The sequence below is a fragment of the Leuciscus leuciscus genome (genome assembly GCF_965113295.1).
Source record: "Leuciscus leuciscus genome assembly, chromosome: 18".
Lineage (NCBI taxonomy): Eukaryota > Metazoa > Chordata > Actinopteri > Cypriniformes > Leuciscidae > Leuciscus > Leuciscus leuciscus.
Window position 1 is genome coordinate 23,284,844 of NC_138742.1, and position 144,179 is coordinate 23,429,022.

The 144,179-nt window shown below is 39.3% G+C and overlaps 1 protein-coding gene, 2 long non-coding RNA genes and 1 pseudogene across 9 annotated transcripts; all 4 read left to right on the top strand.

Annotated features, from left to right (window-relative positions):
* The first annotated feature begins 20,527 nt into the window (after positions 1-20,527).
* Positions 20,528-85,780, top strand: chl1a (cell adhesion molecule L1-like a). Of its 6 annotated transcripts, XM_082145000.1 has the most exons (30): positions 20,530-20,629; positions 45,838-45,878; positions 54,137-54,321; positions 54,511-54,619; positions 55,440-55,630; positions 55,916-56,038; positions 57,133-57,303; positions 58,852-58,887; positions 59,266-59,365; positions 59,473-59,648; positions 60,545-60,679; positions 61,632-61,772; positions 62,226-62,337; positions 63,936-64,102; positions 64,187-64,346; positions 66,146-66,270; positions 66,608-66,709; positions 66,997-67,194; positions 67,505-67,575; positions 67,961-68,183; positions 69,606-69,721; positions 69,893-70,097; positions 70,359-70,481; positions 72,425-72,598; positions 76,943-77,011; positions 77,735-77,842; positions 78,760-78,918; positions 80,826-80,951; positions 81,698-81,770; positions 85,496-85,780. In XM_082145000.1, the coding sequence occupies exons 3-30, from the start codon at positions 54,240-54,242 to the stop codon at positions 85,695-85,697; spliced, it is 3,777 nt and encodes a 1,258-aa protein (XP_082001126.1). In that variant the 5' UTR covers positions 20,530-20,629; positions 45,838-45,878; positions 54,137-54,239; the 3' UTR covers positions 85,698-85,780. The 6 variants fall into 6 exon arrangements, with proteins under 6 accessions (XP_082001127.1, XP_082001126.1, XP_082001125.1 ...); XM_082145001.1 differs by lacking the exon at positions 45,838-45,878 and having other exon boundaries at positions 20,528-20,629; XM_082144999.1 differs by lacking the exon at positions 20,530-20,629 and having other exon boundaries at positions 45,744-45,878.
* On the top strand, positions 33,053-36,270 carry LOC309481065. Its single transcript, XR_014199891.1, has 2 exons — positions 33,053-33,653; positions 34,432-36,270. It is a non-coding gene; the product is annotated as an uncharacterized lncRNA (long non-coding RNA).
* Positions 73,133-76,925, top strand: LOC309480713. The gene is made up of 2 exons (XR_014199747.1): positions 73,133-73,191; positions 76,233-76,925. It is a non-coding gene; the product is annotated as an uncharacterized lncRNA (long non-coding RNA).
* Positions 85,781-120,048: 34,268 nt separating the features above from the next.
* LOC309480273 (elongation factor 2b-like) lies at positions 120,049-121,565 on the top strand (annotated as a pseudogene). Its single transcript has one exon. The product of its transcript is annotated as an elongation factor 2b-like (transcript).
* The last annotated feature ends 22,614 nt before the right edge of the window (positions 121,566-144,179 follow it).

The following is a 144,179-nucleotide window of genomic DNA, read 5'->3' on the forward strand; positions in this document are numbered from 1 at the left end:
AATCCCATCAAATCCAGTACGCAATGGGTGCCAAGTGCCATAATCACTGGAATGGAGCTCAGCTTAGTCTATGTGTAATTACCCTCTCTTGCCTTTAGCTTAAGTTTACTTACGTGCTGTCAAGAGAAGCATATCTATGAAGGCAATAACAGCTCCTGGCAAGACTGTCAAACCATCTGGCGTTGAGAACAGGGTGACAAAAACAAACGCAGACAGGGACTTGGTCTTCATCCAGTTTGGAAGGGAATGGAGAGAAACCTCCGCGCTCCAGGCAACGCTTAGTCAGCATCCTAAAGGAAATGCACGTAAGGTCATCACTGCGCAATCCTGTCCATACATCTCATTTTTGTTCTTTGCCTCACAGGTTATGACCACAGGAGGACCATTTCTCATGGAACCCACAAAGCACTGCAGCAACTATCTATTTGTACTTGCCGAAGGCAGATATGTATTCTGAAAATGGTTTTAGATGGTAATTTCCGTTTTGAATGGCTGTTTGACTGTAGTCGTATTCCTTCCACAGACGGGTTTGCCTAATGGAAAACATCATGCATCATATTTAGTACAGTGCGAATATATTCCTAAATACCAGTCTCTTGCTTTATCACCATTCTTTATTTTCACAGTAAAAGATATAGCTCATTTTCTCGGAGGGCGTAATACGCATTCAATCTGAAGAATCCGGATGAGCGCCCCCCATACCACTTCCTACCCTATTAAAAATGACAGCAATTTAATAACGTTCCCAAAATGCGAAGTTATAGGTATAACTTTCGGCTTTAAGTGCCGATATAATACACATTCATAAACAAACCGAGCAAGACACTTTACACACTGTAGACGTGTTGCAATTTAAACCTCCCGTCACAGCACTTTGCCTTTGCCTTGCCTTGAGGCTATCTGCTCTTAAATGAAAATACGCTCTCAAGACGACGCTTTTTTCCCTGGTAAAACATCTGAAATCCCTCTAAAAGAAGGAATAAACAAACAAATGAATAAGTATGTGAAAATATATTCCCACTCAATAAGCACTGAGAAACTTTTTTTATGTCTCTCCTTGTCAGTTCGAGGCCCATGCTTCTCACAGTATTTGTCTCTTATGGAGAATTTACCTCTGCAGTGCGAGCCTTATTTCCTCTGGGTGCCCTAACCCTCTCCTTAGTTCATTATCCTGCCTGCTGCTAGTCGAGCCGCATAAGACTAATGGCCCTCTCTGCCTCTCATTGCGCAGTGCTGTGCAATGGTGGAGGGGTCTATTACGCCTGAGCAGGTTGAATTTACCTTCTCCAAGAGAGTCCATCGTGGACTTTAATGAGAGGACAACATCCTAGACATAAATCCTTATTCAGTTTGGTCCGTGGAGTTGGTGGGATGCTGGATGACAGTCGGACCACGTGGCCCGCGGAGGCACATGACGACGATAACTTATCCCAGACAGACCGCGGCTCCGTCTGTGCTTGCGTTTCCCGTTACGGGGAGGGAAATGAGAAGGGAGCAGGTGGCGGGTCTAAACACTTCCAAATGTCAATCTGGCCTTGAGATTCACGGCACAACATGATTGGAAGTCAGGAAAAGCTTCGTTGACTCCAGTAAATTGAGATTTAATCAAACCGCTCTTAATTGAAATATTTTCTCCAAACACTGTTTAAGTCAGACCTGGTTAGAAACATGCCTGGTTAGAAAGTAGAAATGCACATCATTGTAAATTTAAGTTGTCGGTCATGCCTCAATTGTCAATATAATATAATATAATATAATATAATATAATATAATATAATATAATATAATATAATATAATATAATTAATTTTTTTGGAAAGAAATAGAATTTTTTTTTTTTATTTAGCATTAAATTAAGCAAAAGTGACAGTAATAACTTTTATTATGTTGAAAAAGCTTTTTATTTTAAATAAATGCTGTTCTTCTAAACTTTCTACTCATCATTTCAACATTATTTTCCAAATCACCAAATCAGCATATTAGAATGATTTCTTAAGAATCAGGTGACACTGAAGACTAAAATTGTAATAATATTGAACAAAATGACTATTATAATGACTGTTTTACTATAATTTTGATCAAAACATGCAGTCATTGTGAGCATAAGAGACTTTTGCTAAGCACAATAAAAACTCTTACTATCCCCAACTATTTAGAATGGTAGACTTTTATATATAAAACCAGCTTTTTCATTAAAACCAGTATATTCAGCCTTAACTGCAACAATAAGCTTCTCATTTGAGTGTTAATGACTGGGGGAATTGCATTAAGTCAACATGGGCGATTAAACCAACAGAAAATCTGCAATTGGGACGCTTCTACATGTGTTCTAAAAAACACATTTAGTTGGTATAAATGCTGGTTCGGTTTGGATGCAACCAATTTTGGCAGTTATATTGCTCCTCGTGTTTTGAAATCCGCTCTTCTCTTTCTCTTTTCTCGTCTGCACCTCATCCTCGATAATATCTTCCCTTGTTCACGTGGCCATCTCATTTGTCAGTTATTTAACTAGGGCTCAATTATTAATCCACCTGCTCATGGAGATGGATCACAGTCAAATTGTGGTCAAAAAAGCTGAATATGCATCGTGGATAAATATTTCAGCACTTATTTTCAACAGACTGCTCTTTTCCCCGCTTCACTGCTGAGGCAGGATGTTTGTGGATGCATTTCTAAACAGCGAAACAATGAGGCTGTAGAGCACAAAGTGTTGGTACCGTAGGATCAATATGCTAATGTGTTACAACAATAACAGGCCTCACAGACTGCATTCACTGGAGCTAAATCTAGCTTTGGAGTTTTTGTTTCATAAAAGCATTCACAGCTGGAAATTGTATATTGTCTGGTGCAAAAGTCTATCGCCCGCAATTTGAGTGTGATGCAACTTTGAGTAACCTGATACACACAAAATTAAATTCTAGTCGAGATGAATTACGTGAATAATCTCCATATTAAATGACCCAAGGGCTCAGTGAGAGGTGCAAGGTTGGGATACTGGTGCAAGCATTGAGCTGCTTGAGGCTTGGATGAGGAAAGACTGTATTGCATCTATTTCTCTAAAATAGTTTTATTATTTTCTTGTGTATGGTGAGCTGTTCTGGAAAGCTCTCTAAAAATAATATCTCTGCTGTCACAATGCAAGGTCCTCCTGTTATATTTTATAATTGTGTGAAACATCCTGGAAATACATTTGATATAAATAGTAAGAATATATATATATTTTTTGTTATTGTGGTTTTTATTTTTAATCTAAGAGACTTTTGACTTGGGCTAGTAAGAATCCACCCAGAGCACCCTAGCAACTATAGCAACATGATAAAAAACACTTGGTCACATTTCCCATTGTTCAGCGAATTTTTTAGGACTAAAGGAACGTTCACACCAAGAATGATAACTATAAAGATAACCATAACGATAACTATATTTGCGTCCACACCAGCGAACAATAACGGTTTATTTATTCTAAGCTCGCGAGCTGCGGTTTCAAAGTGTGTACAACGTCATTGAACATGTTTTTGCTGTTCTCCTGTAGCAGCAGATGTCCTCAGCATGCTATGTTTTGAGTGAAGCAAGTGTAATTGATCTAATAATCTAACAGTGAATTTAGCTGTCGTAGTCAATATAGTGGAATAAAAACAACACCTAGTCTTTTTCACTGCAGCTTTTAAGGAAGCAAGACAATGTTGTTGAAATGAGTGCTGGATACCTGAGGTAATACTTCTCACCATATATTCAGAGGATATGAACTAGGGCTGCACGATTAATTGCAATGAAACCGCACACGATTTGGCAAAGGCTGCGATTATTTAATGCGCAGCTTGTCAGTGAAGCACGGCTCTGTGACCAGTAGTAAATGCTGCTCCATCTGAAAGCTAGAGGGCGCTCTCACGCAGACACTCCAAATATGCCCCGCAGAAGTAGACAACGCACATCATTCCAGGAAAACCCTATCGGGAATCATTCTATCGCTGTAGTTGAATAAAAAGAAGATTGAACCGTTTTGATAGTTTTTTTGCGATTAAATTGCGTGCATCCCTGGTATGAACGATTGTTTTACATTTTCTTGAAAAGGGGCTTGACTTGTCAAACAGTGGTGGATTTTTCTGGACCTCTGCGATTAACTTCTCTGCAATGTCGTCTATCATTATAAATGTTCAAGCCCTTAAATTAGAATGGATTTTGATTGGCTGTCAGTGTTTTATCGTCCAACAGCTGGGGAAAAAAATAGTTCCGAAAGTGATCCCAACGATATCGTTTCTCTATCGTTATCGTTATAGGTGTGGTATGAACTCCGCATTCTTTAATATTGAGAAATATTTTTAGAACTATATCTTTATCGTTATTGTCCTTGGTGTAAACGGGCCTTAAGTCATTTCAATTGGAATCCATGTGATCTGGAAATTGCACATGTGGGTAAAAGATTTCTACATACAGAATTTAGCATAGAGCGAATTTGCCACATTGACCAACAGAAAGCTGCTTGGTTTGAAAGTGACTTCTGTGTGAGCTTTGCTTCAAACACACCGCTAAACTATTGTCAATAGATAATGCCATCGAATGCCCTGTTTTGTCCTCAAAATTGTGTTAATGCAACCACACTTTTAGAACACTCATACAACCACCATGTAATGTCCTAGAACTACCCAGAACACCCTATACTGTAGCATCACTAGGGCAACTTTTGTACTCGCTAACAGCACTCACATTTTCTTCTAAGGATGTAAAAATATATTTGATTTGGTTGTTGGTTTGATATCTCTTTAAAGTTCTGTATGCTCCAATGAATTTCTCTGGTCCACTTCACTTTTGAGCATATGAGTCAAATGAAATGTTTACTCATATAAGCAGAAGATGATATGGTCTTTAGGCTTGTTTGTTTTCAGTTTGAATGTGATGAAATGAAGGAAAAGAACAAACACAAGATTTAATTAGTTAAAGTCACACTCCCACAAAATTCCACTGTTTTTGGGTGAATCCAGGGGATCTCAACTCTGGCCCTCGAGGTCCACTTTCATGCAGAGTTTTGCTCCATCCCTAATCAAGCACACCTGAACAATCTAATAAAGGGCTGCATCTGAAATCGCATACAGTACTTCCCTACTATATAGTAGACGAAAAGCGAGATTATGATACGGTGGACACCTTGCCATCCCATGAGGCCACAGGAGAGGATTTATGAATGGCAGTGAAGCTACGTAACTGATGCTGGTAGGTCACATGATAATGACAACATGGTGAATGTAGTACGTCCAAATTACATTCATACTACACACACTCATACTATATAGAACATACTTTTTTAGTGGTCGTGAAGCAATTACTTATTCAAAATAACTACCTCAAGAGAGTAGTACCAAAGTCCCTTTAAGACAAGTCATTTCACTCGGCGGCCATCTTTCCTGTTCGCCAAGCTTATGATTAAATTTCATATTTGATATCACCAATGAAATCTGCAACTGTGTCATAAATGTTGTATTTAAACACACGAATCATGACAGAAAACATTTTTTTTCAGGCTGGATCAAGCTAATCTAACGGCAGCTGCAGTGACGCGATGACTTCACCAATCAGCGATTGGCTCTTATTTAGAAGGCGGGACTTATTCCGCCATATTGAGCATATTTCCCCATTCAAAACGATACGAGTGAAGCGTCTTGTGTAATTCTATAGTCTTTGATAGTACGGTCTTCGGCATTCCTAGCGTTCGAAAGTTTAGGCAGCTGACTGAGGCAGTGTAATGGTATAATGATCTAACAAAATAGCACAAGCTGTATTTAATGCATTTTTAATGACTAGAATATAGTAATTTCCCGCTTGAAATGATATCAAAAGTGGAAAATGTTGGTCAAAAACACATTAACACACAAACTGATCACCAACCATCTTTATTTTTTCAGCTCAACTGTCACAGAATGGAAAGCACATGATTGTGGGATATCAAAGGCAGTGAAGGATACATCTATGCTGTCTTCAAAAAATCGATCAGATGAGGGTATCTCAAGAGAAAGGAAGTAAAGCTAACATAGGATTCGGACGTTGATGCCTTCCTTGCAATGCATCCTTCAAAGGCAGCATTTTTAAGCTTTTGGACACAGCCCTAGAAAGGTAGTTGAGTTTAATCAATGTCGGAGCAAAACTGTGGATCTCAAAGGCCAGAGTCGAGATGCCTCGGCTTATTCAAACCAAGGAATATTCTATACTTAAAGTTATTCTTTATGTAACAAATCTTTTGTTCAAGCTAGTACATTTTTTAAAGTCTCGCCCAACCCACTTGACATGAAAGCAGTTTTCTTCTGAAAAGACTCCAATATCAAAAAGGCTAAACATGATCTATTTCCTACATGCTGGAGCCACCGATCATCAAATTGAGGTTACAAGGCAGCCGAAGAGCTGTCAATCATCCTGCCACACATTTAGCCTACACATGTTCAGAGCAGCTTCATTCACCATATTTACCAAAGGGTTGACACTAAAAGCTTTTTGACAGCAGCAATGAACGGTCACATAAGATCATGAATGGCCTCCTCAATGCAGTTGTTTGCTTTATCACGATGATTGTTAAGGCACTGGAACACTGGAGCACCACCAATTCTCAAATCCTCATGTAAATTAGTTTATGAAAGCCATGAACAGAAAATAAAACTATAATTTGCAATGACCGAATGTAAACATGCTTTATCTAGTGTGGGCCGGCTCTAGGTTATTTGGTGCCCAAGGCGAGAGTGCCTCTTTGTTATTAAATATTAAGATCAAAGATACACATTACACATACACAACTTAATATACAAATTAAATAGGCTAAACAGTGCTTTACGTTTTCAGCTACAGTAGGAGTATTTAACAGTAGCATTGAAGAAAGTAATTAAATGAACAAATATGAAAATAAAACAAAACAGACTTCACTGTATAAATTATACATTGATACTTATTAAAGCTACTATTAAAGTTATCAGTCAAGAGCAGTGAGTGATTTTCTCTTTGCATTTTGTTGTTTTATTCAAATTATCATAAATTCAAATGATCATAATTTACTCTCTCAAGTTGTTTTAAACTCGAATAAGTTTCTTTCTTCTGTTGAAAATAAAAGTTATTTGGAAGAATGTGGGTAACCAAAAAGTTGATATACCCCAGTGACTACCATAGTATATTTTTCTCCTATGGAAGTCAATGGGGACCAGCTATACTGTTTTGATAGCCACATTCTTCAAAATATTAATATTAGAAAAATATTAGAAACTATTAGAAGGAAATTAAAACAGGTTTGGAACAACATTAGAGTGCGTAAATGATGAGATAATTTTTATTTTTGGGTGAACTATCCCTTTAAGGACAAGCGGCAGCGTGTTTACTATTGCTACTGTCTCTTTCGTCGCTGCGCGCGACGCGTCTAATATACACGCATTTGACAAGCAGATTTTCTCTCAATTTTCTCAAGTTTGCTTTCACTTTAGACATAACCGACTTTGTTTATGTAAACCTTGTGTGTATTTAACAGTATAAGCACAATAAGACTCGAAAGATAACTTAGTCCAGTATCAAGGCACTGGTAGACAGGCTTTTAGTGCATGTGAGCTTCACATGTACGCGCTGAGAAACGCACACGTTAGAACAGCGCATCAGCACGCGAATTAAATGTTTAACCGACAAGGCATTAAAGCACATGCAAATATGAACTTTTGTGAACTGCAGTCTCGTTCCGCTGCGTTAACATTTTATGTGAATATACGTCGCGTTGTTCAGTATGTTGGGACAGAGGCGCCAGAACAGATATAATGCACGATTCGTTTTTTAGGATTGTAATATAATCTAGTAAAAGAAATGGACAAATACAAGCAGTGTGTGGACAGTGCACAGTAAAAGTGTACAGCGTGTGCGCAGCTTTCATAATACGATACATACATTTAATTAATTTTATTTTATTTTATTTTTTATTTTTTTTGCGCCCCGTCCAGCAGATGACGCCCCAGGCGGCCGCCTGTGTCACCTGTCGGCAAAGCCGGCCCTGAGTGTGACAGACCATTAGTGAGAAGAAATAATTAATATAGGCTATGCTTGCAAGCTCTGAAAACAAGCTTTTTGTCCAGTGAATAGTATATAATGCAGGATTGAAGAGCTAATCATATTTGCCACCTAAACACTTGTTACCAAGGTTTCTTCCCTTAAGTGCTATGAATTAAACAAATACTGAATTGTAAGTCTTTCAAGCAACAGATGGCCTGGATCAAACATTTTATTTGCTGCAAATGAAGGTTACAAGCACTTCATTGCAAATACACAATGATGGAAAGTGCCAGTGAAATTTGTGGCACTAATATAATTCATTTTCACCAGTAAAACAATCATTCTCTTTTCTGTTTCAGAGAAGGTTAAGAATATTTTAGGTGAAGATATGGAGTGTTGCCATTATTACTGATGATTTTCTGGGCCTCTGATTGGTTCAAATTAAAACAATGGAACAAATTAATTAATTAGTTGTTAAAATAATTACGAGCAGCATTGGAGGTCCTGCTCAGCAAAAAACACAATAGCGGGAAGGCAGATCAGAGACCACTCTCCGGGAGTGCTTTTGTTTCATCAGCATGCAGCTAATAAGAATGCTCTGAAGCCAGTCTTAAATGCTTCAGCGCCTTGCAGAAGGAGCGGGTTTAGGTCTGCACAATGGCCGGCTTGAATGTTCATTTGCTGTACTTTAATTGTAGATTAATTATTAACACACAAAATCCTTTATTAAATAACTTGTCGGATCTGTCTGAATATTCTTGAAGACAAAATTGTGCATGTAAAACATTAAGGAACCCTGAAACAAAATGTTGGGACAGTCCAAAAACACTTTAAAATATAATATAAAAAAATTGGTCATTTTGTATTGTTGTACCATTCAAAACTAAATAAATATATTAAATAGACTAAAATGAAATGTCACATCTGTTTTTTGTGTTTTTTTTTTTTACAATCATGTTTTCATGTCTTTTATTTTGAAATAATTCCCTCATGTTATCTTGTCATGTGCTTTCCTTGCTTCATTTGTCTTGTTTTCATTGGTTTTTTATTGGTTCATTGTGTTCATTACTTTCAGGTGTGCCTTGATATGTCATTAGTCCTTGTGTGTATATACGGTATATCCCTTATGTTTCCATTGTGCCTTGTCTAGCTTTGTCTTTGTAACCGGCTGTTCAAGTCAAGTACAAGTCTGCTCTAGTTCATGTCCTAGTTTGGTTTGTTGTGCATCTGGCTCATAGGTCCTCAACTCGCCTTCAGCCTTCAGCCTCAATTAGATTACAAAATAAAAAAAGTTTTACAAAACACAACATCTGGGACCAAAAGAAAATGTTATATTTGTATACTATAACAGGGTTGAGTATATGACCAATCATTTTAAACATTGAGAAAATAGAAAAATATTTACTTTCCACCATGCTGTCATAACAGTAATAAATGAATAACTCCTTGTCAAAATGTTCAGGTTAGATAGAGTCAAGAAGACCACCATTTATAGCTGGACATGTATTGAGTAACATAGTTAACTTAGAAAATAGTATATTTAAAACATCTAATAGACCAAAGTATGCAGTATTCATTCAATAATCCTTCATATCTTGGGTCACTTTTTCCTCTTATATTAGGGTAAGTTCTTGATTTGCTTCAATAATGTATATTTAATCTCCTTTCATCTGAGCATATAGGACTGTCAAAGACCAACTCAAAGCAAGTGAGTGCCCTCTAGTGTGCAATATCTTCGCCTATAGCGCCTGTGCCGAGTTCTGTGTTATTGACAGCTCGGAATTCACAAACACATTGCCTGGAATTAATTTAGCTGAGAACCTTCTGCAGCATGATGTAAGAGTGTGAGAGACTGAGATACATGACAGCTAAAGAGAGCAGACAGCTCTAAGTAAAGCTGTCTTGATTACTTCATTTCGTTTCCGTTCCATTCACCCCTTATCACTTAGTCACTCTTATCACCACTAGAAAACTGGAGGTTTTTTTTTTTTAAAGAGAAAAATGTTGACAGTTAATAAACGAACAAGTCAAAATTGCATCTGTATGTCGGTATACTGTACATGTATATCAAAAATGGTGTAGTATATAGTTGCACTTTATTTTGTGATTTCACTGGGACAGAGAGAAGAGGTGATCACTGCACTCTGTTACTATTGCTGCACTAAACTGGCTATGACTAGAAGAAAGATAAAACCTAAAGTCGCCATGAAATCAAAACTTGTTCACATTTTTTATGGAATATTGCAGTGTTTATTAGATATGATTTATCTGTGCACTTTTTTTATTTTATTCTTGAGCCCTCATTTATCAAAATAACTTCCCCTCACTCTTGCAGCTCATCTCTTCTCTGATAACGTGTTTACTGGCATGAGGAGAGGGACAACCTGTCAATCACATGACATCACAGCAATAGCAAACCACAACCATCCAATTAATTCCCCATGGACAAAATCAAGTCCCGCCCTACATTTTTTTCATGTTTGAAAAGCCATTTCACTCAGATATGTCACAATAGGAAAAAAAAATAAATAGCATAAATAGCCAATCATTATTAGAGGTAACCCATTTAAGCCAATCAGAATTCAGTATCGTATTAGCCAGTGTTGCCAACTTAGCGACTTAGTCGCTAGATTTAATGACTTCAAAAAAGCACCTAGCAACAAATCTCAACAAACAACTTTTTGGACTGCTGGTTAATGTAGTCGCTGTCGGACAGAAAATAGAACAGCTTTATTGGACATTTGTCTATACAGTATGTGAACACAAATAGTCTTCATCTCACGTGAGTGTACTTTTTTATTTTATTTTTTATCAGAAAGGTCTATTATTATTGAGAAAATAACTTGAGTTCACTTTTAATATGACCTTGTTTATACTGTTTTCCAATGCTGTGCCTCCCCTCTCTGCCTCATCACAGTGCTTGAGGTTTCAAAATCTTCAGCAGTTTTGTCTAAACCCACATTCAGCTCTCTGTCCTTCTCTACGTGAGAGAGTGTGACTTGCCAACCGCCATCAGAGACTCTGCAGGCATCACGAGTCTCCTGACGGTGTTATCTCTAACAGCAGCCTGCTCTTACTAAAGCCGCGAGCAGTTCTACTATGTTGGAGGCGTGTGTGATTGTTGGTGTTGAATGGAAGTGCTGTGTCCAGGATGTGCTGTACATGCTCAAGTGCTCCCATGCTGCTCCTGTGGTTTGTCTCTTACACTTACACTAGAGGGCAGTAGGCCTACTGTATTACTGGAGGCAAAGCATGTTATTAAAGGGATAGTTCACCCAAAAATGAAAATGATGTAATAATTTACTCACCCTCAAGTGCTTTTTCTGGGTGAACTGCAGCGCTAATATACGAATGAACACGTTGTGCGGCCATACACAGAAGACCAACGGCCAAGGTCAGGATTTTCGTTAAATTATAAATCAAATTTCATATAGTATACCCCCTGAACACTTGGAATATACGACAGGTGTCCCATGGGATCATTCTGTGATACCTTTGTGTCTTTTAAAAAAAAAGCTTGATGCTGGTCGCTATTCACTGCCATTATATTCGCAAGCGAGACAATGGCTGAATCTGAAATCGCTCCCTATACCCTCAATTAGGGCATTATTTGAGGTGACACCCATTTGTATTGGTGTCCGAAACCATTGGACATTATCGAGTGCACTCATTCAATCCCACATTGCACCGCAACAACGGATGTACAGCCAATGTAAGTTCAACGACTGTCCGAATTCGCTCACTTATTTTCATTCACCCCACACCAAGTAAACTGTACTAGTGGACTAACGTAGGGAATAGTGATTGAGGGTTTAGGGGTCATTTGGGATTCAGTCATTGTTTAAAAGTGTTCCTTTTGTGGTCCATAAAAAAGGGGAGTACGGCACCAGGGTGAGTAATTTATGACTTATTTTCATTTTAGGGTGAACTACCCCTTTAATGGCAGGTTTCATTGTAACAACTTACCCTACTGTATGTAGTGTGACAGCATGTCTATACAAAAATCGGCTTTCAAAAATAAACCTGTCTTGAGAAATATTACATACAGTGGAATATAAAAACCATTTAGGTAGCCTATAAAATCATCTTAAAACGGTTTCTTTTAAATGAACAAAATGTCCCATTCCCTTTACTTTTGAAACTTTACTGCATCTATAGTGTTTTTGCTTCACTAAAAGTAAGTGGCCCACTCAAGGTCAAAGTTCAAAGAAATGCTAAACAGTCCTTGCCAGTCGTAAGGCAACATCTGAGAGATAAAATGCAGAAATATGTAAAGGCAAAAGGTGTTGTTAAATGTAGAATATAAATGTTTTTGAATGCTGTGATTGATGTGTTTTATTTTCTATATCTATATTTGTCTGAGTGCCAGCTTAAAGGAGTGGTTGATTATGATTTCACTTTTTTAACTTTAGTTAGTCTGTAATGTTGCTGTTTGAGCATAAACAACATCTGCAAAGTTACAGTGCTCAAAGTTCAAAGCAAAGGGAGATTTTCCTTTAAAAGAAATAGCTTTTTAAGGACTACATCAAACGGCTGGTGGGACTATACGACATTCCTTCAGGGTTAGTGACATCACCAACCCTAAAATTTACATAAACCCCGCCCCCTGAACACGATTTATAGATTATCAAGACAGAATATACTAATCAATGACTAGAAGATAACTACACTAGAGGATGGATACCCGACCCGAGCCCGACGGGACCCGACGGGCCGGGCCGGGTTCGGACAGATATTTAGAAATTATGTTCGGGTTCGGGTCGTGTTCCGTCACATCAGCGCGATAAGGCATTGAACATTTTAAATTTAAAACAGCTTATTATGTAGGTAGCCAATGTGCCTGATGCTTTCACTTGATGCAAACGTTCATTTTTGTGATTAAAATACATGTAAAATATTACCATAACATCTGTCTTCCTGTGTGCGAAAAATTTGATGTATGTTTATGTTGCCGTGACAACGAAACACGTGCATGCGCGCCTGTGTTAAGTGCGCTTGTTGCTCCGTGCGCGCTGATCCACTCATCCTGTTGACATTTCCGAATGCCTTCCTACAGTTACTTAATAAAAGCGGGCTTTCCACACAAACAAACGTACATGTGTCATTAGTATGAGAAAAAAAAAGGGATTTTAACTGTCGGTCTCGGGTCGGGCTCGGACAGAAAAATTCGGCCCGATCCGCAATCTAAACTACATGTAAGCTACATAAATTCGTCAACTAACCATTCAGAAACGTCCTGTTGCATTCTACATGTTGTCACTTCTTCTTGAGTCTCTCCATCATTGTCTGAATCCGGTTTGAACATAAAAGGCTAAAAGTTTTAGAAATTTTCAGTGCATGTCTGTGTGAGTGTAAGCTGTTGAAGCTCCGCCCTCTGTGCCGGGAGCAGCAGCTCATTTGCATTTAAAGGAACAGACACAAAACGGTGCAGTTTTTCCTCACCCACAAAAATGTTCAATTTTAATATTAAAAATATCTGTGGGGTATTTTGAGCTAAAACTTCACATACACACTCTGGGGACATCAAATACTTATTTTTTTACATCTTTTGAAAAGGGCATTATACCTCCCCTTTAAAATACACACATTAGATGTGATTTACAATGGAATGAGACCAACGGCGCAGCTCATTAAGTGACTTTGAGCATTCCACAGAGTCAACATCACCATGACAACAAAAAAGGCATCTTTTAGGACAATAGCGTCCTGGGCAGTGAATGAGGTTTCTGAACGTCCCTCGTGTGCACTCTGATCCTTCTAATGCAAAACTGTCTTTCCACCGCGTAATCCGCAATGAGGGGGTTTGAACCCCAGCCTGCCGTACAAAACACAAAAGAGAGGAGCACATTTGCATTATCCATAATTACAGAGGTAGAATTTTTTTGTTGGTGGGTGGGATAAGGGGGCATTTTCTTCACTAGCAATGCTTGGAAGAAAGTGCATTGTCCAAGCCAATCATGGATTTTTTTTTCTTTTCATTTATTACTTTTCTCTTCTTATTTCTCTTATTGATTGATTGATTGCAAAATCTATCTATCTATCTATCTATCTATCTATCTATCTATCTATCTATCTATCTATCTATCTATCTATCTATCTATCTATCTATCTATCTATCTATCTATCTATCTATCTATCTATCTATCTATCTATCTATCTATCTATCTATCTATCTATCTATCTATCTATCTATCTACCTATCTATCTTATGCCCCCTTAAGGGCTTCATAAGATCCTGAGGGGTCATGCAAAAAATACATAATATAATAGATTTTTATTTATTTTTGTTTTGGAATTTTAACGATTGCTCATCAAAGGGTCAAACGTGTTAATATAATTACAGTTTTTTTTATTCGCTTTGGTACTATTTTCACAAGTAAGGTGTACATTTCCAAACTGATCACACTTGTAACACAGCTAGTCATTCTTTCAAAACCTGATCTCATGCTTTCATTACAATTATACACATTTCAGTCCACATAATCATTGTTTCAAACACAAGATTATTGTAATATGTAATGAGAACATTTGGTTTAATCACAGAAACACAACAGTATGATCTTCTTTCAATTTAGTATTTTTAACAATCAGTTCATTCAACAGCAAACAATGCAAGATACATGTTTCAAATCACAGTTGTTGCTGAATTAATTACAGTAATACAGGCTATGCCACATTAGAAAATACACGTGCATAACCTAACTTATGTAATTGCATCCATAATGTTTGTAATAGTATCTATCCAGTGTCTTATCAAAAGCTGGGATGAAGCACAGCCATGAGGTTCTGTGCTAGAACAGAGTTTGCTGGCAATGAATACAGTAAATGATTTTGACTATTTGACTGAATATACTGTAGTGGACCTTTACAGATGAAGGGCGAGTTACAGTAATATAACAACCATGTCTCTACCATGTTTACAGTATCACATGGCATACATACTGTAATGTAAAATGTTGTATTTGATGCCATCTGTCTCCCTTCTACTGATGCATCTCTGATCAATCTGATGTTTTACAGTCATTGACTGTTTCCTCTCCCTTATACTCTATTCTGCTTTACTTCACAAATGGCAAATTTCTCTGTATCTTTCTCTCTCTCTCACACACACACACACACACACACACACACACACACACACACACACACACACACACACACACACACACACACACACACACACACACACACACACACACACACACACACACACACACACACACACACACACACACACACACACACACACACACACACACATGCGTGTGCACACACTTTGAACATCATGGTGGTTATTATCTATAAATCACTTATGTAAAAAATAATTCATTACATTTGGTTATCCATATCAGAACTTGCAAACAAGTTCTATAGAAACTGTATATAGAATCAATATCTATAGAAATCTATAGGTGTACCAAATGATTCATTGATTAACCATTACAGTAATCATAGACAAATGTAGTAAACTGAACAAGAAGAGATGCAAATCAAAAGTTTGATAGTAAGAGCTTTATGAAAGGCAGTGACTGTGAATGAAACATTTATGTAGACGAAACACTTATTTTGTGTTGTGAAAAGGATACTTTGTGATTTTGTGTATTGTGCTAACACAATTGAAAACACAATGAAATGTTTGAAAAAAGTGCACTTTTGATGATCTGGTGTAATATTAGCATTAAGAGTTTTGAAAATGTACACCTAACTTGTGAAAATAGTACCAAAGCGAATAAAAAAACCTGTAAATAAATAAGGCTGATTACTAAGTCCCTTAAATAACTGCAGTGCATCATGAAAATAAACCTCACCATTTGATTTGTATTTTTAAAACACAATAAAATGTAAAAATGCACAATTCAATATACCAGCAATATATTCATTCAACAAAACTATAGTCAGCCTGTAGCCAAAATGAGATTTCACAATAACTTTCAGCTTTCAATCCATACTTACCAAATATGAGGAAACATTTTGCATGAATTAATTTAGGGTTATACTGAAGTATTGTATCACCCAGTATTGTAATTGCACTTTATGAATCATGACAACATTTTTTTGTAATAGGATTCAAACAGAGCTGTCCAGCAATTGCATGTAATAACTAAGAGAAAGCAGAAGGACCAATTATGTGCATGGCTGGACATTAACTGCCCTCCTGAACCAAGATTAAAAAGCAATTACAGCATGTTAAGTATAGCAGAGTTCATTTTAACTCTGATTAGTGATTCCTGACACTCTAAGGTCATTCATATTCACTTTTAAAGGTAATTCGGGGAAGATAATACTAAGAAATAGGGCCTACTCGGAAACCCTCTTAGTGTTGACCTCTGCTAGTTTATGTTCAGCTTGGATAAGCAAAGTAAATTACACATCTCGTGAACGGTGAACTGCACCTCCGACCCCTGCCTGCAAAAGCGAGCAGAAAATCCCTAACATAGGTGTACAAACATATTAAGGCCTCTGAATTCTGAGCCAGAAGGATAAGCACTTTGCAGCCTGGCACTCGTTGGTGTCCCACGGACCCTGCGGTGTAAATAGATTTGGTTTAAATGGCTTTAAGTGAGCACTCAGAGGGACCTGACATGGCTGCAGCTACAGTAATAATGAGTTTGAAAAGCTGTGGAAATGAGTGGAACTAACTGAGAGTACCCCAGTTTAAGTGCTGGAGTGGTATCCACTGCTTAGATTGCAAATGTTGGAGGATATCATGTCAAACCAAGCCAAGTTTATTTATAAAGCACATTTAAAACACCAAAAGTTGACCCAAAGTGCTGTAAAATAGGAAACAATATAGAATATATGGAAATGTAAAGACAAAAATTGAATAAAAAACAAACAAATAAATAAATAATGTACTGCCAGTCTGCCACACACTTCACTGTAAACTTTTATTGTAATGTTAAAGGACAATTCCGGTATTTAACACTTTGAGTCTATTTTGTAGTTTGTTTTGGATGAACAAGAGTGGTGGACAAAGAAATTTTGACAATGGTTCCTGTCTCGACTTTTTGACTATTTTAGAATTGCCCATGACCGCTCTATGGCCATGCACAAACATGTCCTTAAAACAACCCTTAACGTTCGTTTTCAAAACTGTTCAACTCACCGAGTGGTTAGTGGTGTTTGTTGATGATTAAAAACAAATATATCGGCGCAATGTATGATTTCAATCCGTTTATTTTTCTATAGTGGAACTATTTTGTCAGATACCTCACAACCGCGTATAAACTTCCGCTCTTCGGCAACTTCCGTTGCTCTGCTCACGCTAGCCTTCTGAGAGTCAGAGAACCGAGCGAAAAGACCTAAAAGACTACAACCAAATGTAAACAGCCCCCTTTCCGTTTCCGGTAGCGCAATAATATCAACGAGCAATGAGTCCTCCAACGGAAATCAATGGGATTTTACAAAATGCCAAATAAAACACGACAGAAACTGTATTTCGCTATGCTACTTGTTTTGGAACATCAACGAACACCTCTAACCACTCGGTGAGTTGAACAGTTTTGAAAACGAACATTAAGGGATGTTTTAAGGACATGTTTGTGCATGGCCATAGACTCCCATTCTAAAGCGGTCATGGGCAATTCTAATATAGTCAAAAAGTCGAGACAGGAACCATTGTCAAAATTTCTTTGTCCACCACTCTTGTTCATCCAAAACAAACTACAAAATAGACTCAAAGTGTTAAATACCGGAATTGTCCTTTAAGGGGCTCAATGTAGAATTCAGAAACCCTTGTTATTAGTGACACTAGTGGTCATTAAGTGAACTGCAGCCAGGAACTTATTGCTCGTGCTGGCACTCGTGCACATCACACATACACGTACAATTCAATGATTAAATGCCCCATGTACTAATGAGTCACAACAAAGTTTTTTTTTCTCTCTTGTTTTTTTTGCTTAAGTAGTAAAAGAAGTTGGAAATACCTTTGCAAGCGATACTGTTAAGAAGCATCCCGACGCCGTCCAGAGCGATACGATGAATGTTAGTAGTCTACTACTCGCTTTCCTCTCAATAATGAAATAAACACACAACAAAAATGACAGCCGTGAGAAAACAGCAGTTAAGAAAGCATCTGATCATAGTGATGTGGATATGTTTACACAAGCTAATTCACCGGCATGACAACGACAGGTGAGGTAGGCTAATTAAAATTACACAGTAGCAAAATATATCATTATCTTGAACCATGTGTTATAAAACGTAAGAGGCTCTCGGAAGCGCGTAAACGTCACATCCTTTTGATTTTCCTGAGAAAAACGCCCCGAGTCGAGAAAGTCAGGGAAGGTCTAGTCTTTTTAATTTTCAGTACAAGCTGTTCGCATTAGCAATTAAAAAGCGAGTAATGCATAATTACAGCTGTAATTACAGCTACCTGTAACTGTATGATATTACCACAGAATAGTATGAACAATAGGCTACATATAATTGCAATTATGGTGTTCCAATTTTCAAATCTTCTCCTTTTCATATCTGGCCACTTCAAGTTACAATCAACGAGCTCCCCCGTAATCTAACTTATCTAAGGGCAAAGCATGTCATTCTTGGTGGTTTGTGGTTTGGGCCAAGAAAGCCAGAAATGAACTCGTTTCTGCAATCATTTGTTAATGAATTGTGAAGTCTTGAAAACCAAGGGTTACCTTGTCAGAGGAAAGGTGAAAAATCAGTAGTCCATGTTTACAGTTTGCTTTGCATTTTAGATTCAGTGGCTCGTTGTGCTGTACAGAATGTCAAGCAATTTAATGGAGAGCATGGCCGTAACTGGTGTTATCAAAAGGGTGAAGTTGTAGAAAAGGGTAATGGGTTTACAAGGGTGTATCCATTGCAGTCAACGGAGCCAGAGCTGAGATCACACAAAAAACACACTAAAGATGCTCAGCAAGCTGTTGATTCTGGAACATGCATAAATGGTGTAAAAGGTCCATCTCCTTTAACATGGTTTCTGGATTTGCATATGATTACATGCATGGCATATTACTTGGTGTTTGTCGCCAGCTGACTGTCCTGTGGTTTGACTCCAAATACCATACAGAGCCTTACATTGGAAGAGAAATCAAACAAATTGAAAGAAGGTTACTTGCCATTCAACCACCTGCAAGTATAACAAGACCACCCCGTTCAATTTCTTTGCGTAAATATTGGAAAGCTTCGGAATAAAGACACTTTCTCTTATTTTACAGCCTTCCTTGTTTGTTTGGCATTTTACCCAGAAAATATCTTGACCATTTACTACTTCTAGTACAGGCCTCATACATTCAATTCTCCTTCAAGATTAATTTACAGATGTAGGTAATTCGCAAGGAGAGGTCATGCTTTCATTGATGTTATGAAAACAACAAGTAATGACATCAGCAAAGACAGAGAATCAGGGATAACAGCAACACGCATTTTAAAAGAAAGAGGGATAGACTCAGTTGAACTTATCAAATACACAGACATACATTCAACCTGTGTCTACCTCAAGGACCTACTGTACCAGGTCTTGCAAATATATTTTTTTGCATCCAACCAAATAGCTGGGAATTGGATTAAAAATAAGATGGATTTGCATCTTAATGTTATAAAATGTAAAAGTGTACAGTATACTGACTCATATCTCTTGAATGTTGAAATGTCTTGGATGTTTGCACAAATGCATAATTTTGAAATGATTTAGAGTAATGGATTTTTTTTTTTTTTTTTAATTGCCTATAATCTATTCTTACTCTTAATTGTATTCATTTATTTGTTAAGACTAATTGTTTCTATTTCTGCCAACAGCCAGAGCATAATATATCAAAAATAGTTCCATGAAATACTTGAATCTAATTAAATAAAAATTGTATGACTAAAACTACAGCAACTATCAGAGGTTTTTATTTATTTATTTTTCATTTTATGTTTATTTATTTTTCATTTAAAAAAAAAAAAAAAAAAAAAAAAACTCCTGCAAGAAAACATTTTGTTTCTGCATGAGGTATACAGCAGTATGTGCAGGACATTCCTGTTTTAGAATGAACCCTTCAGTACAACAGAAACATGCAGGAACATCCAACACAAGTGAAAAATCCTGCAGTATACCTGCAAAAAAAAAAAAAAAAAAAAAAAAAAATCCCTGCAGGATTCCTGTAGGTTATTTTTGTAAGGGGTATGGTAAAGTACTCAAAAAACTGTCACATCAGTCTTAAAAATGTATATTATATATTTAATATAATAATTAAAAAAAAAAATATATATATAAACGATAATATAAGTTAATGAAACACAGTTATGAGCTGTGAAATTCACCTGTGCGAAAATGCCGCCCATAATGCCTGGAATTACAGTAGCCTATAAATACGACCAGCTAAACTCTTACACGTGTGTGATTGCATTTTCATGTAATATGTGTAGCATTGACACTAATTAAAGTTTTAAGTGTTCCCTTTTTAGAATAGAAATACAATCCTCATTCTCATGTTATAGTGGTCGTTCTAGTTTGTGATTTCGCGTTCCTGCCAGTGCACGTAGATGTGGCGCGCGCTCACCGTGATTAGGGAGGAGGGTGACGCGCTCACTCACGGAGTGTGTGGAAAAGTTTGCGTGTTGGTGTCACCCTGTTCATCTCTTGTGACAAGAGCCCGCTGGAGCTTAACATCGACTGAAATCAGGTAAGGCACGTTTATTTAACAGGTGCGAGAATGAATAATGCAAAGGATTGGTCATTTGTTGCACAATTCTTGATTTCAAAGTGTGTCACTCTAACTCTCATCCATCACACATGGGAATGAGTTAACTAATGGCATGTTAAATCATATCTCGAGAAACCACAATTGTTAATCCTAATTAATAACTTTTACAAAAAGAATCATGCCAGTGCTCAAAGTTATTTGAAGTAATTGCAAAACACCTCAGTCTTTTCTTTATTTCTGTACCAGTTAGGCTAGATAAGGCAGAAATAGCTGTACAGAAATAGCAGAATGTTACATTTGGAATAATAATATTGAAATAATACTGCAATATTGAAATATTATTAAATATTATTAAAAAAACACACACAAAAAACATCAGCAAATAATTTATACCAATGGTGGCATGTGTTTGGCCTTTTACTCCTCTGCAATAACTATCTGCAATAATACAGTGAAATAGTGGAATAATTTTATTTAACTTTATTTAGTGTGTTAACCAGGCTGGATGGCGGAGCAAAGCATGTGTATTGTGTACGTTTGGGCTCTTCTCAGGCACACGAGAAAGAAGAGGTCGCTCAGGGCAGGGGCTATAGTTTGTTCTCTGAAGTCTGTCTATTCAGGCTGCTGCAGCTTTTCACAGAGAAATAGGTCGAACCTCTTTCATTGTGACCCAACTTGACTGGGAGCGGGTAATTGGCAAATCCAGAGACACTCAAATACCCTGCTGAGACCCTAATTTCAGACACAAGCTTTACATGAACACCACAAACATGCTGAAGTACAAATATAACAATTCTTCTTTTTATGCATGCAGCACAGCAAACCACTAAATTACATTTGAGAATGAAATGAGATTTGAGATGAGAAAAATGGAATCCCATCTTTATTTCTGAACCTGTCTGACTTTCTTCTTCAGACATTTTGAAGAATGTCTCAACTGTTTTTTTTATCAATGAAAGTCAATGGTGTCCAAAACAACATTGGACCCATTAACTTTCAAGTAATGGCCCAAAAAAACTGATCTATATAAATGACTAGATTGCTCATTGGCTCATTGAAGCCACTGGAAGTGTTCCAGGGGCCATCTTACGATTCTCTACCGACAGAGGGCATCACTGACTTACAAACATTGCCCTAAAATCACCCGATTTGCAGCGTATCAGTCGCACGTGAATCGTTTTTCAGATATATGTATGTACATTAATTGATACTTCGAACATTTTCTGTAATGTTTATGGTCTTTTTGAGCAGAATAATCGATATATAGAAATTGTTATGATGGGTGTGTCTACGGCACACTACCGACACACAGGTAACTGAACTAATGTGAAATAGATTTATTTATGTACGTAATTATGCAGGAAGTATTAAGCATGAACATATGGGATTTTTTATCAGAAATTGATTTGAATATGCATTAACATTACAATACATACAATACCTTATCGAGGGTATGCGCGTGACGTCACCATCGTATAAACTGCGTTTACACCCACTGAGTGGCAAAAAGACTGAGTGGCAGCATTGGTTTTTAGTGTGAATGCCGCGAAAAACACAAAACACATCTAAAATGGGAAAGAGCTTTGAGATCGACTATATAAAGAGATCTGACAAGAAATCGGAGGTATATTTTTACAGACTGCCGAAAGCTACTGAACAGAGAAGCAAATGGATCGCTGCAATTCATAGAAACAACTGGACTCCAGGCAGCGAAATGTGAATTTGCAGTTATCATTTTGTGTCAATATGCTGAATTTTGGGGTAAAATATTGCAATATATGCATAATTGGCACAATTTTTAAATACACTGACATAAAAAACTATACAAGTTTTAGGGCTGGACATATGGTGATATATATAACATTGATATGGATGATCATATGGATTTAGACCTACCTATATTGTATTTATATAAAGCGTTCACAGGCAAATTTGCTCGATGCATATCCCAGGCGTCGAAATCAGGCACATAAATGTCAGGAAACGTGATTCCTGGCTGCATGTCAATATCTATGGATCACTGGATCTTTGGTAAGTTGTAAGGAACTCTATATTGAGTCCAACCTTTAGTTTAAACTGAAAATCATTAGTTTTACTGGCGTTTTCGCCGTTTCCCCTATTAAATCCAGTCATACAGAAGCTCTTTTGCCACTCAGTCCGGCTGAGGAGGGCGTGTTCCGCCGGGAAAGTGACATCAATGCATGCCCTCTATTACTAAACTATACTATATTAAAAAGTTTTACCATGCATCATTGCTTGGAGCGACAGTATAAATGCTTGGAAATAAAGCTTCATGTCTTTAAATCCACATGCAGTCAGCATAATTTCTCTGAGTAAGTTGTGAAGTGGGAATATTATTTCCTGATGTGTTTTTGTTGACTAACATCCACTTCAGACTCTTGGAAATCTTGGAAACCGTTAAAAAGCCACATGTCAGCTCAAATGCCTTACAAAGCCTAAATCATTGTATCATATAAATGCTGATGTATCTCGTCCGTCAGCTGATCTGATTTTTGCTACTATAATGAAGATAAACGTAACTTTTAATAAGCAGGGAAAATTCCTGACTTTAAACCAAGAACCATTTAAATGTTTAGGACGTTTACATTGTAAGAATGTAGGCTACAGGGAGACCGATATAAAAACGCTGACTCGTTAGGTAATGTTTTCTCATAAAAATCTGATGATTTCCTATTAATTGATAGAATGTGAGGGAATACTAGGTAGGGAAAACCAATATGGTGGCGCAGTGGCTTCACTTTTTCTCATGTCATGAGCATCTAGTCATATAGATCAGTGGGCCAAAAAAAAAGATGAGGCATTTTTAAAACAAATTTCCTTTTGTGTTCCACTGTCACCATTATGTTCCGTTTGTTTTCGTTAGTCACATGTGTTCCTTTGTTCTAGTTTCCCGCCACTCATCAGTTACCATGGACACTAACACTAATCATTACAGCTGTTCATTATTTTGTCTCATCATCACAGTGTATTTAAGTTCCTCCTTGTCATTCAGTTGTGGTCTGGTCTTGTTTGTGTTAGCGCGCTGTCTTGCATGTTGGCTGTTTACTCTGAGAATTATATTAAATCTTATGTTATTGAATCACCGTCTTCATCTTCCTTGAACTAAGCGTTACATCCACATAAAAAAATATGATCATTATTTTAACTCAGAATAATTCAACCAATTTCAAATTCAAGTTATAAAAGATTCAACTAGAAAAAAAACAAAAAAACAGCTTGTTTATACTTAAACATTAAAAGGGATAGTTTGTCATCATTTACTCACTCTCATGTTGCAAACCTGTGTTAGTTTCTTTCTTCTGTTGAACACAGAAGATATTTTGAAAAATGTTGGTAACCAGACAGTTGACGGTTGCCATTGACTACCATAGTAGGGAAAAAAATACTATAGAAATCAATGGCCATCTGTCAATTGTCTGGTTACCAACAAATAAACTGGTTTGAAACAACATGAGGGTGAGTAAATGTTGACTGAATTTTCATTTTTGGGTGAACAAATCCCTCAAGACAAGAGAGCAATAAACCCACTTACAGAGCAAAATAATTCTCAAAGAAAATGTGCTTTATCCATCGAAAATGTGAAGAAACTACTCGGATTGTTGTGTTCAGTCATCATTAATCTCTATCATTATGTCCTGAAGCCATTCAACTGCCTCGATGCACATAAAAACCATATAAACCTGTAATCCAATTTATCAACATCTATCTAAACTCCACATATCTCTGTACGTCTGCCGCCACCGGCAGATTTTCTCCTAGGTAATGTCTGTGTTTGGATTCTTGCACCGTCTTAGGGATAAACTCCTTTATGTGATTCCTGCTGTGGTGAGAATGGATTTGGGGTGATTTTGTAAAAGTCAGTGGGCAGTGGAGACTGTTTCTCAGTAAACACAGAGTTAATCCCATGAGGCACCAGGGCTGAGTGCCCACTTAATGTCTATTTAACATTTAGCCAGTCTCCAAGTGCAGGCTGTTCATTATGGACCTAACAGTCTTTGAGAATGTTGATAAATATATATTTTTCTCTCTTTTCTTTAGTTTCAGGGGTTTTTGTTGTTGTTTTTTTCCTGGTCTTAAGCATCTCCAACCTATTTATAGCAACAAAACTGGAAGAGAAAATCTAAAATTGAAAACTCATCGTCCATTGTCCTAATGTGGTGTAGGTTTCTATAGGGCTTTACTTTACTATGCAGTTGCTAAGATGTTGTGCGTGTCTTTAGCACATTATTTTGAAATGGGGAGTTCAGGGTTGTATAAAGGGTGATAGTGGTTGTTAGGTGGTTGCTTATAATGACCCACATCAATTTTAATTGAAGGTAATACTTTTTGTACTATATAGCAGGGCCTGAACAGGCTTACTGGCTCGGTGTGAGATTGTTTTGAACACAATTTTAAATGTTCATGAAGTACACCATCACAACGCAGTAATCGCAATCGCTGGAACAATTGGTTTTCGGCAAAAATCCATACCGATAGTTTTTCTGGCTTGCGACCGTTGCTGGAGCGACTGAGAAGGGTCCGCTGTCATTACACATTACAAGTGCGCTGAGAAGGGAGAAGAGAGCGGCCTCTAGAGGCGAAATAAAAACTATCTCTGAAGCCTCTTGGTGTTTGTCTTGACACCTTTTGTTTTGTGTGTTGCACAGAGCGGGACACTTCAGGTGCGGATTTAGAACAGACAATGAAACGGTATGTTATACAGTACACTACCATACGTGCTTTCATATCATAATAAAGTAATTAATTTGTTGAATAGATGCTGCAGTGGCAGAGATAGAACTGCAGTATGTTTGCCGTCGAGGCTGAGAGGATGCTAATTTTAGTAATACCTCAATCAGTCAAAACAGTGTGACAAAAACACCAACCCAAATATTTAATGTCACGATTGTTACCATCTATTTACATTAGTTTATAACCAACTTGCTTTTATGCCTTTGTTATCCAGCAATTTTTTGCATTAAAGTTCAGCATTATTTTATGTGTTACACTCTAAAAACTTTTACTATGATTTACAAAAAAATTTTGGTGAAACATTTTTACACTTAAAAATATTGATTAAAATTCAAAGCAGTTAAATCAATTACATACACTGTATGAACTGAGTAAATGTAAGTAAAAATGATAAATTTTTGTATCTGAGTAACTGCATTTGGTACATTAACAAATTAAATTGAGTAGAAATAATTGGGGGAAAACATTTAAAAAACAATATTTATGAGTAATATTAACTGTTTTTATTAACTGAATTTGATTATGTAGCCTACTTATCCATTTTCTTGTGAGTGCCGTCAATATCCTCTGGTACTGTGCACTTGCCGCGAGACTCCGCCCACACACTGTTCTGATTGGCTGTGGGTTTTGATTGATTTTGACGCATCTCGCAGTCGCGTCTCATCTAATGTGGACAAACAAATTTGTCGCTGGAATCTTATCGCATCACGTCTGGTTAGGACACGGTGTTAGGTGAGTCCCATTGCGTCTCTGTAGGCCTATGTTCTTTTGCATAAAAAAAAAGATTTAAAGAACAGTAATTATTTCATAGATAAAATTAAACATACACAAACCTGAATTTCACAGCGGAAATGCTGGAGAGTTCAGACAGCCCGCACTCACTCAACTGTCGAGTTGTCGTCACGTCAGAGGGTGGGGGAGGGGTGCATTGTTTTAATTGAGTAAACTTACAAAATTTCTTAAGTGTGTGTTAAACATTTAAAATATTGATTTTAATTAAGTAATATTTGTGGTTCTTGAAACGGATCAGTTTAATTCTCCATTCTCAAATATTCTGATGGAAATTTCACAAATATATTAAGTGTATTTTAAATAAATAATTGGTTAGTCAAATACTAAATTCTTTTAGTGATTTAAAAAAAATATATAACTGTTAATTTCAGACAAAAGTAACTGTTGGATTTTTAGTCAATTATTTTGGTATGTTCAACTCAAACTATCAAGTAAATGATATTCAGAGATTTTATCTCTGGTAAATAAAGTTAATAAAGTTAATTATTACTGTGATATTTACTAAGCCTCTGAATAATTTTTTAGAATGAATATTTGTTTTTATTCAGTATCTATTTAAAAAAATATCGGTTGATTAATCGGTTATCGGCCAGTGTGGTCCATAGTTATCGTTATGAATAAAATCCACTAGCGGTCGACCTCTATGACGCATTAACAAACGAAAATCCTAGCTTGAATTGGATATTCAGACAATGTAAGTATTCCATCTTGTTAGTATTCCAAAGTTAGTAAAAGGATGGAGTCTTTTTAGGATTTTCAGGCAAAATCTTGCTTTTACATACAGCTTTCTCTCAGACAGGTCTGGTGTATAGTGCTGACAGTGTCCTGCTGTGGGCTTCACAGTCAGAGCTCTGTGTCCACTGGGGCCTGTTAGGGAACTCTTCCCTCCAGGACAGTGAGCGTTAACAATAAAGAGGTTCTCTATTTTTCATTCTTCATATGAATATGAATCATCATTGAGCCTCTCTTTCCAGACCGTTTGTGAAAAGTGGTTATTATCTTGAGATCTGGTGTATTTAAACAGTATGGTCTGCATGTTCTGTAGATCTCTGGTTTTGAATGCTGGATGCCAATAATATTTTTAGCTACTGTTGGGCGTTCTGAAGGCTGGTTTTGCAGCATTCTTCCTTCACATCGGAGATATCTAACCTTCTTGTGTAGCTTGATGTAGCCACAAGAAGTATTTGCAAGTATTTGTGTGTAAAGAGTTGTACTTTTCTGACCTATAGTAAACTTGCTCGGTAGTTCACTTGGTACAACAATGCATTTGTAATCTGGAGTCCTGAGATACTTGAGTCACTATAAAGATCAAAGACTTGTAGAAGCAAGCTAAAATAGCATGATTGCATACAGTAAATGTGCTTTTTAATCTCACATTTGCTTTTGTTAACATTGTCGGTTAGATTTAGGGTAGGGTTTAGTGTAGGTGGTATGTTATTTTCAAATGCAATAGAGTTCAAGTTTCAAGTTTATTTATATAGCACATTTAAAAACAACCATAGTTGACCAAAGTGCAAAAGTTCTGATCCAGCCATATTTTTAAATCTGTCGGGCAATTGAGCAATGGCTGAATTGAGACTTTGACATTTATTTTGACAGGCAAACAGCCTGCATGTTCATGCACATCATGAACATAGCAATGGAAGGAAATGTTGTGTTTTTGGAAGAAGGACCCCAAGGGCAACATGTATAGAAAAAACAGCATGAGACCCAATATGGACCCTTGGGGGACATACAGTATTAACCTTTTAGCGCCACTCACTGGGCATTTTATTTCTGTACTTCTGTGATTTGTTTGGACAACAACAATAACAAACATAATAAAATGTAGCCAGATTCACATTTATCTGTTTCAGATCAAACTGGACATGCTTTTAGTGCCACTCACTGTACATTTCACTTTGAATGTGTTACGAATCGTGTAAGAAGCAACATAATATAATTTTGCACAAATGTCAAATTTTTCTAATGAGCGTGCGTGGGTTGTGATACCTAGATAGCAGGGTGTCTGACAGCTGATATAATGCTGATTTATATAATTAAAATGTAATTACAATTTGATTTGCACACAAACCAGATGAAATTAAATGAAAATGACATTACACTTACAAAAAGTTACACATTTGTTTACTATCCATTGTCAGTAGAACTTGGCAGGGAGTTGGGAGATAAAACTCTTCTGTTAATTGGTAATCGACCAATGTTAGTAATTGCAAAAATGGCCAAATATCGGCCCATCACTGGGGCTGACGAATACTGTATATGGGTCTAGCACTAGACTAGTTCAAGACTAGTTTGAACTGTTTTTAATTTGACAGGATGCTCAAAAAACAGTACTCGTTGATCATCATGACCTAATCACAGTTTTCAATGTCTATCCATGTAAACGTTACATACTAACTCCTACGAATACTAATAACATCACCCTGGATTTATCGTACATTTCACTTTCAGTGTACCAACAGTCATTTTTACTATCAAACTCCTTGGAGTAAGTGTTACATTTATGTTCTGTCATCAAAGTGAGTTGATGGAAATGGGGTTGTGACTTCTCCCGCTGACCGCAGCTAATGTAATTACCATCTCGCATGGTTTCCGCGGCTTTCCATGGCACTTCTGAGGAGAGGAAACAATATTCTATAACGATGCCACCCATTGAGCGAGAGGACAAGAACGATCTGGGCTCGAAACATGCACGCAATATACAAATACACACACATACAAAAGACACCCACTCCCAACGTCCTATACACTCTTTGCAACCCACTTGAAAAACGTCCTCCCCATTGACAGGCACAATGGCTCACATTCCTCCAAAGTGCACATACTGTAGACATGGTTTGCTGGCACTTGTAGTGTACTTCAATCCAATTCAGCCCATCTCACGCGGCTCAACAGAGCTCTCACTGTGTGTCCCGATATAGCTTTCTCGCTCACACTTCCCTCTGAGGCCACTCATGACAGTCTCAAAATAATCCCCTTTCCCCAGCCACCCACCTACCCATATTGACAATGTTCCTCTTACACTGGAACATGAAGTAAATACGTTTTCCATTTGTCCCACATACATCCTCCCCCTCCTCTCATCTTTGGCGTGATTCATATGACTCAGTCGAATCCATTGAGGGTACAGAAACAATAATTTGACAGTCACACTCTGGTTCAAATGAAAGACTGTGGATTCAGATGCTATTTCTCACATATTGCCCAGTGGGAGCAACAAAAATGTCAGTCATCACAGAACAGGAAAAGTATGAGGAACATGACTGCTACTGTGAGATGTTTTTACAGGTTAGTGCAGGTTATTTGAGGTGTGACATGGTTTATATTAGATCAAGAAAGCTTAACACCACATTGATGTTAAAGTGTGTGAAAGGAGCCAAATGTTGCTTAGATTTTTTTCTTTTCTTGCATTAATCTTTTTATTATTATTTTGGGTCTGTTCCCCAGATCTGTTTCTTTTCAATCAAGCTGAATAAGATTCACATGCTAATGAGGCCCCTCTCTGGGGTCCCCCTTCTCAATCTAATCTCACTAGCACCTCCTGAAGTGTGTGTCGCTCGCAGCCCCTCAACACCTATATTCCCTTTCCTGTCGGATAACAGGACATGTTCTGGGATAAGCAGAAGCAGTTATTAAACGTTTTTACATGTTATATTGCTTAAAATTCCAAGCAAAATTTGTGCACATCTAAAATTGCGTTTTTACCATGGTTAAGTGTTGTTCTTCGGCACAATGCAAAGTCAAATAAATACATTTTTCAGCCACATTAAAATATAATTCAGCTGATGTTCAAACACAGATATGGTAAAGAATTTTTTAAAGATAAAAATTTGATTTTATTCAGCAAGGACCAAATGCATTCAATTGATCAAATGTAACAGTGAAACATTTATAATGTTGGAAAAGATTTCAATAAAAAAAAAGTAAAAGAAAAAAGCAAATCAACATTAGAATGATTTCTGAAGGATCACGTGACACTGAAGACTGGAGTAATGATGCTGAAAATTCATCAGAGGATTAAATTACATTTTACAATATACTAAAGCAGAAAATAGTTATTTTAAATCTTTCTCTTCTGAATGGTAGTCTATTTGACTTCGAACATGGCTCATCCAGTCAGATTTTAGTCTAAATCGTTTTTTCCCGTTTTTTTTATTAAACCTTTTATTAAACCACAAATACATTTCAATATGCTATGCATGAAATTCATGAATATCACCTGCTCAATGCAGTACTCAGAACAGAAGTTCAACTCATTCGACTTCAAATGATCAATAAATCTTTTCCTATTCATGTACCACAAAATGTTACAAACAACTTCCTGCCTAAAGCTCTTTTCAGTCATTGAATTTTCAGTCATTGAAATAAATATATCCTGAAGGCAGACAAAGACCGGACTTATCAAAACATTGGGCCTTTTCATAGTTCCGCTACTCATTAAAAGAAGATTACGCATCTTAAATACACACCTTTTTATCACCTTCATAAATAAAAACTGAATATAACTAAAAAATCTCTGATTTAATTTTGTAATGTGGAATTTAATGTAGAATGTATTTTGTATTTAAAATTATAATAATAAACTGTGTATATTTGATTTTGAATCATGCCACTGCATTTATTGGAACTATATTACACAATAAGTGTGGATTAATTTCTGCACAGTCCTTGCCTCTCTAAAGATTAAGTGTCCTCTTTAGGTGAAGTGTGGATGTTGTTTGGGAATATGGTTGCTGGGCTGGGTGTTTTCCTCAACAAGCTGTTACATGTGGCAAAAATGATAACACTGCTGTAAAGCCTCAGGGATTTCTGATTACTCACCACTCTCATTCTCTCCCACAGAGCCTGATGCACGCACGTAGACACACACCCTTTGCATATACAATGCGTGCAGATACACGCCGACTCACTTGTGCGTTCAGAGTATATTTTGAGACAAAGGTATAAAATACTTTTTGAGTTAGAGTGTGTAACATATATTCTTCCATTGTCTGAGCAGAATTATCATTGAGCTGTTATTCAAAGGCAAGTTTCTGTGATAAGATGAAAGGAAGATTCCAGGTGTAGTGGTGAGCAAATGTTCAAGCTTCATTCATAAAAGTTTTTTTTTTTTTTTTTTTTATACAATTGCTAGGACCAATTTTCAATACTTTGGTCACTTTTTAAAACTCTTCACACAGTGATCAAAACAGCAGTCTGTGGATTATTTATCATTCAATAACTACATCTTTCACAACCTCCACCAAAACTCTATGTACCTACAGGCCAATTTTCACATTGATCTTTACATGATCTTTTCAAAACTATTAAACCTAATAGAATTTGCTACATTTAGTAATACCATGTTGATACGAGTAATAACATATTGACATATATACCAAAAAAAAAAAAAAAACTATCGGTTACTTACTGTATGTAACCCTCGTTCCCTGAAGATTGTTTGGGAAGTTATTGGGATCACGCTAGGGAGCCTGTCATCTTCGAGTATTGTAAAAACGAGCCAATGGACAATGGACGTCTCCGGTCCCTCCTTCAGGGAACGAGGGTTACATAAGCAACCGAGACGTTCCCTTTCAGTCGGGCATGTTTGATGTAGTCGACGAGTCGACTGATTGGGATCCTACTAAGTTGCCACTAGTGCTGCCACCTTCCAGTGCCTAGACAAAAGCCTCCAGATCTTCCGCACTTGCGAATATGACAGGGCTTAGGCCAGGAAAGTCACTGCTGTTCCACGGCCACTGGGAAAGCGTACCTTTCGTTGGAAAGTCTACGCTGCGGAAGCCACATCCTGCCCGAAGGAGGTAACATGTGGAGAACACATATGGACTGAGCGAACTTAGCGGGCAGTACAACATATGGCATGTCACTGAGGTGGTTCCAGCCAATAACAGGGAGGAACACAACCGGTCAGTGACGGCAGAACAGGCTCTGCCAAGGGAAGACAAGGGCTTTCCGCAGGGAGTCAACCCATGGAAGAATACACATATGGGATCACCGTAGGGATCACAACATATGGATCCCACCTAACACAAGTTAAACAAGCATAAAAGTGATAGTCTAGTATCGGACGCTCTGCCACGTTCAACACCGACAGGGTGAGGAGGAACTCAACAGGGTTTGGAAGAGGGAACTCAACTGGAGCAAAAAGCGCACTTATCCAGTCCATAGAAGGGGAATGGCGCAGCAAGCCGACACTACAAACCGGGCTAAGGTGAATCTGGCTTCATGACAAGGGAGCCCACTAAGCAACCGGCTCGACACATAGGCTAATTTCTTAGCGAATGTGCTGGTGTCGCCCAGCCCACAACTCTTAATCTGTCAGCGAGGCACTCGTGTCAACACCCAGGAAGGAGCTACACTCTTTTTATGGAGGAGCTCACTACCCAGGTGAGCACGGTGCGCCTTGGAATTTCACCAAGATGGTGGCCACACTAATTTTGTTAGTAGGCCAACCTCCGCATGGAAACCGCCTTCCCTTCAGCTGGTTTCCGTAACAGAAGAGCTAGAGAGGTCCTGAGACTTTGCATTCTGTCCTAAAAACCGCACCCAGCGGGAGGAACAGAGAGAAGTTTCAGGGCTGGGTCTGCCTCCTCCAGGGCAGCGCTTGCAGGCTCACCACCTGGTCCTGTTTTAAGGGAGAGGAAGGAACCTTGGGCACAGTCCAGGCCGGGGTCTCAATAATGAGAGTTAGTCAGCCCAAACCAGGCACGATTCGTTGACCGAAAATGTATGCAGGTCCCCTACCTTCTCGATAGAGTAAGCAAGTAGGAGAACTGTATCTTTAAAAACAGATTTAACTCAACGACCTGTAGTACTCAGGGGAGGTCTCAGAGTGCTGTGGCACTGGACACTTCCTATATCTCAACTACATCCTGATGTGCTTTAAGGCAACATCATTTTGAGGGTGGAGTGGAACAGCCACACTCTGAACCATCTTCTGCAGGAAGGAAGCACAGAAGTGATTGAACACTCTCTGGGGTCTTCCCGTGAGAAGAACACCAACAACGAACAGGTTCTACTTCAGATCGTAAGCAAGCCTCTTTTCTTTGGAGGGAGCTCTCGCAGAAGTAAAGCATCTAAGCTCTTTCAGAGGTAGATAGCTGAACCACCACAACAGAACCTGGATTTCTCCGGCCCGGTGTGGGTACCAACGGTGCCGCATCCCTGAGAATCTCAGAGGAAGAGTCAGGAAGGCTGTCTAGGAAACGAGGTCCTAGTTGGGCCATTACGGGACAACTAAGAACCTGCTCCTCTGACCTGACTTAGCACAGTGATGTGCAAGAAGGCTCACTGGGTTTTTTATTAATGCACTTTGCGTAGACCCTGGCGTTAGCTGTGAACCAGTGTTTCCGTGTTTAAGGGAGTAAACAACTAGCAAGGGAACAAATCAGAGCGGCAACAGATGTAACTGTGCGGCCTCGAAGATATCCGGACAGCTGGAACGCCTGGGGATGGAGTCTCCACTCTCTTCGGCAACAAGTTGTTGTGAGGCCACCTGGGCGGCACGATTGAGCAGACCGGAATTTTTAAAGTGGAAGAAGCGACCTCAGAAGCTTCTGACCCCATAGGAGGAGGTGGCGGGCGAGTTGTGATATGCAAGGGAAGCGTATGAGCAATGGTCGCTGAACTAGGCAGTGCATCTTGCTGAGCAGCAGCATCAAGCAAGGAAACTGCTACAACTCTAGGCAACTAAATGCCAATGCAGTGTGAGGTAAGCCCAAGCCCTCCTTACTGCATGCCCATTATACATGGCCCCTAAGCTAGTGTTTAATAGACACTTGTTCTAGGAGCCATTAGTCCGGAGAAACAAAAGGTCTGAACACTGCTAAGGGTTTGGTAGGGTAGGTGTTGTTAACACACAGAGTATGCTGCTCTGCCACGGCCACCTAGGAACTTGGTCATAAAGTCAGTTCTGAAGCGGTCATCATATGGAGGAAACCGCATTTCACATATGCCTCAGGAGCCTCTGAAGGTTATTCAGTGGGACCCTTTCTCACCTCTAAGCACCGACCGGACACATTCCAATTGAGAAATGTATAAACCAAGTTCCCCTCCGTACCGGAAAAAAGCTCCTCAGTCCGTAGACGAGTACTCCTTTCCAGTTGACCTGAAACCCAACTGGCTATGTAGCCCTCGAAGGGAGGGACTTGTTCCGAGACTTCGACCCCTCAACGCAAGACACAGGATTACCTGTGTTTGCTAAGGAGTGGATATCTGAAGTACGCGTCCTTCAGGCCCCACGCTGCAGACCATTCATAGGGATGTGCATTAGTAATGTGTACTGTGTAGTAACTTGAACGGAGGCTTAGAAAAAGGGCACGAATCAAGCACACAGATCCCTAATGGTCTAACTCACTATAGTTTGAGTACAATGAAGAACAGGCCTCACTTAGAAGCCTATTTTCATATCGGCTGGAGGAACGGCTCGATCGCAACCTTTGCCAGTAAGGAAGCGACGACCACACAATTCGGAACACAGATGTGTAACAAACAGCGCTGCACATGGGCGCGTGCCGGACGAACTGAATCGTCTAGCCAAGTCTGATGATACAAGAACCGGCTGAGTCGCTCGGGAGCACCTTTCAGTGCTACAACAGACCAACACAGGGGGCCCAAGGTATCAGAGACGTACTCAGAGTGAGGCAGCGGGTTAGAGACAGGGAACCTCCAATGGAACCTCTGGCACGTCCATTACAGACAGGCCAGCACGCTCAACAAAGGAATCCATTGGTATCGGTGTGATGGAATCGTGAGGAGTCCATGGGGAATGGTTACCGGGCAGAACCTCCATCACTATCCTACAATCACCCAAATCACACAGCACCCGAGGCTGGAGTGTAGAAATGGGGACTCCACCTTCGTGAACAGAGGTGAGTCTAGATCTCAACACCGAGACAGTCATGTTCCCGCAGTGAGAACACAAACTATCCACAAAAGCTGCTTCAGCATGCTGTGAGCCCAAACACGTGATGCAACAATTGTGACTGTCACAGGGGGACAGGGAACGACCGCATCCAGAAACGCACGGGCGGAATGACATCTTGAAAAAGACGCAAACGCACCCGTGTTGCTCTTTCAGGAATTAAACACTCTCACCAGTGCCGGAGCACACAGGGGAATAATCGCGGCAACACTGACAGGGATAGTACAGCCTGTACCAGTGAAGCACTCACTCTCTTTGCCCTCAACTGGCTGTCAGACAAACAAACACAAACAAAGATTTGTTTTGCCGTTAAAACAGCAGTTGAAAGCTTAGAAAGCTCACGATCACCGCTGTCATGCGCTGTAAACACCAGCACCAGGAAAGACTTCCTGAAGAAGCACCGACACACTCGCTCGTTGTGAGACAACACTCTTCAGAGACATCAGAAAATCCGATTGGCTCCGAAGCGAAAGACAACTGGTGCGTACTTCCGTATTTATACCCGTTTTTACAATACTCGAAGATGACAGGCTCCCTAGCGTGATCCAATCAGTCGACACGTCGACTACGTTGAACGTGCCCAACTGAAAGGGAACTACAAAGCATACCTGTCAACACTCCTGTTTTCCCCGGGAGTCTCCCGTATTTCACACCCATCTCCCGCCCCCCTCCCATTTTGTTATTTCCCCCGTGAAACTCCAGTAATTTGTATGGCCCAAACGTCGTTATATGAATAATCACATCAATATATTATTCCAAGGTTGTCCAGTTGCCAGATCTTGTATGAAACCCAGCCTACTCGCGCAATCAACACATCATACAAATTTCAACCCATTTGTGAGCTCAACCTGGCAACCTACAACCCAGTTGTGCCGTCTGCGCAGGTAGTAGACGCGGGAAGTTGAATAAGCGTTACTGGTAGAAATGGGAAAAGACTCAGTGGTAAGTAAATATTTAACGCAATTAACACAGCATCCGTTTTTTTCTGTCATCATTTGGCTGCATGGCGTTACATGATGCGCTTTTATTCTTGCTAATGCTTTTAAACCATTCAAGCCATATCTTACTTATTTTCTAAAACTTTAAAAGCGGAAAGCGCATCACTCATTCCTGGGAATACATTTGACATCGCGATCTGACCTTGACGGAATTACCAGAGAAAAAGTCTCAGCTGTGCTCAGATTTGTAAACCGTACAGTTGCTTTGGTTTTTCAATCCGTACCCGTTTCACCCCGTGGCTCAAAAGGGACACAACAAAAATAGGGACACACGAGAAAGCCAAAATAGAATGCAAAATTTATTAACAAAATAGAACTATACAGAATAAAAATAAAAAACTACGTACAAGGTAACAGTGAACAAATTCATAATCCGTGCACGTTTTCGCAATCGTTGTTTTGTAAATAGTTCTTTCGCAATAGTTGTTTGTAATATTCAGTTCCTGCGAAAATTTTGAAATACTGTTCCAATAAGTGAAGTTACACAACAATATGCTGATTGATTACATAACAATATTTGGATGTAATATTCAGTTCCTGCGAAAATTTTGAAATACTGTTCCAATAAGTGAAGTTACACAACAATATGCTGATTGATTACATACCAATATTTGGATGTAATATTCAGTTCCAGTGAAAATCTGTTCCAGTTAATGGAGTATACACAGGTGATGTGTAATATTCAGTACCAGCAAACTTCACCTGTTCAGTTTTGCAAACTGTACTCACAGATCATCACTCATCACTCATTCCTGGGAATACATTTGACATCGCGATCTGACCTTGACGGAATTACCAGAGAAAAAGTCTCAGCTGTGCTCAGATTTGTAAACCGTACAGTTGCTTTGGTTTTTCAATCCGTACCCGTTTCGCCCCGTGGCTCAAAAGGGACACAACAAAAATAGGGACACACGAGAAAGCCAAAATAGAATGCAAAATTTATTAACAAAATAGAACTATACAGAATAAAAATAAAAAACTACGTACAAGGTAACAGTGAACAAATTCATAATCCGTGCACGTTTTCGCAATCGTTGTTTTGTAAATAGTTCTTTCGCAATAGTTGTTTGTAATATTCAGTTCCTGCGAAAATTTTGAAATACTGTTCCAATAAGTGAAGTTACACAACAATATGCTGATTGATTACATACCAATATTTGGATGTAATATTCAGTTCCAGTGAAAATCTGTTCCAGTTAATGGAGTATACACAGGTGATGTGTAATATTCAGTACCAGCAAACTTCACCTGTTCAGTTTTGCAAACTGTACTCACAGATTTGTGGCCTATACCTTATTTTAGAAATCTGTTTTTCTTCATATTGATTTGTTGTGTATTGTTAAGATGAATACAACTGTCTTAACTGAATTTTTCTATGATTTGGCGATGGGGTGTGTCATGTATAGATGACATGAAACCGCATGTGGTTGAACTGAAAACCCCCCAGGTCTCCCGTATTTTGGTACCCAAATGTTGACAGGTGTGCTTCAAAGGTTTTCGTCTTTCAATTTCATTATACAAAAGTATAAACTTAATTTTGTACTGTATGTAATGTAAACATGGATCAATATAACAAACTGCAGTGAATTCTAAAAAGTAGAGAGTGTCTGTCAAGTTTTGGTTTAGTTTCTGTTTTCATGGACTTTTATTTTGTATTCCCTTGTTTTGCATGTGTTCAGTTCCTGTTTCTCTGATTGTTTCTGGTTACTGATTAGGTTCTTCACTTATGTCTTGTTTGGTTTCTCGTTTGTTCTGGTATTTATTGCCCTATGTTTCTCAAATTGTCCATTATTGTCTTTGTTTACAGTTTATCATTATTATTATTATTATTATTATTATTTACAATCGATAGGACACATTTCTCAATACTTAGGTCACTCTTTCAAAACTCTTCACACAGTTCTTTAGCTGAAGCTTGGGCTTTACTCCTGGCTGTGGAAAATATAGAAAATGGACAAGAACGAAATTTCTTAATCTTCACTGATTCAAAATCCTGCCTTCAGGTACTTGAATCTGTGTAGACTGATCATCCCATAATTATAATTATATTAGCTTAATTAGATCTTTTACGCAAGGAAAATCTTTTTCTGCTGGGTTCCAGGTAATATTGGTTCATCTGGTAATGAGAAAACAGTCATCGCTGCAAAGGAGGTTCTCAACTTATTTCAGTGTCAGATTCCACCCTCTGATCTCAGACCTGCAACAAACTCTTATATTAATAACATGTCGCAGATGGAATGAATGCTACTGAAATAAGTTACATGATATAAATCCTAATATAAGAATTTTTTTTTTTTACTGATTTCAAATCTAGGTATGATCAAGTTGTTGCCCTTTTAGGTCATACAAGACTTACACATGGCTATTTATTAAAAGGCGAAGAACCACCATCATGCTTCTTTTTCAAACTACAATTACTGTTAAAAATATTTTACTGGACTGCACTGTTTTTAATGTACATAGACAATGGTTTTATTCAGAGATGTGTTTATCTGATGTATTTAAAAAGTATCACCTGAATGTATTTTAGAATTTTTCTCGTTAAATGTCTTATATAGCTTTTTGTTAATTGCATGTGTTTTGTTGTTTATTCAGTTTTCACCATGAAGATAGCCTTGGTGGTTCAGATTTGAATTTAGCAGATGCGTTTGATGAACATTTTAATCACATTATCAAATGTAAAATATATATACTGAGTCTTCATCTCATGTGAGTATTATTTTATCACTTTAATAGTTGGGTTAAAGTACACTACTGACTTTTAAGACTATTTTAAGTGATTATCTTAACTTTACACCTTCATTAGCTTCTCCTCTGTTTATCTTGCTTTCTTTTCTTTCTTTTCTTTCTTTTCTCTCTCTCTCTGTTCACTTTCGGTCTGACCTGACACACTGCAGTCCTTCTAGACCTGCTGTTAATGGGGTCTTTCAGCAAACCTCACAGACTAGAACAAACACACTCATTCATGCGTCTCCAAAATGCTAATGCGGCTGGCTCCTGACACATTTTCAAGGAGTTCCCATGTCATGGCATGGTGTAATTCCTCACACAGAGAGCCATTAGTGCAGGCAGCCTACAAGCAAACAGTGGCCAACAAGGCCCTGACATAGACTGGCCCTAGTGGCCCCTGTTAAACAGGTGCCTAAATGCATTTGGCACAGACAAGAAAATGCAGCTCTTTTTTTTATGGTCTTAAAGGTTATATTTTTTAGTTGCTGTGTTATAGTAGAGAAGTCACTACTCTAGTAATTAATCAGCATTTAAAGGGATAGTTCACTTTGAAATAAAATGTTGGTATGTTTTAGCTTACCTCAAGGGCATCCAAGATAGGTGTCTCTGTTTCCGCAGTAGTTTCAATTTTGATATTTTTAGGTCAAACCGTTCTTGTCTGTCAGTCATATAATGCAGGTCTATGGTCACCACCTCAAAGAGCATGCACAGAGTCCAAATTAAACAATTAAACAATTAAACAATTCCCCATCGTAAGTACACATTGATGGCCTAAGACACGAAACGAGCGGTTTGTGTGAGAAAACGAACAGTATTTATATCGTTTTTACCTCTTGTACACAACCACGTTCTGGCTTAGTCTGCGCAAGCGCCGGAAAGCGTCGGAAGTGATCTCTCGCGCGTGTACGTCACTCATTGTTTACACAGAGATTTCGGGAGTGTTACTTTTCACTGTGAAGATCTAAACATATTTAGACGTACAGGAAATACGATTTCGATATATCAACAGACAACGTTGCGCAGACTAAGCCAGAACGCGCGCACACGTCACACACCTGGAAGCGCGCGCGCCCTCAGATCACTTGGACGTGGTTGTGTACAAGAGGTAAAAACGATATAAATACTGTTCGTTTTCTCACACAAACCGCTCGTTTCGTGTCTTAGGCCATCAATGTGTACTTACGATGGGGAATTGTTTAATTTGGACTTCTCTGTGCTTGCTCTTTGAGGTGGTGACCATAGACCTGCATTATATGACTGACAGACAAGAACGGTTTGACCCTTAAAATATCAAAATTGAAACTACTGCGGAAACAAAGACACCTACATCTTGGATGCCCTTGAGGTAAGCTAAAACATACCAAAATTTAATTTCAAAGTGAACTATCCCTTTAACTGCCAAATGGCAACCAATGGCAGCTCGTCAGGGGCAGAGCCATAGAGAGAAAGAGTTGCGACACTCTTTGATGTCGCCGCAATGGCTGTCACGTGGTTCATGTAAGCCCCATAGTTCCAAAACGTACGCTGGCTGTAATGTTCTTCTATGGGACAGACAGCAGCGATTGCATTATTGAACGGTAAATATAAAATAAAACACACACCCAAGTACTTTTTCAGCTGTTATTGCATTTTGTTAATGTCAGTTTTGCATTTGGAGAGGCAACATTTCACTAAAGAAAATGTGAGTGGTGCTTGCAGTGGCAAAACTCGCCACTCGGTTGCTAGAGTGTGGTACATGATTGCATACGAGCCAACAAACATGTCTGTACGATGTTCTGGTACAAATGAAGACCAGTATAAGCATTGCAAAGGGCCTCTGATACAATATAGACGGCTGAGTTTGAGTGGTGAATGCTGCGCGTCGAGTTGTTCCAGAGGTAACGTAAGTTTCTGAAATATCAACCTCTTTTGAATTGTCAACATGTCATTTGTACATGCACAGCGTATTTATTTATATTTTATGTTGGTTTCAACCAATTTTCAAGCACTGCCTGCTAGCTAGTTAGCTAGCGTTAACTCAGCCAACACGTCACATAATGAAAAGTTAGTATATCCCAAAAATTCAATTAAATAAAAATTGCTATAAAGGTGGTAGCGATTCATTACCGAACTAAGATGCTACCTTCACAGCTGGCGAAGTCGCGCTAGCTAACTAGCAAGCAGGCAATGCTAGAAAATTGGTTGAAACAACCAAGATAAAATATAAATATTTACGCTGTGCATATACAAATGAAGACCAGTATAAGCATCGCAAAGGGCCTCTGATACAATATAGACAGTTGACAATTCAAAATAGGTAGATATTTCAGCAACTTACCTCTGGAACAACTCGACGCACAGCAATGGGGTGAATGGGGTCCAACGCCCAAATGAAAGTGTTTGGAACTAATCCGATCTTCAAATCCCGGAAGTAGGCGGTTAAAAGCGCCGCCATTTTTTACAACGGAGGTCTATGGGAGTGTCGCAACTCTTTCTCTCCATGGCTCTGGTCAGGGGAGGCAAGGGAGGGACAGCCGTCCCAAAACTCTAGAAGTTTTAACGATTTAATGTTAATTAAAGTTAATTAAATGAAATAAAATTTCATTTTCATGCCTTGGAATGTGAATTTCTTGTTTGTAATTTCACCATTGTAACACCGCAAAATATTACTGATGTCGGAACCACCGCCGCTCCTCCACCGAACGTACCGAATCGAGTTTGAGGGATAGAGGAAAAATCCATAACTGGAGACTTTTGCCTCTGTCGCTATTTTAACACAGACATTTAAAAGGACAGAAGGATACTGGATAGGCTAGGTGAATTAAATTATAGTTATATTTTCTAGCTGTATGCGTTTTTTTGTATTTTATTTTTTTACATTTTATATCTAAAAGTGACCAAAAAAGCCATTTTAAAGCATTTAATGATAATAATAATAAGTCCTCCTATAGAGAGGATCCCCAGACCGCTACAGTTTGTGTGTCTCCTCTATTTTAAAATCCACAAGCCAACCCTGATGGAAACATAATTTTCCTTCTCTTTCATGTTATTCAGAGAATCTACAAGAAATGATGTTACAAATTAGCCAACAATATGCTATTTTTCAATCATTAGATTTATTTTTCAAGACATGGTCTTTTTTCCGAGGTTTTTCTGGAAGTTACTGTTTATTGAGTCTGTATTATTGGTTATTTGACAATTTTGACAAATTTGACAATTCTGAACCACAATGAAACTGACATTTCCTCTTTGGGACTTTTATAGATAATGCAGCATCAGTTAGCTATATTATTGCAGTTATTTATTCATTTGTAAGTGTTTATAGAATTATTTAGAATTATACTTTTGCATAAAAAAAACAATTATTTTTGGAAAAAAACAAGTTATATTCTAGAGCGAGACCAAGAAAAAGAATGCACAGTATTAATTATTTTAATATTGAATTTTTAATGATTCAGTCAAATCATGTTGGATTCTAAATGTTTAAATATACCAATTCATTAAAGAAGCTTTCCATTAATTAGAGCAGACATTATTATTATTATTATTATTATTATTTAAAATACACTGGGAAAAAATGGTGTAGAATTTACTTTGAAACAATTTTCACTCAGAATTTGCTAGTAAATATACAAATAGTTTCAAAGAAACTTCAAGAAACACATCGAAATAAACGTGAAATTTTCAAGTTAAAAAAACATACTTTTTTTTTTTTTTTTTTTTTTTTTTTTGCTTTTATTGGGGGGTGGGAGAACCATTCCAGAGTTGTATACCATATTCAAATAATTTATGTACTGAATGAATCATTCTCTTCCGTGTTGGAGATGCATCTGGTTTAAACTCTTGAGTCTTGAGTGAATTTGATTGACAGGCTGTGGTTTCCTGTTTATCTGCTGCGGGGTTCTGTCACAACTTGTTGTGAAGATTATAATTGAAAAAACAAAAATGAAAAAAAGTTTGTGGTAAATCAGCATGAAATGCTCAGCAAGTTGGGACAGAACAATCATCCAGATTTTTACAGCTGATGATCTTGGTTCCATCTTAGAACAAGGACATTTGAGTGCAAAATCCTTTGTGCAAAATCCATCTCTAGTTTATCTGAGACACAGATGAAAATTTGACAACATTGGAAAAGCTTCTCTGGAAATGAATGGCACATTCACCTCCCGCACTTCTTTATATGAGAAATGAACCAAGCGTTCATTGAGAGATCTGATTATGGCCTCCTGATCCAGATAAAACATTCATTTCTCAGTCGTATTCTTGTTTTGTGTACAGACAGTACAGACCCACTAAATGAAGAAGGAAAACTAAAGGTTCTTTTAATGAGTCAGGTTTCATAACCTCAAGCCAAATCTGATATTTCTGCTTTTACCGTTCGCATTCTTGTTTCTAATTAACCCATGTGTGCTATTAGTGTGAACCGAACACAAATATGCATTGACAAAAATAACATATCATGCACACAAAGACAAAATACAAGACAATCCATCAAATAGCATGATGAACAAACTGTTATGCTTGAATCAAATTTGATAACTCGTTTGTGAAATGTTTTCTTTACTTGAATTTAATGTTCCTTTTTTTTCCCGGTTTTCTTCATACCACTGGTGGTGGTTGAGGAGAGATCCCCTGATATGATTGTAAAGCGCTTTGGGTGTACAGTAGTACATATGAAAGCGCTATATAAATGCCTCATTCTATTCTATTCATTCTATACTAAATATTTTCACCATTTTCGAAGATACTGGAACTGACTGACTATAGTAGTCTTAACATGTGCAATTAATAATGATATTTATGATGATAAATATACAAAATTCCAAACTGGTGGTGTTGCATGGCCCTATATCTGATGCAATTATATTTGAAAATGGGCCAAATCAGATTGTAAAAGATAAATTATATTTGGATTACTTCCACCTTGCATGTATCCTCAAGGACGTGACCAGTGCTTGTCAACAATATTTTCATATTTATATTATAAATCAGATTTATTGTTGTTTGTTTTTAAACAGTCCTTCCAAATCCCTTCAAGCCAACCTTAGTTTTGCACATTATCTGATTTGGGAAAAGGTCTTAATATCAATAAATGACACATATTTTTGCAGTAAGATTTTTTTTTATTTCTTAAACTAGCTTAATTTAATTTATGTATAAAACAAGACTATCTTTTGCTTTACTTCAGGGTTGTAAAATAGTGTGGCAATTGCAGTGGCAGAAAGTTGCATGAGAGTTTTCTCTTTTCGTGCAGTGTATTATTAAAATGATTAAAGCAGACAAGGTGTTGTGCGAGAGTGCTGATGGTCCAGGATGTTCCTGAATGGTAGCGAGATGAATGGGAGGTTCCGTCACTCTCTTCCTGTCTGTCCCAGATACTTCCAAACTTTTACTGCGTTGCGGTGAGGCACAGATTAAGAGCTTTCTCTCTCTCTCTCTCTCTCACCCCATCATCTCTCTCTCCATCCTGCCATCCTAAATCACTGAATACTGATAGAAACGTTTGATGCATTTTTCCGAATTTTGCACTGAAAAGTGCTGTGTTGACTAAACTGTATGTGAACGGAAAGATGTGCTGCAGCAGGTCTGGCCATATGGAAGAAATAACACTATGAACTAATACAGAGAAATAATACAGACAGGCCGTTTTCATTGTGCTATTGGATCTGTAATGTAGCACAGTGGGATTATGAAGGTTTTGATTCAGTATCCAGAAATACATACATTTTGTGAATGGCTTCTAAATGTCTCAACGTTTTTCGTTCTGTTAACTCTCAGCTGCCAATAATTCAACACACAAAAAACACTGCGTCACAACCTGTGTTTATCATTCAAGTGAACCCGCATTTACTGTAGGATCGTGAATCATGTCTTCTTTTATCTGGTATTGTTTTGTTCATGGTTTAGGATGAAAGCATGTCACTCAACCATGCTGGCATCTGCATTTTGTTTTTCCATGCATATGTTTAAGACACTGTGTTGCTCATGTGAGTGTCACAGGTTCTAGCCTGTGTTTTACCATTCCATCTTTCTTCCAATCAATCTCCTCTCTGCTACAATTTATTATACGTTTTTTTCTTGTTACGAAAGCATGAATTAAATTATTTTTTTGGGGGGGTATTTCCCAGGGGAGTAAAAATAAATAAATGCAATTAAATTATTTTAATATATTAAATATTATTTGCTACTGACAATATATACACTGTTGTGAGCATGTATGCTGCTGCTGCATTAATAGACATAGTACATAAATCCCATTGCAGATCCAGGCAAGTGGAGCTGGGGAGGTGGAGGGTTTCAGGGGGACTCCGATTACAAACACCTACAGAAAACTCTGAACCAGACTGTTGAGCAAGTAATCTCATTGGCTGCAGGATCAGCAGAGGCCAATCAGCTTGTGCCATGTGCTAATGATGTAAATGCTTACAGATTGAATGTACAGGACCGATCAGCCTGAGAGTTTCATGACTGAACTACTAACTAGATATTTTTTGGCTATGTTTTCTGCAGTATTATTATATGTGTGCCTAACATCTGGGAAATATTGATTTTTTTATTTTATTTTGCCAATTGACGGGACACACGTCATGAAACTGGGATGTCTGGTCTCCCATCCCTTTAAACCATTAACTCCATTATAAGCATTATGAGATGGAGAAAGCAATTCATGTCTTTTCATGAAGTAGCATTGGTCATGTCAGACTTAATGAAAATGAATAAAATGTACTTTTGTATTCTAAAAGCTTCTCTATTGTTTAACTCACTATAGAGCTCTGTGATCCAATGGTATTCTTTTGAAATGGGCTTTCTAGAAACAGGATTGGTAGCCACACGCTTCACATTGACTTGCCATGCCTCTGTGTTTGCTTAGCCCTCAAGTCACCTCCCTACTTCTGGTATTACTGGTTCTAGGTTTCCGTGAGTTGTCAGATGTCTGAAATAATGTACATGAGTGTTTGTGTTCCAGTGAGAGGATTTCAAGCTTGTTTGATCTCAATGTATTTGTGCAGGTGAGAGGGACAGTCTCGTGAGAGAAGAAGAGTGTCCGAAGGTAAGTGTGTTTGTCTATTATGCAGTTCATATAATAATTATTTTATTTTATTATTTTATTTTATTTTATTGCTTACTATACAGAAACTATGTATTTTAGTGTTTTTATTTTTATTTTATAGTGAAAGTATGCTAAATATGTCAATGTAACTTTTGGAATTTGGACAGCAAGGACATGCCGATTATACAGAGGCCAAAAGAATGAAAAAATGTTAACCAAAAAATGTTTGGAAGCTAACATATATAAATCATTTGCATGTTTCAACATGCAAATCGCATGCTCATGTACATGCATACATACGTGTGTGCGTGCATTTCAGCACCTCTATGCCTCAGGAGAAATACTGTTAAAGTTTGAAGCTGCATGCAGGATTTGTGACTGATTTGCTTTGTCATTTGATGAGCAATATCTTCAAGGTCTGCTAATTAGTTTTTGATTTGTTTGCATTTGTGTGTATACAGTAGCCACAAAGGTATTTGAATATGTAAGCCACTTAAAAATGTAGTTTACAAAATGTGTGTATCTGCAAACTAATTATGCAAACTAATGATGCTTACTTTCTTTTTCTCTGCTATTTTTATTTATTTTACTGTTAACCATTGGGTCTCAATAGGATGTTTAGTGGATGTATGAAATCAGTTTACACAGGTGTTTAAAATATTAACTATGAAATTGAAAATGATCAATTTGCTTTATTCTATTCTGGTAAGCACTTTGGTCAACGGCAGTTGTTTTAAATGGGCTATAAATACAATTTGTATTGTATGATACAATAATTATTCACATTCAGAAAGTTAAAAAAAATACTTAAACAGGTCTATTTTTTTTCCAGCATTTAAATCCTATAACACATTTTGTGCATTGTTTTTCGATTGAAAAGTGTGCCTATCTTTCTTTAAAATGAAAACCACTTGGTTTGGTATTTTGTTATAATGCAATGACATACACACTACCTTTCAAAAGTTTGGGGTCTATGGTTTTTTACAAAATAAATTAATGCTTTTATTCAGCAAGAATGCATCAAATTGATCAAGAGTGACAGTAAAGACATTTATAATGTTACAAAAGATTTCTATTTAAATGCTGTTCTTTTGAACATTCTATTCATCAAAGATTGTTAAAAGAATTTATCATGGTGTCCACATAAATATTAAGCAGCTCAACTGTTTTCAACATTGATAATAATCAGAAATGTTTCTTGAGCAGCAAATCATCATATTAGAATGATTCTGAAGGATCATGTGACACTGAAGACTGGAGTAATGATGCTGAAAAGTACATTCTAAAATATATTAAAATAATATGTAAAACATTTTTTATTTTTTTTTAGCATCAAATAAATTAAGCCTGGGTGAGAATAAGAACATAACAAAAAAATCATACCGATCCCAAACTTTTGATCAGTTATGTAAATTTTTTACTGTGGCTTACATGTCCATATATATTAGTGAGAGACAGAAAGAAAAAACATGGGAGAGAGAGTGGTAATACTCACATGGGTTTCAACTTGTCCAAAAGCCTCAAACTTTTCACACGCAAAACCAGCCAACATGATGAATCTCGCATAATTTGTTTTATATGCGACAGGTGTACGTCTTGCGTACAGGCCATCAGTGTGTCGACATACCTGCTTCTATAATAACAGGTGCCTTTATGTTGTGGCTTCCACCGTGAATGAGCGTTACTGCGTCTGCTTATTAGTTGTCGTTTCAGGCTGCTTGGAATGTCTTTGCTTCCTCTCTGGCATTTTTAAAGCTTTGTTAGTGTAGTCTAAATATTTAGCCGATGTTGTAAAAGCTCCGGTGCAAAGAAAAAGAGTTCGGTTTGTGAATCATGATGAATTAATGAGCATGTTTGCTGTAGACAAAGGTCAAAAGGCAGCTGTCACAGCAGGATGGGCTTTGTTTGCAGGGACACTATGCTATGAAGATTGGATTCTTTGGAATTCAGAGACAGTGTCCTGGCACAATATTTCTGGCCACTTAATGAGAGACATGTCTTAATTCATGAACTTATATGACCCATCATTTTAAGATCTTGAACATCTGCTCTGTATCTGCCATGTAGGAGACAAAAATGGTTTGAGGTTGGATAAGCGTGGCGTCAGTTCTGGCAGGTCACGTTAGTCATGCTCGCATCAGCTGACTCAGCTGATCCACGTTTACCTATAGGAATACGACGCCTATCACTGTGTGTGTATATAAGCTCCTTCAGTATTATCAACAGCTATCGCGTTTCTCAGGAGCTAATACCCTCCTCCATCCCCAGCTCCTCCTCTCGTCACTCAGGATTTGGCTTTCTGATTCCCCTTGAATCAGAATAAATTCTCGAATTATGTTGTACTATAAAATCTTGAATTAATGATATCTGCAATACATTCATGTTGGTTCTGTTCTGTTACCCTAAGGGGGGTTATTGCTGCTCTCCCTGCTCTTATCCATGCTAGCAGAACAGAACCATAACGCCAATACTAACTGTATGCTAATTGTCAATCGTATTTGACAATAGTGGTCCTGGCATAACTAAGTATCCATCTAATAATATTTAGTTGTAAATAAAGCAAAGATTATTAGAGTACATTTTACAAGAAAATGCCATTTCAGTTTGTCTGTTTTAAGTTTACTTTTAATGTGTTACTTGTCATTTCTTTGTAATTGTGAAATTTACTTGCAATTTCTGAATGAAAAGTTGTTTTTTTACAACAATTTGTCCATCCATCCATCCATCCATCCATCCATGAAACATTTCTTATTATGCTACATTGGGGTTTATTACTGGTGTGATAATTTTTTTCAGTGAATCTGTCTGCATGTCTCTATCACATCTTTTTATGTTTGAGTCATTTGAATAATTTACTCAACCAAATTGTTAAAAAACACAGATTCACTCAGGAACGGAACACTGTGTGTTGCATTGGTTCCGCTGTTGCTTTATTTTGAGCCAAACATACAGTAAATTACTCAATATTAACGTTTTGTTTATTGAACTCGTATAAAAGCAATATCACACAATCGTTTCCTTCTTGATACTACAATAACTTTTGCTGTTATTGCTAGTTGTAAGGTGCAGTTTTCAATGTAATGTTCACATTGTGGTGTACACCTTAAATGCAAAGTGTAGGATTTCATATAAAGTCCACTGTGTACACTTTGCTTGCTTTGTGTGGACAGTTTACAGTCTGGGATCATGTGTTGTTGCATTATATATGTTCAGCTGTACCGAGACATACTGTAAGTGAGTGTGTTCTTCACTTTGTTTGTACTTTCTACATGCATGCCATATGGTGTTAGAAAGCATTAAGCACAACAGGTGGGTCAGACAGACCACAAAATGACACAAAGCACTTAAAAAATCATTATACTGCACTCGTTAGACATCAAATTAAACATAAAACATCAAATAACTGTATATGATTGTGACTTTTCAACACATGCTGTGTTAAACTAACAAACAATAGTTTTGTCTCAGCATGATGCAATCTCCGTGCGCCTGCCGACCCTATAAGACTGCATTAGGAGTTAAGACAATAGGATTGAATCCATTATACAAAGAGGATTTTCACTGTTGACAAACTGGATACTGTCACAAATCAAAGCAGTTTCCTACTTGACTACTCATATAACCACTATTTCCTGTTTACAAATGATTATAGGACAATAAAATGATTCCAAGGTTTGTATTCAGTCAAATATCTCAGTGTCAAAGTCTCCTCAGACTTGTGTTTTCATATCAATGCTGTTCTGATGCGTTGAGTTGTGTAGGCAGGAATTCCAGCACTTCCCGGACCATTCTTTAATGGTTTGTGAATAGCTCGGCGGATCAGGCTTTATTTGAATCTTTGTCAAAGGTTTAGAAAGCCTTGTATCCCGGTGAGAGGCTTTGCCGACATATGTCTCTTCACTGAATCCCCTTTAGTGCTTTACTGGAGTGCTGGGGCATGTTTTTGGACTCTCTCTCTCTCTCTCTCTCTCTCTATCTCTCTCTCTCTCTCTGTGTGTGTGTGTCGGAATTTGAGGAGCATGCTGAGAGTTTGGATGCTCAGTTTAATACTATCACTGCTACCTCTGGGAATTACTGTCTTGACTGCATGTGTGTGAGTGTGACTAAGTAAGTACAGAGTTTCCATGTTCTGTTTAGTTGGCTGTTTGTTTAATGGATTAAAGTGTGCAGTTGTGTGACAGTGAAGCAAATGAGAAAGGTGTAACCGTAAGCCTCAGCAGTTTTCTCTGATGTTAGTCATGGATATCTTTCTCTATATCCAGCCTCCGGGATTAATGGATGAAGTATCCAGTCATGTGCTTCAGCGAGTTTGTCTTACTCAGGCTTGTTGTTTGATTAACTCTCTGCACTTGTTTTTAATTTGTTCATTCGAAATATCTGCAAATAATTACAGTATGATTTGATGTGGATGTATTCGGTTCAGTTAGAGGTGCTGTTGCAGATGAGCTTTCTGAATTAACGCTTGCGGTGGTTTATTGGTGTTATGGGAGTGAATGGGGTCAGAAGTTTACTCCATGTTGTCTTAAGAAGCATCAGGCACTTGTCAGGGTCTGTAGAGGTCACCAGCCTACATATCTTTAAGCTAGAGATTTGCAGGTCAAAAGTTTGCTATTGACAAGCTACAACTTTGGAATACAACAGAGCTAAAAAAAAAAATGCTTTCCCCCTGCTTGTCCTTACTTGAGTATGTTAAAATAGATTTATTTTTATTAAGATTGATATGTTAAAAAAAAAAAAAAAAAAAAAACATAATAAAATAAGAAGAAATGTAAACCTATACTTGCAGATGCAAATACTTTTTAGATACATTTACTACTTGATTTTTGGAACAATCATGTTTTTTGTTTTTTTTTGCTTTGCTTTTAGTGTCATTTTAATAATTTCAGAAATGAGTCACCAGTGTAATTGAAGCAGTCAACAAATTCCCTTCTCGGTACAGGCTTTATGAAAATATATGGGATTTCAGGGTTTATGGCTCATTATAGCAGCCTAAATTTGAAACATTTAAAACATTTTTAAACCAGATCACTAAATTAATATTTTAACATCATAACATAATATTTAACTTTTCTATCTCAGGGCAGGGCATCGCTGTTGTCAGTGCAAATAGTGTACGGATTCCTTGAGTCTGTCTTGGTGTTTTGAGTTGCTCTTCATGTCACAGGGGAAGACCTTCAAATTATGAGCCGGGGGCAAAAGTAAGAGAATCTATCACCTCTGGCCACTACTGGATGAGGAGAGTTAATCTGGGTTGATGCTGGTAATTTGTGGAGGCGGCTTGACTCTGTGCATCTTGTGAGTGTGAATGATTATGTGTGGAATGAGCCTGTGGCGCGAGCGTGCTTACGGTTCATCAGCCTTCACAGAGGCGTGAAGGCAAACAACGAACACGAGTCAGCGAAATCAACAACGTGAAATTCTTTTCTCAGCTGATGTCTTCCATTCGAGCCTTGCAACCTTGTGTTTTGACATTGCACATGCTGAAAAGTTCACATTTTCTGAATATGCTACTGAAGCTAAAACGTTATTTCATTTTAAACCCTTTATACAATTTTCAAGAGAATTTTATATTTAATGACTCTGACAATGTCATAGTGTAAACCAGTAAAAAGTAATAACTTTTTTTTAATACACGTGACCAGGGCCTAAAAGTAACTTTTTGCCACACCTGCCAATGGATTTTGCCAATAATATTTTTTACCAGTCATGAAACATTAATCTTTATTAAAGTTACAAAAATTATTCAGTCAAAAAAAACACAGACAGCAGCAGGAATAATAGCTACTGTCCCTTTAAGACCTATATGGATCCAATATACTGATACACATGTCCCTTTCTCAACTGTTTACGTTCACTTAAGACATAACTGACTATGTTTACGAGGATACTTGCTAAGATGGGCATTGTTACATAATTGTATCTGAATATGTCTGTTCAAGTGCAAAAAGATGTGAAGGAGAGCTCAATTCAGTATTTGCACGCTGTCTGAGAAACACATTGAGTTCCCTTTGGTGTCTTCTTGTGCTTTCGTGACAATGCAGCACTGGCCAGTCATCTGTCCAGAATGTCTTTCATGTTTGGTTTGATCATGTTCTCACATCATTGCATTGTTAGAATTCATAGGAATGTTACCGTGATTGACACTGTTTCATACTCGCATACTTTTACTTGCTTGGTGCTTGGCGAGTGTTAATTTTAGGCCCTGCATGTGAGTGTATTGGGGTTTGCAATATTGACAAAAAAAGATATGTCAATGCTCTGCGAATTTGACAATAACGATAATACGTCACAATTTTGGTGGTTGAATATGATTTCACTTTTCTAGCTTTAGTTAGTGTGTAATGTTGCTGTTTGAGCATAAACAACATCTGCAAAGTTACAACGCTCAAAGTTCAAAGCAAAGGGAGATATTTTCTTTTAAAGAAATTGCTTTTTAAGGACTGCAACAAACGGCTGGTGGGACTATACGACATTCCTTCAGGGTTAGTGACATCACCAACCCTAAAATTTACATAAACCCCGCCCCCGGGAAAGAGATTTATAGATTATCAAGACAGAATATGCTAATCAATGAATAGAAGATAACTACACATAAGCTACATAAATTCACCAATTAACCATTCAGAAATGTTGTCTACATGTTATCACTTCTTCTTGAGTCCCTCCATCTTTCTGACTTCATTTTGAACATAAAAGGCTAAAAGTTTTCAAAATTTTCAAATTTTGCCGGGAGCAGCAGCTCATTTGCATTTAAAGGGACAGACACAAATACGGTGCCGCCTTTTGCTCACCCTCAAGAAGTGACGACTTTAACATGCTATATAAAAATATCTGTGGGGTATTTTGAGCTAAAACTTCACATACACACTTTGGGGACTTATTTTACATCTTGTGAAAAGGGCCTTATACCACCCTTTAATGCAGCTCAGTGGTGTTATGAATGCATTAGCACTACAATAATAATCGCATAAAATGCTATGAGAATAATGTTTAAAAACATTTTTTTGAATATTGAAATATGAAATGATTTAAAAAATGAAATGACACTTTAAATATGAAATTAAAATGTCCAATGGACCTTTTTCACAGACTATGATGATGCATTTTTATCAGTTATCAGCATCACAAATCTAGCAAAGTTTTTTGTATTTTCATTGTAAAAAAGTAATACACATTAATAACTATATATTGTGTTATATTACCTTGTCAGTGAATGACAAAAAAACTAATTAATGCTGCTGCGAGGGTGTTTCTAATACAACGGCTGAGGGGGTGACGGCAAAACATCTTTCTCTACTGACCAGCTTAATAAATCTTTTAATATAAAATATTTTTTCAATTCTTTTGAAAAGTCCTAGAAAAACCTATTTATTTATTGCTATTGGAGCAAATGGAAATACAAAAATTATATTTGCTGTCATCTCCTGTTCACCGGAAATGTAAAAAGGGTCTGTGGCCGCAAGCCACTGTTTTGAGTGCGTCAGTCATTGAGTCATTTATCTGATTCATTCAGGAACGAAACAAGTGACTGTCTGCACCGCATGACATTTTACAACCTGAACTAACCTCAACTAACCTCATCTTGCCATTAAAAGGTCAAAGTCTGTCATATATTAGGAGACTTATTAACCCTGACACCCTGCACATGACTTTATTGGTCACACCACATGATTTTGAGGAGAGTTATTTAAAAAAATATTATTGACAGTGAAGCAGTTTTGTTAAAATATTTTTTTTTTTTTTTTTTTTTTTTTTGAAAAATTATAAAATATAATGTTTCAAAATATTTCATTCTTTTAATGGGTCATTTTCTTCATTAATTAAGATATCATGTTGTGTCAGCCTGGCATTTTTGACTTTATGCCCCCCCAAAAAATCATAATTGGTTTTAATACAGAAATTAAAAACATGCTCAGCATAGAATATGTATATTTAAATCATTGTATTCATGAATTGCATGTTTAATGTATTTTTAATTATTTTACTACATAGGACCAAAAATCACATCGTTGACCTAGTTCCTGGATTTAAATGCAGGCTTTGTTGATGATTTGAATCAATATAATCTCGCTTTTGAGGTGATAAAAAAAAGAAGAAAAAAAGAATCTTGCATGCTATTTATCCAAAATATTTTAAAACACTTTAGACTACTGGTTCAAAGCGAACAGCTCCTCAAATCTCCTCTCACTTTCGCTGTAGAAGAATTTATTACAATTTGTTCTCTGTTCTGACTCTTGTAATCTTTTATGTCTCTTTAGATCTTTTCCTTGGAGGAGTCAGTGAAGAGCTCTTGCTAAAAGAACAACTTCCCAAGAGTGTTTTCAGCGTTTCCTTCACCTTTGTCCATATTTGCTGGCCGGGATGAAGGGGCTCAGGAGCCTTAGTGTCAGGCTCCTGTCGGCCTTCTTCTCCACTACCTTTGGTCTTTATTTCCCTCCTCAAGGTAAGTACCAGGACAGTCAAATTGCTTTCGTACGTTTGTTCTTATCAGTGCAACAGTTCAACTTGAGGCTATGGTCATTATTCAACACCATTACATGTTATTATCTAGTAAACTCTTCCAGAAAGAAGGTTGCTTTTAGCATAAATGAGCATCTCAACAGCTCTTTATCCTGTGACCTGTTTCCTGTAGTGGAGCAGCTGCCGACCATCACTGCTCAGACCTCGGGCTCTCTCATTGCCTTGCCATATGATGAGATCATCCTGTTCAAGTGTGAAGCCAAAGGCAACCCAAGACCTACGTGAGTGAGATGTCCTGCTTTTAATGGGTTGATTCCCCCGAAAATGGAAATGATGTCAATTGCTCACCCTCATGTTGTTCCAAAACCACTTCCATTCAGCTACGAAACACAAATGACATCAGATTTCTGTCCATCCATTGAAAGTCTGTTCACCCAAAACTCTGTTGCATCAAAATGTTCATAAAGAGATGTTAAAATAAATCCATATGGTTCTAGCAGAAGCTCAAACGTGCTGATGTGACACGCGAGAATGAACCTCATTGGTTCTTCTGCGTTTGGTGAAACATGCTTAAGTTTCCATTTACCAAATGAGTGCACTCTATGCTCATCAATGTTTATATGTTAATAAAAGCCTAAAACGACATGAATGACATGAGAGTGAGTAAATGATGACATCATTTTCATTTTTGGGTGAACAATCCCTTTAAGGATGTCTGTGCAGACAGCTAAACTGGAGAAATATCCAAATAAAATGCAAACTTAACCATTTCTTTGTGCAAAATGTGAAAATGTAAGGTGAAAATTAGGTGTTTTTCTGTCACTGTAAATATTCCTTTTTTGTCATTAATTCTATGTATTTGATTCTCTTCAACAAATATAGGGAAACTTATTTAAACAGAAAGGAGGTAAACAGAAAAAAAGGGTTGAAACAGGAAACTTGTTAAGCTTGTTTAACTTAAATGACAGTAATTAGAACTATACTAAGAGCTTTTCTTTCATTTTGATGAAACAATCTACTTTTTTTTGTCCATGTCTAATAGGTGGAAAGAAAGTATTACTGTTGCTGAAAGTGTCCTGTTGTGTGATTTTAAACGAACAGGTACCGCTGGACAAAAGATGGCATGGATTTCGACCCGCATAAAGACCCTCGGCTCATCAAAGAAGAAAGTAGTGGGACTTTTGTGATACCGAACAATAAAGATAAAGTGAAATACCAGGGAAAGTACAGATGTTATGCCTCAAACAAGCTCGGAACTGCAATATCAGAAGAAGCAGAATTTATTGTGCCTAGTAAGTCACTGCGCATAAACATCCCATCTCACATTATCTTAGCTGCTAATCATGAAATTAATAGTAGAATTCCAGAAATTCTAGTATATAGAAATTCCTTGGATCTGTTCCAGGAAATTTGCATTTTCCATGTGTCCCCTTGGGCATATCAAGCATGATGTTGCTCAACTTGTTTTTAATCTTGATCAATAGTTTCAGTAGGCTGCCTGTCTTACATTTTGGTAAGTAAGTGACTGCTAAGAATTTAAATGCAGTTTTTGTTTTTGTTTTTGTGCTTGATCACAGTGGTACCCAAGTTTCCCAAACAGAAGACAGAGCCAGTGGTGGTCACAGAGGGCGAATCAGCGGTTTTGGAGTGTAACCCGCCACAAGGGATTCCCCCATGGCAGCTGTATTGGATGACCAAAGGTAATTCAAGATACTTTAAAGAAACAGTTTCCTGCACATCAAGTTAGTCAAACTGAGGAATCCAAGGGGATATTTTTTATGCACTTTACTGTGAATTTCTTGTTAGTTTCAGTATTACTTCTTCAAATCTCATCAGCTGTTACAGCAAACGTTATTGTTTCTGATATGTCAATCAACTCCTTGGCCACAGAATAAACAGATGCAGTCAACCAACTGTAGCCATAACTAGTATTTTTTCTGGCGCCAGACTGGAGTTCACAAACGCCTGCACTAATAATAGGCTTTTGATGGTAAACATGTTGCAAATGGTGAAGAATGCTGTTGATTAATACTTACTGGAAGCATGAGGATATGTATGTGACATTTGAAGGATTTCATCATTTCAGTCAAACCAGTAAAAGAGTAGATTAGTCAATCTCAACTGGTCGCAACTGAACGCAGGACAGAATTATCATAAAATGTCATTAATAAACAAACTTTTAAAGTAAAGTAAAAAAAAGTAAGCAATAAGGTACTCGAGGCTAGTGATACATATCGTGAATAAGTCACGGCTGAAGGGCGTTGTTAGGCGTGCGAAGCCGAGAAATTATTCACGATATATATCACTAGCCTCGAGTGCCTTATTGCTTTTATAAAACGGTTACCACACAATACAAATATTACAGCCAAACAATATGCATCAATGCAACTTTGTGTGAGTGTGAGTGTGTGTATACATTTGCCATTTTTTTAAGCATGAACCTCTCTAACTTTCATTCAATTTCTCTGAAGGAAACTTATTGTGTGTTTGCTTCTCAAGTAAATTGAACATGTTTAAGGATGTATAGATATGTATACTAAAAAACAAGCACAAAAATGTTTTCGCTGTGTTATTACTGTACATGTCTTCACTTCTTGAGCTGACGAGGTGTCTTAATCACGTTGAGCCTCCTACAGTTGATAGAATATCTGAGCATTCAAAGCTCTACCCATGATGCCTGTTATCTGCTGTGCAGTCTGTCAGATGGGACTATTTCTGGGCGGTTTGGATGGTTGCCCTCTCAGATGTCCTGTTGCTCATGTTAATCTAACAATCCTCTCTGTATTGTTCTCAGATCTTCGGCACATTGAGCAGAATGAGAGGGTGTCCATGGGCCTCAATGGGAATCTGTACTTCTCAAATACACTGCTGTCTGACAGCCATGATGACTACTGCTGTTTTGCCTCCTTTTCCAGGATACGCACAATTGTTCAGAAACCCCGCATGGTCCTGAAGGTCAAGCCAAGTACGTGCCAAGAATCTCCGTAGGGAGTAAAAGTAGCATGATATGGTTTAAAGAAAACTAAATCGAAATTAGTTTTATGCTATTGTGTGTATGCACTATGGGGGCGGTATAATTTTTTTTATGTCTTTGAAAGAAATCTCTTGTGCTCACCATGAAAGGCTGCATTTACTTGATCAAAAATACAGTAAAAACAGTAATATTGTTTTATATTAGAATATATTTTATTCTGTGATCGAAAATGAATTTTCAGTATCATTACTCCAATCTTCAGTGTCACATAATCCTTCAGAAATCAATCTAATTTGATGCTCAAGAAACATTTCTTATTATTATCAATGAAATCTGATTGATATTTTAGTGGAAACAATGATATATATTTTTTCAGGATTCATTCATGAATAGAAAGTTCAAAAGAACAGCATTTGCTTGAAATCTTTTGTAACATTTTAAATATTTACTGTCACCGTTGATCAATTTAAAGCATTATTTTCTTTAAAAAAAAAAGTCATATAGTGAACAAATGATTTTAGGGATGAGCAAAAAAACATTTCGTAATCAACTAATCAATCTTTGGAAAGACCTGCTATGCTGGTTTTGGGTCTTGTTGATTGACGCAGGACACATTCTTGCTTTCATGAACAGCTGGCCGAAGCACAAAAGGAAGTGGCAGGGTTTTTGAGAAGTGTTTTTAAAACTATATGTAGTTTGGCACGTCGTCATGAAAATGCAATGAAAATACTGTGAGATGCACAACAACGGCTAAACAAACTAGGCTACGCATAGATTAACAATTATATTTTTAAATTGACTCTCAGTAATTGTCTCTCAGGGCGTATTCACACTTGGCTCATTTTGAGCATTTGTTTCGAAACCTCCCTTAGTTCGGTTCGTTTATGCATTAATGATCACAGCCATCGCGCTCAGATCCGCAACAAAACATTCGCTCCGAGATCGCATGAACGAGTGTATATATCAATATAATTGATCAGTCAGAGCGGCAATGACGGCTACATTCGTATAAGTGTTTGTGTGTCTCAACCTCTTTTTTTACAGTCTATGGTCTCAACCGAACCATGAAGAAACTGCAACATTATAACAAATTAAGTCAAACGATCTACGGGTCTGAAAACGCCCTGAATTTATTGATGATGGTCGTAGACTAGTTCCAAAAGCAATGCTCATTTGGCTGTGTGATTCTTTAAAGTGAATGCAATTTATAGATGCACTTGGTTTTTAGTGTATTGTCAGCATGCTGTTTTTTAGCATGCTAATATAACAGTAATTATTGGATAAACTTGCATCTCCATTTTAACCCCCATTAATATCCACTGAGAAATAAAGACGTTAATGCAGTATGTTTAGCACAGCTACAAATATTAACACTAAAAAAGTCTAAACCTAATTATTCTCATCAGTAGTTGGACAAGCACTCAGACTCATCCTTACTACTTTGTATTTGCGTGCACCCATGTGTTTCTTTGGGCTCTTGTACTGTTCGCTACCATTTGAATGTGCTGAAAATGCAAACATTTTTCATTTTTTTCATAGTAAATTCAAGCCAAGGGGATGATGGCATCATGAGTGGTAAGTCACAAATAAGAAAGTCGAATATTTTGTAAAATGTGCTGTGTATCAAATATGCAAAAACGTTCATTTATCTTTTTTTAGGGCTTTTCTTTGTGCTGCAAGAAGTTTAGGGATAAGGCTTCAGCACTTGCTTGTTTGTCAGCTATTTCTATAGTTCAGACTGTGTGTTCTAGAGTTTTCTTCAGTTTGAGATATGCACTTTTCAAAGAATATCTAACTGTCGCTTTGCAAAAAATAATGGCATGTCTGAGAATATATCTTGCATCATGTTTATTTTTCTTACCTCTTTGGCCCATTTTTCTTATTCAGACTTAAAGGTAGGTTTCTTTTTCATGTCCATGTCAAGGCTATTTACCATAATTTGTCCCCATTCAGTTCAGGAGAGGAAGCCGAACATTTTGGTGCCCTCCAGTCATTCAACGACATACCTAAAAAAAGGAGAAGAGCTGGAGCTGGAGTGTATCGCAGAAGGACTGTGAGTTTCCTTCTCTATGGCCACTTAGTGCTTACAAACACACCACAGCAGCAAAGCACTTCCACTGACAGAGAGAGTGACAGCAATTTATTTTGGACTTTTCTCAGGCCTACACCGAAGGTAGAATGGATATGGGATAATTTACCGAAGCGCTCACATATCAAAAACTTTGGAAAGGTTCTGACTGTACCAAATGTCACAGAACTGGATGAAGGGAAATACATGTGCAAAGCCAAGAATGATCTTGGTGAAGCTGTGCATCATTTCTACGTTGTTGTGGAAGGTATGTTAACATTTACAAGGTCTTAAGCCTGAATTTTATTCAGGTATTTGATGCTTTTTCTAGTCAGTAAATCTGTTTGACAAAAATAAATATTCTAGAAAATTTGAAAATGCCTGAGAATTTTAAAATTGTGATTTCCAGTAGCTAGAAATTGCTCTGGTTCACTGCAAAATAAAAATAAAAAATAAAAAAATAAAAAAATTAAGTACAATCAACTTGGATGTTTAAGTCATTTCAACTTAAATGACATTCAACTGACTTAAATGAGTAAATGCAATGTAAAAACATATGTTGTGTTGTCACAACTTATTGATCATATAAATTAATATAATATAAATTAATTAATATAATATACATTTTTACAGTGTATACAATTATTTTAAATATCATTATCCAGTAATCACAAAAAACTAAAGAGATATAAATATAAATATATATTTAAATAGTCTGTTTAAATATATGCAGTTTATATGAAATCTGTTTATACTTTTTTATAATATAAAATTTTTATAGTATGTTATTATTTTATATTTATTTTAGTTCTTTATCAATCATAAAACCAATTTATTTAATGCAGTAACACACACACACACACACACACACACACACACACACACACACACACACACACACACACACACACACACACACACACACACACACACACACACACACACACACACACACACACACACACACACACACACACACACACACACACACACACACACACACACACACACACAATCTGAATGAAAACCAAACTGCAGGTTGATCACATAAGATCATCAACACTAAAGAAAATTGTGAAATCATGTCCCTTCCAAACACAGGGGGGCAGTATTGCTCTAAGTAGGAAGTTGTTTTAATCCGTATTCATATGTTGTGTGTCTCAGAGCCGCCCAGCTGGCAGGAGGAGCCAGTTAAGAGTCAGTTAGCAGAGATTGGATCTGACATCCACATCAAGTGTTCTGCTACGGGAAAACCACAACCCACAATCACCTGGAAGAGAAACGGCCAGGCCCTTGATGGTGTGTTAAACCCCCTCCTCCCCCACCCCCATCATGCCCATTTGACTGAATTTGTCGGCTCAAAGCCACTGACAAATGCAGTGCAATTACTGGCTGTGTGAACAGTCTGTCGTTCCTTTTTTCTTCTTCATCGTGTAGACTAAACACCAGTGAAAATGTGGCCGCTTCTGTATTTATGCACAATTTACATGCTCTTGTAAAATGATATATCAACAGTCAATAGATCAGTACATAATATACAGCAAGTCAACGATGTATCTTCCAAATATATACCAATATATACGATTATTATTGCTATAATGATATGAAATAGTTCCACTTTATCACAATCAAATAAACTTAAGTATAACTTTAGTTGGACCTCAGCACTATTTCTGGATAACTAAACTAGTTGTTCCAGTTTAGCAGACTTTAAGTATACCAATTTAGTATACCAAAAGTACAATTGCAGGGTATTTATATTAAGTACATAAATATGTAAATGTATTTGTATACTTAGCATACAATAAATGTATTTCAAATACATTTTGATATATTTATGTTTCACTAGGGAAGACATTTATAATGATACAAACCCTATCTATTACAGATAAATGCTGTAAAGAATCCTGACATTTTTTTTATTACGGTTAACACAAAAATATTAACTTTTTTCAACATTGATAATAATCAGAAATGTTTGAGCAGCATAATGATTTCTGTAGGATCACGTGACACCGTAGACACTGAAAATTCAGCTTTGCCATCTCAGGAATAAATTACATTTTAAAATGTATTAAAATGAAAAATATATATTTTAAATTGTAGTAACATTCCATAATATTAGAGTATTTTTGTTCAAGAAAATGGAGCCTTGCTGAGCAAAATATGCGTCTTTCAAAAAGATGAAAACATCGTACAATCTCCAAACTTTTGAATGGTAGAGTGCCAATTGAAGTTTGTTTCCCCCCAGGTTTCTCTTCTACCAGTCACAAAGTGCTTGATGACAGAATAATCATACTCAGAGCGGAGGAGAGAGACACTGCAGTGTACCAGTGTGAAGCCTCCAACAAACATGGGACCATACTTGCCAATGCGAACGTGCTTGTCATGAGTGAGTGTACACTTAACTGTAACTGTAAACAATGAAAATCGTATTGCTGTGTTTAGAATGCAATAATAGGTCAGGTACAACCCACATCATTTACATGTATCAATTAATCATAGCGCGAGAAGAAAAGATTGTGGTCCTCATTGAAGTTTTCTGGGCTTTGATTATGATATGATTCTCTTGCTGACAAGTTAAGGCCTTAAGGGTTTCAGCAGCTGTTCATTCGTAATTGACGTAGAAGACAAACATAAAATGTGTGCATGAGTGTGTAGGAAGTACTTCGCTCTCTGTTTTCAGTTTGTAGCTCTGGCAGAAGAAGCCAGCACTTTTATATGCTAATACATTTTTTTACAGTTTAATTTGAGGAGTGTGCCTCGGTTTGGTGTTCCACGGCCACACTGGCTGTTTGATGTTTGTCTGTGTGAACTTTTGACTAATGGTCTGGCTTTCTCTCAGATCACCCTCCTTTGATTCTGACACGGAATGATCTGGAGTACGCAACCATGTTAGGCAAGAGTGTGATTATGGACTGCAGAGTCTTTAGCTCACCACCTGCCACCCTTAACTGGTGAGTTTGGGATCAAGTGTTGTGATTCTAACACTGTGTCCTAACATGATGAGCCACAAATGAATCGTCTCTTTTCTGTTCTTTGAAGTGTTTGTCCTAACCAACTGTGACGAGTGGTGCTACATTTTGTTTGTCTCTTGGTTTATATATCTGTAATGAGGAGCACACTGAAATCTCGTTGAACTCGTTGAATCTCGTTGAAAGTACAGTATGTTTATTAAACATCAAACTTGGACGAGGAGAGACTGATTGTGGAAGTATCAGATATTATAGGACAAATTCATCAAATTGCATAATATGTATTATATATAAATATGTATTTCTAGTTTTTACGCAGAGAGAGAGAGAGCTGCTCTGATTTGTGGCTGTTTTGTGATTGATTGTTGCGCTATTTTTATGTTTAGTGAAGACAAAAAAAGTTTATTGTCACTGCATAGTTACAGGAATCTTTTCACTGAACATAAAAACTTTTTTTATTTTACGTTACAGCTGGTTAGTACATGTGTACGAGTGTTAATGAAGACATATCATTATGATAACACATATAATCAAAACATTTTTGGGCCTATATTTAATATTTATGTATTTTAATTGCATAGAAATTCAACCCATTTGGGATATGTCACAGTTTTAACAATCTTATACAGGGTTCCTAATCATTTTCCATTTCAAAATTCCATACTTTTCCAGACTCAAATTGCTAAACGTCTCTGTAGATTTTCAGATCATATTTAAGAAAATATGAATGAATTTATTACTTTTGGAAGATATGATTATTTAAATCAAATAGATGCAAATATAGGGCATGGGACTTATAGAAACAGCTACCAAAAAGTAGAAGGGGCTAACATTTCCACCATTAATGATAATGATTGCCACACCCCATTCAATATACATTCTATTTTAATAAATGGAATAACTGCAAACCCTGTTGAGAAAAACTGCTTTTTAATTAGTCCTAATATTAGACATTCGTGCTGACCTAAACTGGTCTTCACATCAATCAATCAATCAATCAATCAACCAATCAATCAATCAATCAATCAATCAATCAATCAATCAATCAATCAATCAATCAATCAATCAATCAATCAATCAAGACCAAGCAAGCATTGTTGCAAGCATCAACCAGTTAATTAATCGAAATCTCTCTCTCTATATATTTATATTATTTAAAAAAATAATAAAAAACAACTTCTCAATTAACATTTTGTTAGATGCAAACAGATTTTTGCAGGGTTTTCCTCAGATTATGGGTGAATGATTGCACTGCAGACCCAATAAGGTCAAGTGAATTAAGTGAAGGAAAAAGGGACAATATATTGAGAATAGACACTGCAAGATCTATAGCCCTTTTGAAATGTCTGTTCTCTCCAGGGGATCCTCCTTTTGCACTCATATTTATGCTCTTTTCTTCTTTGAAAAGTTTCCTTTCAAAAACCTTTGGTCAATTTTGAAAGTCGTGTTAAAAAAATAAAAAAATAGGCTACATTGGATTCGGCTTTATCAACAGAGCATCTGTAGTCATTTCAGCAAAGGCCCTTCCCATGGGCCCCTATTTCAGAAGAGCTGTGAAGAGTTCAATGTTTGTTTTGTAGGAGAAGAGAAGACCCAGAGGGCTCTGTAGATGGAGAGAGATATTCTCTCCTGAAGAATGGCTCCCTGCAGATTTACAAAGTGGAGAAGGAAGATATGGGCCAGTACAAATGTTCCGCAAGCAACTCTGAGGGCATCGCCAGCATCACCACTGAACTTTTAATCAAAGGTCAGCCACCTTCCTTATAAAAAAAAAAAAAAAAAGCTCTCTGTTTGCTGGTCATTACTGAAACTAAAGGTCTGCTTTTGATAGATTCAACTAGGATCGTAGAACCTCCTCAAGACATAAAGGTCATAAGAGGATCTATGGCCGAGCTGGAGTGCCAGGTGGAGTGCGACTCTACCCTCAGAAGACAGCTGGAGATCTTGTGGATGAAGGATGGGATAAATATCCTCTCCAACTTCTCAGAAGAGTGAGTAGAATTCACTGAAGCCATTCTCCATTTAAGCAAATCCTCGTTTCAGAAAGGGTTGCGCAGTCAAAACAGGAAGGATTAGCATGAGTCATGACATTTTTGAATTGTATTTATAGTTGTATCAGTGCTGGAATCATGGATTAAGTACTTACGCTTTGTAGTCGTGTAACAGAGCGGAGCTAGATGTAATTGTATGCTTTTATCAGTAATAGAGTGCATTTATGGGGGAAATGTCTCTCTTGAAAATCAAAAGGTACTCCAGCTAATGAGCAGGAGCTTTAACCTCTTTCTACTAGGCTAGAATAGGATGCCCAGCAGGATCTTCTGTGTAAATGCAGTGTAATACTGTGCCATGTTTTGTTTTATTTGCTTCAAGACAAATTATGTTTGCATTTTTACCTCGGGTCAGCAATTAGCAGGCTGTGATTCAGATCCTCACCCCAGATTAGTTCCAACCGAACCGCAAATTATTTTTTTATTAATTAAAGAAATTGTAGACAAAAACACACAGCGAACAGAACAGAGCTGTGCATGGATTGTCATGACAACATTTAGCACCGCTCTTATTTGGCATTTCATACAGAACAAAAGCCACAGAGCCGCCTCTGAAAACCATGTCTACACCATCCTGCGACAAACTAGATCGCTTCCATTATAATCAATGGAGACGTCTAAATTATAAGTGGCTGTTTCATTTGACGGATGCCTGGTTTCTATTTCTACTTCAGCCACTTTATTTTTCCTGGTCTGCCTGAACATTTGTATTTTGTGGGAATTGATTGCTTTGAATTTTGCTTTGAGGTTTATTTGCAGACCTTTGTGTGATTCAAAGTCAATAAGTCTCTTAAAATATAAGATAATTTGACCTTTAATGATAAAAAAAGCAATAGCTCAGGTTGCAAAATGTCACGTGGTTTGAGTCCCTAAAAAATGAATGACTATTTATAACTTATATAATCATAATATTAATAAAAATATATACAGTTTACCTTGAACAAATATATTTAAATATATATATTTTTTTTTATAATAATAATTTTAAGATTCAAGGTTTAAGGAAAATATGGTAACATTTTAATTTAGGGACCAATTCTCACTTGTTCCTTATTAGCTTGCATATTACTAGCATATTTTATCTTTATTAGTACTTATAAAGCACATATTAATGCCTTATTCTGCTTGACCATTCTACATCCCCTAAACGTAACCACTACAACTAACTACTCATAAACAGTAAATATGGAGTTTATTGAGGCAAAACTGCTCCCCAAACTAAAGTGTGACGGAAAATATTTATTACTAATTTTAGAGGAATTAAATGTAAACATTTGTTGAAAATTTGTAAAAATGCTTCTGAACCATATGAAACCAACATAAACACAAAGTGTACATTTCCAAGAACTTGGCACATATTTTTAACTAGCTTTTTACAAGATTTTTCTTTATCTTGGACACACTTATATGGCAACCATTTTTGACATATAAAATTATTGTTTCATGCCTTTTGTTTTACCATTGACTATTGCTGCCAACATAGAAATATGCAATAAATATTCCTGGAATGTACATTGCTTATTTCATTTCATAGCCATACAAGATATTGGCTCCTGAAACAATGTAAGATTCATTGTAAAGGAAATTCAGAGACTTGGAACTACTACATTAATGAAATAATTGTGAGCCTGATGTCTCATTTATGAATTCATAAATTGAGAAATTTTAATTACAGCTAAAACTATTATTTTATATTAATATTATTTTGAATACATTGTGAACCTATTTTGGGTTATTTGCAGATATTTCACAGATGATGGAATTCTCCAGATTGTCAATGTGAGCAACAGTGATCAAGGGAAATACACCTGCATTGCTCGAACATCACTGGACCAGGATACAGCTTCTGCATACATAACTGTGTTAGGTACGATTGAAGGACCTTTTGAGACTAGACTGAATGATGGCTAGATTGTGTTGATATGTTTATATATTACATATTCACTATATAATGCTATATATAATATATATATATTATTACCACAATAATAGACCTGCTTGGGAAAATGATATTCAAATAGTGGTCCAGCAATCTCCACAGACAAATAAAACACAAAACATAGTGGAAAAGATGTGTTGTTTTTGTGATCATTATTGCACCAGTTATTTCTTGAAGCGATTCTGCTTCTCTTGCTAATAGTCTTCAGATATAGTTATTTTGATATGAAGCTTGTTTATAGTCTTGTGTCTGAAATGTGACATAGATGTCCCTGATCCACCGGTTCAACTGACACTCACTGATCTGAAAGACCGCAGTGTGAGGCTCACCTGGACGGCTGCAGGTGCTCATAACAGTCCCATAACAGGTAAAACTCATCTAAAAAATTGTTGCTGTGATGTCAGGGTTACAGATCAAATGCAAAACGTTTCTATTGGCGTACCCTTTCATGTGTAATGGTACACATTTTCTGTGCTTCTGAAGTAGGCTTTTGCTTTAAGCACATTTCTCTGAAGTAATTTTCATGGACGTTGCTCATACTCATACATTGCTCTACAATATTTCAAGGGGGCTCCCACTGGGGCTGCACCACAGTGTATTGAGAGCATGCGCTTTGCATATTCAATGACAGCTGTGCTCTGTTCCTGTGATCAGAGTTCATCATCCAGTATGAAGAGAACCACTGGGAACCAGGGAAGTGGAAGGAGCTTCTACGAGTGGCTAGCAGCCAGTTCTCAGCCCCCTTGACGGTCTACGGCCACATTAACTACCAGTTCAGAGTCATCGCTGTCAATGCTATAGGGAGAAGTCATCCCAGCATACCCTCCGAAAGATATAAGACACCTCCTTGTGGTAGGGATACCTGTGATCCTTTGAGACTTGCTTTTGTAACATGTTTTCATTCCATCTTGGCTGTCCTTGGTTGACCTTGGACTTGTTTGAAGTGCCTGTCTCAGTGCCTTTGTGGGGATTTACCTTGAGAAAATTATACAGATGTCTATAAAAGCTCCATAAATTTTAATGCTCTTTTAAGCGAGCGCTGTCTCGAACTATCAATGACTGCTTGCTCGTCATTATGTATGATACACTTTGGCAGTGTTAGAGGGCAATGGTATTATTGACTGAGACAGATGTTAAATAATTCATATTCACATTTGTACAGCTCCCGACAGGAACCCAGAAAACATTAAGATTGAGGGTTACCTGCCACATCAGATGGACATCAGCTGGGAGGTAATAAAATGCAAACAGCATTGTCAAACAATTTGAATGCATATGCATATATGCATGGCTTGAAGCAAGAAAAAGGCAAACACCCTCACGCAAACAGAACAAAATGTTTCTGGAGCTCCTATGAAGTCTGGTTTCACATAGTTTTAAAGCCATAGCAACTTAATTTGCACTGGCAGTCAAATCTCCATTCACTTATTTATGAGTCAAAATTCCTTCAGATTGCAATTCTGAAGGAAAGCCAAGCGAGACACCCCAGAAACTATCCCACGCCAAATTTCGCAAACCCATCAGCAAATGTCTCTTGCACTCTTCCACTCTTTTCAAATGTTCCAAATGCTCAGTAATGTTTGCAGTGCACTGACCCACTTTTCCCTTTAATCACCAGCCACTCTTGCCTGTGCAGCACAACGGTCCCGGTCTGGAATACAAACTGAGCTACAGGCTCCTGGGTGTCGAGGACAGTTGGAAAGAACAGATGGTGAAGAGACACTCATTTGTGGTGCGAGACACCCCAACGTTCGTCCCCTACGAGGTCAAGATCCAGGCCTTCAATGACCACGGGTGGGCACCAGAACCCAGAGTGGTGACTGGTTATTCCGGGGAAGACTGTGAGTGTAACAGCTCGTTAATGCATTCATCTCACAGTCGTGTGACACTGCCACGATTAGCCAATAATAAACACTTAAGATAGGAGATTAGTTGGGAGAGTGGTTTAATCCACTCTTTACCAGGATCAGTCATTTCTGCTGAGCTTTTACATTGTGCTTTTAGGGATTAGACATTCTTAGCCAAACACTTATGTGGTTATCTTTTGTTTTATTCAATTTTCATAATTTTCTTGTCTCTATAGTCGACATTTGGCATTGTCTAGAGGATAATGCAACAGGTTGGGCTGATTTTTTCCCTTTTATTCCTGCACCAAAAAGGTTATCCCTGTTATTCCTGTTGCAAAGTGCAGGGATGCAAACTTGTCTCCTTTCAGCTAAAATTATGTCGTTTCTGAATCCAAAATAGTGTGATTCATGTAGAACCGATGAGTTTTGAAAAGCCACAGAACTGCTCAGAAAAACTGCTCCATAAGAACCCCGTCACTGTAAGTGTGCATTTTAAATCCAACAAATGCAATCATCTTCGCAAATTTGTAATGAGAATCAGGGCTTGACATTAACACCTACTGGATTTCAGCAGTGGCTTGTAACAGGATCACTCATACTAGCCACTTTGGCGGGTTGAATTTTATATATAATATACATGTTTCAGTTGAAGTCTTTTAAAAAGGAAAATCGTAGAAGAGCAATGTAGTGTTGTTAAAAATATTGATTTTTCTATACATATCGACACTGAAATATCTGAAAAGCTTCCAATACATTTTCCGTAGAATACACGATACCAGCTGCGCTTTCTCGCTCTCTCATCTCTCCGAGTTGACGCAAAAGCCTGCCTCCCCTCACTCACTCGTTTCATTGGCTCCGTATGAATATTGTTGGTGTTACAGGGCTTTAATTTCGGTGTGGGATTGCATGTATTGCGCATAATTTCACTTAGTCCAACAGATTTTGTTCTCACAACCAAAGTGTGCACCCAAAAAAGCCACCTCTCAACGCTTAAACAGTCAAACACACACAAAATAATGTCAAAATGCCTGTCTTGGCGAATATTCAGGTAAACATAGTCAGTTACGTTGAGAAAGAAAACTCATGCGTAACAGAATAATAGATCAGTGCTTCAGGTCTTAAAGTGACAGCAGCCTAATATACCTGCTGCCAAATTATGACCTTTTATCGCCCCATATGAGTTTGCATCGCTGAAAAAGCCTTTCCCATGTACCCTCATTTCTCTGACACAGCTTTGTGTTAGCATTAGCGTTTTTCCTGGAAAAAGTGTGTCTAATGTGTCATCCAGTTACAGTCCATTTTTTTCCCCCTCTGTGGCTTTAGTTGCTTCAGGAAACTGTTGTGTATGTGTGAATTTGTGAGATGTTACTCTCTTGTTTAGCCTTAAACATATGTGCGTTCTGTTACCAATTCTAGTGCCCTTGGCTCCTCCTGAGGATGTATCTGTGGAGGTGTTGAACACCACACTGCTGAGGGTCAGCTGGTCACCAGTGCCTCAAACCGCCCTGAGGGGCCATCTTGGAGGATACACTGTGAGTTCCTGACCCTTCCAGCTCAAAGGCCCTGTGTTGCTGATCAATGAGCAACAAACAAGCTATTTATAACAATTAATAGACTCTTTTTATCTCTTTCTGCCTCTCTTTGCACTCTTTGTTTCTTATATATCTCATCAACACCCTCTTCATCCTATCTTTTGCTCCCAGGTGCACTGGTGGCGAACTAAAAGTCTGTTGACCTCTGACAGTATTCCCTCAGAGAGACAGTCTCTCAACATCCCTGGAAACAGGAGTCATACCATAGTGCCAGGACTAAAGCCATTCTCTGAATATAACCTGACTGTCAACGTCTTTAACCGAAGAGGGAATGGGCCCAGCAGCAGTCCCATCTCTTTCACAACTCCACAGGGAGGCAAGAACTCTTTGACAGTAGACACGTTTTAAAATTCAGTGGTTTGAGTGTTTGCTAAGTTCTTGTGTGGATTCGGTTGAATTTTGCACACTTTGTTGTTCGCACATGGTCCAAAATATACTGCTGAACATTAGAAGAAGAATTTACATAGAAAGGAGGCGTGAAAAGAATGACACACAAACAAAATACGATGCAATGCAATGCAAAAGTGGTGCAAGTTTGTAAGGAGTTTCCAAGTTTAATGTTAACATCTTCCCACAGTTCCTAAGAAACCTTACGACCTGAAAGCCACAAACTTTCAGAAAGACTCCATCAAGTTGGTGTGGGCGCCTCCACTCGAAACCAATGGGTTTCTCACGGGATACTTGCTTCAATACCAGACAGGTATGACACTCGCAAATGTGTTTCCTGTTACATCATCTGTCTCAGTTCATTTTATATAAATTATGTGGCTTAACTGTACTAGATCTTTATACTGCTAAGTTTGGGGTCAATACATTTGCATGTTTTAAAAGAAGTTCACAGAGGCTGCATTTATTTATTTAAAACAGTCAAAAACAGTAATATTGTGAAATATTATTACAAATTATATTTAAGTGTCCCTAATATGCTATTTTAATGGTTCCTAATTTAGTTTTGAAGGTCTCCTACAACAGGTTGGCATGCATCAAACATCAAAAAATACTTCCATTTTCTCATAATATACATTGCACATCACTACATTTTTCAATGATTCCCAAACAACTTGTTCGATAATTCACTCTCTCTAAATCCCTCCTTTCCGTGAGCCTATTCTGCTCTGATTGGCCAGATGGCCCAGTCTGTTGTTATTGGTCTACCGCTTTCAGCGCGTGTCGGAAACAAAATGTACATTACCATAATTGAATTTCAGCTCTGGAGGCTTCATAAAGCTCAGCGATTGTACAGTTACAATGGCGCCGATTTTACCATATCAATCCGAGCGCGAGTCCGATGATGAAACATTGGAAGAACTAGTTATTTAACCCGAACCTCCATTCCAAGGACGACTCGAGCAGGACGTTTTTCAGTGATACGCTACTCAGTTTACATTATGAGATGTTGCAACTGTAATTCATCCCTATCAGCATTAACAAGTGTATGACCAACAACAAGCCGATGTGTATATTTCAAATTTATTGCGATGCACATGCGGGAACTGTATCAATAACAGCGCATACGTTAGCCGAGCTCTAACGTGAATGACTGATGCTAAATTAAACAAATCTTGCTCAATCCTTTATCATTACTCAAAGTTGTAAGAACAACAGACAATTAGCATTAATAGACACAATTTTAGGTAATAGCCACCCACAGCTGCTTAGCAGAAGTATTTCAGTAAGACAGTAATAACGTAAGTTAGCCGGTTAGCCGGAAACTTAACACAATATAAAGCACAAAACTACGTATTTTGAACACCCGGTAGAAAATATATGCATCAATAATTAATCATACCTACAGGTTGTGATTCTGAGGAGCAAGTTGGTCCAAATAAAGTGTGTACTGTCCCATCTTTAATGGATAAGCATTTTGCAAATCCCATTTAGACCTCATGGAGATTTGAGAAGAAAGTTTATACTGCTGTTGTATTGCTGTGGTAATTTTAACCACTGACTCTTAAAATCCTCATCATTTGGAAGTGTTTTTGAAGAGAATTTGCTTTTGCAGAGCAGAACACAGCGTCTTCTCGTCATGTACACTACACGAACCAGCTATTGTGTTTGAGGGTGGGTCAAAGTAGACATTGTTCACGGACAGCTAATGAAGGCCATAAGCGGACATTATGCAAATGTGTTACCGTGTTACGTATGCCGGTCACGGAAGTGAGACTGGAATTCCTGACGACTCGTTTAGACAGTTCAGAGTGTATTCTTTTTTTGGGAGACAATAACTTTATTTATCGCGCACTTTCAACTTTGCAGATCGTTTACATTCACATACAGCTATATTATACACTGCATGAATGGGAATGTTCGAAAAACCATAATAGGGGCACTTTAAGGATTTATCTTGGTGGACTAGATCTACTACACTGCTGCTGGCATGAGCAATGCCCAGAATTACAGAACCCTGTAGCAGATCTAGACAGGTGGGGAGAAGGGCTAAAGAAAATTCTCATGGCATGCTGTACTGAGCTGGTCAAGGTCATATGGAATAAAAAAAGGTTGCATAGATAGAAAAGAGAGATTTATTTGGAATAGAAATCTTTTGTAACATTATAAATGTATGTAATTTTGATCAATTTAGTGCATCCTTGATGAATTAAAAATGTTACTGACCCCAATTATTTTTTTATGTTCTTCTTCTAGTTAATGAGACTGTGGGTAAGCTGATCTCTGTGAACATCAGTGCACCAGATACTACAGATTGGGTCTTGCATGATCTACAGGAAGACAACTGGTATAAGTTCTACCTGAGAGCGTGTACGCAGGTGGGCTGTGGGTCCGCCATCAGTGAGGAAGGAAGCACCGTCCCTGAAGCATGTAAGTGTGCCCGGAAGCAACTATAAGCAGAGTCCCAGGAGCTATAATGGATCTGGTGTCAGAATCTAAATTGAAGTGCCCATGCTGAGACACAAACATCTGATACAAGAAAAGTTAGTTTTGTTCTAATTAGCACAGCCGCAAGGTGTTCGAAAGTGATTAAGCAGCAGTTATGGAACTACAGAAGTTGCTGTTGGCAACATCTTGTTGCATAAAGGAGAGTGATAAGATTATTGCTTAAGTCCTCTGATGAATGAAAGGGTGGAATAATGTCTACAGTCTAGTGACCAATGCATTGACCAATCAATGAGGTGCCTTAGTGAAAATATTTGCCTCTAGATGTGTTTTTACTTACTGGATAACTGATTTTGCATCATCATCATTGCATTTCTCTGCCACAATTTCTAGGCCACAATTTTGTTACGTATTACATATTTCTCTCTGTAATGCTCATATTCTCATACTCCATGGGTTTGTTTAAACTGATCTGTCTTCTTATCAACCAACTTTTGTTTCTCATGAACTAGTTTCTATGCCTGAAAATTCACTTCCTGAAGTTTCTACAGTCTCAGCTGAGACTGCGACAGAGAGCTGTATGTATCACATACTGTAGTTTGTAGCATTTTGCAACTTAGTTAGTAGTTAGTAAGTAATTGCTAGGGGTGGGAATCTTTTAGAATCTCAAGATTCGATTAAAATGTATTCTTGGGGTAACGATTCGATTAAAAATCGATTCTCGATTTTGAATCTAATTTCGATTCGATATATGCATAGATTTGATTTTAGATTTGATTCTAAACTTGTTTTTGCCTGAAAAAGAAGGTCTGTGCCCCCAATTGTTTGACATTAAATACCATTATTTAAGGTTATATTCTATTTGTTAAAATTAGGGATGCACTGATGCCACTTTTTTCCAGAACCAGGCCAATACCGATACTTTAATGTTTGGTACTTGCCGATACCAATACCTGTATTTTATTGCATTTGTAATTTTTTTATAAATTAGGTAGAAAAACCAAAGGAATTGAATTTGTTTAGCAAATATATATATTTCCTTCAGTTATGCTTTTAATTCCTATGCAGTTTCATGCTTAATTATGCCTGTTAAAATGTATTGTACAAGCCTACTTTCACTGTTCATTCTGTTGTCATTCTATTCTGTTCATCATAATTTATCTTTCATTTATTAGCACAGTGCATATCTAGAGCTGCTTCAGCAGGGATTTTTTTTCTACTGGCCTGGTTGGGTCAGTGGTTCAGATGTTTAGATACCAGTGAAACATCACAATTCTCCATTACAATGTGTATACTACAGCAAAAACTACTAGCCTAATTAATATACATTTATAACATTATTAAAGACAGTCAGTAATAAAATAAGAACGAATAATCCAATTACAAATAGCACAAATAAATTCAATATAAGATACAAATGAAAGAAACAGTTTGTTTCATGTTGTTTAGGTAGTTCTAATAGTTTTCAGGTACAGAATTTACTGCATCAAATCTTCACTGTATAAAATTACTTGTACAAAAGCAAGAGCAGTGAGTTCTTTATTTTTCCTTTGTTATTTGATTAACATAAAAACACTGCTGTCCCTTTAAGACGGGATCTACATATTCTATGATCTATGGTATTTCTGGTGTCATACTGGTTCATACTGGTATCAGTATCGGTGCATCCCTAGTTAAAATATTGATATGGAACTGTCGTTGTCAAGTAAGCTTCATGTGTCCCCCGTTGCAAGCCTATGTGCTCTCTAAACTGTCCAGGTGCTGCACTGTTCTTTGTTCCGTCAACATCACATTATTAACAGATGTTTAGAATATCGATTTTTGAAATTTATCAATCGATTCGAATCGTTAGAAGATAGAATCGCGATTCATATGTGAATCGATTTTTCCCCCACCCCTAGTAATTGCTTTTTATACAATGTTACTTTTGCAGTGTCCTGCCATGACATCTGCATTTTTGGAGACCTTTAAATGCAGATATATATTAAAGTTATCAGTCAAACATGTCAGCTTATTTGACATACAACTTGAAGTGATTTTGAAACCACTGAAGGAGATATAATGTCAGTTCCCTTGCGATACGGTTCACTCGTACTGCGTCGCAGAGGGAAAACCCTTCCTCCCAGGAACCTTGGAGGAAGAAATAGCAGAGCCAAAGGACTGAGCAGTTGGGCACGAGTGAGCTCTTCTGGCGCGAGCGGCCTGGTCTCGTTCGGGGGATCTGATGAGGATCTTCCTGATGACAGCATGTCATTAGGATCTAAGGATTCGAGCGACACTAGAGCTGGGATGGACGCTGAGTTAATCTATGTCCTCTCAAAAGCAGTCAAGGAGCATGGACTAGAGTGGTCTACTCCTGAGGAGTCCACATGTAGCCGCTTGGATGAATGGTTCCTGCTGGGGTGCCAGCAGGCCCCTCGTCAGAGAGCAGCACCGTTCTTCCCGGAGGTCCATGACGAGCTCACCAAGTCGTGGCGTAACCCCTACTCGGTGTGCCTTCGTACTTCTACCTCCACCACCCTCACAAAAATTGACTGCGCTGAGGAAAAGGACTACGAGAAGCTACTTCTGTCGGACGAAGCCGTGGCCGTGCACCTCTGCCCGCCCACATCGATCGGACGGAAAGCAAAGGTCGCCCATCCGTCCAAGCCCTGTAGGACCACCTCAGCTCTCGCTGGACTTACCTACACTTCGGCTGGACAAGCAGGTTCCACCCTTCACACAATGGTGGTCCTACAGGTCTTTCAGGAGAAGCTGCTCCGTTCCATGGACGAGTCCAGCCCTGACCCTGCGGCGTTTAAGGAGCTGCACACCACGAAAGGACTTAAGGGACTTGGCCCTGCACGCCACGAAAGCAACAGCCCAGACTATCGGAAGAGCAATGGCCAGTTTTGTGGTGTTGGAGCGCCACTTGTGGCTGAATCTGACGGAGATCAAGGACACAGACAAGGCTGCTTTCCTCGACTGCCCAGTGTTTCCCACCAGCCTCAATTCGGCCCTGCGGTGGACAGTTTCACAGAGCACTTTACCGCTGCACAGAAGATGTTGCAGGCTATGCGTTGTTCCTGCCCAAGTGATCCAGTTCCTCCGACCCACAGCGAGTCAGGCTTTTACAGTGTCTTTGTTCTGCAGATCTAAGCACGGCACGCTTGGACTGGGTTCCCATTGCATCGAGTGATGCAGTACGAGTGAACCGTATCGTAAGGGAACTTACTCGGTTACTTACGTAACCTTGGTTCCCTGAGATAACGGGAACGAGTACTGCGTCTCCGGCCATGCTTTCACGCTGTACGGCTTGGCGTTCATCGCTTCAGTCATATTAAACTGATTCTCTAGGGAAGAACGCACGCTTATATAGAGGGATAGCCCTGCCCGTTGGTTTGCGCAGCTCCGTTATTCTATAATCTTAGGTAATCGGAGAAAAAGGAGTTTTCCCATTGTGTCTAGCAACGCAAAACTTGTTCCCGTCATCTCAGGGAACCGAGGTTACATCAGTAACCGAGTACGTTTTGCGAAGTCTGCTTATCTGTCAGATAGTCAAAGCAGTTTGAATTTCTAGAAAATTATAATTTATCTATTTATACATTTTATAGTTTTTTATCTGTACTGTCTTTTTAAGATGAACTGTCAACATCTGAAGTGACATCATCTGAGTTGAGTATGTACCAACAGATTTGTAGCTGTTTTTGTAACCTGAAAACTTAATTAGTATATTTAACCCATACATTATTATGTCTAAAATAACTATGTTATTAGTTACATTAACTGATAACAGCATGGGAAAACATTCTAGTCTTAACATTAGTCATAGTTCCTGTAGTTGTACTAATTTTAAAGTTATAAATAAATAAACAGCTGTTGTTGCTGTTGAATTAGTATTATTGTTGTATCAAAAGTCCCTGCATAACTCCATAATTAATGTAGGAAATAATTATGTATATTCTGCAAAATTTAGCATACTATTCCATCAAAAAAACACTTATTGACAGCTAGCTTGGTTGCTGTTGGCATTTACATTGTCTTTAAAGAGCTGCTCTGTGAGGCAGTAGTACTGTCCATGAAGCTCTGCTAAAGACAGCTGTCTTTCTCAATGCTGACAAAACCAGTCTGGCTGCTGACAGGAACACATCATTCAACAGTGTTCATTTTGTAAAGACCATCTGTATACTCATAGTCCAATTACAAAAAAAAAAAAAAAAAAAAGAAACAGGATTTTTACCTTGATAGGCCCATTTATTTAGCTATTTTGCTTATACATGATGTATTATTAGTTGCATTTAATTATTTGCATTTCACATGCATGTGGTCTGAACTCTCTCTCTCTTGCAGGGCAACCTTTCTCTTTCACCTCACCTAATACAGACACTCCTTCTGTCAATGCCATATTTCCTACCTTAGGTATTCATCCATTCATCTATATATACAGTTAACCATCATTTTCATACCTTCATACATTCAACATTTCCCTACTTAAGTGAAATTTACATTTAAAGTCAACATGAAATCAAAATCGACTGTATTTACATGTTCCTGGTCTTGAATGATTTGTCAGTGCATATTATTGCAAAGAAAGATGTTTGTATTATAATAAATTCAGTTATATAATATAATATAATATAATATAATATAATATAATATAATATAATATAATATAATATAATATAATACTTGTATGATTGACATCACCAGTCTCTTAAAATAGAGATCTGTTAGTTCCGATAAAAGTCATGCCCTAAAATGTTATCTCAAATAAATATCCACTATCCAGTTTCTCTCTGAAATGTTATGTACAGTGTTGGGTAAGTTACTCTAAAAAAAATATTTAAATATTAAAAAAATATGGCATTACTTATTACTAATTACTTTCTAAATCATAAGCATTACATATCAACCTCGACCAGTTGAACAATACAAGGATGGACATGAAACTTCTCTTTTAATTCTTTCAAATTTACTATTTCATGTTGACTTTATCAATGTTTCACTGAGATGAAGCATTTCTGTATACTTTCTTAACACAATCCTATGGTGATGGGTGTGCTGGGTTTCTTTCACAGGAACTAACCTTTTGAGAGTTTTTCCTGTCTTTTGTTCTATATCTTCTTTGTGTATTTCTCTCAGTTGTTCTCAACACATCCACCTTTGTAAGTGACACCTCTGCAAGAATCAGCTGGAGAGCCAGTGGAGAACGGTCTGATTCACAGCTCTATGTTGCAATAATGAATCACCGTAAGAATGTGTCAATCTGCTTTGTCAGGATTCAGTGTTTACAACTGTAGATGTATTTGTAGTGCATTTTAGAAAGTATCTAGGGCTGCAACTAAGAACGATTTTGATGATCAATTAATCTGTTTGTTATTTCTTATATTAAGTGGATATTCAACATGTTGATCAATGTACAGATCAGTGTACAAAGTCTGTATAATGTATGATATATATTATGTGCAAACATGTAAATATAAATGTTATGATTTAAAGTACAGAAAAAAACAAAGCTCTCAGTTTGAAAGCAGCAGTTTACAGTGAATAACCAAAACAAGTAATAATTTTTCAGTAATTCCATGTTTTCTCCTGTAATGTTTGATTAACCAATTGAAATTAATGAAATATTTTTTTTTTAATGAATGAATTATGGTTAAAAGAGCTGTATGCTGTGTACTGCAGGAAAAAAATAAATCTCTAGAATAACGGATAATGTCCTGGAAGAAAATTACTAATCCCAGAGATCTCTATTTAAAAAGTGAATTTGATGTACAACAACAAATTTGGTCTAAGCCAGTGATTTCTCATCCTTTCTTTATTGTGCTCTGTACGAATATTTAAGTTTTTAAGTTTTAATGATAACAGTGACATTCAACCACTTGCTTATATGTAAATGAGCACATTATGAATATAATATAAAATGTGAATAACGTTTCGATGAAGAGTCTCTCAATGATGCCAAACAGCCAGAAAATCCAGACTAACGGATAATGAAATTCATTCTTGACTATTTTCTTTGTGGGTTTTTATTTGCAGCCCTAGTATCAATTTTACTCTGTCTACTTTTCTAACCTTTCAAAGTGAGGCTTTTCACTATCATAGATATCACCTCTTTCTGCTGGGTTGTGGCCTAACGCTATCTGGTTATGCGGTTGTTCCTTCAGGTGATGGTATCTGGCAGCTTTCAGAGGCTTTAAATACATCTAAAGGTTTCCACATCGTTGAAGGGCTCAGCCCAGGAACTGTGTACACAGTCCGGCTGCAGGCTTCACGCAGGGTTGATGGCCCTAGCATTTTTGAAGAGGTTTTCAAGACTAGGAAAGGTGAGAAGTGAGAGAATTTAGCCTGTGGAACAGCATTAGAGGTATCACTGACAGAGTATAGCATGTGATAGTCTTTCTGTGGGTGCATTAGCACTAAGGACATTCAAAGAAAGTTCTCCTATTCCTTTGAGCAAGCGATTAAAATTTATTTTTTTATACTTTATAGGTTTATAAAATGCACTGTAATATATATTTGTGTAATTTATACCAGCAGCTGTGGTTGCCATGCAGCAACATTTTAGGTTTTATAGGCCTGAACTTAAATTTACTGTAAAAAAAAAGAAGAAAAAAAAGAAGTGTATTTCATTAACTGATAAAATGTTAAAGAAATGTTTTTTTTTTTACATTTTCAACTATCTGTAGTGTGTAATGTTGTTGTTTGAGCATGAAAAAGGTCTACTCAAAAGCACAAAGTCACTTAAAAGGAAGTTAAAGTCCTTGCACACTGAATTTTCGCACGTTAAAGAATAAATACAACCTCATGTTTTGTCAATCACGCTTACACACTGCTTCCCAAACTTTCGTCCGGCATAAAAAAATTCGGATCGGGTTCCATTTTCTGCGTTTTTCGCATCCGTAGCAAGCATTTTGAATGATGTTTTACAGTTCAGAGCCACCGAATCACGAATACAGAATAACGCATCTGAAAATTTCGGACTCAGTGTGCAAGGACCTTTATTCTCTATTTCAGTAACACTGTTTCTGAACTCCCTGAAATGCTTCAATTGTAGTCTTGAGTTCTTCTGGGAAGAAACATGTCACAATTTCCCTCATTTAAATAATTTTTGCCCAAGACAAAAAAAATAGGGACAAGGCCTGATTGAGTTGTGTTAGTAGTGTGTTGTCACCATGTTCATTTATGGTAAGGGGTGTGACACTTCTTAAACATGCTCAAAGCAGGTGACCAATCACAACACACTGATCCAGCCGACCAATCAGAGCACATTGCACTTTTCAGAAGGAGGGGCTTCAAAGAGACAGAAACTAAACAGAGCGTTACTGACAGACTGGGAAGAAAGGTGCTGCAACAATGTCAAATATGTGAAAAAATTGTTTTTTTTGAACATTCAAGCAGGAAAAACTATTTTAGTAGAGCCCCAAAACAAAATCAAGACTTTGTAAAAAGGCATAATAGGTCTTCTTTAATATTACTTCATACTCTTGTGTTTTGTATCTGTATTATATGCTGGATAACCACCTTAACCTGTATAATATGCTAAAAAACACCTTACAGGCAGTAAAAGAGACACATGATGAATTAGAGTTCATCACAAGTAGCTTTACGAACAAGCTGAGGTATATACTGAGGTACATATGGTGCACAACAAAAACACAAAACACCATCATGGTATGACAAGTGACACAAATATAGTGGAATAAACGTTTATTAAACATCCTAACAACCTCAAGATTCTCTTTTCTGCAGAGTTTTGCTCCAACCCTAATAACCACAGATATATGTGCTAGATGTAGCGCTTACTGCTCTGCATATCCTTCCGACAAATCAGGATATAAGAAACAAATTATTGAAATTTATTTTCAACAGGACAACATTTCAATTTAGGCTGTGAGACAGCAGCAAAAACAGCCCATTTAAGTCAGCAAGTAGGTTGGAAACATTTGGAAATTAACTTAAATATTTTTGCCACAGTCACAAAAAACAAACAAGTAATTAAAAATGTATATGATCCACAAATGCTCTACTTTGTGTTCTGATTGTTCTCATTTGACAACCCACATCAGAAGTTGCCGCAGGAGCCGTATTTAAAAATGCCATTTGAGGATATGATTGTTTTTATCTTCTAACCCAGCAAGACAGTATTTGTCAATGTTTTCAAGTTGGCATCAGTGTGATTGTGCTCATGAATGACATTTCCCCAAAAACAAACTCTCTTTTGTCCTTGCAGTGTCTAGTAAACAAGCGGCGGGATCCCAGGAGTGGTTTGTGGGGATGATGTGCGCGGGGGCTTTACTAACTCTGCTTGTCCTCATCGGCTGTTTTGTGCTCAAGAACAAAGGCGGCAAGTATGCAGGTAAGACACAAACAGCTTTAGAGGTCACACAGAGCTTCCAAGACCCTGTCCAAGCTCACAGTAGTCTGTAGTCAACAGCTTGGTGATTTTCTGTGGATCTGTCGCACCAACCCATAGACTTATTACTAGCTGCGTCAGAGAGATATCTTGAGATCAGTGAGATTTACTGGCCTGTCCTCATCGGCTCCTACTGTGGTCTTCAGCTTTTTTCATTTTTTTTTTTCACATACTGTATATTTAACCAATATGAAAGGTTTTTAATGGATTCAAGATTTACATCCTGAATTAATTATTATAAAATTTCAAGAACCCTTATGGAGTGTATGCAATTAAGCCTAAGGCATTGCAAGATATAGCTTTAAACACCTTGATCTTTCACTGTGGCTGTTATATACTTTACAATACATTATGTTATATATAGCTTACCAAGCTGAAAAGAATAAATGCTTTTACCAGTAAGGTTATATCTTACATTCAAGTTCAGTTTACACTTTAGTCAGTGTCCTTGATGTGCTTCCATGCAGCAAAATAGGAAATATTCTCACAATTTCGTGAGGAATTGAATGTTTACTCAGCATTTGCAGAGAAAACAAGTGGATGTCAATATGATCTCTTATGAATAACAACAATGTCCTTTTTGAAATGATATCAAGGCAGGAAGTTTCAAAAGCAACTGAGAAATATAAGTAAGCAAAGCACTCTCCTTATTATAGAATAAATAATCTTTCCGAATGTTTTCTTGGCAGTGAAGGAAAAGGAGGAGTCTCCTGCAGATCTGGAATCTCACGGCATGGTAGAAGAAACCCCCTGCGAGTACAGGTCAGAGAGCCACACTAGTTCTGTTATAGATCTCGAGACAAGTTCTTCATCTCACTGAGCTCTTGCTGTAACATCATTTCTTAATGCCTTTATCTCCTGCAAACAAACCCTACATTCATGGCATTTACCTGGAGCCACACGGAAAGCATTGCTCTCACTAGTCTACACACACAGGTAGTGAACGGCAGCTTTGTTTTGTGGAAAAGTGAAGTTGTGTGTGATTATAGTTGTCGTATTGTGTGTAGCTTATAGTACAACTTTAAAAGGTTACCTCAGTTATAGAAAATACCTATTAATGTCTTGGAATTTTCGCATTCTAACATTTCTAAATGAAACATTTTAAAATGATTTCCATGCCTGAAAAGGTCATGGAAATAAATCAAATCAAATCAAATAAAAAGAATCATGGCGAAGTAAATTTTTTATTTATTTATTTATTTTCATTGACTAGATGAAAAACATTGTATAAGTGAAATATTGCTCTTTAAGAATTTTACTGGAGACATTTGCATACCAAGTATAATAATTTATATAATCATACTACTGTTTAGAGTCAGCAATATATTTTTTTAAATGAATACTTTTATCTAGCCCGGACACATACAGTTTATCAAAATTAACAGATTATTTTGCGACAATGTAAAAGTTTTTACTATTTCAAATAAATGCAGTTCTTTTGAAGTTTGAAGTTTCTATTCATCAAAGATTTCCACAAAATTCCACATTGAAAATAATAAGAAATGTTTACAGCAAATCAGCATATTAGAATGATTTCAGAAGGATCATGTGACACTGAAGACTGGAGTAATGATGCTGAAAATTCAGCTTTGATCACAGGAATAAATTACATTTAAATTTGATTCAAATACAAAATAATGTTTTACTAATATTAAATAATGAAATAAATGTAGCCTTGGTGAGCATAAAATACTTCAAATCTTACTGATCCCAAACTTTTGAACATCAATAATCAGAAATGACTGAAAATATGTTGGTAAGAAATTGTGGAAACCATATAAAACGTGTGCAGTTATTATTGGAACATTAACCAGTCATAGCCATGACACTGTGTCACAACCAGGTGCAAACAAGTAGCACATTAAAAACCTGTGTGGAAAAAAGAGCAGAGGCGAGCAAAAGTGGGTTGTGTGCAGTTAGCTTGTATTAATTGCATATGGAGTATCTCGAATCCGTAAATGTGTTTCCATCTCATTACGCTTAGATACCCGTTTTATTCCTCCCTCAGGAAAGAAATGCCGCTTCAGCAGAGGCTCAGAGTCTGATCTGAACGCTACCCTTGTTTAGGGAGTTACAGCACCAGACACACTCGAACATCTGCTAACTGAAGTAACCAGATAGGGAAGTGCGGCCCATACCAGCTGTGGAGTATGACGGGAGCCTCGCAGGCTTTCAAAATTGCATTACTCAGACTTACACAAGGAGGCCACTGATTTATTACACTTTTGAGAATAGAAGAGCTGGTTTATCATGTTACGCCATTGATGATATTCATTTGATGAAATGAAATATGATATAGCGCATTGAATTCTGGGATACTAATATATTATAGATAGAAGAGGTGGACAGATAAAGGAGGGAAGAAATTTAAACTAATCTGTCAGTAGTTATTGAAAGAGAAATGCTGAATGAAAATATACAGTATATATAGTAGTAGTGTAGTAGTAGGCGAAATGAATATCTCTTAAAGGACAATTCCGGTATTTAACACTGTGAGTCTATTTTGTAGTTTGTTTTGGATGAACAAGAGTGGTGGACAAAGAAATTTTGACAATGGTTCCTGTCTCGACTTTTTGACTATTTTAGAATCGCCCATGACCGCTTTAGAATGGGAGTCTATGGCCATGCACAAACATGCCCTTAAAACAACCCTTAATGTTCGTTTTCAAAACTGTTCAACTCACCGAGTGGTTAGTGGTGTTCGTTGATGTTCCAAAACAAGTAGCATAGCGAAATACAGTTTCTGTCGTGTTTTATTTGGCATTTTGTAAAATCCCATTGATTTCCGTTGGAGGAAAGGGGGCTGTTTACATTTGATTGTAGTCTTTTAGGTCTTTTCTCTGTCTCTCAGAAGGCTAGCGTGAGCAGAGCAACGGAAGTTGCCGAAGAGCGGAAGTTTATACGCGGTTGTGAGGTATCTGAAAAAATAGTTCCACTATAGAAAAATAAACGGATTGAAATCATACATTGCGCCGATATATTTGTTTTTAATCATCAACGAACACCACTAACCACTCGGTGAGTTGAACAGTTTTGAAAACGAACGTTAAGGGTTGTTTTAAGGACATGTTTGTGCATGGCCATAGACTCCCATTCTAAAGCGGTCATGGGCAATTCTAATATAGTCAAAAAGTCGAGACAGGAACCATTGTCAAAATTTCTTTGTCCACCACTCTTGTTCATCCAAAACAAGCTACAAAATAGACTCAAAGTGTTAAATACCGGAATTGTCCTTTAACAAGGCCACATATTAAGGTCTGGGTAGATTAGATGGTAAGCAAACAATTAGTTCTCGTAATCAACATGTTGGACGCAGGAGAAATGGGCAGGAATAAAGATCTGTGCGACTCTGACAATGGCCGAATTGTTATGGCAAGGCGACTGAGTCAGAGTGTCTCTGAAATGGCAAGGCTTGTGTGTTGCTCCCGGTCAGAAGTGGTGAGAATTTATCAACAGTGGTCCGAGGAGAGACAAACCACAAATCGATGACAGTGTGTTGGGCGCCCAAGGCTCATCGATGCACGAGGGCCACGAAGGCTATCCCGTCTGGTCCGAGCCGACAGAACAGAATTCACACAAAATTGTAATGATGGTTATGGGATGTATGTGTCAAAACACAGTGCATCGCATTTTGCTGTGTATGATGACCCCTGTCCACCGTCGAAAACACCTACAATGGGCGTGCAAGACTTGAACTATCTGCATATACGTACATGAATGTTCAAAAGTTTGGGGTCAGTAAGATTTTTCTTTAAATTAATACTTTTTTTTCAGCAAAGACACATTTCGAATCTTACAAACGACTTATATTGCCAATAAATGCTGTTTTTTCTCTTATGAATTATGAATCTCTGTGTGTGTGTGTGTCTGTGTGCGTGCGTGCCAACAGATTATGCTAAAATGATCTTTATCTGCACCAATTAATCAGCAAAGGATGACGCAAAACAGTTCCCATTGTTCAATGTCCTATTGTGGTCAGCAGGACTATTATTTCTAAAATGAAGAGGACAAATGTCAGTTTATCCTAATACATTTTCCGTCTGGATTTATTTTAGCGCTATCCGAGATGTTGTGGCATCTCATAGTAATTGGGAGCTTACGAGGTGACCCCCCGTCTCCTTACAGACACCTGCTTTCTGGCAGTGTGCCTGTTCTCAAATTGGCAGCTAATTTCGGTTTGTCCCATCATTCCTAAGGGACTAAAGTGACCTGACAGGCTGTTTGTCTACAGGCACACAAAAGAGTCTCTTAAGTCAGTCCTCTCATTGGCTGGTGTGTCCGGTTCTCTTTGATTTTTCTCTCTATTTAGTTTCGAGAATTTCCATCAGGCCTTGAAGTCTTTGCAATTAGTAATTAGCAGAAAGCGGTGATTGCATCCTTCGCCTACACCCCTCCATCCTTGCCCACACTGTCTACCAGCCTTGACTAGGATCATCCTCTTTGTCACTCTGAGCTGAATTTGACTCGTTTTTCTTGGTGTTTGACAGTGACAATGATGAGAAGCCGCTGAAAAGCAGCCAGCAATTGCTCAGAGACATCAACGAGGATGATAGCAGTGGGGACAGCTCTGTGATATCAGACGATGAGGACTGCGAGTTCAACGAAGACGGGTCGTTCATCGGCGAGTACTCGGGAAACAAGCGCAGGGCGTCCGTGGAGGTGAACGGACACACCCCTGGGACTTCCTAATGCTGGTTCAGTCTTATGAACTTTTAAACAATTTAACAGGGAGAAAAAAAAGTTTTTTTGTATGATGTGCCTTGGAGGTTTTTTTTTGTTTTGTTTTTGCACGAATGACCACTTCTTTACAGTATTAATATGAAGGGTGATGGCAGGTTATAATTCTGCACAACATCAAAATTATGCCATTATTTACTCATCACTATGTTGTTTCAAACTCAAGTTGTGACTTTCTGAGACGTTTAGCAGAATGTTCAAGTAGCTCTTTCCATACAATACAAATAAATGGCAACCAGGGGCTGCAAAACTCCAAACGTAGACTCATTAGCTATATTCAAAGTCTTTCATATGATATGGAATTTAAGTCATTACTCTCAAATCTCATTCACATTTGCGCATATTCAAATATGGCACATCAAGTAATATCACACTAGGTTTGACATCAATGCTGAAAGACAGAAAGACAAAAAGAAAGAAAGAAAGAAAGAAAGAAAGAAAGAAAGAAAGAAAGAAAGAAAGAAAGAAAGAGAAAGAAAGAAAGAAAGAAAGAAAGAAAGAAAAAGAAAGTCATACAGGTTTCCATAACGGTGAGTAAATGAAGACAGAATATACATTGTTTGGCGAGCTAGTTGTTTAAAGGGGTCATATAATGGTACATGCACTTTTACAAGTTGATTGTTCTGAAATGTGTGTTGGCAGTGCCTGTACACAACCATCATTTAATGATAAAAATCCATCCAGTGTTTTTTTTTTAAATCTCCTTATATGTTTTCCCCGTCTCAAATCGAGCCGTCTGACTGTGTGACGTCACACGGTCGGACGCCCCTCCCACGATTGTTAATTGACAGCAGCGTTTCAACACAGACCCGCCCTGAGCGAGCTGTCATCATAGTCCGCCATTGTTGATACACTGGAGCAGAATGGCGTCTAAGCGATTGTGGTGTTCTGTTCTTGGGTGTAATAACGAACACAGCAGTCATTTTGATGTTCCTAAATCCGAACCGCTGAAGACGCAGTGGCTGAGTTTTGTTTTCGAAGGGAATATTCTCCACGATCAACGTCAGTGCTTTCATTTTGCGTAATTTCTCACCAGACTGCTTTATAAACGAGAACATTGAAAAAGGTATTAGCTCCTGTCTGAGTATGTGTTGTTTATGTGCCTAATGACTGTCATAGTCTCACAGATGGGTTATTTTTTAAACAGATCAGTAAAATGTTTGTGCTTCAGCCCTGACAGTTGTACCCAACACTGCATAGATAACGTTACGCATCACTGACAAGCCTACATTTACCGAAAAAAAGTTTTTCATGACCATTAGCTGTAACAACAATCTGTCAATGAACTAACGTATACATCAGTAAGCACATAGCTTTCGTATCTCACTACTCTAACGTTACCCTGCCAGTACACACAGAGATAACGTCAGATCAAAGTGACATTACGTTAACCAACCATTCAGAAACGTCCTGTTCGAGCCTTAATTGTCGAACTTCTTCGGGGGCCGTCATCTTGTTCCGGTTCAAAATTCCGGCACTCACAAAATGAGTGATTTCTTACAATACTAATGAGAATTTTTAATTAAAGTATATTACAAACTTTTCATTTAGACCCTAAAGAATCATATTAACTTGTACAAAAATGGCATTATATGACCCCTTTAACAAATCACTTTTGGTTTTATAAAACATGGTCCCACTTTATATTAAGTGTCTTTATGTACTAACATTTAAATTAATAATTTGATACAATGCACTTATTGCGTACTGTATATACTACATGATTTTGCATTGTATTTATATTTAAAAAATACCTGCATGTAATTACATATGTAATTAAAGGGATAGTTTACCCAGACATTTAAATTCTGTCATCATTTACTCACCTTAATGTTGTTCCAAACCTGTATGAGTTTATTTCTTCTGTTGAACACAAAATATATTTTAGAGATTGTTGGTAACCAGACAGTTGACGGTAGCCATTGACTTTCATAGTATTTATTTCCCTGTTCAACAGAAATTCATACAGGTTTGGAACAACATGAGGGTGAGTAAATGATGAGAGCATTATTATTTTTGGGGGTGAACTATCCCTTTAATTTCTGTAACTACATCTATAATGACACTGTTGAACTTTCCCTTACATCTTAACTCGCACTTAAACCTAGCCATACCACCAAACCTGTCCCAAACCTTACCTCAATAGCAGCTCAAGTGTTTTGCAATACAACATGATCACAATAAGTATTATTATTTTTTATGTAAGTACATGGTAGTTACATAAAAGATCCCTAATATAAAGTGTGACCTGAAACATTATTTGCAGGTTTACTCAACAACAAAACAAACAGGTTTATGCACCTTAGAATTAATGGGGATTACACGTTTGCGGTTGGATTAGGTAACGTTTTTCACTTTTCCTGCTGAAGAAAAATAAATAATTCATGGCCTGTCACAAAACTGATATCTTGACAGCACAATTTTCGGTTACATGTTCGCTTGTGTGGGCAATCACGTAACCTCTCTGCACACCTCTCAGCAAAATACTGACACAATGCAACAAAACAATTATGTTATGACTCTTCAGTATATCTACAAAAACATATTTCTGTTTAACAATGTATTTGATTAAAACTGACATTGGCGCTGCCATGGGGGAAAAAAGAAATCTTTGAGAAAGGTCAACTTTGAGTGGTTAGATACCATATTTTTTATATAGTATTAATATGTTAAAATATGATTTTGCGCATTGAAGCTACTGCCATAAGGGGGTTTATGTTATCAGTAATGTGCTAAGATTGCCCTATTAGCTTCTTGAAACTCTAAAGATTCAAGTATGATCGTCAGTATACTTTTGGTGTATTCAGCAAATCTTTTCCCTTTTTTTTATATTCTGTTTCACCTCCAAAATGAGATGATACAAGAAGAAGGGTTTGTATATCATCAAAATCCATGTTTCTAATAATATATTACGTCCGGGCCGCAATCCAACGTAATGTCAATCCAACTTCAAATCCTGCTAACATATTTATTATTACGAGATTAAAAAAGCCCTTCTGCTGAAATATTTTTTTTTTTTTTTTTTTTTTTTTTTTATTAGTTGAGAGATTCCACTGTAGAAATTCTCATCTGTTCTTGCACTGTACATACTGTACCTGTAGATAATGTCTTTGTTGTTGTTTTCTTTTCTCTTTTTTTTTCATTTTGAAAATGTTGCTTATACTAAAGACTAAGGAGTTTTTGAATAGAATTTTCTGTGCAAAATGTTCATCTTTATGATATCTTCAGGCCTGAGAAATATGTTTTCCTCTCATTTGCTATATTTTGTATTCATGCACAATACTATGAAATGTTGACTATCAAGACACATTCTGTTACACTGAACCTCAATGATTTCAGGTCCCACCACAGAAACAAATATAACAATAAAAATGACTATTAAACATTTTGTTTTTACATCTATTCTATATAATGATCTTAAATTGAGATTATATTTCTATTATTAATATTTAACATTCTGATTCCAGGACAACTGAAAAAAAGGCATCAGAAATTCAGGTAAACTGTTTCCATGGAACTGTATGGGACTTAAGATAAAGGCTTTTCAAGGAATCTCCCCCCTTTGTAATAAGTTATTACATGCTCTTGTGGAAAGTGCCATGTGACCTTTGACCTTGTACAATGTGTGTCTCCACAATACAGCTGTGCACCAATTAAAAGACAGACAGAGGTTGTGAGGGCACAACCTCTACAATTATAACCAGTGCTCAAGTGCATCCTGATGAATATGAACCCGTCCCACAAGGCTGAAAAGGACTAGGACATGTACAAGAGGGTCACCAGATCACGATCATTACATATAAAACACACTGGCCAAGAGTCAATGGAGTGGACAGTAAATTGACATTCAAGTTATTTTGCCTCCTAGACTTTAGCAATGAAAATGTTACAAGTAACAGAAATGAGCAAATGTCAGGGCATGTCAGAACACCTCCAGGGCCCAGAAAACACCTCAGACCCCAGAGGGTTAAGATTCCAAAGTGCAAAACCAGATAGACTTTTGTAATATTGTATAGATCAGAAGTCTCCAAAGATGGTGTAAAGAAAAATGCAAATTTGAATTTAAAAACAAATCATTTAAACCAAAGCTACAATATTGAAGCCAAAGTTCGGTTCAATGTTTCATGTCCCTCCCACATTGAAATATATAAAAGTGCCACAATTTTAGAGGTTCCTTTGGACAAAGGCATCTGCTAAATGACTAAATGTAAATGTTTGTAGGTCTCCTACACTAGATTTACTTGCATCAAAGGTAAATAATAATAATAATGATAATAATCCTCTCATAATATGCAGCATCATTTATTTTCGCACGGTCTCTGAAACGGTTTGATAAAGGATTCCCCATAAACCCCTCCTTGATGAGAGTCTACTCTGCTCTGATTGGTCAGATGACCCAGTCTGTTGTGATTGGTCTTCTCTGCTCTGATTGGTCAGATGACCCAGTCTCCTGAGATTGGTCTACTCTGCTCTGATTGGTCAGATGACCCAGTCTCCTGAGATTGGTCTACTCTGCTCTGATTGGTCAGATGACCCAATCTGCTGAGATTGGTCTACTCTGCTCTGATTGGTCAGATGACCCAGTCTCCTGAGATTGGTCTACTGCAGAATCCGACACCTGCGCCTTGCACTCGCAAGACTTTTTTGACATACCTCAGCATGACATCAGAGCCAGGACACTTGGACACATTTCTAACCGGCATGCATCTTGCGGTGATCACCGGTGATCGGTTCTGCGCAGATTTTGCTCATCTCAATCAAGCCTACTAACTCCATTTATCATGCACTTTGATCATTGAAACTTTGCAGGCTTTTTACATTCACAAACAGCTACAGTATATTACACACAAGGGGCCCTATTTTAACGATCTGAAACGCAAGTGTCAAGCGCAAAGCGCAAGTAACTTTGTGGGCGGGTCTCGGCGCTGTTGCTATTTTCCCGGCGGGATAAATGACTCTTGCGCCGGGCGCAAATCTAAAATGGGTTGGTCTGAAGTAGCTTCATTATTCATAGGTGTGGTTTGGGCGTAACGTGAAATAAACCAATCAGAGCGTCATCTCACATTCCCTTTAAGAGCAGACGCGCTTTTTCCACAGCGGATTGCTATTGTAACGGCGGATTTGCCAGGCGCGCGCCAGGAGCGGTTCACAGCCAAGGAGAGCAACGCTCTCATCACGGCCGTAAAAGAGAGAAGTTACATTGAAATGGAGAAACCCACCCAAATTAACTTCGGTTAAACAGGCGTATGATAATTTGGGTAAATGTGTAAGCTAGATGTATGCTTTTATAATAAATTGTCTATCTCTCTATCTATCTATCTATCTATCTATCTATCTATCTATCTATCTATCTATCTATCTATCTATCTATCTATCTATCATCTATCTATCTATCTATCATCTATCTATCTATCTATCGTAATAATGTATGATTTGCAAAAATGAAAACTGCTGCTTCTGTGTAGATGAGAGAATCAAAGTGCGCGTTGTGCACACGCTACATTGATTATGGCCAAGCATGCGCCCTTAAAATAGCATATGAATAACATGCGCAACGCGCCACTGACTTTAAACTATTTTTTCCTGGTTAGTGGAATTGTTTTCTAAACCTGCAAAATAGCATGAAGGAACGTTTGCGCCAGAACACGCCTCCTCTTTGCGCTGAACCGCCCTGGGGAGCGCAAGTGTATTTCCTAACTTACCGACGTGCTTCTGTGGAGGGAAAAGTCCGCTTTGCGCGGGTGCAAAATAGGAATGATACATGCGTCGGTGTACAAAGTCACTTGCGCTGGGTGCAAGATAAGGCCCTATAAAGGTAATGTCCAAAAAGCATAATATGGGCACTTTAAGTAAAACGAAAATGCACAGGATATACAGTAACAATGTACATCAGTAATTATTATTTTAATGTCATAAAAAACACAGGCTTAAAATTCAGCACTCAATGTATACAGTATGTTATGCCAGGTCCTTTCTCCATCTCGCTATACACCAAAGGGTCCTTGGCCTGATAAAGCTTGGAGACCTAGGTATAGGTTATGCAACATACTGTAATATAGAGCTATACAATATTATACAACATAAATGGTGCTAAGTAAAATGCAAAAACAAAAATGTCACATTCAATTACATTTTGAGTCTAGGATGAAATATTATTCCGTGTTTCAGTGCACAAATACTGGATTTACTGTGTCAAGCTGTCATTGTATCCTCTGCCTACTACATGGTCTTAGACTTTTACTTTATGGCAATTTAATGATGTTTATGACAACTGAAACGACGAGATATCTGCTATGACCCTTACTTATTTAAAAAAAAAAAAAAAAAATGCTTTTACCTTCACCTTAAATCCCAATTTCAAAGAAATGTCCTGGGCAATTTTGCAATGTCCTTGTTACCTTTAGAGGTGACTCATTTCTCTAACAAATTGGGTATGGTGGATATTGGAGGAGGAAGCTGTCAACAGTAAATCCACCCTTTGCTTTCTACGGTCAGGCTGGAGTGTGTCACAGCTTCAGATTAAGTAAAAAAGCAGAGAAATATGTTAAAGAAATCCAAGAACAGAGCACACTGCAATTATAGATTAGAACATTAATTGTAATATTAAATATACACACACACATATCTATCTATCTATCTATCTATCTATCTATCTATCTATCTATCTATCTATCTATCTATCTATCTATCTATCTATCTATCTATCTATCTATCTATCTGTCTGTCTATCTATCTATCTATCTATCTATCTATCTATCTATCTATCTATCTATCTATCTATCTATCTATCTATCTATCTATCTATCTATCTATCTATCTATCTATCTATCTATCTATCTATCTATCTATCTGTCTGTCTGTCTGTCTATCTATCTATCTATCTATCTATCTATCTATCTATCTATCTATCTATCTATCTATCTATCTATCTATCTATCTATCTATCTATCTATCTATCTATCTATCTATCTATCTATCTATCTATCTATCTATCTATCTGTCTGTCTGTCTGTCTGTCTGTCTCTGTGTGTGTGTGTGTGTGTGTGTGTGTGTGTGTGTGTGTGTGTGTGTGTGTGTATGTATGTATGTATGTATACATATATACATATTCAGTGATGCTCTTCTACATTCAGAGTTGCTCTTCTGAAGACCTCGGTTGAGACGAGTGGTTATCTGAGTTACTGTTGACTCTCTGTAACCTTTCTGGAATCAGCTGGAACCAGTTTGGTCAATCTCCTCTGACCTCTGGCATCAACAAGGCATTTTCTCCCACAGAACTGCCGCTCAATGGATATTTTTATATTTTTCGGACCATTCTCAGTAAATCCTACAGATGGTTGTGCGTGAAAATCTCTGTAGATCAGCAGTTTCTGAAATACTCAGACCAGTCTCGACACCAACAACCATCCCACATTAAATAAGTCACTTACAGTTTTTCTCAGTCGCTTTGGTGCATTTCTCACATCACTATTTACATTTGCACAACAGTTAGTTCAACCTCCACAACATTTAGTCATTTGTGCACATCATAGTAGCAGTTTCTCATTCCTTCCAACAAATTGCAAATGCTTTTGGACATGCATCAATTGCTTTCATACAACTCTCTGCTGTTTTATAACATTATCATTTGCTTATGTCATGTCAGTCAAAATTAACTATACTTGTGAATGCTGAATAGTCATTCCATATAAAACTAATAGTCCTCATTTCATTGCTTGAGTCATTACATACAAAAATGTTGAACTAGTTGTCAAAATCTGTCAAGCAAATTTTACACATTTTTTTTTTCCTGAAAATGTCTCCTAAATTGAACAATTTCTCTCAGGTGAATCTCAGCTTTCACTGGAAGGTGGAAGGTCAGCCTCGTGGAAGAGGGGTAGGGGTAGGGGTGAGGGTGTGGGGAGGAAGGGGAAGGGGAAGGGGAAGGGGAAGGGGAAGGGGACAAAATGGGGGAAGAGGAAGAAGAGGCCAAGTACATAGGCGGATCCCTGATGAAATCAGGGCTACAATTGTGGATCATGTTGTCAATCATGGCCTCACAATGGCTGAGGCTGGTCGAAGGGTGCAGCCAAATGTTGGGAGAACCACTGTAAATTCAATTATACAAACATTTCGTCGGGAGAACAGGTGTGTATACTGTAAATGGACAGTAATTCAGCACTAAACAATCTGCACTGCACTACTGTCATTGTGTCATACATGAAGCTTGCAGTGGGACAATAACTTGTCACTGTACATTTTACATTTAGATGTACAGCTTTACTGCATCCCACATTTAGTGTATTGTAGTGTTACAGTAAAGATTTGCCATATTTACTGTAATTTTACTCTGCACCACACAGGATTGCAAGACAACCTTGCAGAGGTGGAAGAAGGCCCCTTCTTACTCCGCAACAAGAGGAAGCCATTTGTGCAATGGTGATTGCAAACAATGCCATAAGGTTGAGAGAGATACAAAGTGCTGTTATAGAGGATGACAACATCTTTGGGAATATTGAATCTGTTTCAGTCTCTACAATTGACAGAGTGCTCAGGAGGAATGAAATGCGCATGACAATTGTACAATGTGCCATTTGAACGGAACAGCGACAGAGTGAAGGAGATCCGTCACCAGTATGTACAGGTAAAACATGTATGTGTTCTATGCATATTCTAATGTTCAGTGCTGTAAACTGTTTACTTTGTGAAGTGTCATGCACTACACTTACATGACAGTTCTGTGTATGTGTATTCACAGTGCATACTGTACAATATGTTTTCCAAAATGCATTATGTTACACAGGAAAAGTTGTTATAGTTCCCTTTCGTTGTCACTCCGAGTTACGTCGGATGATGACGAATGGGGTTTCGCTTAGAAAGCCTATCATCTTCGAGTATATAAAATGAGCCAATGGTAAAGAAATGCCATGGGTCTGCGGAATTTGCATAGCGTAACTCCGCCCTACCCTAGGGGTATATAACGAAGTACGCCGCAACATGCAGATATGTTTTCGCTGAGGAGCCAAGTTCATTCACTTCACTCCACAGCCAATTCTGAGTTCATCTCTATTTTCTCTTCGAGACGAGCCTCTCTCCAGGTGTTGGTGTGACAGCGAGTTCCAGCGAGTGCACATTCCCTGCTTATCTGTGCAGTGATTTGCCAGAGTTTGTGTGTTCATCTCCCTGGTCGCTTCAACACTTGTGGAGAAAAACTCCTTTTTAAAAGAGCTTGCACGTGGCACGTCTTTTTAAAGATGCCTCGCCTGTGCACTTCTGGTTGCGGTCTTCTCATTTCTGACTCTGATGGGCACAATCGCTGTCTTGTGTGTCTGGGTATTGAGCACGCTAAGGCAGCGTTTGTGGATGAGTCATGTTGAGCCATTGCGGGAACATGCCCATCGCACGGTTGCGGTCGAGACTCAATGACCTTCATGGGAGAGTCCCCTCACCCGCACCCCGATCTACGAGCTCCGCGAGAGCTGGTACTTCGGCTGGCGGCCAGGGTGACCTGAGGGTTACGGTGTGGAACAAAGCGCCGACTATTCCACGCTCCACACCGTCCTCTCGCGCCGTGCAACCCGCGAGTCGTCCGAATGAGCCCGCGGTACAGTCCTCTGACTTGCCGCGGGTCTCATTCGGCGCTCCAGAGGAAGATTCGATGTCGATCGCTGCATCACAAGGTGGGCAGGAGTCCTCGGGAGAGGAAGATTCGGCTGTGCTGCCACCTTCGGGTGTCCCAGCATTGCCCGAGTCTGATCCCGAGCTGACGGCCATGCTTTCCCGGGCAGCCGCGGCCATTGGTCTCGAGTGGTCCCCGCCACCCGGTCCAGTGCGCTCGCGGCTGGACGATTGGTTTTTGGGTGCGGCCGCTGATCCTCGTCAGCGCCCAACCCCAATACCTTTCTTCCCGGACGTGCATGAGGAGGTCTCGAGGTCCTGGAAGGCACCCCTGTCTTCCCGTGATCGCTCGGCGGCCTCCTCCGCCTTTCCTCCTCTCGACCAGGCGGCTGCCAAAGGGTACACTGGGGTTCCCCAGGTTGAACGCTCTGTGGCCATGCAACTATGTCCCCAGAGTGCTTCTTCCCGCGGCGACCCAAAGCACCCCTCCAAGGCCTGTAGGTTCTCCTCCACCCTTGTGGCGAAGGCCTATAGAGCTGCGGGGCAGGCAGCCTCCTCACTGCATGCCATGGCGACACTCCAGGTCTACCAGGCCCAGATGTTGCGTGACATGCACGAGGGGAGGACTGACCCAGGGCTCTTTGATGAGCTGCGTGCCGCCACCGACCTCGCTCTCCGGGCGACGAAGGTGACCGCATGCTCCCTGGGTCAGGTGATGTCCACCTGTGTGGTCCAGGAGAGACTTCCATGTCTCCATTCTTCCTCGACACAGACCGTTCTTACGGTTTGCTATCGAGGGGCAGGCATACCAGTACGCGGTTCTCCCTTTTGGGCTAGCCCTGTCTCCTCGCGTCTTTACGAAGGTCGTCGAGGCAGCCCTTGTTCCCTTTCGGGAACACGGGGTTCGCATCCTGAACTATCTCGACGACTGGCTGATCCTAGCTCACTCTCGAGACCAGGTTTGCGAACACAGGGACCTAGTGCTCCGGCACCTAGCTCGTCTGGGCCTTCGGGTCAACTGGGAGAAGAGCAAACTCTGCCCCGTGCAGAGGATCTCTTTTCTCGGTATGGATATCAACTCGGTCGCCATGTGCGCGCAGCTTACGAGCGAGCGCGCGCAGTCACTGCTGACTTGCCTTCGTCAATTCGAGGGCAAGAGTGCGGTCCCACTAAAACTTTTTCAGAGGCTCCTGGGGCATATGGCATCCGCAGCCGCAGTAACGCCGCTCGGATTGCTTCATATAAGACCGCTTCAGCTTTGGCTTCACGATCGAGTCCCGAGGTGGGCATGGCAACACGGTACGCTCCGAGTCTCAGTGACTCCGACCTGCCGTCAGACCTTCACCCCGTGGTTGAACCTCAGTTTTCTTCGGGCTGGTGTGCCCTTAGAACGAGCTTCCAGGCATGTTGTTGTATCAACAGATGCCTCCACCACGGGCTGGGGCGCCATGTGCAATGGACATGCTGCCGCGGGCTCCTGGACAGGTCCCCAACGCCTTTGGCATGTCAATTGCCTTGAGTTGCTGGCTGTACGCCTTGCCCTGCACCGCTTCCGGGCGTTGCTCAGGGGTCAACACGTACTAGTCCGTTCAGACAATACCGCCAAAGTAGCGTACATCAACCGTCAAGGTGGTCTACGCTCCCGCCGTATGTCGCAACTCGCCCGCCACCTCCTCATATGGAGTCAGAAGCATCTGAGGTCGCTTCGAGCCGTTTATATCCCGGGAGAGCTGAACCGTGCGGCCGACGAGCTGTCTCGGCTTCGGCCTCTCGCTGGAGAATGGAGACTCCATCCCCAGTCGGTCCAGCTGATTTGGGATCAGTTCGGGGACGCTCAGATAGGTCTGTTTGCCTCCCACGACTCGTCCCATTGCGACCTGTTTTATTCCCTGTCCGAGGGCACGCTCGGCACGGATGCACTGGCGCACAGCTGGCCGCGGGGCCTACGCAAGTACGCGTTTCCTCCAGTGAGCCTTCTTGCGCAGACTTTGCGCAAGATCAGGGAGGACGAGGAGCAGGTGATATTGGTTGCCCCGTATTGGCCCAACCGCACCTGGTTCCCAGAACTAGTACTCCTCGCGACAGCACCTCCCTGGCCTATTCCTCTGAGGAAGGACCTGCTTTCTCAGGGACGGGGCACCCTGTGGCACCCTCATCCCGATCTTTGGAACCTCCACGTGTGGCTCCTGGACGGGACGAGGTAGGTTTGAGTACCCTACCACCAGCGGTGGTGGCTACCATCACTTCCGCTAGAGCATCGTCCACGAGACATGTCTATGCGTTGAAGTGGAACCTCTTCGTCAACTGGTGTTCTTCTAAACATCAAGAACCCACGAAATGCCCGAATAGTGTCGTGCTTTCCTTCCTGCAAGAAGGGTTGGAGCGAAGGCTGTCTCCCTCCACCCTGAAAGTGTATGTTGCCGCCATTGCCGCACATCACGACGCAGTTGAAGGTAAGTCTCTAGGAAAGCACGACCTGATCATCAGGTTCCTGAGGGGAGCGAGGAGACTGAATCCTCCTCGTCCTCCCCTCGTGCCCTCTTGGGACCTCTCAGTGTATTTAACTGCCGTGCAGAGTGCTCCCTTTGAGCCTCTGCAATCAGTGGAGCTTAAGTTCCTGTCTATGAAGACAGTGCTCCTGGTTGCATTGGCCTCCATCAAGAGGGTAGGGGACCTGCAGGCATTTTCGGTTGACGAAGCGTGCCTGGAGTTCGGGCCGGCTAACTCTCACGTGATCCTGAGACCCCGGCCTGGATATGTGCCCAAGGTTCCCACCACACCCTTTCGAGACCAGGTGGTGAACCTGGTTCGATATTTCCTCAGGTGAGCCTCATAAGCCCTGAGTCTCCTCCAGCACTGACGATGTCAACGCCAGAGTTTGCCACCGGCAGCTTTCGCGCTTGGCTAGGTGCCTCCATGTGCATGGTTCCCCCTCTGGGCGACCCCCACATGTGTATTTCCACTGTAAGCCTCCTTGAGCATGTGTCTTTCCCTCGGCAAGCCACCTTGCCACCCCTGGGGTTGAAATATTCCACCTGCGGCTGGATACCCCAGTGTTTCTCCATATGCAGCCCTCCGGGGTCATATGTGTATTCCAAGTCCCCCCCTTCGGGTTGGGCATGTTTGCATATTTCCACTGAGATATGCTTCCCAGTGTACCTTGGTATAATCCTGTGTTAAGTAGGAGTCCTTCGTCCGTGCCAGTCTCACGACAGGGAGCTCAGACTTACGCAGGGCACTGGAAGACAGTCGGGAGGTGGCGTGATTTCACTGGGAACCCCATTCGTCGTCATCCGACGTAACTCGGAGTGACAACGAAAGGGAACGTCTCGGTTACGTATGTAACCCTCGTTCCCTGAGTAGAGAATGGAGACGTTACGTCTCCCTGCCACTTCCGCTGTACCGCTGGAACGCCTGAGTTCAGTCTCGGCTCCTCAGCGAAGACATATCTGCATGTTGCGGCGTACTTCCTTATATACCCCTAGGGTAGGGCGGAGTTACGCTATGCAAATTCCGCAGACCCATGGCATTTCTTTGCCATTGGCTCGTTTTATATACTCGAAGATGATAGGCTTTCTAAGCGAAACCCCATTCGTCGTCATCCGACGTAACGTCTCCGTTCCCTACTCAGGGAACGAGGGTTACATACGTAACCGAGACGTTTTTCTCACTCCCTCTTTTGTAATAAAGCATGTACTGGAGCTGAAGGCCAGGGAACCGATGCACACATTCATATACCTTGATGAGGCGGGTTTCAATCTGGCAAAGGGTAGAAGACGTGGAAGGAATCGCATTGGACAGAGAGCAACCATTGATGTGCCAGGCCAACGAGGAGGGAATATTACTATGTGTGCAGCCATCTCAGAAAACGGTGTCCTCACCCATATCCCCTGTCTTGGTCCATACAACACACAACATCTGCTGACTTTTTTAGACACTCTTTACAGGGACATTATCCCTGAGAATGAGAGGGGTCTAACTGGAGACCATCTGAGCAAGCATGTTGTTGTTTTGGATAATGTGCGTTTTCACCACTCAGATGTCATCAGACAGTGGTTTGCAGCACATGATAGGATGCTGGTGGAATATCTCCCTCCCTACTCACCATTCCTAAATCCAATAGAGGAGTTTTTCTCTTCCTGGAGGTGGAAGGTATATGACCGGCATCCACATACCCAAATGGCCCTGCTAGCAGCCATGGATGCAGCATGTGATGACATCACAGCAGAGTCCTGCAGAGGGTGGATTCGTCACTCGAGGAGATACTTTCCTCGCTGCATTGCAAGAGATGATATTCGCTGTGATGTAGATGAAAATATGTGGCCAGACAGAGAGGAACGTCTGGATGTGCATGAATGATTACAGTACTATGTATGTTGTATGTTCAGTTCCAATATGTACTGCAATATTGTTTCCAGTTGTGCACAGCTCTACCCAAAGGGAGTTTATGTTTGTTGTAAATAAGGATGTATTTTTTCTTTTGCACAATGCTGTGAACAAATTAGAATTGCAAAGAGCATATGCAGTAAAAATGTGAAACATACATATTCAGTGTCTTGTACTCAGTTACCTCATAAATACAGTAATGTGTAACTTTACTGTATTTTTCAAATGGCTGTGCAAATAGTATTTAGTGCTGTCTTGAGCATTTTCAGGTAGTGTCACCAAGATCTGTCTTTCTTTGCATTGGAAAACATTTATAGAGTAAACTGTCATAATGAAAACATGACAAAGTCATTTGACTATCTTGTTCATAAACAATGGTGTCGGACTTTTCATTTTGATGACACTGACACTTTCATTGATATGAATACTTGCTTTTGAGGAATGAGCTATCCATTTTGACACGCTTTTGCAGGTTTTCAACTAGGTTTTGCAGTTTGTACTAATTGTTTTGAGTACTGCATTAAATGTTGTGCAAATGTAAATACTGATGTGAGAAATGCACCAAAGCGACTGAGAAAAACTGTAAATCACCTTTCTTCCCCATTCTGATGCTCAGCTTTAACTTCAGCATACTGTCTTGACTTAAATGCATCGAGTTGTTAGATATTTAGATTAGATATTTGCGTTTAGCAGTTGAACAGGTTTACCTAATAAAATGGACGGAGTGTATATAGGCTATATTTCAAAGAATATATATTGAATGAAAGTTTATTTTTCTTTCCTTTTTGCCTTTTTTAACTATACATCAAACAAAATTCTATGAGGTTTATACTTAGAATAACAAACCATTTGCCAATGATGCAACAAATACAGTTTGATAAACTTGAAATAAAAAGAGATATATTCTCTAAAAATAAGACCTATTTATAAAATTTTGCATCAAGTACATTTATCTTGTTCTACACATATGTAAAGATGACAAACCTACAGACTATTTCATGGAATACAAAATTATGTGTCTTGTGAAGTTCTCAGCCAAATTCAGTTATTCAGGCCATGTGAGTATCTGATCTCATGCAGATTGTGCAGGTGAATTGCCATTATTCCATCCAAAGCTCTTTAAGATTAAATAGGCATCCAGCTATAATCAGATGACTCCATGGCTAAAGCACTTGAAAAGCACCCAATGCTTAGTGCTGAAATAAAGTCATTCACAGTGATAATCCCTGCTTCGTGCTGGATTATTCTTTTATCCTTTCTAAAATTGCTTTCTCTGTAGAGCAATGAAACCCACTAAACAACAACAAAAGATTACCCCCTTCCCCACCCCACCAGCAGACCTTGGCCTTATCAGAAATGAACCATTTTGTCCAAGGCTATCAGATTCAACATGCGACACACAGGTAGAGCCCACAGTGAACCATAGTGAGCATCTGAGGTCAGTGCACCTGAATTATACATGACTGAGGTATTTCATAGATGACATACAACTCTACTTTATTGACCCTTGTGTTTTTTCTAATATTATAAATATATATATCTCCATTCCTAGTTCTTTTGGTGATCTGCTGTGCTCAGTTGCTGCTACCGATGTACTGCAGGCGTGTTTAGAATTGAGATGAAAACAAATCTAGAGGAAAAAGTGTAAAACCTCTCGGTCACAAAGTCTATGGGATTTTATTTGCCTGTGTTTACCTCTGTCAGGTGAAACTCTTAAGTTTAATAGCTTAGTAATGTAATATCACATCTCTATTCAACAAGTCTGCCAGCTGTTTTGAATCTTTTGAACAGACAATATCTGATATGGCAATGCATGACTCACTTTTGATTCATTTTGTTTTAATTAATCAGTTGAACTGAAGTCAAGAGTCAGAGTGATTCCAACATATATGACTCACTCACTCAAGTGAATCATTCAGATAGTTCTTAAGGATTTGATACTTTTATTTATTTCATTAAATTAAAAGTGCTACAAAAGATTACAATTTCACATAAATGCTGTTCATTTGAACTTTCTATTCATCAAATAACCCTTAAAAAAATAAATGCAGCTTTTGTGAGCATAAGAGACTTTCAAAAACATTTTCTGACCCCATACTTTTGAACCCTTGTGTAGTTTAGTGTTAATAGCTATTTTCTCTGAAGTGAAGCTTTTAGCTTAGCTTAGCTATTGTTTACAAAGTAACTTGTCGCTTAGGTTGCTACATTTTAGCTTTCCCAACAACACTCGCTAGAACAAACATGGAGGTTTAATAATTCAATGCTAAGTATTAGCCGTAGTAAGAGTGATGCTTACCTAAATCTTCATTCAATCTTCAGCCTTCATTATCCTGTTCATGATACTTGTTAGCTTGATTAACTATTCCTGTTAGATCTGATAAACGAGGACATGAAATCACAAAAGCACAGGCAAACAGGAAGTTTTTTGGACCACAAGGACTAAACTAAAATATGGCTGGACTGTTTGCTTAACTATTTAACAGAAATACAGGGTAAAGCTAGAATTTTTTGCTCTAAAACGATGTCACAAAACATAAAAGTCCTTGAAGTCAGCATAACTTCTACTTTCACTGCTCTCAAGCTGTCTAAAAAGAAAGCACCAAGGTTGAGGGAACTGGAGGTGAACGCATAGACCATCCTCTGTAAATCAATGTTGTGAAAGTCTTATGGGAGCATTGGGTACAGGAGGTTATCGTTGCCACGCATAAAGCTGTAGTTAAAATGTTTTAGGAAGTACCTCAGTAGGTGATCCTGAACCAATGCACAGTGACCCTCTCTTGGGTCAACACAAACACTGTTTTCACTCATCGAGCATAAACATAGACCCTAACCCTGACCCGAACCCCATCAGATTTGGATGCAGCAGCTCTCAAAGCCTTAATAAGGAATGAAATCCGATTGTAAATAAAAACACCAGGGCTCACAGAAGACAAGGTTTGATCTACCAATTATTCCAGAGAGCAGTGATGCCGTCACAGAGTGTACAAGAAGGTGGAGGACACACGCTATGGAGGTTTTATTAATAATAAAGGCATGGTTCACGGGGAGGTAAAATATGACAGGTGTCATATTTCAAGTTTGGGCTGCTTTGTTAATAAACAGCAGATTTTTAAAGAGAACTACTCTCAAACAAAACTGTCAAGTTGTCAAGTTCAGTGAGAAAAGATATGTGCTGCAGAATATGGTTACCAGTACAATGTGGTTAGGTTCACACACATAGTTATAAACAAGAATAACAACCACATGACTGTCTTAAAATGTTAAGACTCACAAATAAATTTTTTTGTAATGTGTGACCGTTATGAAAGTAAGCATAGTCATTATGGATACAGGTGATATCCAGTCATCATTAAAAGGTGTACTTTAAGTACTGATACCAGAAGACACTGCACTGGCATCAATCAACTATCAGCATGATTGTCTCGAGTTTTATGTAAATAATAATAATAATAATAATAATAATAATAATATCAATAAATTACACTGATAAAAGTGATTTTAGAGAGCTGTCTACACTTAATTCCCTTACCTGTCCAAAAGAAAAAGAAGCAACGTGCAACACTGCTCAGGATTTTCTCTGTAATCAAATCTTTTCACTTTGTGTTTGTCTGTTTGTCGTACTGATGTTTATGCACATTTTTTTGTCTTTGTCTTTCTGGCTTCAGAGGGGTTTTTTTGTTGCATTTTTAGACATACAGGTACTGCTTCTCCCATTGTTTCCACTGGTAAAGCACTAGGGGCCCTATCTTACACCCGGCGCAATGCAGCGCCAAGCACGATGCAAGTGTTTTTTGTCCGACAAGTTTCAATCAGACGCAGTTATCATTTTCCTGCGCCATGTTGCTTAAATAGCAAATGCATTTGCGCCCATTTGTGCGCCCATGCGATATTGACCAACTAAAACCTGGTCTAAAGTCAACGCTTTCGGTCTTTCCACTATCAAATTCCGTGATGAGACTCTGATTGGTTTAACGCACGTGAATCCCAAAACACACCCACAACTCATTAAGAGAATAGAATAGGGACAACCCTTTCAGACCTGGCTTGCCGACCATTTTCCCCGTCGTTAAACTAGCAAAAGTGGATTCAAACACACTCTAAGTGAACTTGCCCACGCCCGACAGTCCATGGCGATGATGTTGATTTGGACCCCATTGACCTTTATTTACAGACAAAAGTTTTCTGTGTTCTGTCAGGCATACAGGTTTGGAACAACATGAGGGTGTGGAAATGATGACAGATTGTCCATATTTTGTTATACCATATCCCATATTTTATGTTTTCACAGACTTTCCTTTGTGAAAAAGAAGTATACTTTAGCATACTTTTAAAAAGAGTAGCCTACTTATGACATAAACAATATACTTTAAAAGAACCCAAATTAAGTGCGAACTGATAAATTACACAATTGTAACAATGAAGTTGCAATTTAGTACATAAATATATTAATGTTAAATGTAAAATCGAATAACATAAAATACAATTATAATCAATTACTTTACATGTGCTTTAATGTTTGTCAACACATCGAAATAAGTCTACTTTGAGACCGACAAAATATTATTAAACAATTATTTAAAAAAGTAATTTAAAGTAAAACATTTACTTTGACATTATTGTAAACTGCACTTTTTAAAAGTGTACTCTGTGTTAAGAAACTGATCATGAAAGTATACTCTCTGTAAGTACACTTAAGTGGCTTTTTATTTTATTCACATTATATTATCTGCCAATAGAGTTTTTTTAACAATACTTTTAAGATTTTAGGTACGCTACAAGTGCAAATTCAATACAATTAAGTACACTTCTTTTCCACAAGGGTTGTATAAATGCATTGCTTCCTCTGAAAAGACAAATGATAATGCCTCAGAATTTGGCATTGTAAAAGGAATCATCCATAAACTTCACATCATAACGTCTTAAAATGATCACAAGTTCACAAGGTTTTAGAACAAAGTCAAGAGATTACAGAAACATCCACTGTTCTTCTGCTGGCCCTGTTCTCACATAAGACTGAAACTTCATTTGTCTCACTAGAAAGGCAATTATGCAAAGACGCCTGTTAGAAGTCATTACTTCCTGGTACAACGCTTTAGATAGTGACTGTGCGATCACACATGTCAGCAAGCCAATCAGAGCAAACGCTGTGGCATCAGCAGGAACAAGGAAACTCTCAGCCATGAAAGAAATAATGAGAGCCGAGCGATGTTAATAAGCTTACATAGCACGACTGGGTAATGGAGTGAGAACCTCTACTTCCTTCTCCTATTTATCTCTCATTCAGTATTCATGAGGTACTACAGTACACACATTATCATAAACAGGCACAGGTTGTATATCTTTCAGTCTTTTCAAATTCGGAAATCACACAAAATAACCGTTTTCTTTTGAAAAGGTTTACAAATAAAGAAAGAAATGAATAGTGAAATTAAAATGATCTACATTCACGTGTACGGCGCCTTGTACATGACACATGGGGGGAAAAACAAGATATTGTGCAATTAAGAATTAGTTTTTTTTTTTTTTTTAGGTACACAACAATCAATTCACGTTTGATTTGTCTCCTCCCATCAAACGTGGCCACAATTGATCTAAACAAATGAGGCATTAAATAAATAAAACATGGCCACAAAGTTTTTATTTAAAGTAATGGAAATTTGTATGGTTTTAGGTTTAGTTAACAATACTAACCCTGCAGTACACATGATATCAGAAACTTAAAAAACTTAAAACTGCTAAGCCAGTAATAAGGACTGTAAAGAGATGGACCAACGACACAGAGCAGGTCTTACAAGCCTGTTTTGAATGCACTGACTGGAGTGTTTTTGAAGCTGCTGCCAGCGATCTGGACGAGCTCACAGAGACTGTAACATCATACATCAGTTTCTGTGAGGATTTATGCATCCCTACCAGGACTTACTTATCATTCAACAATGATAAACCATGGTTCACACCAAAACTCAGACAGCTTCGTCAGGTCAAAGAAGATGCCTACAGGAGTGGGGATAGGATCTTGTATAATCAGGCCAGGAACACACTGACAAAGGAGATTGAAGTGGCTAAGAAGAGCTATGCCAAAAAGCTGGAAAACCAGTTTTCCTCCAACGACCCTGCATCAGTGTGGAAAGGCCTGAAAGACATTACCAACTACAAGACACCATCCCCCAGCATCGACAGCAACAAGCATCTTGCGAACGAGCTGAATGTCTTTTACTGTAGATTTGAGACCCCCGATCAGACACCCCATACCCGCCCTGACCATCTCTCTACACAGCCATCAACACCTCCAGCCATCCCCCTCCCCTCCCCCCCTGCACTTCAGATCAGTGAGGATAATGTGCGTCAGATCTTCAGGAAACAGAAGAGAAGGAAAGCACCAGGCCCAGACGGTGTTTCACCAGCCTGTCTGAAAACCTGCGCTGACCAGCTGGCCTCTATCTTCTCACTGATCTTCAACAGATCACTGGAGCAGTGCAAAGTCCCTCTCTGCTTTAAACGCTCCACCATCATCCCAATCCCGAAGAAACCAAAGATCACAGGACTCAATGACTACAGACCTGTTGCCTTAACATCTGTGGCCATGAAGTCATTCGAAAGACTGGTGTTAGCATATCTGAAGGACATCACTGGACCCTTGCTGGACCCCCTGCAGTTTGCCTACAGAGCAAACCGGTCTGTGGATGATGTGGTCAATATGGGACTGCATTACACCCTACAACATCTGGACAAACCAGGGACCTATGCAAGGATTCTGTTCGTGGACTTTAGTTCTGCCTTCAACACCATCGTCCCATCACTGCTCCAGACCAAACTGACCCAGCTCTCTGTCCCTAGCTCCATCTGTCAATGGATCACCAGCTTTCTGACAGACAGACAACAGCTAGTCAGAATGGGCAAAATCACGTCCGACAGCCGCACCATCAGCACCGGTGCTCCACAGGGATGTGTTCTCTCACCACTGCTCTTCTCCCTGTACACAAATGACTGCACCTCTAAAGACACCTCTGTCAAGCTCCTGAAGTTTGCGGACGACACTACTGTTATCGGACTCATCCGGAACGGTGACGAGTCTGCGTACAGACAGGAGGTGGAGCAGCTGGCTCTTTGGTGCAGTTATAACAACCTGGAGCTGAACACGCTCAAAACAGTGGAGATGATCGTGGACTTCAGGAGAAACCCCCCTGCACTCCCTTCACTCACCATCATGGACAGCACTGTGACTGCAGTAGAGTCATTCAGGTTCCTGGGCACCACCATCTCTCAGGATCTGAAGTGGGACACTCACATAGACTCTATTGTGAAGAAAGCCCAACAGAGACTGTACTTCCTGCGTCAGCTGAGGAAATTCAACCTGCCACAGGAGCTGCTCGTACAGTTCTACTCAGCTGTCATCCAGTCCATCCTCTGCACTTCCATCACCGTCTGGTTTGGCTCTGCTACCAAAACCGACCTCCGTAGACTACAGCGGATAGTTCGGACTGCTGAGCGAATCACTGGCACTACCCTTCCCACACTCAAAGTACTGCACTCATCCAGAGTGAGTAAAAGGGCTCGCAAAATCACTCTGGACCCGTCACACCCAGCACACTTTCTGTTTGAACTGTTACCGTCTGGTCGACGCTACAGAGCACCGAGCACAAAAACAACCAGACACAGGAAAAGTTTCTTTCCCCAGGCCATCTACCTCATGAACACTTAAATGTTCCCCTACTGTGGAACAAACATGTGCAATACTTCCCTCAGACATTTCATTATAGCACCTTATAACTTTATATATATTTATAATTTATAATCTTTTATTTTTATTTTATTTTTATTTTTTCTATTTTTTTATTTTATTTATACCTATGTTACTTGTCACTTGTCTTGTCACTTTATATTGTATGTGTACTGGAAGCTACTGTCACCAAGACAAATTCCTCGTATGCGCAAGCATACTTGGCAATAAAGCTCTTTCTGATTCTGATTCTGATTCTGATCAGTCTCCAAGAAAAAGCACACCAGCACAGTCATATGTGCAAACATTTGTTGGGATTGAATCCAAGCATGTCCATTTCCTAGACCATATGTGGTATGAGATGGAGAAAAACGGACATAAATGAACAAAATCAATGATTAACAAACAGCTTTGTGTGAAGCAGCACTTACATCCAGGCCAGTAGGTGTCAGTAAGTCCTTTAAAGCTGGAATGAAGTACTGGTGAAACAAATGCTAAGTTTAAACCTTTAAACATTTGTTTGCCCTAGCTTTTAAAAATGAGCCCAAGTTAAAGAAACTAAGGGCCAGATTAAATAACAGCTTGCGCCAGTGCAAACCCCGTTCCCTTTCGAAAGGGAACTCTACACTACGTCAGAATGACGCTATGGGGGAACGCCTCAGGCGTGACAGGTGTCTGAAATAAGTATCAACTCACGTCAATCATGTTGACCGGCGACAGCCCGTGAATCATCAGCTTGATTGATTAACGCGCGACCTGGATGTATAAAGGGGAGCCTTGCACACATGACAACATCTTTTCGTCTTCAGGGACTGTTTTGTCTGGTTTTTTGGTAAGAAGGTAAAAATCTAAAGAAAAGAATTTCCCTTTTGGAGGTGCTGTATGGCAGGTAGTAGGCCTTTGCAGGCCTCCTTGACCAGACAGTCCTCCTTTTAGAAAAGGAATGTGGTATCAGGTCAGAGGCTTCACCAAGCCTTCCTGTATATGAGCTCTCACATACTGCGGTTATCAGGTCAGAGGCCTTACTAGGCCTTCCTGTATTTGAGCTCCCACATACTGTGGGTGTTTTGAGCTCCCACATACTGTGGTTGTATTTGAGTTCCCACATACTGTGGTTATCAGGTCAGAGGCTTCTCCAGGCCTTCCTGTGTTTGAGCTCCCACATACTGTGGTTAGCAGGTCAGAGGCCTCACTAGGCCTTCCTGAATATGGACTCCCACATACTGTGGTTGAATATGAGCTCCCACATACTGTGGTTATCAGGTCAGAGGCCTCACTAGGCCTTCCTGAATATGGACTCCCACATACTGTGGTTATCAGGTCATAGGCCTCACTAGGCCTTTCTGAGTATGAGCTCCCACATACTGTGGTTTAATATGAGCTCCCACATTCTGTGGTTATCAAGTTATAGGCCTCTCCAGGCCTTCTTGAATATAGCTCCCATATAATGTGGTTATCAGGTCATAGGCCTCACTAGGCCTTCCTGAGTATGAGCTCCCACATACTGTGGTTGAATGAGCTCCCACATACTGTGGTTATCAAGTTATAGGCCTCTCCAGGCCTTCTTGAATATAGCTCCCATATAATGTGGTTATCAGGTCATAGGCCTCACTAGGCCTTCCTGAAAATGAACTCCCACATACTGTGGTTGAATGAGCTCCCACATACTGTGGTTATCAAGTTATAGGCCTCTCCAGGCCTTCTTGAATATAGCTCCCATATAATGTGGTTATCAGGTCATAGGCCTCACTAGGCCTTCCTGAAAATGAGCTCCCACATACTGTGGTTGAATGAGCTCCCACATACTGTGGTTATCAAGTTATAGGCCTCACCAGGCCTTCTTGAATATGGGCTCCCACATACTGTGGTTATCAGGTCATAGGCCTCACTAGGCCTTCCTGAGTATGAGCTCCCACATGCTGTGGTCGCCAGGTTACAGGCCTCACCAGCCTCCCTGGTGATGGGCTTCTACATGTCAGGTTACAGGCCTCTCCCGGCCTTCCTGAGTATGAGCTCCCACACACCGTGGTCGCAGGTCTTCCTAGTTATGAGCTTCCTCATGTCAGGTTACAGGCCGCATCTGGCTTTCCTGATTATGAGCTCCCACATTCTGTGGTTATCAGGTCAGAGGCCTCACCAGGCCTTCCTGAATATGAGTTCCCACATACTGTGGTTGTATAGGAGCTCCCACATACTGTAGTCGCCAGGTTATAGGCCTCACCAGGCCTTCTTGGTTAGGAGCCTTCACATGTCAGGTTACAGGCCTCACCGGCCTTCCTGAATGTGAGCTCCTACATACTGTGGCATCAGGTTACAGGCCTCTTCTGGCCTTCCTGTATATGAGCCCCACATTCAGTGGTTGGATATGCGCTAGGTCACAGGCCTCACCGGCCTTCCTGAGTTTTAACCTTCCACAATTGGTGGTCACCAGGCTTTAGGCCTCTTTTGCCTTCCTGGTTATGAGTTCTTTCATGTCAGGTGGCAGGCCTCACCAGGCCTTCCTGCATGAGAACTCCCACGTATTGTGTCTATCAGGTTGCAGGCTTCTTCTGGCCTCCTGATTATAGGTTCCCACGTACGGTGGTTCCCTGGTTACAGGCCTCACCAGGCCTTCCTGGGTTTGAGCTTTCACATGTCAGGTTACAGGCCTCACCCGGCCTTCCCTGAATGTGGGCTCACACATACTGTGATTTTAGAGTGATGAAGTACGTGCAACCTTTACTTCATTCCTTTTTGGTACATACGTTCCATGCTTGTGATAAGTCACACGACTTATGTCTTGTGTACTTTCTAATCCATTTTTTATGGTAAGGGTAGTGCGCGTTCGCTTCTGTTCCTTCCTATGTGGCTCAGACCCTGGTCTTTCACTTCGGGTCCCACTCTAGTTACGTCATGTCGTCACTTTATAACGACAGACGTTCTGTCTCTAGCTAACTTCCACATTCTGATGAGCTCCCACACACGGTGGTCACCGTGTTTCAGGCCTCACCGGCCTTCCCGAGTATGAGCTCCCACATGCTGTGGTCGCCAGGTTAGAGGCCTCATCAGGCCTTCCTGGGTTCAGAATGGCTAAGTACATGCACTTTCTTTCATGTACTTTCTATTTTTGGTAAGGGTTGTGCGCTGTACGCTTATTCCCTTTCTGAGCAGGTTAGAGGCCTCACCGGCCTTCCTGATAGGAGTTTCCACATGCTGTGGTCCCCAGGTTAGAGGCCTCACCGGCCTTCCTGATAGGAGTTTCCACGTGCTGTGGTCCCCAGGTTAGAGGCCTCACCGGCCTTCCTGAAGGTAAGCTCCCACATATTGTGGTTGCATACAAGCTCCCCCATGTTGTGGTCGCCAGGTTAGAGGTCCTACCAGGCCTTCCTGAGAGGTAAGCTCCCTTTAGGCCCTCACAGGCCTCCTCAGTGTTTTGAAACACAAACACTGGGTAGATCCATGGATCGAGTAGAGAAACTCCCCTCACTGGCAAGGGTTGTAAAGCACTATGCTGAGTCATACTCTCCAGGATGTCCCGTCTCTGAGATCCGGGCTGAGTGGTTCACTGCCTACTTCGCAGTCCCTTGGGTTGGATGCCTTTCTAAGGCAAGTGTCCAGAGGCTCTGTCTTCGGACAGACAGGAAGTGGCCAGACTGTAGTGTCTTATGTAGTGACACCAGGTCAGGCCTGCCTGGTGGCATTTCAGGTGGCACGTTCCCCTGAATAGTGACTGGCTGGGGTTCCCTCGGGTCCCCTAGCCACATTCCCTAGAAGGGACCCTTTCTAGTTTGAATTGTGGTCCTAGGCCTTTGAGCTGGCCCAGGTAAACCTTCCCTTAAAACTGTGAGGTTTTCTGTGGTATCCCTTAGCTTGGGCGATGACCGTAGGGAATGCTGTCACTGACAGCCCAGACCTGAGGGCATGCACTCCCCTTAGCATGGTGGCGTTGGTATATCGTTCCCCATAGCGTCATTCTGACGTAGTGTAGAGTTCCCTTTCGAAAGGGAACGTCTCAGGTTACGACTGTAACCTATGTTCCCTGAGAACAGGGAACGAGACACTACGTCTTCCTGCCATGCCTCGGGGCCTGCCTGCAACAGTCCCTTCAGACGATAGGATGTTGTCATGTGTGCAAGGCTCCCCTTTATACATCCAGGTCGCGCGTTAATCAATCAAGCTGATGATTCACGGGCTGTCGCCGGTCAACATGATTGACGTGAGTTGATACTTATTTCAGACACCTGTCACGCCTGAGGCGTTCCCCCATAGCGTCATTCTGACGTAGTGTCTCGTTCCCTGTTCTCAGGGAACATAGGTTACAGTCGTAACCTGAGACGTTTTGCCGTTAAAAAACTACTGTACTGTCAGGATTTACTAAAGTGAAAAATTAGCGCTTAAAAGCCGTACAGGGTTATTTCTGCGGCTGACCTTATTGCATATGCATTTGTATGGGTTTCCTTATGGGAGGAGAGTATTTAAATAAATCACACAAGGTGATTTACTAAGGTTTGCGCTAGTCAATTTACTGGTATTATATACCGCCCCAAAAAAAGCATGTCTTAAACCAGACGCCAATTTGCGCTGCTCTTGGTAGATTGCGTTGGTCATCATGGAAATGATCCGGCTGTGTTTTTAAATTTGCACGTCGTCAGTAGATATAGCGCGAAACTTTCCACTCCCATCTGTGCTTTTTTGGAATTGCGCTTTCACGCTAATTTGCCCTGTTTAGCAAATCCGGCCCTAAATCTCTCTCTCTTTCTTAATGGAAGCCTTTTAGGTATTTTGTAGCAGATTTTCACAGAGAAACTGCAAGCAAATGAACAAATGCGAAAGTTGGCGAAATGCGTTGGGCTAATTAAAAGTACTCAACAGCAAGGGGCTGGATGGAAAAGCCAATAATCCATTTTAATGCGGTCACCCTTAACAGGACCTAATGAGATCTGACGATCAGTCATTACAAGAAAAAGAGTTTACTTCAAAGCGCCTCAGACACTAATGAGGGGGGAAAACGTTCTGCTACGATAGTAGTCTACAATGAGGTGTGTGTTGAATACACGCAGGCTTTCTGATATATTTCATGCAGCGCTTGCAGATAACATTCATTAAAAATGCATGAAGGCATCAATAAACACGATCATTTGCATTTGATGCAAAGCACAACTTTTGATCATTTTATATATCATTTTAACATAGATGTGGTTAGCAAGGTAAATGGGTGAGTAGAAAATAAAACAGAAAAAACAAAATGGCGAGATTGAACATAAAACAGACAAGGTAAATAATAAAATGATAATTCAGATATGATTAAAGAACCGTAATGTGGGTTTTTATTGTCTTCAGAATGCTGACTCTTTCAAAATGCTCTCCCTTTCAGTTTTAGCATTGCTAGAGTTGCCTGTGTCACCATTTTTTAAGTTGTGGTCTAGTTTTCTACACTTTGACTAGCAACCTTTGGGTTCAAAACAGTTACTGAATGTTTTTTTATATATTGGAGAAATGCCACGATGATCAGAGGAGGGAAAGAAAAACAGCAAAGCTGAGATTTAATCAAAAAGATTAATAACAGATTGGCCAGTACAGTATAAATCTACTGCACTCCAGCAGTTTTAATGGGATCTGAGACTCGCTGCTTGTAATGTTGAGGTAGAATAAAATACAGTTAATTGCACCACTGTCACCCATTAAAACGCAGTAATGGGGTTCTGTACAATCTTCCCCGCAAAGCTCTCTCCGTCAAAAAGCATTTACCTTTTCAACAACATTGAAACACTGCCTTTATGGTCTCACAATACCACCTATAAATGATTCAGTCCTCTGTCTGACACTAAAATACCTACATGAAATGTCTTTACTGTGGACATGGGTTTTTTCCACATGATCTGACAAATTTCTTTAAAGTATTGCATTGTGTGTCGACAAACACCCTATACGGAAGTAGAAATAGCGTGATTTTCTTGTTGTAAAGATATTTAGTTATGCTAAAAAATTGTGTAGCTCTTTGCTCTTGCAATAAATTTTGAACTGATTTGTGAGTAATTTAAGGAAGAATATTTACATAAGAGGATAAACCAGAACTTTTTGACATGCACACCAACCTTATTAATTATAATTGATTACTTACACAATGTAGAAAATTAAGAGGATAAAATTAAAAAGGATGGACATAAAGAGCTAAAGTTAACCATTGGTTGGTGAGAGGTTCAGAGTTTGCTTGCATTAGGTTAGTTAGCAAGTGTTTTTAACTACTATGTACTAACATTTAAATTAATCATTTGTGACCCTGGACCACAAAACCAGTCATTAACAAACGGACAGGGAACTACGCCATCACGTTGAAAGGTCACGCCGGTGCCAGCAATACTATTTGAACTACTATTCATATTCATCAGAATGTTATTCATATACTATTCATATTCATATTCACTGAATACTATTACTATATATATAATAGCAAACAAAACTATTTGAACTATCCTCCTACGTACGGTCACATTGTAAACAGTGGGGCGGTACTTCTGCCGGCGCCGGCGTGACCTTTCAACGTGATGACGTAGTTCCCTGTCCGTTTGTTAATCAGCTTAATCCGAACTATTGAAGGTAAAAAGTCTATAAATTATATTAAAAATTTTTTTTAAATGACCTATTGTTTCGCTAGATAACAACCTCTTCTTCAGCTGTGATCGCGTACAGCCCGTTTAAACACTTCAAAGACTTTTGAAACTGCATTGATTTGGACTTGAAAGTCCATTGTTAGTCCATTGTTAGAAGAAAAATCCAGAAATTTTTTCCTCAAAAAACATAATTTCTCTCCCACTGAGGAAAGAAAGACATGGATATCTTGGATGGCATTGTGGTGAGTAAATTATTAGGAAATTTAGATTTTGGGGTGAACTAATCCTTTAAACCTACCCAAACTACCAAGCCTGTCCTTAAACTTACCCATATCCCACCTCAATAATAGCACAAGTGTTTTGCAATTTACATTTTTTATGTACGTATAGCAGTTAAACACACCTTATAAAGTGTTTCTAATTATTCTAATTGACAAATGAACATTTAACATTAGTCATTCTCAATATTATATCTTGTCTTCCTGTGAAGATTAATAAGCTAAACCACTGAGACTTCCAATAGTCTTTAGAACTAGAACTTTCGAAATCATTGTAAAGGTTGTCTGTGTTAATAAATCATATTTCAATATTTTATATTCTGTACACCTACTCTGCCGTAATAACTTGTCTTGGGCTTTGTATGTAATCATGAATATTTAATGATTGTTCGATGGAGGAAGCACAAAAGTGGCTGGAGTGAGGTTCAACATACGGTTTGATGAGCATTCTCTGGTCATCCATAAGAAAAACATTACTGTAGACAGAGACACCGTACCTTATGGGAGGTTGAGTCTTAAAGTTTAGTCACTATGAATCTGTCTCTGAACACAAGCTGCTCTTAAAGCACAAGGTGAACGTGATGTCACCAAGTGAAACATGTTCCTGGATCAACATCTTTGTTGAAATCAACCAATCAGATTTGAGGGACAAGTTTACAGTTTATGTAAAGTTTAGTCTTGCAACCATGGTTAAGTGCTTCTACATCAGTGTTATTCAACTATCATTTCCATATGATTTTAGGGATAACTTATGGGTAGGGTTAGGTTTAGGGGTGGGGATAGGCTCAGGGCTAAATTTTCTGACAGAAATGTTGTTCCAAGATCAACAAAAAATGTCTAACTTTGCAAAATCAGTGACCTAAAGCACAAGGTTAAGAAATCTACCACCTCTGCTCATGACGGCTCATTGGACATCATACTTGCAACATTAACAGACTGTGGCATAACAATTCTGAACCTGCCCTTTTACAAAGAATTGTTTTGGGTAAGCAAAAATACTGCAAATCAGATCAAGAGGTCAACGTTTGACAGGTTAGCATGACCCTGTTAGCCACTGCTGGTAGATGCTATAAATACACCGTCTGAAGTCAAAAAGAAAGAATGTGTCAAGCAACATATACATTGCAACAATTTTTTGTTTTACCATTTTTGTTAAATTATATATTTACCTTCATCTGTCCATCTTGTTGAGTTTGTCTAAAGTCACATGAGGGTCAGATGAAAAATTGGGTTAGCATTTAGATTCGACTGATTGTCGCTTGTACTAGAGTTTCTATTCTTTTCAGTCTCTATAACCACTGAGCTCCAGTTTTATCAAGCAGTGGGAGAGAGAACCAGACATGTGGGCAGCAGAAAGACGTTTTGAGGACACATGCCGTTCTCTCTCTTCTTCTGAACAAGCCGTATATACCATGAGGCATTTCTGTAAAGCTTTTAGTGATGATCAACCCACTGGAGCTATTTATTCACTGTGCCATTTGCTGCAGGCGTCTAATTGAATACACTCTACATTTTCATGTCTATAGTTGAGCGTGAATGTGAGCCAGCATTTGTTGGTCACCGTAAGCTAGACTGCAAGTCTGCTGAAGTATCCCATTCAGTTATCACACTGAATAACTGTTTGGTTGTTCACAAATTACTTTCCCACATATTTACACTGAAAAGCACCCAAAGCTGGCCAGAATTAATCAATACAAGGCTGATACAGTATTATACAGCTAAAATTGACAAGATTTCTCATGTGTCTTACTAATCAGGGCATTTTACAAGGCATCTTTTATATGATTTGATGAAATTATTTATGTTCACTTTTTTTTCCCTTTTTTTTAGCATTGGTTCAAAAAAAGATTCTAGATAAGTTTAAATGATGTTTACACTATTTAAAGAGTCCACTTAAGACATTCAACTAACTATAATTAACTTTGCAACTACATGACAATGAACTCTCATTAGAGAGTTAGTAGACTGTTAGTAAACTGTTAGGTTGGGGTTAGGGTTAGTAGAACAACTTGACATGTACTAGCAAAGTTGCTTATAGTTAGTTGATTGTCTAAAGTGGACTACCTAGACAGCAAAATATTATCGGCCCAGATCTAGGCCACATCTGGTACATGTGGATCCAACGTGTACCAGATGTTGGCCGGATCTGGGCCGACACTATATGTTGCTGTCTGGGTATTGAAATATATATATATATATATATATATATATATATATATATATATATATATATATATATATATATATATATATATATAATCGTTTATGTTTTACTTTACTTTGCAAATCCTGCAATCAAATCAGTGTAATGCCATTGCTGAAAACACACTGTCTCCGGTTTATTCATGAAACATGTTATGTGCATTATTATGGGAGCATAGATGGCACTGGCGTTCCCAGACTGCATGCATCTTTTTGCACAATGTGGAAAAGTTGGCCATAGGCTCAAAAAGAAGAACTAGAATACTGTAAATCAATTCACTCTGGGTGTCATTTCTACGACTTTTTATTGAAGCATATGCAACACAGTCTCGTAGCAATTCATAACTATTTCATGTTTTAGGGGGGAATTTATGGCAAATCCATATGAATTAATTTTCATATCTGCTTAAGGCCCCAATATACTTACGGTGAAGTTATTTTTTCATTCTTCACTTAGGGGTCAAAAGAAGTTTGAAATACATGACCAGCGTTGCAATGTTAGCAAACATCCTGACGCCGCTCACACTGTTGAGAACAACGTTTAAATGAATATGTTCATATGTGCTGCATGTTTTTTGGGTTTTTTTTTTTTCAATAACAAAATAAATAACAAAAATGTTAGTGGTAAGAAACATTCATTTTTTAAAGTTAAACATCAACCATCTTAGTATTCCTCAATCAATTCATTATAAACAATATAACAAGAAAAACATAATAACATTGTAAAAGAACGCCTGTTTTCCCATTCGTTTTTGTAAAAATTGCATAGGGTAGCTAACGACCCGAGGTGTGTAACAGTGTAAGTATATTTTTTTCTGCACAACAATAATTGAATCTGTGATGACTGAATATATTAATACGTAATTTTCAAAGATAGAAAACGTACGTTTTATACGTTTGGATAGATGCTGAAACGCCTCGGTTACGACTGTAACCTCGGTTCCCTGAAGAGGGAACGAGCGTTGCGTCGAAATTGACGCTATGGGAACGCTTTGCGTGATGACGTCTTGAAGCACATGTAAAATCAGTCCAATGGTGTGGCGGAACGTCAGAGGCGGGTGACGTCACGTACCAGGAAGCTATAAAAGCCGGCCCGAAACAGAAAACGAAAGCTTCGTAAAGTCTGAAGTCGCGCTGACAGGCATGAAGGAGATATGGCAAGGCGACGCAACGCTCGTTCCCTCTTCAGGGAACCGAGGTTACAGTCGTAACCGAGGCGTTCCCTTTCAAGGGAACTCGCGTTGCGTCGAAATTGACGCTATGGGAACGTCTATACCAACGCCTCCATAGCTACAAATGTCTGTCCTGTGTGTAATCATGTGAGCAGCACTAAGAAGACAAAACATGAGACCCTGGAGCAGAGTCTAAATCCAGAGAGTAGAACCTGACGAAGGTGTGCGGTGAGGACCAGCCTGCCGCATCACAGACGTCCTGTAACGATACTCCTGATATAAGGGCCTTAGAGGCCGCCATACTCCTAGTAGAGTGCGACCGGACAGCCAAAGGAGAAGGCTGTCCAGCCGCCTCATAAGCAAGTGAGATAGCCTCAACCACCCACTTGCTCATCCTTTGCTTAGACACCGGACCTCCCTTGTTAGGAGACCCAAAGCACACAAATAATTGATCACTTTTACGCCACAGGGCAGCTCTGTGGACATAAGCGTCTAACGCCCAAACTGGGCAAAGCAAATTATTAGCCTCCTGGTCCGCATTCTGAAAGGGAGGAGGACAGAAGGCCTGCAGAACAATAGGTCTAGCCACATTAGTGGGGACCTTGGGGATATAGCCCGGTCTAGGGTGAAGAAAAGCTTTGACCATACCCGGAGCAAACTCCAAGCATGACGGAGCAACCGACAATGCCTGGAGATCCCCTATTCTTTTAAGAGAAGAGATGGCGAGAAGAAACAGAGCTTTCAGAGTTAGAAACTTCTCAGGAACCTCCTCAATGGGCTCAAAGGGGGCCATGGAAAGGCCTTGCAGCGCAACGGACAAATCCCATGGTGGCACCCTAGAGCGAACTGCAGGCCTCAGCCTCCAAGTGCCACGAAGGAAACGAGATACCATAGGGTCTTTCCCCACAGACATTCCACCCAAAGGAATGTGGTAAGCACCTATGGCCGCCACATAAACCTTTAAAGTGGACGGGGTCAGACCTGCAGTGAACCGGTCCTGCAGGAACTCCAGAACTGTACCAATTGGGCAGTTGACTGGATCCAACCGACGGTCACTACACCAAGAAGTGAATACTCTCCACTTCAGGGCATAAAGTTTCATCGTGGAGGGAGCTCTGGACTGTAGAATGGTCTCAACAACCTCAGTTGAGAGACCTGACTCTATGAGCTGGGCCCCCTCAGAGGCCAAGCCCACAGGTTCCACAGTTCTGGGCGGGGGTGAAATATTGAGCCCCCTGCTTGGGACAGAAGGTCCCTCCTGACAGGAAGCTCCAGAGGATGCCCGTCGAGGAGGGACACAAGATTGGGAAACCATACTCTGCCCGGCCAGCGCGGGGCTATAAGAAGTAGATGGACCCGGTCCCTGCGAACTCTTTCCAGCACTCCCAGGAGCAGAGCCACTGGGGGAAAACTACGTTTCCGGGTGGACCTTGAGATATGTGCTCGCCGGAGACCGCTGCGCCCTGTAACACCGGAGGCGGCAGGGTTGGCAGAACGGTCCCCTGAGGGCACCGAAGAGAGACGGGCACCGTGAAAAGAGGTGTTAACCGCTCTGCTTCGGGGGGAACTACCCTCATTTGTCCTGAGCCCTCGGACGTCAGGACCTTTTCCCAGCAGCCTTCTTGGCGGTAATAACGGTCCGCAGATCCGTTTTACCCCTCGAAGACTGCTGGGTTTGAGAGCGCCCTCCGTGTCCCCGAGATTTTTGTGGGGGAGCACGGGAGGACACACTCTGTTTTTGAGTGGCACGATGTTCAGCGCTCTTTTTAGAGGAGTGAGGCTGCTCCCGCTCAGCAGCCTCAATGAAAGAACGGCGGGGAAGAAGTTTTTGCAATGCAGCTGCCTGTTTAGCAGCTTCCTGAGATTTAGCTACCGCACTGTTAACTGCATCACCAAATAATCCAACAGTGGAGACCGGAGCATCTAAGAGAACGTGTTTTTCTTTCTCTTTTATATCGCTCAGATTGAGCCACAGATGCCTCTCAGTGGCCACCAGGGCTGCCATAGACCGCCCGATTTATTTAGCGGTCTCCTTGGTGGCCCTGAGAGACAGATCTGTGGCTCTGCGTAGTTCGGCCACCGTGTCAGGACCAATTCCCCCGCCCTCCTCTAAATCCCCCAATAATTCTGCCTGATATGCTTGCATAATAGACATCGTATGCAGACACGCTGCAGCTTGACCAGCGGCTGCATACGACTTATGAACCAGTGCTGATGTGAATTTCACTGGCTTGGAGGGAAGTGAAGGAGCCTTCAAGGAAGATGCCGTTGCTGGAGAGAGATAGCTCGCAAGTGTCTCCTCCACCTTCGGCATCTCCCCATAACCATATTCTTTATATTTATGAATGGAAGAATAGTGGGATGTTTGTGGTGTATAAACTCTGTATGACACTGGTTTTTCCCATTGTCTGGAGGTTGACACGCTTCAAAGTATTTGATGCCGTCATGAACTTCAAGAAGGAAGAAATTGCTAAGCTAATTGAGAAGCTGGACATTAAGCTAGATGCTGAAGACAAGGAGAAGGAGGGCAAGCCCCTGCTAAAGGCTGTGATGCGTCGCTGGCTGCCGGCAGGAGAGGCTCTACTTCAGATGATCACAATCCACCTGCCCTCACCAGTTACTGCACAGAAGTAACGCTGTGAGCTGCTATATGAAGGACCTGGAGATGATGAGGCTGCCATGGGCATCAAGAACTGCGACCCCAAAGCACCTCTCATGATGTACATCTCGAAGATGGTTCCGACCACTGACAAAGGTCGTTTTTATGCCTTTGGTCGTGTCTTTTCTGGCTCTGTGTCCAGTGGCCTGAAGGTTCGCATAATGGGGCCAAACTTCACTCCTGGAAAAAAGGAGGATCTTTACATTAAACCCATTCAACGGACCATTCTGATGATGGGCCGTTATGTCGAGCCTATTGAGGATGTGCCCTGTGGTAACATTGTGGGTCTGGTACTGTAGGTGTGGATCAGTATTTGGTAAAGACCGGAACAATCACAACTTTCGAGCAAGCCCACAACATGCGTGTGATGAAGTTCAGTGTCAGTCCTGTGGTGAGAGTGGCAGTAGAGGCCAAGAACCCTGCTGATCTCCCTAAACTGGTGGAAGGGTTGAAGCGTCTGGCCAAGTCAGATCCCATGGTGCAGTGCATCATTGAGGAGTCTGGTGAGCATATCATTGCAGGAGCCGGTGAGCTTCATTTGGAGATTTGTCTGAAGGACCTTGAAGAGGACCATGCCTGCATTCCCCTCAAGAAATCAGATCCAGTTGTCTCCTACAGAGAGACTGTCAGTGATGAGTCCAAACAAATGTGCCTTTCTAAGTCCTCAAACAAGCACAATCGTCTCTTCATGAAAGCCCGTCCTCTGTCTGAGGGTCTTCCTGAAGATATTGATAAGGGTGAGGTCACTGCCAGGCAGGAGATGAAGGCCCGTGCCCGTTACCTTGCTGATAAGTACGAGTGGGAAGTCACAGAAGCTCGTAAGATCTGGTGCTTTGGCCCTGATGGAACTGGGCCCAACCTCTTGGTGGACGTGACCAAGGGAGTCCAATACTTGAATGAGATCAAGGATAGTGTGGTGGCTGGATTTCAATGGGCCACTAAAGAGGGAGTCTTGTGCGAGGAGAACCTGCGTGGGGTTCGTTTTGACGTTCATGATGTGACCCTGCACACTGACGCAATCCACCGCGGTGGTGGCCAGATCATTCCCACAGCTCGCAGAGTGCTTTATGCCTGTCAGCTCACAGCTGAGCCCAGGCTTCTTGAGCCTGTGTACCTGGTGGAGATTCAGTGCCCAGAGTCAGTTGTTGGTGGAATCTATGGTGTCTGGAGGTTGACACGGATAATTCCGCAGCTGAAGCTGATCAGTGGAAATCAGTGAGGTGTATAAACAGGGCTAGTGAAGTGTTCTGGGGGTTCGGCTGGGTGCAGCTGATCGAGATCTCTTTCTTTTCCCTTGAAGTCTGTGGATTACTAAACTGGGACTACTGTGTGAACTGCTGTGTGGACTATAAGATCGGCTGGGTGCAGCAGATCGCGATCTTTGCCCGGCACCGTCTGTGTGAAGCCAGCTGTCGGACCAGTGTTCGTGATCAGCTGGGGAGGTGGGGGTGAGCAGCGGGCTATCCTCGTGTGCATTTCATCTGCGCGGTGGGAGCCGTGGAGATTGTGTGTTGTGTTGTTTATATTTTTCTAGTTAGCGTTTAAGTTTTTGTTAGTTCATCAATAAATACCCAAACTTGACACCTGTTTCGAGTCATCCTTGAGTTTTTCCATCCTGGGTAGATTTATTTGTATGTCCCAAACCCCTAGACACGCCGGGGACATAACAAAGTGGGGATTTTTTCCCCCCGGGGAAAAACGGAAGGCTTCTTCGCTGAGGCTGTGCACGAGATGGCAGGAAGCGTTCGTCGAGCTTACTTTTCGAACGAACGTCCTGCCTATCCTCTGGCCACTCAATTGATAATTTTTGAACTGCTCTCGTGACAACATCGAGCAATTCCTCAAAAGCGTGAGACTGAGGTGGTGAATCCTCAGACTCAGCTTCAATACTAACAACGTCCAACTCCTCAGAGCTGGACAATTGCAGTATTGGTGCCTCCATCGGGGGGGAAGAAACCGCAGCGCGTGCTTCCACACCCTGATGAGAGGCACTGGATCTATCAGAAGGATGTTGAGATAAGGCAGAGCCCGTCTCAACATCCACTGATAAATCCATTTGTGAACCCCAGGTCTGAGATCGACGCCGTGCCTCGGCAGCAGCGGGACCCAAGCCCTGGGGAACGTGGTCGGGATTGAACCGAGCCAAGCGGGATCGGAGCGTACGCAATGGAAGCACCTCGCAATGCACACAGTCACCACCCTCGAGTGCTGACTGGGCATGCTCCTCACCCAAACAAACAACACAAAGAGTGTGAGTATCACCTCCCGTTAAATAACGCGGGCAGGGATGGACACACACTCTAAACTGCTGCTTGCTCGCCATACTGAATATATATATATAATATAGACAGACAACACCAAATAACAAGGACAGATTCAACACAGAGCGCAACTGAAGACTCAGAAAGCTTTCGTTTTCTGTTTCGGGCCGGCTTTTATAGCTTCCTGGTACGTGACGTCACCCGCCTCTGACGTTCCGCCACACCATTGGACTGATTTTACATGTGCTTCAAGACGTCATCACGCAAAGCGTTCCCATAGCGTCAATTTCGACGCAACGCGAGTTCCCTTGAAAGGGAACGTATGATATGGACGTATCTGCAACAATTAAACGTAACATTATTACGTTTTTACAGCTACAAAACGTTAAATATTTACGAATCTTTCATATCATTAAGATACCTGTATAATTGACCTTTTACCGTTTTATAGATAAATGGAAGATCCCTTAACCCTACTCCCAAACCTAAACATAACGTTACCCATTTTATACAGAATATAAAAAAGGATAAAACGTACAGAGATGTGTAGGGAAATGGCAATTTTATTAACAATATAGCTGCTAGCATTAAAATATTTTTTTAGCAGCTAATCCTACTCCTACCCCTAAACCTACCCATAACAATTTCTTAAAACTACATAGGCTACAATTATGAAGAAAAACAACATACAGATGTAACTGTTAGTCACAATAATTTATTTATTGCGAAAATGTCAAAACCGGTACCAAAAGTCGTTCACATGACGATGTGTTGCAGTCACAGTCCTCTCTTTCAGTATATAATAGTTTTGAATGAGGTATAGAGCAGAATTTAAGTTATTAATCCATGAAAATGTTAATCCGGCTTCGCTCTGTGTGAAGGCGCGCGCGGCCGTGTTCGAAACGGAGAAGAGTTCAACATCAAAGGAGGCATGAGCCTCAGAGCCACATCTACCTATTACGTAATCGCCACGGACCAATGGTAGTTTGATTGTGTTTACCATTTGAACTGCTCTGGAAAATTCGCTTTGACAAGCTGTTTCGATCTGCAGAAACAAACACTAAATGGACTTTGTTTTGGGCCTGATTTTGTTCAAAATGACGTCACACTAGTTTGTTCTTCAGTTTCGACTTTATTAAGATTAAAATCCGCATACGGCAAATGTTTTACCACGATTATGACCTTAATTGCATTAATTTGATCGAAGTATCGTGGGTTATATGAGGTAGTTTAATCGCAATAGTTCTCATTTTAATTGCATTTTGAGGGCGCATGTATACTAGTCACTCAAGCGTTTACCTCCACAATGAAAATTCTGTCATCATTTACTCACCCTCATGTCATTGCAAACATTTATAACTTTAGTTCTTCTGTAATAAAAGAGGCATTCTTAATAAATGGTGGGGGCCAAACAACATTGGACCATTGACTTTAATCGAATGGACAAAAACAAAACAAAACACTGAATTTTTTTTTTATATATATATCTTCAAACCCATCCAACCCTTTTCTACTTATTGATGTTTAGTGTGTTCAGAGAAGCTGCCTGCAGAGCATCTGTTCCTCAAACTATAGAGACTCTAATGTATTTGTCTTCTTACAAGTTGTGCATCTGATTTCTTTTGCTGTTCTGATTAAATCCAGTTTGCTTTCTTCTTTCAAGACACTATACTACTTGCACATGGAAATAGCCTTTCTTTCTTTCATTTCTTAAAAGAACAATACATCGATGAATGAGAGAAATTTGTTTGGTGTTTTTTGAAACTTTTGAGAAATTAGCACATGAGAATGATTTTGTCAATGATTATGTAACACAATGTTATTTTGCAGCAATGTTGCATGCGCGAGAACTGAGATTATGGCGTTCTTCTTCTACTACTACTTGTTACTGGCTGCTCACTCCTTAGGAGTATTATCGCCATCTACTGTACAAGATGACGTCCCGACATTGCCGGGAGCGCAAAACGGTCTGTTTACAAGCAGGTCTGTTTTTTTTTTGTTTGTTTTTTGGCTGTTACGGCAAACCAAAATATTTTTAAGGTTGGCCTCAGTAGGCATCGCTTGGCACTGATTACATTTACACCATCAGCTGTCCAATGCTCTCAGAAGCAGACTGCGGTTGTGTTGCAGCATCTTCCATCTCTTGTAGTTCAATGTCTGTGTATTCTGGTTCGAATAAGTATGGTTGTTTAAAAAAATTCAAATCTTCATCTACATCGAAATCTGCGGATATATTTACGAATACAGTTTTACATACAGCGCGCGTCTTCAACTGCTTGTAAACAGACCGTTTTGCGCTCCCGGCAATGTCGGGACGTCATCTTGTACAGTAGATGGCGATAATACTCCTAAGGAGTGAGCAGCCAGTAACAAGTAGTAGTGGAAGAAGAACGCCATAATCTCAGTTCTCGCGCATGCGTCGTGGCGCTCCCGTGAACTCTCGTCAGAGGCCCACATTGAAGAACACTAATAGTTGAATAAAGTCGTTATTTCTGTTGTTTTTTCGCACATAAAGTATTGTCGTCGCATGATAAACTTAATGTAGAGCCACTGTAGTCACTTGGACTATTTCAACATTTTCTTCACCGACTTTCTGGGCCGGCGAGTTTCGGTCCCTCTGGAAGCCTATGGAGGAGTGAGATAGCTCTCAGATTTAATAAAAAATATCTTAATTTGTGATCCGAAGATGAACAAAAGTCTTACATGGTTGGAACAACATGAGGGTGAGTAATTACTGACAGAATTTTCATTTTTGGGTGAACTAACCCTTTAAAGGCACAGTATGTACATTTCGCCGTTAGAAGTCTCTTATTCAAAACGATAACAAAGGACGATAGCATGATGCTGTGAACGAACGTGGAATCATGGGAGTTGTCGTCTTCACCTCCACAGCCGAAGGAAAGCAATCTGACAGGACTTAGGCAGAAATCATGATCATGAATGAGCAAATGTATTCATTTTTTTAACATTACTGTGGTATGAAGCAGGGTGGGGCGAGAGCCTGGGACATTTTACGTTGCTGTTTTTATTATGCTTACAGTATGCTGCAGTTGGGCGCTGACGCTACTTTCGTTTTGTCGTTTACCCCAAGTGCTGAATTACTACTTATACAGGTCACTTTATCTGACGAATTACAATTATGGGGTAACGCAACGCTGTTTTACTTAGTTAAAACAATCAATATGTTTAAGTGTGTTGAAAGTTATGTTATAACATTACTCTGTGCGTTAGCTTGGTGGCTCATATGAGACACTTGTTGCCAACCTTATCTCACGGCAATTCATACGTATTTTACGAGGTGGCTAATTCATACGAACCCCAGTGATGGGTAGGTTTAGGAGTACGAATTCATACGAATTGGCCTCGTAAAATATGTAAGATTTAGCAAAAATGTTATGAATTCGTACGATTTAGCCACCTCGTAAAATACGTACAAAGTGGTTGTGAGATAGCATTGCTTGTTGCAGTAAGCTAGATCGATATAGAATATCATATTAATATAAGCTGGATGTTACTTGCGGTGCTAATTTATTTTTTATTTATTTTTGCTAAATCAATTTTCCTAGGCCAGGCATCACTTTTGGCCACTATTGTGTATCGGGCTTGTAATGTTTGGAGGTCAATTGTTTTATTTGTTTTGTTTTATAATTTGGGACATTTATGTTTAATTTAACATTCTCTCAATTATTGCATGAAGATAGTGCTTGGGACCGGAGAGTGTTTTGCTTATATCCTGCAGAGGATTTGCAATCAGTTAGTAGACAATAGCTTAGAAGACAGAGTTATCTGAGCGGACGGGACGGAGACCCGTCAAGACTTACTGCAGGGGGTTCAAAGTGTAAATGAGGTGCCAAAGCCGCTGACTGCAGCAGAAGGATTCGCTCTGTTCTGGGGAGATAGAGCCACAGGAATTAAAAGAGCATCTGTCAGACGGAATGAGACCCGAAAGAAAGCTCTTAAAGCTGGCAGATGACTGTAAATATCCCTGTGGGTTTATGCCGCTCTGGGCATTTTAACCCAAACTTTTAAACCTGGAGCAAAACCTGTACATACAGAAAGTTTAGCTGTACGCTTTGGACATTATGAGGCAATTCTGAACAATATCATAACATACTTTATATATGCAATAAAGTATGTGATAATATCAGAAAAAAATAAATACAGTGACAACACAACTTCATAAGCAATCATCACATTAGTTTTAGCTGTAAAATATAGGCCTATATTGGAATTAGCACTGAAAGTAACGAAATAACCATAATGAGTTTAGACATATGTAAATCAGAGATATGGTAATTGAAAGAGGCTGGGTTTTCTCGATAACATTGCTCGTTCTCTTAAAATAATCTTTGTTAAAGTTTTGCGTTATTTAGCTAATATGTAGAAAAGGGCATTATTAACTTAAATACATCAAGTCCAAAACTAAGACCAAGTCTTAAATGAAAATCCAATAATTTGTAAATAAATAATGCAAATATACATAATTGAACTAAATACTGAATATAGTAAGAACAATAATTTCAGTAGACAAGGTTTAAGAAACGTTAATGCTCAACTACACAGATCACTAGATAAATACATGTTACGTCATATGCCATGCCATGTTGATCACTATACAGGGTTCTGCAGTTATCAGTTAATTTAGTACACAGTCACTCAAATCTCATCTGTTAACAAAGGCCCATGTACAGTATATATAGGTGTGCATGAATATTTTCTACATGTATTGTTTTGTCTCAAGATGCACACCAGTCATGTTTTTTAAGGCATGTTTGTAAAAGCTACTTAAATGTCTTAAGTGAACTAAGGCCTAATCTGTCTTTAATCTAAGCCCTGTCTGAGAAGCCAGGCCATAATGCATAATGGCTTTGAAATAATACAAAATCATTTATTTGTGTCCATCGATTAATTGTGAAAGCTTTGCTTTTCACACTACGCATTTTACAAAACAAAAGTTCAACATATACTGTAATGCACTCATAAAAATAAAAATTCTGAAATGCGGCTTTTATATCTATGCCATAGAAGAACCATTTTTGGTTCCCCAAATAACTTTTTAGTGAGCAGCTAAAAAGCTGTTCCCTTTCGAGGGAACTTTCACTGCGTTGATGACAATACTTTGGACGTCCCCCAGCTTAGTGCCTCTGAAGCATGAATGAAACTAAGCCAATTGTGATTGGTGTTGCGTCATGAGGTAAATTGTGACGTATACACGGAAGTTACAAAAGGTGAGAGGCAGGAAGCGCAGATGAAAAGCAAGTTCAGCACTTCCTGCAGCACAGAGAGCAGCCTCATCGCCGGGGGTTTGTCGTTCTTCTCGCTTGTCCAACCCCCAGGGATCAGATTACACCAATATTGTGGGGGCGAGAGAGAACGGCTATGGGATGATGCCTTGGGTGGAAGAGCCTTTGGCCAGCTATCTGTCCCCCGACACTGCGACATACCTAAAGACCCCGGTGCTGCCCACCAAAACCTGCCGTGATGCATCTTCTTTGGTGGGCAGGGCTTCTATGGCTGCGGGTCGGGTGCAGGCATACCAGGCCGACCTTCTTAAAGACATATATGAGGGCAAGGGACCAACTCTTGAAGAAATTGAGTTGCGCAAGGCTGCAGACTTGTCTCTCCGAGTCACCAAAGAAACGGCCCACGCTATCAGCCGTTCCGTGGCGGCTATGGTGGTCTCGGAGAGACATTTATGGCTAAATCTCTTTCGCCTGGCTAAACCGATTTCGCCTTCTGGCCTGTTCGGCGACGCCGTAAACACTGTCATCGACAGGTTTCAGGAGGCGAAAAAACAGTCTGCAGCCTTTAAGCAGTATTTACCTCGCCGGTCTAAGTCTAAGAAGTCTGCCCCCAGTGGGTAGCCACAGCCATCCACCAGCTCCTCTGCCAACAGACAGGCGCAAAAGGAGAGTGTTGCCTCTAGAGTCTCTCCCCAAGGAGCCTGGGGGCATAGACAGCGCTCTCAACCGAAGCCTCAGCAAAAGCAGGGCGACCTGAGGACCATCCTGCAGCCAGGCGAAAAAGGCTTCGGGGAAGAGGTCCTAACAAACGTAGGATCTCTTCGGGCTGCCCAACCCGCGACTGAGCGATCAAGGTCGTCTCCTCTGCGGAGCCCACAGGAAATCGATGCTGGTATCCCACTGCCGAGTGCACCTCGGGACACATCGGTTTCCAGCGAACGCACGCTGCACTGTCTGCCCCACAGGCTTGCAGTCAGACAGCGTCCGCACACCGAGAAACATTTCCGATCGAGTCCTGCCGGAAAGCTGCTTCAGGGGGTCGAGAGAGGTTGGTTCCCTTGGTAAAATATTTAGATGCATGGAAAAATCTAACGAATATTTCTCCTTGGGTCCTGCGCACCATTCAAAAGGGGTACAGACTGCAGTTCGGTTTCCGTGGTGCAGACATGGCCGAGGCTGCGTCTGTACGCATTTCCACCGATTCCTCTGCTCCCGAGAGTTCTAGAGAGGGTACGTCACGACGGGGTCAGTCTGCTGCTAGTAGCCCTGTTGTGGCGGGCCCGAGTATGGTTCTCAGATATAATATCGCTCCTGGGGTGCGTTTCCCGAAAGCATCGTTAGCCAACTATGGTCGCAAGTTCCCTCGTTGCCAATAGAGTTCAATGGACATTGCGATGAACTTGCGACCATAGTTGGCCAACGATGCTTTCGGGAAACGCACCCCTGGACGGCCCTCCATGGGAGATTCCCATCAGGAGGGACCTGCTGATGCAGGCAGAGGGCTCAATATTTCACCCTCGGCCAGAGCTATGGAAACTGTGGGTCTGGCCCCTGAGGAGGCACAGTACAGAGAGGCTGGCCTGTCAGTAGGAGTAGTCAAGACCATACTCAGCTCTAGAGCTCCCTCCACAAGGATATTGTACGGCTTAAAATTGAATGTTTTCACCGTTTGGTGTAGAGAGCATGATGTGGACCCAGTTAACTGCCCGGTGGCTTCAGTGCTGGAGTTCCTCCAAGATCGCTCCTCGGCTGGTCTTACCCCGTTCACACTCAAGGTGTACCTGGCTGCCATTGTGGCTTTCCACACTCCTTTGGGTGATGTGCCTCTGGGGAGACATCACCTGGTCGTACATTTCCTCCGTGGGGCTTGGAGGATGAGACCTGTGGCTCGTATCAGAGTTCCCACATGGGACCTAGCGGTGGTTCTCGAAGGGCTGGTCGAGGCCCACTTCAAACCTCTGAAGTCGGCTGAGGCCAAGAACCTTTCCCTCAAAGTAGCTTTTTTATTAGCCATTACTTCTCTGAGGAGAGTAGGAGATCTTTAAGCGCTCTCTATATCTCATGGGTGCCTGAAGTTTGCTCCAGGCACAGTTTACCTTCACCTTTGGCCGTGAGGGCTCATTCAACCAATGGTACGTCCTCTAGAGCCATCCTTTCAGGGGCCCCTATCCATGAAGTGTGTGATGCAGCTGGATGGGCCACACCTCACATTTTTATTTGATTTTACAGTCTGGAAATCCCTTCTACGTCAGACACTCTAGTGCTCTTGTCCTAAGAGTGCCTGTGCGCAGCTTCACACTGGGACAGACAGGGCTCGTTGTGGCATAGTGGGTACTCGTTCCCCAAAGTGTCGTCATCGACGCAGTGCGAGTTTCCTCGAAAGGGAACATCTCGGGATACGACTGTAACCCTTGTTCCCTGAGAAGGGAACGAGACACTGCGTCCCTTCATCACGCTTTCCCCTTGCTTCATCACAGAAGCTAACGCTGTTGTGTGCCCGGCGTCCCTTTGTAGCTTCCGTGTATGCCGTTACACGTTACGTCATGACGCAACACCAATCACGATGGGCTTAGTTTCATTCATGCTTCAGAGGCTGGGGGACGTTCCACAAAGTGTCGTCATCGAAGCAGTGTCTCGTTCCCTTCTCAGGGAACAAGGGTTACAGTCATAACCTGAGACGTTTTCAAAACATTAAAAAAATCTAAAGAACCTTTTTTTCCATTATATAGAACCTTTTGTCGAATGGAAAGTTTCCATTAAAGGATCTTCATGGAACCATCAATGACAATAAAGAGCTACATCCACAATGTAATCCAGTCTACTCAAATTTATGCAATGCTGCAGATTTAAAATTTGCATTCTTTTAATTCAGCCTAGAGGTCACGCGGGACATATCAGTCTTCTCGTGGCCACGTGTCTTTGTGTGATATGAATTCGCCGGGCAGAGTTCACCAAACTTGAAAATGTGGAACGCAATGAAATTCGCATGAGCTTGCGTTTCCTGTTTCCTGCATTCCATTGCGAATGAAGTCAGTGGAAGAAAGTGTAGTGTAGCGTTCCTTTACACTTCAATAACTTTCTTTTAGTGCTTCAGGAAACCCATCCAAAAGTGGTATTATTTTGTATGTCCACATGCTTATATGAAAAGTTCATATTTGCTTGGCACAGCATAGAAAACTATATTAGGAGAAATTTTTTTTTTTTTAATTGTTTAGCTCTTTTCCCCCCGATTCAGTCAATTCAATTAATGTAAAACAGTAGCCATATGTGCCTGCAAATCCAAGAAAAGTGGTGACTTGAGTGCTGCATCACACTGAAAGCTGTGGGTGTTTTTATTTGGCAGAGAATTGCTGTGGCAACAGGAATTGAACGGCTTGATTTGCTCTCCCTATAAGGATGTTTTGGAGACCTGCAAGTTGTGTCCTGGGGTTAGAGCTCAAACCACAATGGTACAAGATCACTTATAGATAACATCAATCTATAAAGTCCCACAAATCCTTTTATTTTGAGCTGAATTTAAACTCAAATCCATCCCAAGCCAACACAATAGCTGACCTCCCACCAGTGTTTCTCTTTAGTATATAGTCTGAGTGGATTCACTCACGGTTTTATTCTCCTCAGAGATATCTCTGTATAATGTCATCTCTCCTGTGAACATCTCACCATAAATGACAGATCTATATCAGGATGCTGTAGCTGGCCGTGGTTCTTTCTTTAACACCAACACAGACTGTGGTCGTCATCCGACTCATAGATCTCGGTGTGCGCAACAATGTCAAATCAGGATTGTTGGACGGGAAGCCCATAAGCGGTTCTAAATGGGTAATGGGTAATAAAGTCTCATGGAAGTGATTTGAAATACTCAACCTCCTATGGGCAGTTTTTAACACCCTGCCTGTATTAACTCTTATGACTGTACACTCAGGAGAAGCACACTAAACCGCTGATGACACCGCATGCAGTTATCATCCACAATAATGACAAACTCCGTCTGACCGCGAGGTACAAATGTGCAAATGGAGAATAAAGTTTCGGATTCTGATTACATTGGATGTGATGTACAGCACCAAACTCACCGTGAGTCTAAGGACACGAGCGAAGCCTTGGCCTGAAGAAAGGTGTTCTTCTGTCCTAGTGGATGTGATCAATGGGGTGGGGTTGGGAGGGGGGGGGGGGGGGGGGGGGGGGGGGGGCGCTTGGCACAATTGAATATCAGTGAAAGTGCAATAGCGTTCATGAAATATTCATCAGCAGTATTGGAAAGAATGTACAAGTGTTGGATGATTTATACTCTCAAGCAAAATGGTAATACAACTCCCAGCGTGTCTGTGGCGGCCCAGGGGAAAGTATCATTTTGGTACAAAACGAACCCTTTTCATTGATTATGCTTTAAGCTCTAGAACTTCAAAAAAGGTGGCTTACATGGAGGCAAGATATGAATTTACATCAGCTTGCTCTATGTGAAATACTTTTCCAATACATCCCATTTTATCTTGAGCAAATGGAGAGCTTTTCATGTTCTTTTTATGAGAACCAAGATATAGGAAAGCATTAAATTAGGCTATAGCAGTTTTAAAATTCATTCCTGTGAAAATGTACTAATACAGTTATGCCTGTTTATGATGGGAAGAATCCTGGCAGATATAACTGATGGAAACTGATGATGGTTTTTATAGATGCAATGTCCAAAAAATAAGCAGGGAAATGGGTTTAATATGAGTCATTTTTTTTCTGCCACAATCAAGTATTAAAAATAACCTATCAGGTCAAAGCATCACAATAAGGACATTCAAATACTTAATTCATTGAAATAGTATTGTGCTTTCATTAAAACTGTTTTCAGCTAAATAGAGTGACCTCCACATTTTTATACAGGCAGAATGAATAGACTAATTTGAGGAGCTCAGCATGAGAAAGCCTGTTGTTCTTTTGTACTCACTACTGTGAAACTGCCCTCACAGTTTGTCATCATTGCTATTGCAAAGCATAACACATCTATCAGAAGAAATGCCCTCAATGTAAACAAAGCAAGGATGCACCTATAGCATTAAATTGGCCAATGAACTGAGCGGACACTAAGAAAGACACAAACGTATGAACCCAGCGCAGGATACTGCAGTATAAATACCATTACTGCACAAAGGCCCGCAAGTGCCATTTCCACTTTCACAGTAAGTCAGCTCTGCTGTCTGTCGAGGTTGAGTCACAGCTCCTTAGAGTCACAGTAAATGAGAGCGAGCTGCACTTAAATACAAATAAGACTGATGTCCATGGGCACAAGCGGTGGACTAAGGCAGTTTTATATCACTCTGAAATGCACTGTTCAGCGCAAATGCAACACACATGTTGGTAATGGCTTCTGGTCTTTAAAACGCCTTTAAAAGCACATTTCAAACCAGTTGTTTAAGTAAACCATAAGTTATGAACTTGTACACCAAGACATATAAATGCTGTTTAAAATGATGCATGCTGTACCAAGGTTGGGCAAAATGGTAACACTTTATTTTACAGTGTCCCTGTTACACATTTTACATAGTTACTACAGTAATAACAGCCAATTATGCATAGTTACATGCAACTAACCCTAAACCAAACCTTAACCATAACCCTAATTATATAGTAAGTACATGTTGTTAATTACGATTACTTAGTACTTAATTTTATAATTACGCTGTAACAAGGACTCCTTAAAATGTACATTGTACATGTACACCATGAACATTCAGAATTTAAAAATTGTGATTTTTTTTTTATTACGTCAATAAACCCAGACAGCAACATAGTGTCGTGGTCCATGTCGTGGATTCAACGTGGCCCTGATGTGGGCTGGATCTGGGTCGACACTATGTTGCTGTCTGGGAAGTCACACAATAAACCACCACTGAACTTACTTAAGCTGGACTATGACACTATTTTCTTCTAGATCTGATGTACATCCGAAACAAACTTTGTTACATTATTTTATCACTGTAAAGCTGCTTTGAAACAATATGTATTGTAAAAAGTGTTATATAAATAAAGGTGACTTCACTTGAGTTGACATTTAATAATTATAATTAAATAAATAACTGTATAATTAGCACCACAAAATATTTAACCAAAAGGTTTCAGATAACTTTATAAAAATAACAAACTCATAATACAGCAGTCAGGGGCAGATAAATAAAAATTACTCAGTATTTGCATACATAAAATTGCATACATATGTCACTGTACGAGTCTCGTTATCTTTGTAAATAGAGAAAAGTTGCTATGGTTACTTTGACGCATGTATGGTGTGGGAGTGTCATAGGTTACACTGTAAAAAATTATATGATCAATAAGCTATGACAACATATGTTTTTACATTGCTTTAACTCGTCAAAATAAGGTTTCATTTTTTGTTTGTTATACAAGATTCAACTAATTTTTAAGTCAGTTTAATGTAATTTAAGTTGAAACGACTTAAACATCCAAGTTGATTGTACTTAAAAATGTAAGGCAGCAACTACAGTGTGGCTAGTAGTCACAACAGGCAAAAAAAAGTTGACATGGAGCAGCTAAATTTCGAACCTTCGGTGAATCACCTGCTTTAAAAACAACAACATCAACAACAACAACAACAACAACAACAAAAAAACAAAAAAAAACACGAGAGTCAAATGGCAATAAGAGATTGTGACAGGGCTCGTAATAAAACCAGAATCAACATTGGCTTGGCTTTTCGGAGATGGCGAGAACTGAGGGATTTGAAATGTTGGAAAAGCGGCACAGAGATTGCGTTTTTATTACTCAACAGGTGAATGAGTTATTTTATTGACAGAAAAATTGCTATATGTAGCTCTCTAACAGAGTTCATTATAAAGCATTATCTATTGTGAAGGGTCATTTCATTATGGTTGTTGTAGTGCTGTGCTGGAATTTATTTTCAAAGGAAGTACAGTGTCTATTAATGGGTATAGCAGCTACTGAAACATCTTCAGCTAGTCAGCTTGAGATCCTTTCCATCTAAATGTATTACATCTCTTAAGCCTAGTAGTGAATATTTTATGAGCAGTAGAATAACCACATTCATCAGCCCAGTCACGCAGAGCCGAAGCACAACCAAAACAAAGTTCTTCCGCAAAATATATGCACTTTTGTTTTTTAACCGCCTGAGGGCCAAAAGTTACATATTGTGCATTTAAATTTGATTCTGCAAACTGTTTGCTTTCATTCAAAATCAATGCAAATTATTAAATCTCAATTAAATTCTGAATGTGGCACAACCGTGTGCTGTATTACAATGCACATAACTCTGGTGGTAGAACAGCAACCTAAAAGCATCCCAGATACCAGAAAGATATTGAGTTTCTTAGTGTCACATTATGATCACCATTGTGCCCTTAAGTGAAGCACGTACCACCAAGTTGCTTTGAGAGAAATGTCCCTCTAATGTACCTTTGAACTGTCACTTTGAACTGTTACTTTGTAAAAAAAATAATAATAAAAAAATAAAATAAAATAATAACTATCAAATCAGCATATCATTACACACATCCAGCCCACTGGAGTATTAATCCACTAGAGTATCAATTATGCATTCATCAATATAACAGGCATTTCCATGTTCGTTTAAGAATAATCTGAAGTTCATATTAAAGGTTGACATGGTTCATATTAAATTTGACTGAATCAATACTACAAACACTGTGAAAAGAGGGCACCGGGGTGATCTATTGTAAAAAAAAGCCCTTGAGTGAGGAAGCTACAACAATATTTCACTGGGGCATGAGATAAGTGTTCACTCTTGGGGCCCTCTTTCACTGTGCATCAGCTAAACCACTCCGCAGATGCGATAAGCTACTTAAGTGCTATCAATGTTCAGCCCAGCTCCCATTCTCTCAATGCACCATGAGATCTTCTAACAACAAAGGGCCCGATACGCCCTCAATCACTGCCATAGATGCCAACAAAAACTCAGCAGAGCCTTCACTCTGGGGAGCCATCACTGTCCATCAGATGCCCTCAGCTCAGTTCATCATTACTGCCCTTCAATTTATAAACCTAATGTGCCGTATCTGCTTCTAAATGCTTATTTAGCTCCTTTCACTGCATCCCATCATACTGAGCAAATGACTGCATCACAGGTAGGGCCTTTTAAAAGGCATGCCGTAATCTTCTCCAATACCGCCAGTTATCTGAAGAGCCCATTATGGACTGAGCCATGATTGTTCTGTACGCAGGTCAACTATCTTTGATTACACTGAGGGAAAAGCCAACACCCACTCTTATTATTGCTATAATTCCAAAAAGAGAAGTAGGATTGGATGTGCCTGCTATATAAAGTTATGATAGATCTACAAATAAGACTTTTACTCAGTCACACAAATATTGCCATAGGCAAGGAGAAAACACTAGGCAGGGCGGCCGTTTGCCCGTTATTCATGTGTCCCTGGGGTCTCGGGTTGAGTCGAGTTGATTTGTATGCGTGTTTGTTCTCTGAGCTCTGCAGAGGAGAATGCTGGGCTTTTTTTTCAGCACTGGTTCGCATGTTGCTGAAGATCAGTAGATCTCGACGTGACGTTTCCCTGGAGGCCATGCAAAAGATGCAATAGGCTCCAGAGCTTATTACGCCAATCTCAAAATGGCAATTTCAAATCTGTAGTTTGCATGGTTTTAGTTCTTCCACGTTAACAATAGAAAACGTAGCTTTGGTTTTGCCTGAAAGTTGTTTAAAACTGATTTGAAATCTGAGTTATGAATTTGTAACCAATAAATAGGTTGGAATTACCTTCGTTAAGGGAAATAAACAAGCCGAATGAACTGAGAAAACCAAAAAGTGACATTCAGAAAGAACATCAGAAAAGAAACCTGTCATGCTTTGTTGCTCGTAATGAGGTAAATGTGCAGCGCACCCAAAGGTTAATTAAGTCTGAGAATGACACTTTTGTTTCTTCAAAGAAGAGCTGGGCTGAGTCATGTACTATAATTACATAGCGAAATATCAAAGCCACATGCCCTTGAGCTATGCAGCGACCCTTTTTGACACAGGACAGAGAAAGGGTATTTTGTCATCATTATTTCTGTTATGGTCTGATTGCCTATAACAATGCTTTAATGGTATCAATAAACACTTTAAAAGTAATGTACATCACATTAAATCTGTTGATTTGTCCGATTTGTCAATTTTGATGTTAGGTGACTTCAGTTGCATTTCTATGGCAGCTTGTTTCCGCCACATAATAAAACATTTTTAAATATAATTGCGACCTTTTATCTCACAATTGCGAGATATAAAGTCAGAATTGCATGATATAAGGTCGCAATTGCATGTTATAAAGTCAGAAATGCAAGATGTAAACTCACAATTGATTGTGAAACTTCAGAAGATTCTAGAGGGAAAAGACTTATGTGCAGCCACAGAGGAATACAAGAGGGAAAAACTCCAGTCTCTAGTCTCTGAGAAGTATGCATGGCCATGAGTGCTTTATGAGCATGGTGCCTCTGTACCCATTTCTTAATTCTTGCCATGAAATTTGTATTGCAGTATTTTAACAATTTTACATTGTACAGGTTATCACTTCGTTTTTGACCAAGTGAAGCTCTTGAAACAAGTAACAGAAGAGTATGTTGTCTTGAAAGAAATCAAGCATCAAGCACACACATATATATATATATATAATACTGCAATGTGAATATTACATAATGTACTGACTGCTGCTTTGTAAATTTAAATCGGGAACAGGCAACTCTGGCTCTTTTGCGTTCTCCTTTTTTAGGTGGAGAGTTTACCTCCAACCCTAAGTGAGCACCCCTGAAAATTTTAACCAAAGCCTTCAGGTTTACTTAAAGGAACCGTATGTAAGATTGTGGCCAAAACTGGTACTGCAATCACTTTCAAATTACTGTAGAGCGGTGTATCCCCTCCCCCTCCCCCTGACTCGAGGTTGCCAGTTAGGCTGCAGGATCCAGCAGGAACGTTGGCTGCTACAAGGAGCTTCCAATGGCAAGTGACGAGTCCTACAGAGTAAGTTTTTTTGCTGTTAATTATGTTTATGCTTCATGAGAGATGATTTGCAAAGTAATTATGTATTGCAAAAATTTACTAATGGCGATTAGCCAAATATAATCGAAAAGATGTACGCTCGTATGTGACAGTACATTGTTATAACAGTAGCTGTTAGTCTAACTTGTAACGGTAGGTATCAGTCATTAACGTAAGTACAAGCACAAGCCTAAGTCACTATGTGTAACAGATATCAAAGATACAGCTATTCATTTAGCTGACGCTATAAGTGAAAGCGACCAGCTGTATTTTTTTAACTTACCCTGCAATACACATCTATAACGTGACATTAGACGTTAAAGACGTTTGTAGCTGCAGCTGTGGTAACTAGAGCAGAGCTGGCAACCCGGATGCCGAAACACTACTGACTTCGTGATTGGTAGATAGGTGGAGGGTGGAGCATCAGGCCAAAACACAACATGACAACATCAATGGAAGGGCTGCAACTTCACTTCGTGAGGTAGATTTTTTTTTTTTACGTGCGAAAATTTCGGATGCGAATTTCGGACTCAGTGTGCAATGGCCTTTACTTGTCAATTTATGGTAAATGAAGACAGATCTCTTCCGGTTCTGGCTGAAGGGATAGATTCCTTAAATATTTAATATTTAGCCTGTTAAATATGACTCCTTCTAATTAAATAACACATATCACATTTTAAAACAAAAGACTCCTCTGTGTGGTTAAACCGATGCATAAATACATTTGAAAGAGAAACTTTTTTTCTAAGCAATGGCCTACAGCAGGGGTAGTTTTGCTATATTTTAATTAAAGATAATTGCATGTAAGTGCTTCTAACATTTACAGTGTATGTATATTATATCAAATGTAAATTTTTTATCATTTAATTATGCCATTCTCCACCATTTGAACTCTTGGAATTAAAATAAATGTAACAAAAGCATAATGCATGCACACAATTTTGCAAGCATATTCCAATATTTAATATCAAACTGTTTAAAGACAAATGTAGTGCTAAAACTACTGCAGAAAAAAAACAAACAAAAAAAAACAGTTAATTATATTAAAAGAAAATTATCCAGATGCAGAGGCAATTTATTATAGTGACACATAATGTAAAAAAAAAAACGTTTTCATGAAGTAATAATATTTTTACAAACTAAGAGAGAGATTCAACTTTGTTATGTGAAAATATATTTGTTTCTTCCCTTGAACTTAAGAACTTAAAGGGGTGGTTGATTATGATTTCACTTTTTTAACTTTAGTTAGTGTGTAATGTTGCTGTTTGAGCATAAACAACATCTGCAAAGTTCAAAGCAAAGACATTTTTTAAAGAAATCACTTTTTAAGGACTACAACAAACGGCTGGTAGAGACTACACGAGCTTCGGGTTAGTGACATCCCCAACCCTAAAATGTACATAAACCCCGCCCCCTGAACACGATTTATAGATTATCAAGACAGAATATACTAATTAATGACTAGAAGATAACTCCACATAAGCTACATAAATTCATCAACTAACCATTCAGATTGGTTAGTTGCATTCTACATGTTGTCACTTCTTCTTGAGTTTCTCCATCATTGTCTGAATCTGGTTGGAACATAAAAGGCTAAAAGTTTTAGAAATTTTCAGTGCATGTCTGTGTGAGTGTAAGCTGTTGTAGCTCCGCCCTCTGTGCCGGGAGCAGCAACTCATTTGCATTTAAAGGAACAAACACAAAATAGTGCATTTTTGCTCACCCTCATAAATGTACAATTTTAACATGCTATATAAAAATATCTGTGGGGTATTTTGGGCTAAAACTTCACATACACACTCTGGGGACATCAAATACTTATTTTACATCTTATGAAAAGGGCATTATACCACCCCTTTAAGAAAAACTTAAGAACAACATTTTACATTCTCAACTTTAATTATATATCCTTGTGATTATTGTTCACTTTTATTGTAACTAAATGAAAGGCAAATTAAAATAGTTTATGATTATAAATGTCAACAAGAAAATGCTTCTATAAAATACATTCACAGGTATATTACATTTACATTAACCAGGTTGTAACGGTCACCAGCTGGAGTGCCCTTGAGCGCCACCAGAGGGCACTCCACATCAGACTATTGTCATTCCCTCACAAACTACATTTCCCATAACTCACTGCCCGGACTCTTCATCCATTATCACATTCACCTGTGTCTCATTATCTTGTTTAGCTCACCCCATATAAGCCTGGTTTTCTTACTTTGGATTACGTCTTTGGATCACCCTGTTCAATAGGGATGGGCAAATGAATCCTCATGAAGCACTGATGCTTTCCCCTGAATGTTTCGGAAAAAGATCCGAAGCATCAAGAGTGTCGAAAACAGCGTCATCTAGTGGCAGGTCAAATTTATAGCAGCCATGTTTATGAGCAGCTGAGTGCGCAGCGCCGTTAGGGTTAGCTAAGCCTGACAACACTACATGTTCAGTTTTCTGATAATACAATTAACATAAGTGTGGCAATAAAATAAATGTAACAATTATACTAATATACAGACATAGTCACTATCTTCAATTGTTCGGCCAAACACCTGCTATATACACTTGCAGAAATATACATTTGACTATTGCATCATGAAGTCGCTGCATGACTAGAACTAATGGATGGCAATGAATATGTCCTTTACCAAAACTCCTGATGAGCACTGATGCTTTTTTGATAAAGGTATTAGGCAGACATCAAGTACAGTTTATGAAGCTGAAAAGAGAAAACAAAAGGCTTTAACAATATGGAAAAAGATAAATGACTTTTTTCAATATTGGTTCTGCATATATCAGAGAGATCGTGAGGAGTGGGACTTCACATGAAGACTTGAAACTGAGACAGAGCAAAGGGTTCACCTCGCTGGACACATCCTACGCATGCCCAAACAACAACACCCAAAGACCGTTATGAAGTGGACACCACCAGGAGGATGCAGAAGACAGGGAAGACCAAGGAAGACATGGAGACATGTTCACGAAGACCTGAAGAATGTCAGTGTCCCATGGGCAGATGTGGAGAACTTGGCCATGGATCGAATACATTGGAGGACGCTTGTTGCCCAATGTGCCCAGCACAGGACTTGATGATGATGTTGAGAGTTTATCCATAACTGTGAGATATTTTTCTGTAAAGAATGTTGCATAATTAAACGTTGAATGCATTTATGTAATAAGTTCACTGATATGTGGGCATGATTAAAAGTATGACTTTAATAGCAAGCAATATTTCATATGAACTTGTTTAAAAATAACATGATTTAAATGAAAACGGGACAGTTATCAGCAGTGTAACTGATCTGATTATGACAAAATAATCGAATATCTGATGTCATGTGACAAGTCAAATGATCTTTTCCAGTCTTGCAAACAGAGGTAGGTTATGAGGTGTGGAGAGACATCATATATCATTGGAACATGAACAGACAAGGCCCAAGAATACAATGCAATTAATATAAACTTTCTGACAGTGAGTGGGACATCCGACTGCTTTCCAAGAAGGGGCGCAACTGATTTATATCTCAGGATTTTCTTTAGGATTATGTACGAGTATACAAATATACGAGTATTGTACGAATTTGATAACTTGTTAAATCTTGTGAATTATTAAGACTTTGAGACTATGTTCGTACTGATTGGGCTATGGGTTTTGGAAGACCAATAGTGTGGTAAAAACATGGTAAGTTTTGTGATTACTGTCCTTTTACTACACTTATCACAGTAAAACTGTGACATTATATCAAACATCATTAGGAGAACAGCATATTTACGTCTACTTACCAACATATGGCACACGTGAACTGATGCCAAATATCGCGATGTGTTCAATATGAGACTTCTTCAGCGCGATTTCCTACTGATAAAATCAGAGAATGTCTAATAGGAAGAGAATTGGCACTCTCTGGTTACTTCCGGTTTCTGGACTGGCTGCAGTAACACGTCTCTGTCCATGCGGGGGCGCTCGCAGGCGAGTGCACAATGAATGGAGGTCTATGGCGCTATACCCATCAAAATCCACTTTTCTCAGGATATAATTTATTGTCTAGTAATTTGAATGTTGTATTCGAAAGGAGATGCAAAGAAGTTACACATTACTGGGTGTTAGATTTTTTAGAGTCACTTATTTTCTTTAAAAAGTCTTTTAAAATGTCAATGACATCATACACATCGTACGACCGGAGATACCGCTTTACGGCAATCCTTCAGTCACTTTGGTGCTTTCGTGCTCTGCACTTTCTTTTCTCTCAAGGCATCAACAACACAGCTGACACAGGTAAATACACGTGCTAGAAGAGTTTTTGTTTTGTTTGTTTCTGGTCCCGCTTCGGATGCCACGATACCATCAAGCGGTATCTCTGGTCGTAATCAGTCCTTCACTGACCAATCAGCGTTCATTAGCAGAATGCTAGCGTGTTATGGGCAACAACAACTCAACCTGTAAGAAATCGAAAGGACATAAGTACTCGTTCATTCAACTTTCGACCTATAACCCATGTTGAACTTGCAAAACCTACAATCAAATCTGAGATTTCTCATCGGCAATCGGGTGAAAGAGACAAATTTAGCGGTCTAGCCCCATAGACTCCCATTCATTTTGCACTCATGGGCGATCGCCCCCAGTGGAACTCTGGTGGAACTACAACCAAAATTCGGTACAATAGGACTTTATAGGGAGTGCCCAGGCTCTCTGTAGACGGGCTCTGATAAAATTTGCGTCTGTTGTTGACGCCACAGGTTTCCCATTGAAAGCAATGGAGTTTCCAATTCATCCATAGAGTGACGCACAGGGGCGTTTTCATTGTGACGCCGGGGGCGCTTGACCATGCTTCAGTGTTTTGACGCCTTGGGAGTGAAAATGGGTTGTGTTATTTGCAGCAGAAAAGCTATTCAGATGTAAAACTGTAATGTATTCAGAACTGATACCTTTGTATAATCAGATTTAATCAGCAGCTGCCTGTCCAATTCAACAATCTGCATAACTGTTTGTGAGATCAAACCTTTTCTGAAGAAGCTCAATGGGCAAGCTGTGAAACATATAGGCAAGAGGCCTGAGACCGTGAGAAGGGTTTCTACTTCATTTCAATATTTCATAAAACCACAGTGCATTTGGGTAATTGATGCAAGGCCGTTAATAAGCGAGCAGTGCAGAGGCAGTAAGCACAGCTAGACACTTCAGATGATCATCCCTCGCTGGGACTCCCGTTATAAAATTAGATGCGATTCAGAACACAAGAGCTCGAAATCTAAAAGAAGTCAGAGGAACGTGTGACTGCAGATGGCTGGAGTAACATGAAAGCAGCATCCTCTGAGGAACACAAATGTGCACTAGATCCGTCCATCTGACATCTGGAGTAGGGGTGTGTGACGGTACATTATTATATTTTAATCCCTGTGCTAAATACTTTACATTGTCTGAGTATGAAAGGTGTTTTGCGTCATCAAATGCAACACAAGAATTAGATTGCAGGTTTAAGGTTCAGAACACTCTTGTTGTGTTACTGAAAGGTCTGCTGGTTCCTCTGTTGTAAGATGTCTTCTTCTTGTGAACACTACAATATCAAAAAAAGTGGCAAAAACCCCCCCAAAATTTAAACAAAACCTAACACACACATGTGTAAAATCACATTTAAAATCCTGAATTTGGATCTGAAATTAGAGATGAACAATACAGTATGGTTATACAATGGTTATAACAATATACTGTATTGTTCATCTCTATTTTCAGATCCAAATTCAGGATTTTAAATGTGATTTTACTTTGAAAAGTAGTGTAACCTGCATGCAATAACATGTATTTTTGTTGCACTCCCTCTGGTTTTAAACTCACTGTTAGGATTTTTTTTTGTGCTTTTTTGCCATCTCTCTCTCTCTCTCTCTCTCTCTCTCTCTCTCTCTCTCTCTCTCTCTCTCTCTCTCTCTCTCTCTATATATATATATATATATATATATATATATATATATATATATATATATATATATATATATTCACGTAAAGTTAATCCTAAAAAAGCACAAATAATTTAATAACACTGTTAAATGTAATCTTTACCAAATCTCAAAATGAATATACATTTTTCATTTTTCATACTGTACATTATAATGTTGTGAGGCTTTCACCAATTGTTAAATTAAAATGATTAATTTTATTTTTATTTTATTACTCATTTAAATAATAAAATAAGATATAATTTAAATATACATTTTAATTTATACATAGTATAATAATATATACTATTAGAATAAGTATTCCTTTAAGTATGCAGAAAATATGGAACTAATGGTTAGTTTATGGTGATTTTGTGCATTAGAAAAAACAGTAT

Excerpts from the sequence above, each read along its gene's own strand:
- chl1a (XM_082145001.1), top strand. The coding sequence starts at position 54,240 with ATGAAGGGGCTCAGGAGCCTTAGTGTCAGGCTCCTGTCGGCCTTCTTC. Across the intron at positions 62,338-63,935 it reads CCACCTGCCACCCTTAACTG|GAGAAGAGAAGACCCAGAGG; the intron begins GTGAGTTTGGGA and ends TTTGTTTTGTAG. Across the intron at positions 64,103-64,186 it reads CACTGAACTTTTAATCAAAG|ATTCAACTAGGATCGTAGAA; the intron begins GTCAGCCACCTT and ends TGCTTTTGATAG.